Raw genomic sequence first — 144,179 nt, 5'->3', positions numbered from 1 at the left:
TCAGCAATTCTTCTGTTTTCCAAAAAAAGCTGTCTTTGTGGAACACCTCAGGAAGCTGATCATAATTAAAAGACTACAAGCTTGCTCTGCTGCTGTCACTTCCTCTATTTGTGTACCCTGAATGCACAAATCAGCAACTGCTTCTTGCTACTGGAGTCCTTTGCAGCTTCCTACAAGAAGCAAATGAGATATTTTAATACCTCTTGCGAGACGGCTAACATTCACAGAGATGGGTTTTGGAGTTTAAAAATTTGATTCTTAAGCTTCATATTTTGAAATAGACTTTCAAAAAGTTTGAGAAAACTTTGCTGGAATCACCCTGCCCCAAATGGACCAGAAATTGTTGTATTGGAGCATAAAATAAGTCAGGAAATTCTGTATCTATAGTATTCTATCTGCATATTCAGATAGTCATAAGGTTCCCCATAGCTGCTAAATATCACAAGAGAAGATATGCATCAACTCAGAGCTCCATTAGTCTTACTGAAACCTTAGAAATACCGTCCTCTTTCTTCTGAGTTAATCTAGCCTCGAGCAAACTCAGAACATACAGGACTGCTTTAGTTTTCACATTGAAATAACCATTCTTCTTCCATTGTAGACTCTCTGTGAGCTCATTTAAAATAGACCAGAGGCACCAAAAATAGTTTCATACACATTAAACTCCCTGACATAAATTCAAACACTCCATAGATTAAGTTCAATCAGATTTTCAAAGCTCATTACCACCAATAATTGGATTCAATTGCATATATTAGGAAAAAAAAAAATTGAGCAACAAAAGAAATTGAAACTTTTTGCATTCTGACTTTAATTTTCAATTTTGCTTCACCAAATTTTAATTGAGGCACCAGATGAACAATTGTCAAATACTGTGTCTTCTTATATAAAGGTTGATATGTCTCTAAAAGTTAATTACTAGAGTTTTATGAAACTCTCATGCAGTTTTCATAGCCAGGACCTGCCATGGATGTATTACTGATACAACTAAGAGAAGAAGAAACATGTATCAAGACAACCAAAACATGAATGATAGTTTCAAGTTGTGAAGTTAATAGTTTACTTTTCTACACCTGATATCACTTTTTTAGTAGATTTTATGCTTTCTGTAAGAATATTTTCTCTTTAACTTGTTTTTTTCAAATGTTTTTCCTTGCTGCCATAGTTTGAAGTAGAAGGGATGAACTTTTTCTTTTGGAAGTCTCGGCTGCTGAAGTAGCATAGGCCTTTTGAGCTGCATTACTAGAGGAGCAGAAATAATGCACAACTTCCCACCTTCTTCCCACTCTACTTAAGAAGACCCCAAGATGAATCCATCAATCTTCAAAGATCTTTCTCCCACCCTGTTCATAAAACATGAGGAAATAACCTCTTTTCAACTTCTCCCTCTATTCTGACCTGTTGAAAAACCTTCTGGGAAGCAAGAATTTTAAATACCAGCCTTTTGCAGCACCAGAGAATGCATAGTGGGTCTCCATCCTGGAGAGCAGAAGAGGACAAGGTAGATGGGCCCAAGCCTTGCCAGCAGTCAAGGAGAGCAGGAACAAGTCTAGCTCCGCAGCACAAGCATGTCTAGAGGATGAAAGAAGATAACGTTAGTATAAAAGCTTTTCTTCTATGGGTGAACCTAGACTTTAAGGAGAAAAGTACAAAAAATAAAGTGCTAGCCTTCCTCAGAAGTCTTTCCCAGAGATTTCACTTGACAGTTAGTTTATGTCTTCATGAAGATCTGTATGCGTGTAGACACATTCATCAATAGCTTAAGGCAATCATGAATACACAACTATAACTGGAATAATAGTGAAGTAAACAGAATTAAAACATTAAGAAGGTTGTGGACATCTTCAGGAAAGAATAAAAAGACCGCACAAAATATTAAATAAACTAAATACGCTCACAGACACTGACACATTGTACAATAGATTAACCTCCACGAGAAATTACACATAGCGAAATAGCTTAATAAGCAGGTTTATTATAATGAAAAAATTAAAGAAAAAATAAAAGGAAAATTGCAGGCAAAAAACTTCATAAGAATTATGATTAATATTTTCATTATGTCAGATTTTTTCTTTGTCAATTATTCTTATTATCCAGAATGCATTCAGTTTAAAAATGAAAGACTAGTCTTCTAATCTAAACGAACTAACAAAGGCTTGTTTGATACCAGAATTAAAGGGTGATATCTTTTTTCTTTTTTTCACAAGCCCAATTCCCTAAAACATTAGCAAATCATTTGACAGCCATTTAAGCCCTAAACAAACAAACAGGGCTGGGGGGGGAGGGGGTGGAACTTTAGCCATAAACTTCAAGCTACCTATGCAAGAAAACAGTGTGGGTGTCACCAGTTTTATGTCCCCATAATATCAGAATATTCATTCAGAGGTAAAATTCTATTCATCCTGGAAAAAGAGCAAGCAACAGCGAAGTGTTCACACTGGCAGAGAAAGTTCAGAAGAAGTGATGTTAGGAAGCTATTTACATGTAAAATTATGGTAGCTTTTTTTTTTTTCTATTCTTTTAGTTGACAGAGTTTAAGTTTGGTCTCTACAACTCACTGAGGGTATGCTTTAGCATACATAAACATATAATTCCTCCTTGCCTATCTAAAGATAAATGTTCAAAAGAGTTGACATTAAAGAAACAATTCACAGTTTCAGAAAGCAGTTTTCAAAATGTTTGCAATGGAAATTGCAGCTTTGTTTCCAGAATTCGTACCTAGTTGCTTGTCCAAAACCAAAACTCTCATCCTTCCCACATCTGTCTTCTGGATGGACTATAATTTTCTTTTACAATAAAAAAAAAAGGGGGAAAGAGTATGAGTTTGAATTTGTTGGGGTGGAGAGGAGGGTGGGGAGGAGGGACATGAGCCACAAGAAACATGTTAAAGCTAACGCAATGAAAACAGTATTTTACAGTTTCCTGTGTTTTCAGACATTTGTATGGGGACATGAGGGACAGTAGGCTGCTTCGTTTGTTCTTAAATTTCCACAGATTGCAGAATATTTTTGTACTTTCCCACCACTAAAACACTCTGCCTTAAACATTTAGCACGGTAAAATGCTTTGAAGCTTTAAAATATTGCAGAATATTTCAGAACAGTTTTAAATTGCTCAATGTTATGCCCTTGAGACCACTATAGCCTTGTAGTACTAACAGAAATGATATTTGGACTTTTATGGACTTTGGATCAGGCCCTAAAAGTATAGTTTCAGTTCTGCCTAATTGGTGATAAACATTGCCCAAAGTGTTGGACCTGCATGTACTCCCATCAGATAGGCATTACCCAATGTGCCTTCAGTGCCTTCAGTCACTAACCAAATAATCTCTGATACTAGAAAAAAAGTAAGTAGCAGTGATGGCATCATGTGAAAATCCTCAACCCAGCACCATCAGGGTGGTTTTTACATTCTCCAGAAGATATGCATGGCCCCATAGCAGTGTTGGAATGTGGACACCAGGACAACATGGCCAACCCAACATGGTGGGACCTGTGCAGGGACAACAGGATGAGCACTGTCAGGTAGGTGAGCAAGCACGTCAGTAAGAACAAGAGGTTGCCCTGTTCTGGTTTAAACCATGAACCTGCCAAGCCCTCCACTGGAGAACCACATCCCCCAGAAAGGGAGAAAAGGGGGAGCAAGAGGCAGGAACCAGCTGGAGCTATAAGGAGATTCATGGAAGAAGTGCAATTGCAAAAGGTAACTTCTCAGCTAGAAAGAATTTGGTAGTTGGGAAATGGGAACAGGTCAACACTCAACAGTGTAGGTAAAGAATTTTGACAATCATTTTGGAATAAACATTTCAAGTTTGCATTTCAAGTTAAATTGGGAGAGACAGCAAATAGTAAGAAACAATGCAGACAGATAAAGAAAGCCTTATAATAGATATTTTAAATACCAATGCAGCTAATAAATGCAAATGAAGTTCAGTGCAGATAAGCACAGAATTATTAGACTGAAAGCAAAGAATAAAAAGAAGGAACTATCTGCTTAGTGGCAATCAGCTGCGCTGTAATGACCAAGAATGAAATCTGGGGAATTACTGTGAAAAAAAATCCCTAAAGCTTTCAGCCCAGTGAGGAAATGATTGAAATAAACAAGATGATAGGCTTTATTATACCACCAGAATATAATGTTCATCTTCCAAACCCTGCAAAGACCGGGAGTGAAATGCACCAAAGCAAAAGGATTAAAACCAAAAAAGCAGCTCTAACATCATAGAATAAGATGGATTTTTGCCCTTGGCTTTTATCTGGAGTCTGAATCTTCTTGATTGCTCTGCTCCTTTGTTACTATAATGTCCTTTTTTATTATTTCTCCTTCTTTTTATTATTTTTTAGTCAGTCATATCAAACTTTATGAGAACTTAGACAGGAAAGGACATCTCCTTCACAATCACTGTTGTTCAGGTCAGGCAGATTTTTAAAACATAAATCCAAATTCTACTTTGGATGCCTGCCTCAATTATCAGATGACCTCAGAATTATGTGCAGGGACAGAATTAAAAGCAGTATTACAGCAGTATAACAACATTCAGAGGGGGTGTCAGCAGAGCCTGGGGTGTGACAGGAGGAAGCAAGCTCGACAAAAGGAGAGAAGGACTGCAACCGACTAAGGTCTGGTGTGGAGATAATGCAAGAACTACCTGCAGAGGAAACCTATCACTCCAGTGAGTCGCTTTGCCCAGCCATCTCACACCACAGGCTCTTCAGTACTGACTGAGCAGCACCTGGCAGCCATTGGCACCTCCTGTTATGACCTGATGCCCCTTCAATCCCATCCTTCATCCTCACTGATGATTCTAAGAACATGGCAGAATAGAAGAATGGGCAAAGTATGGCAGCCTCGTACTTCTTTTACCTCAGACCTGCTAAGGAATTAAGCAGAGATTAAACACAAGTATTTTCCCAGGACTTTTCCAAACCCCTAAATAAAATGCTGTTGTTCAAACAGGACATTTTGTTTCCATTTAATTTGCCAGGTCATCTTTCAAGCTTCTGTAAACTTTCAGCATCTCCACAATCTTGTGGCGAAAAAATTTCACTGGTCTATCCAAAACAAGACTGTTAGCTTAGCTGAGGCCTTTCTACTGATGAGCAAAACAGGAAATAAAGTTTTTATAGCTTTCGGGTTTTTTTTTTTTTTTTATGTTCTGCCTCAAGAACATTCAACTTGTGGTCCACAACAACCTCGGATTATTTTTTTCCACAGAACTGTTTCCCAGCCAGCTGTTTTAATCCTGGTTTTGACAGCAGTAAACACTTGTACTGAGCATAGAGTCCGGCCTTTGTATTATCTTTTTTTATGTTTAGACTGTTTCTGCATCTTGCCAGCACCATTTAACCTGTCCTTCACATGGCTGCTCTCCCCTCCTCATTTTGTTTCAATTTTAAATTTAATAGGATACTCCCTATCCCTCAAGTAGGACGTTAACAACAGCATTAACTTGGAGACATTAACTTGGCACAATGGAGAACAATCCAGGGCAATACCAAGCACAAATACAGGCTGGGCAGAGAATGGATCGAGAGCAGCCCTGAGAAGAAAGACTTGAGGGTGTTTGTTGATGAGAAACACAATTGGAGTTGGCAGTGTGTGCTTGCAGCCCAGAAAGCCAACCTGATGCTGGGAAGCATGATCAGCAGGCTGAGGGAGGCGATTCTCCTGCTGTACTCTGCTCTCTGTTGGAGCAAGTCCACAGGAATGGCCACAGAGGGCTGGAGCACCTCTCCCGTGAAGGCAGACTGAGACAGCTGGGCTTGTTCAGCCAGAAGAGTCCAGAAAGACCTTAGAGCAGCCTTTCAGTACCTGAAGGGGGCCTGCAAGAAAGCTGGAGAGGGACTTTTTACAAGGGTATGTAGTGACAGGAAAAGGGGCAATGGTTTTAAGCTGAAAGAGGGTAGATTTAGATGAGGTATTAGGAAGAAAATCTTTACTATGAGGGTGGTGATGCACTGGCACAGGTTGCCCAGGGAACACTGCACCATCCATGTAAGCGTTCATGGCCAGATTGCACGAGGCTTTGAGCAACCTGATCTAGTGGAAGATGTCCTTGCTCATAGCGGTTTGTACTAGATGATCTTTAAGGTCCCTTCCAACCAAAACCGTTCTATGATTCTATGAAGAACAGAACCCTGCAGATACACTTCTATTCTGTCAATGAAATATTGAGTACTTTTCTAATGTGTTTTGCATCTGCCTTGCTATAACTTCATTCAGTCCAAAATTCCCAGCGTGCTCCCAAGAATGCTGCAAAGACAGACTGAGAAGCCTCATAGATTTCAAGGGGATTTTTCTTTCCAGCAGGTACATGTGTGTATTTCATCTACTCAAGTATTTTCCTATAGCTGAATTCAAGTTGACTAGCCTGCAGCAGCTTTTCCACCCATTTTAGCTGTCGTGAAAAAAGACACTACCTGACTTTCTTCCAGAGCCTCACCCACACTCCCTTTCCGAGATAACTTCCTATGGCTTTAGGATCATTTCAGGCTCTAAACATCCTAGCGCTAAAATTCTTACTGCCCAGCAGAGTCAGCAAATTCAAAAGCTTGTTCTTCAGATAACTATTCTCTACCTTCCCAAACTTAATTAGGATGCACCTGAACCTGCAATGGAAATGAAAAAGCAAAAGGCTTTAGGCAGTCTGTTTCAATGTCATTTTTGGTCCACTGCTCTGATGAGCAACAAACTAACCTTTTCTTTGGGCATCATCTACTTCAGCAAGTATGGCTGAAGAATGATTTTTTGCTGCTTCTTATGTCTCCAGCTAGTCAAGGAAATTCTTTTCATGCAGAAGAGTGACGAGCAACTAAAATGACAGTGACACAGTGCTGATGTGATCAGAGTTCAAACCGCTGAGCTGCAGGTGCAGCTCTCCCATTACCTGGTGATGTATTAAAAATGCCTCCTCTGGTCCATTCCCGCAGACAGCTGTTTTCAGATGGATTTCCACGTAATTGCACTTTCCAGGGCATATTGCTTCTCATTCCATTCTAATCCTTCTATTATGGTCAGTCCAGTGTACTAAAGCTTAAATCAAACATTTTCAGGCTGTCACAAAGGTTAAAAAAAACCCTATTTACCACGAAATTAGACTCTCACTTGTTAGAGAAGCCAAGCTCCTCTGGACTCAGCAGGGTTCCAGTCTTTATTAGGTTCTCTGAAAACAGACATGCTCCTAATCATGAGCTCTCAAGGCTGGGTCTTTTTGTCTCAGCAAAGCTACTTTGCATTCCTCTGCTGGCACAATGGAGAACAAAAGCTGGGGTAAGTGCTGCCTGGGCATTTCTAGAGGGCATAAAGCCTCCATAAACAATTCTAGCACTTTGTCTAGACTTCCCCAATACAGAAGTACAGAACTGCTTTCTTTACCACTTTGAGTCCTGATGTATTTAGAGGGAACCCCCAAAGGGCAGAGAAATACTACAGTAAGCCTTTCATCACCACCAAACCACCCAAACACGTGCAAAATGTGCCTGGCCCAGGGTCAGCTGTGGCTCAGCAGCCCCAAGGGAAGCTGGCACATGTCAGAGCAAACCCAGATCAGGGAAGAGTAAGCACTGGAGGGGCTTAATATCCCGCCAGTAGCACCTTTCGATCACAGCTCTGCCTTTGCTCCATTGACTTTGTGACTTTTTTCACACTGAAAAAACCCACCAAAACCGAAAGAAGGACATTGGTGAAACATAAGCATTTGAAAAGTATGCCTTTAATAGCCTCTCCAGGGCAGAATCAGCCAAACTGAGATGCAAAACTGCTTTTTGCCAAACTGCATGAAAGCATCGTAAGATCTCATTTTATCTCTATTCTCTAGATTTATTGTGGTGGTGCCCGCTCATACTTCCACTCCAAAAAGCATTCCCATTACAAACTTCCTCCCATTTTCAAAGATTTTAACTCATCTCTGTATGTTCATAATGCTGTAGCTTGGCATACAAAGTCCTTGGTCCAGATGTGATACTTTTTTTAAAAGAGGCTAAAATGAGTTCTGCAGTTTTTGATTTACAGACACATAAAAACTCTCAGATACCCTTTCTAGCTCTTTAAAGTGTAAATCTTATAAACAGAAATGATTGAAACTAGGGATAAAATGAACTATCCCAGATTTTAATCCTGGAATCATCTATTTGAAAGGCAAAATATTTTTTCCTCAGACCTCATCTTCTGGGCATCTACTCTTTTTAAACAGAGCAAAGGCTAAATTGATTCCACCTGCAATAAAAGTGCTACAGGGTAATATACTAGGAACAGAGAATTTTGTCTGTGATACGTGGTATGAGAGAACAATTTTGATATTTGTAGTTATGACTCAAGGAGTTACAAGGCATGACCAAAGGAACCAATATCACGTCACCAGACACAGACAGCAGTAAAATGGGATGTTAACAAAGCTGGCACTGCATGCAAAAGCTATCAGCTTTTAATAAATAAAGAACATGGTGTCTGATCCCTTAGAAATACAGCTGCTAAAAAGCTGTCTGCGCACCCACATAAGGTAGTTTTCTGTGTGTGGTCTGAGCCCAGTGTAGCATTCCAGGGAGCCCCAATAATGCCAACTCAACTTTGCTGACAAGTAAAATCTGCTACGCACCAGTACTCAAGGCACTCTAAATGGGGGCTGTAGGGGCCACAAAGCAAAGAAGGTCCACCTCTGCTTTCCTTCATTATTGCTTGAGTCCACCCCTAACTGTTTAAACAGGCGTAAAAGTCTTAAAGAGTTAGTTTACAGCAAAAGGAACATAACACAGCTAGTAAGGGACCCAGAAAGCAGTGTTCCTACTTTAGCTGTTGAAAACATCTTGCACAGTTTTATAACCCACATGGTGCTCTCCATATTCAGCAAATGAAACCACCATCTTACACCATTCTGCTGATAAGATAGAGTGGGTAACACAGGAGACTTTGCTGATCAGCTGGCTCAAGACCAGAATGGATCACTGGTCTCATTTACTGTCTCCCTCTTAAACAGCCAAGTATACAAGACTGCAGTCTGTAGCTCATGCCTCAGCTCAGCAGAAACTAGCAGTACCTAAACTCTCCACTCGTCTGAGTACATATTTCGTTTGCTAGTCAGTGCCATTGCGCCTCTGCTGCTGCAGCCCAGTCCTGCTGCAGCTCTTCCTGTGCAATGACTCATGTATAGCTTGGTCTAGGCAGACACACTGTTAGAAGACTGAGCTAACTGTTCAGGAAGTTGCAATACGTCCTTGGTAGATGCATCGCTGGTCTTTCCAAGTAGAAAACCTAATTGACTAGGTTTTCTGCTGCCTCACAACAGAGGGAGCCCCTTTTCATGTATTTAGCTTCCACGTACTTTGAAAGAATACCCAAGTGCTGAGATGCAAGGGGAAACTGAGGCTGTGTCACATCCAGCATCACATCCTCTTTGGCTTTCCTTTTTTTAATCTCTCCTTCACCATAACAGATGCGTTGAAACAGTCTTTTGGCTATTTCAAGAACCATGCCAAAAATGTGGTATTTTACTAAGCCTGTGTTCTGTAAGAATGCTTCATGCTTGGAAGTGATCCAAACAAGACAAGTAGGAACTTCACACTTAAATTAGACAAGTTCAAAAGTCAGATCACTGAAGGTATTTCAATAGGAAACCAAAATGAGTCAAGATGCTGTTTATGAACTTGTTAGTTGTTTCTTGTAAATTGAGTAATAGAGGAGACAAAATAATGACTCTTTCATTGTGTTCCTTTTTGATACATTTCCTGAATATCTGAAATATTTTAAAAGGAAACTCTAGAACATTTTAGATTTCCCGTGTCATTATTTTACTGTATATTCTACAAAATATTTAGGTTATTGAGATATAAAAGAAGGGGGTGGAAAAATGGAAGTGACATTGCAGTTTTCTTTTTAAGGTGATCCATAAACCAACATCTTAGTAACTGTGGTTGGAAATATTTCAGTATGAACTTCAGGGTATTCAGTATGAAACTTCCCCAATCTGTTCTGCAATGAGCAAGAAACATGGGAACAGGAACAAAGGTGCAGCTTCCTGATAAACCATGAAACCAACAACTTACACTGCACTTAAAAAATTAACTGCATTTGGGCTTATGTTGTTGTTACATTTTCTCTTTAGATCTGCCTTCTAGATGCAGTATTCTCACTACATATATCCTGCAGCTGTGAAGGTTTTGGTTTTCTGACTTGATGGTAAAATGATTCCCCAGTATATGCCTCAGTGGTAGGAATGAGATTTAAGTGGTTTTTGTTTAAACAATTCTAGAAAAGAAAGTAACGTTATATTGCAGTGCAAAACAGCAGCCTTTGCTTTCCAGTTTTGCTTTTCAAAAAAAATTAAAAATCAAACAACTTGAAAACAGAATCATTTAAAACTAAGTTAGGAAGCTCAGTATTTTCTATTGTGTTTGTTTCACTGACCAAGCTCAGTTTCGAGCAGGGACTTTTACTCCAGAGCAATGAATCCTGCAATAACATGCAAGAGTAGGGCATTTACTTTCCCTCATAAGTTGTCACACTTGAAAACATCAAAGAAAAGTTTCTGTATTCTCTTTTATCAAAATCAGTTCTATAACAGCAGAATACAGGTTTAAAGAAGGCCTCAAATAATACATTACCATGACACTGTAAAGCATGGTATGTATGAGGTGTGCTACACTGACATTGCTGCTGAGCTGGAGAGATCTGCAATGCAGTAAATGCTTGATAGGAAATGAAAGGCTAGGAAGGTTTTCATTTCCTTTATATGTACTCAAAGCATTTCATATTTCAACATATTTATATAAACATGTGCTTGTTTCAGGCTTTTAGGAAAATAAACAAGCACAGTTTACTACTAAATGACTACTATCTGCAAGTGGCAGTTCCAGCTAGCAACCTGTAATTTGTCGGGGACAGATAACAGAATGTTGTTATACTGCATCTGGTTAATCCTCTCCCAGTTTATCTTGTGTGCATGTCTGCGCAGCCCAGAGATGTAAATGGTAACAAATCTCATGGCATATGCACACATGCTGCTACCTTGTTCATCATAATGTGTTTTTTAAAGTTTCATATAAAATTTTCTTCTGAGGTTAGTTAACTATATAGTTAACTTTGAACTCCAGGACAACTGAAACTGGATGGGAACCTCAACTCTCATTCAGCTGTTTTGAGAGAGCTAATGAGAGAGGGAGGGAGAGAGATTTTTCTAAACAAATGAGTTTTCATATTGGAAATAATCTATGTTTTAATGCATCATGGCAGAACATTAAAGTGTGCTGTGCAGGCTCTTAAAAGAGAGAATATTACCATTTGTGGTTAGTCACCATCCACAGCCCATTATTTGAAGGAAAATATTATCCACTAATGGCAGCACACACGAAATTGCTCCCTTGATAGAAATGGTTTACATCAAGTAGGAAACAACTTTGGAATGGAGATTTGCTAATAGCTTTACCTTGTCTTTGCAACTTTTTATATTCTTCTTAGCTTTTACTGCAAAGCTGACTCCTTAATAGGATAGAGCTTTTATCAGAGGATATTTGTTATTCACCTAGCTCTGTGAGCAGTGGAAATAAATCACTGCAAGTTGAAAATGCTTCTCAAATACCATGAAAAACATCCCTTTTAAAATGCTCTATTAGGTACAATTATTTTCTTTATTTTTAGATTTATATTTTTCAGTTAGTATCTTGTTCACTTGTTCTAGGGACAAGTTGTAATATGTCTTATAAAAGCCACCTAACCCAGACTAAGGCTAAATTTAATTAGGAAAGCAACTGGTAATTATAGAGTTCATCTTTAGCAAATATGAGATAAGCGCAGTGTGCCCAGACTTTTACATTAGCAGACAAATACTACACAGAAAAGCATGGATCCAACATTAAATCTGGAAGCTGCATCTTCGATTCCACCAGTAGATATTGCAAAATGTAGAAGTTCCAGTAAAGCTATTTTTCTGTGTAAGATTCAACCCTGTAACTGTCTTACACACTGCAGAACATGCATTAATAACTTTTTTCCATATTGTCTTTCATCTGACAATCTCAAATGGCTTTTGAGGTATCAAAGTATTAGCCAAAATGGTTAACATGGTACCAAATGAGATTTCTTTCTCTACTCTTGATCCATTGAGTTTCTGCTCTCTGTATGGCCAGTGCCCAAATATGGGGGTATATTTCCCAGTCAGCCATAGAAGTCTCCTCAAAGAAGTGCTCCTCCTGACTCGTTTTGAACTGCTAACACATAATGACCTTCATGATATGTTGATATTTGCAGAGTGAAGCCCTTTCTTATTTGCACCCCCAGTCCTTTCCTTGGGAGTTTAGAGGAACTGGAGAACAGCTCATAGGCAAAAGTACCTGTTAGGCGGTTATATTGCAAGCCTCTGCCTTCAGTCTGTCAGAGACCGAGTAGTCAGCGTAGGAAGTGGAGGTCAAGGGAGTTGCCTGCTTACCCATAAAACTCACAGAAGCTGATATGGGTATCTGAGCAAGTAGCTCAGTAGTTTTTGCCTCTCTGGGTGCCCCAAGGAATTAAGAAGTCTTATTATTCACCCCATAAGATTAACAATATGCTAAATTCACACCCAGTTCGTGGTCATTTATATTGTAACAGTCAATAGTCTGAGCAGACGCTTATCATCCAAGGGAGCCTGAGTTTCCAGCTTATATTCCAGCTGAGTACCTCCTTGCGTATTCAGAAGAAAGGTTTGCAAGTTCAAGTCTTACAAATATCAGACCATGACAGTCTTCATGCTTATATAAATTGACACATATTCTGCCAACACTGCATAGCTCCTTCATATGTTAGCCAACAGCACAAACAATAGCAGAGCTTGACTCTTTCAGGTTGTGAGAATGAAAAAAAAGCTAAGTCAGTTGAGTGTCCCTCCTGGTCTGGAGTACATAGAGGCACAACCCTCTTCTCACATCACAAACCCATTTCTCCAGAAGGCAATACCTGCAGTCAGCTCAAGGCTGAACCCAAACAGATCAGCTCTGCAGGGGGAAGAACAAGCTAATAACCCACCAGAGACAGGAAGAGCAAGATCCTGAGCCCTTCCAATAAATTCTCTCCACCTAGTAGGAACAAGCTGTTAGCTGTCTGCATATGTTAACCCACAATCCATACAACAAGGAGATTTTACCTGTCCAGCCTTCCCTCCCTGAATATATTGTAACAATAGCACATAACTCAGCTGCTGCAGATTAAAAGCGTAATTCAGATGCCCAAGTGCTGTATAGGTGAATTAAACCTGTGTTTGAATTTTGTCTGTTGAGCATTTCAGCTGAAAGGCTGTGAGAAAATTGCATAATTTATTATTTAATGTTTTCAATAGACCTCACTATCATACTCAAAAGCAAGCAGTTTACGTGAGATGCATATATAGACGGGGCTATAAAAAAGCCTTGCCAAAAGGTTTTATGATGATGCAGATGCTATAAGAAGATTGCTTTATGAATATAATTTCTGTGAGGAAGCTCATTTAAAGACTGGAGAATTCTTTGTTCATTGTCACAAATACGTACAAGAAATTCAGGGGTTTTTAATGACTGTTGAGAGCATGCCTCATTCAGGCTTCCATATTTTGGTCTTACTCTTTCCTTACCTCTCAACATAATATGACATTTATCAATTTCACAGAATCACAGAATCCCAAGGGTTGGAAAGGACATCAAAGATCATCTAGTCCAACCCCCCTGCAAGAGCAGGGTAACCTCCAGTACATCACATAGGAACTTGTCCAGGCGGGCCTTGAATATCTCCAATGTAGGAGACTCCACAACCCCCCTGGGCAACCTGTTCCAGTGCTCTGTCACTCACAGTAAAGAAGTTCTTCCTGATGTTAACGTGGAACTTCCTATGCTCTAGTTTACACCCATTGCCCCTTGTCCTATCACTTTCCTAAATATCCAATTTCCTAAATAAAGGTTAATTTCTTTAACATCCCGCATAAAAAATTAACCAAACAACACATTCCAGCTTTTTTTGGAACATTATCATTGCAAGTTACCTCTCCCATCACTTCTCATTTTTTATCAGCTAGATTGCTTAGTAGTACCACATTGGGTTTCACCAGGAGACATGCAACATTCAATTCTTCTTTTGAAATGGTGTTTAAAAATACTGAAATCACAGAACCCAGATACTGCTGCTACCCAAAACATGAACAGCCATTTTAAGCATTAAAAGTTGGGTATTAAACACCAGTGTTGCAGCCCACTAGTATTTCCACCTGCCTTTTGCAGTGGTACAGGCATCATTCTGTGCTGAAGATGTGATTACTGTATCTCATACTTCTAAGTCCTTTTAGGAGACAAAACTGTTCCAGGTGCCAGCTCAGTGCACTGTGCTAATGGAAAATCAAGTGCACATTTGGCTTCACAATGCCATGCAACAATAAAAGCATTTTTTTCTGTTATTTGGCCCAGACATCTTAACTACAGGACACTCCGACCTGTAACCTAAGAACCTGAGAAGGTCTTGGGATGAAAGGTGAAGTTGATATCATCACAGCTGAATTATCAGGTTGCTTCAACACTTTCATTGTCATCAGGCATGCAACTTTATACATCAGATATTGCCAGCAGTCTTGTAGGAGGCCAACTTTTCGGTGTCTAGAGACAACAGCAATGACATGCCAGCTGTTTGAGAGAAAGAAAGCCAACAATCCTAACCTCACGGGCACAGTTCTGTGTAGCTGTATTAGATGACTGGGAAGTGGCAGGGAAACAGATACAAAATTTTGTAGACTCAAGTTCAGTCGAGGGACCCTGTGGGATACCAGTGGTTTGCAATGGAAGCGATCATCAGATGGGATGGAGAAAACACACAGATAATTGATAGAAGCAACATTTATGCCCGGATAACCCTCCAATTCTCAACTAATACTTAAAGGAGATGTCAAAGGAGCAATAGAACTACCAATAATGATTATATCACTTTCCATCCCATAAGATCTTTGGATGCTTTTCAGACTGCAAGATTGCTCATCCATTGACAAATTACAGCTGGTTACAACAGCCATTTTGCAGCACTATACAATACCTATTACAAAGGAAATGAAGAATAAACTTCTATTGATCTAGCAATGGGAATCTTCAATAGACAGAATATAATTGCTTGAGCTAGAGGAAGGTTGAAAGACGGCAGTAACTATGATTATTAAAGCACAAACGAAGTTATCAAAGTTACCTTTGAAGCAGCCAAGAAATCTCTGTGAAAACTTACAGAGAATGCAGAGACAATCAACAGCAAGCTTTAACTTAACATCGGGGAGCAAGGAAGAAAGGAACCTCAGCACTGCCCAACTATCCTACCCTTTTACCACAAACATAGGATCCTTTCCAGCCAAAACCACCACTCCCAATAGTCTTGTCACAGGAATAAACAGTGATTGTATAAGCAAATATAATTAGCTCCATCTGAAAAAAAACGAGTGAGAAAAGAAGTTAAAGAAGACATCTTTCCAAAACAGTCTCCTCCACAATTCCTGTGGAGAATCACACTACTTACAGCCTTTTTGGGTGGCATTCTCTGGCTCCAACAGAAGCCCTGGCTTTGCTTACAGAGCAGCAATGTATCCTGGGAACACACAGGACTAACATTTCACAGTATGTGCTTCAGGATCCAAAAGTAGTTCCTTGAGGCTCTCACTTGAGGGTCTGGGCTTCAGAACCCACCAAAAAGAAAAATAAAACAAGCATGATGTACTCAACTATTTTATGCTCAGATTCTGCAGTACACCTTTGTTGCCTTTAGTTATCAGCTCCACAAAATATGACTGCTTCAGAGCACTAAGGAAAAAGGTATCAGCAAATCTCAGCATCCACAATACTATTTTCTGAATGTGCATGTTACCCATGCAAAACTGCTCTTTTCTGTATCAAATGCTGCCTGGCACACACAGCAAGAGAGAGGAGCCAGGGTGAATCAAAAATTTACTTATAAAACTCATTTACCTAAGACAGATAAATACTCTTAAGACCAACTCTATTCTCCCTAGGTCACCTCAAATCCTCCTGTCCTCACCGATGTCTTCTTACCCTGTCATCAAACTACCCTTAGGACTGTTTTTTCCAGCACTGTGTTGAATGTTTGCATTAACTCAGAATTTAAACACAAAGGTCAGAGGACTTGAAGCAGTTGATTGGTGGATTTTTAACTTATTTTTAATATTATCCAAAACATTTTTGACTTCAAACAAATAAAGAATGTACCTTTTCAACCGACACCCATATATCCACAGGAGAAACAAAGACTACACAATACCAGCTCCTGATAGTTAAGACCACACTTTGATTTGAGTCCTAAGCATCTGAAGGCTGCTTATTCATTTGAATTGCAAAATATTGAGAAATGTGAAAAGAAACAGAAAGTCATTACAAATCACAAAATTCAGAAAATACATAAAAATCACTCAAGAAGGTGCAACAGTTTACGGGTCATTCAGAGATAGACCGCAGTGTGAATATGAAAGTGCATACCAGCTTCCACTGGTATGGAGGAAAGCATAATATTAGTCACTGAAGTTCTTTACAGCTTCTATCACTTATCTAACAAAATCCATCAAACTTCAAAGAAAAAATAATTCATATAGAAACGTCCATTTTGAAGAGACTTGTTGAACTGCCTCCTGTAATGAATATTACTGCTTGGAAGTTGGCATTTTCTACAGCTTGCAGCAAATTAGATCAGCAGAGTCAATCTAAAAAAAAAGCTTTCATCTCCTGTTTGTCAGGAAGCTGGCTGTGTCTCAGGTACGTTTAATCCATATTTTATAGACTTTGCAATATTCTGCAAACATTCCACTAAATATTAGTTGTCGTGCTGTGGCATGATGCATTTCAATGACCTGATGACTTCATTGGTTTAAATGGTCTTTGGATAAGACCCCCAGTTGCATCCTTGCCTAGTCTCATATTTGCCAAAACCCAATTTAAAAACCATTAAGTCCTGTGAGGAGTGGATTGTCATTAAGAAATTATTTTAATTTAATACCCTTTAAGCTTAAAGTAATAGCTAATAACAGCAGCCAATGATTAAAAGAATGTCTATAGTGCTTTTAAGATAGAAAGTGTTCTTTGGTATTTATAATAAGAGAGCTGGTTTTGAGTAAACATTATCTGTCTTCAGGGCACTGAGAAGGAATAAAGCAAGCTACTGTCTTTCAGTCTGTAAATAAATAGCTTTTGGGCTACTTGAAAAGGCTCAGACAGCTAATAAGATTAGCATCTGAAACAGAAGATTTCAAGTGCTTTGGCGCTATTAGGTACTAATCTATTTCTTTGAATGCTTTCATAAAACTGGCCATCTTCATCAGACAACTAAAGTGATAAAAATCAGGTCTCATCAAGACAACTTTGCAAGAGCTTGCCAAATTACAGAAAAGGACACACAATTAATTATGGCCTTGATTTAATTAGCTTAGGTAAGCTACAAACTAGCTGCTTTAGTCTAATTTTTTCCCCTTAATTATACTCACAGTTACTGTGCTTCAGCGATCAGAGGCAGATGAATCTCACAGGTGAACAGTTCTCCCATGCAAAAGTAAAAGTCTTAAATGCATTGATCATTTCCACCCTAGAGAGTAGAGTTTGTTGGGAGTTAGAAGGGTAGAGGCAAACCAGCCTAAGTTATATCATCAGCACGAAGCTGTATCACCTAAATCAAAAGTTATTCCAGCACATATTAACAAGGGTTTAATTTGTAAGATAGCAAATGTGTTTTTCAAGAAACTCTGAGACTGCTGCCTTAATGAAACAAACATCAGGACCCTTGCTTCAGTGCTCTATCTTCAGTATTGAGAGCAAGACTGAGCAGCAAGCCCAGTGTTCCCAGCAGTACCCCTTAAGGAGAGAGATGACTACAGTAAGCAAGACTCATTTGGAATGTGGGTCTTGGCATGTGCAGCTTTAGTAATGTTGACGCTCAAATCTCCAAGGACGAAAAGGGGATAACCCATTAACATCACCAAGAGAGCACTGAGCAGTTCTGCTGTGAACCCATTACTTTTGTGTGGTCTCTGAGTGTCAAATCTGTCCTCAGACTCAGTTTGACTTACTGTTATCAAGTGACGTTGTAAAATCATCCTCTCTGAGGGCTTTCTTTTGGCTTTGCTATGTGGCAAAGACACAAACGCAGAGCTGCCTGACTGTCATGGTCAGAGACGAGTGGGTGTGAGGCTGAGACAGGGCAAGGATGACTCGTGACTCAGTGTGCCCACACACTGTTGAGCAGTGGAAATATGTGTGAAGGAAGGAGATCCCCAGTTTTGTGCATTGCATGAATCTGCTATAGATTCTGCTCTTCGCCCAGGGATGCCTGTCTGCCTATGCTAGATGTTGTCTGAAAGCATCTTTCCTTTCAGGCGTTTGCTCAGGGTGACTTTCAGCAGATAAGTGCTATGAAAAATCCTCTTACCTGTGCTAATAACAAAGGCCTTTCTGGATCATGAAATAAAATCAGGATGAGTAAAATGACATTGAAATTGCACAGAAAATTACAGCAATGAATCAGCAGGAAGACAAACAGTACTTCTGCAATTACATATGCTACATAGAAAGCTCTCTGTCAACAACTGGCCTCTTCAGGTTGTCATGCATAATATCTGATTGCACAGTACAGCCCTGGAGACAGTTGTCAAGCATCATTTCTTTATTATTATCATTTTTCATAGATTCATATGCTCTTTGAAGTAATCAGAGATTAATAAATAGAAATAATTGGTCTGTTCGATCACTCTGCAAAGATTAACACAATCGTGTCCTCGGCAAAACCTTGTCATGAAAAGCTAACATGAATGTGGCAGTAAGTAAAATGTTCAAAGGACTCTTCCAGATCTTGGAGAAATCTACAGCTGCATCCTCTGGATCTCAGCATAGGAGCACAAGATAAGGCCTTGACCCGTAAAAGTTGAGTTTGTTTTAATGTAGGAAAATATATTAAATCAATTGAAATTTGCAGTATATTTAACAAAAATTAGAAGAAAAGACAATACAGCAGGCTCTGATTTTTGATACCTTCCTGCTGTTGTCACCAATCACCTCATAGGCCATACCCACAATACTTCCATGAGCTGCAAAGTGAAGCTAAATAACATTCCCAAGCTTCTTTAGAAGTCTGCTGCAGAAGGAAAAAGACAGAAAGAAAGTCAACCTAATGATCCAAATCCCAGGCCAGTCTTCCAAGCACTGGAGCATCTTTCCTCTGCCAAGTACTTATCAGACCACTTTACGATTCATTGACTTTCCAAATAGCTTTTCACTGAGGAACAGTGAGTTGCAAAAGGGTTTGTAGACTGAGCTAGAAAGGTCTTCAGAAGGTGAGCCAGGAATGATTTCAAATACAAAAAGCAAAATGCTGTCTTGAAAGAGGTCAGAGAAACAGGCCCATCTCACTTCGGTGATGCTGCAAAACTGGTATACTGAATATTTAGCCTCTAACATGAACTGAGGAGCCTCCATCCCCACTTCCACGCCCCTGCAGCCTATTATTTAGGTGCCATTTGAAATTTTTCAGCTCTTTTATCTCTTACAACAGCTTCTCAGAGCTCATCTATAGTCCCAGGGCAGACTTATGAAATAGAATTACGCCAGTTACAGATGTGACCTTTGATCAGTTACTTGCATAACCCTTTATTTAGACACCAAGTGCATCACGATAACATCATACGTGAACATTATTTCTTTTCCTCCCTATCCAATTAGACAACCAGCCTTACTGACCCTGTGAGCAGTACACAGAACTCACATGACCAAGATCCATAAAAACATTTCTTATGTCAGAAAGCCAAAGGGGAAGAAGGTGGCAGGTGACAAGAAAGACAAGGGGATAACAGCTGCTCAGACCCTAGGGCTCCATTGCAGGATGGGACTCGACAAAATATCCAGCAGATCCAAGGGCTTCCCAGCAACATTCAGCCAAACAATCTAGCAATTGGATCTCGCAATGACACGCTGCACGTGGCTCAGAGACCCAGGCTGGCCACGTGGAAGTCATTGGTACCACTATAAGATACCTTCATAGTGGTATTCATGGGTCTGTCCTGGATGAGAGAAGTTTGTGCCTCTGCTGTTATCCTGACACAACAACTTGAGCAGAACAACTTTCACATTCAACTTTCACAAACCTGAGCAAAGCAACTGTCACATTCAGGCAAAATGTCATTTCACAAAAAAAAAAAAAAAAGGAAAGAAAGAAAAAGAAAAGAACTCCAGGACAAAACCTTCTCAAGTGGATTTTGACAAAAAAAAAGAATACTGCCACTAAGGAGAGCCATGCTCTTTCTGTCAGAAACTGTCAGCAGTCCCCTGCTTGGCAGAACATCGACTCCAGCACCACAGGGCTTGGGGGCTGCAGGAAGGAAGAAGGTAGATTTTAAACAAGTCCCATCAATAATGTCTTACTGGGTAAAGTGCAAGGGGTTATTAGACCCAGGACTTTTCAAAAGACTTGCGGTTTTCTTCTGGAATCCTGCAAACTGAGTTTTCAGATTCACTGAATATTTTCCCCAGTCTGAACATATGAAGTATAATCAAGGGATAAACAGAGACCGGGACATTTCACCTGAATACTTGTTTTCAAACAGCATATCCAGTAGTGTTCAGAAGGCAATGCCACATGAAGCGCTCCTCCACATTTGCTTCAAGCTTTCTATAGCCTACCAGCATTTTTCAAAAACAAGAGAGCACATCTGTAAAAGAACAGAAAGTAAAAACAGCTGCCAGTTTATGGCCTTGAAGTCTAGTTACTGCTGTGCTAGAGGAAGAAGACCACAAGCAAGGGGTCTAGTATCAGCAGAAGAATAAGGAGGAATAACTACATAGGTGATTTTTCATCCAGTGTGCTCACCTCAACTTGCCTTGGGGAGGGAGGGAAGGCGCCTGGCCGAGGGGACTAACAATTGTTCAGTCGTTCTGAAAAGAAACTGCACAGAAAAAAAAAAAAAGCTTAAAGTTCTCCTAGTCTTGGGAAACTGTTACTGACCTCTTTCACCGAGTTGATAAGGGGTTTGGGGGCTGTGGTTATTTTCTTTTCAACTCTGAGATGTCACTTCCCCAACTAAACTCAAGTCTCTGCCAGAAATCAGCTGCTACTTCTTCCTTGATTTACTGTCACCATTAGAAGTAGTTTGATTTAAAAAAAAAAACAAATAATAGAGAAAAAAATTGGTTTTATTTACAACTTCAATATATTTTAATACAGGTTTTTCTTTAAGGTGATCAGTTTTGAGCTCTTAAAAACACGAGGATGAAACAATATTATGAGGCATTTGTTTTCTAACTACCATCAGCACAACACTTTCTTGGATTGCTGTTTGGGTTTTTGAGATAACTACCTTTAAAGCACACCAGTGTTAGAAAGGCATCAGACATACCCTGTGACCTGTGAAAGTGTCTGAGAGGTGAAACCAGTTGAACGTAGGCTGCCAGCAAAGTGGGGGATGTAGCTGCGACCCCCAGAGATATGTCCTCTGCCACGTCCCCTCCAGCACGTGCGTGTTGAGAACAGTTTCAGCTTTTGCCCAAGGGCATGCATTGATTTTATACAACTGACAGAAAAACATACAAGCATCTGTGAAAACAGCAAGTATAGAGAAGATGTTTACCGTGAGTATGCTTGGATATCTGTCATGGTTTCAACCTGAATAAATACTGAAATGTTATGTGCTGTTATACAGCACATTATACATAAAAAAATACAGAGAAATAAAAGACATCAAAGCACTTCTTAAAACAATCTTAATAATGGAAGCTGGGGAGATTTTAATAGCTCATTTCTGGATAAGAATACCTATTTGGAAACTCTTCACCACTATTAAGAGACATCATATTTTGATACTGTTTACTTATGATCAGTAGTTTTAGAGAGAGTTTGGGGGTTTGTGAATTTACTTGCACCACAATCCATATCCTTCTATTTCTTTGCTTCTGTATCTTATGATTAGTTTTAGCAATTTATTCTGACAAAAAACACAAATATATTCATACTAAGATATTAAATACACATGCACTCTCCCAAGGATTTTCAATCTTGTTTATCACAAATGCATCTTTTATTTCTAATTTTTCCATTCCACAGCAGTAGCTAGATGAGCTTTTGCTTGCTCATTTGCATCCAATCTTGTCTCCTGTTCAAAAAACTCAAAAATACATTGCCAGCCAGGTTCACTGTATTTAATTATTACCTGACAGTTTCTGCACATTTGGAGCTGTATGGACAATACTTTTGCTTCACACCATTAGCAAGCAATAAGGTTGGAGAGCTCTTTCATCTGATCCCTACCCACCTATTCCATCTGGATCCTTAAAGCACTTTTGCAGTACAAGGTATCATTATTTGCAACAATCATCTGCACCTTATCTGCACATACAGTACATCTTGATGCACAGCATCAAAGCAGCATTGCATTCTGTTGAGATCAGCAGTGCATTAAGTTCAGTGCCAAAGGCCAGTGGAAGATTTCCCCTATCAAATATTAAGGTGGAGCGTATTAAACCAAAATTAAGAGGGAAAAAAAAAAAACACGAGTCTGCTGCAATTTTCCTATTCAGTTGCACAGTGTGTTTTGTCTTACATCTGCCTTTCAGTTCATCAAAATGATGTCAAACTTGGAGAAAACTCTAGAAATTGTAGAGGAGCCCCACACGATGCCAAGCAGGTACTTGTCTGTGCCTAAAACTAGAGTCTAGGAAAAAACTCCACAGAGAGATAGGCATTTCAGTTAAAACACAAAAGCCAGGAGAGCTGCATTTCCAGATTGAACACTTTTTACTTGCTTCTGTTCAAAAAGGACATTTTCCTAACTTGTAAGAAAAACAAGAATTGCTGAAACAATCATCAGCTCTTCCTTATGGGACAGAGGGTTTAGACTTTTCCCACAGCACTTTCCTACATTTTAAGACACTGCTATTATTAAACCTTCCATATGTTAGAACTGCATAAGGAATTTATCAGCTTCTGCATGCCAATCCAATAATGGCATGGTCTGCTGGCCTATTGACAGTAACCTTCCAATAGGATCTTGCCATGGAAGAGCTGACAGCTAGGGCTGGCTTTTTTAAAGGATCTTAACATTAAAAACCGTCTCTTTGAATCTTACAGGAACACTGAAACATCCTGCCATAAGCTCAGTGAACTGTGACACCAGGTTTACTTGAATAGCTCTGAGAAAAAAAAAATAATGTTTACTAAATATGAATTCAGAACAAAATTAAAACCAGAATTCAGTAGGCAGGAAGCTTCTCTATATCCTTTATCAGAAATCAATCGTGATTAGCAGTCCACTGGGCAAATCAGGGTGCCCAGCAAGAACCGAAGTGTGCCACTGCAATTTTCAGTCCCTGAATTATATTTTAACCCTTTATTTTAACCCTGTATTTTCCCTTTTTTTTCTAGAGCTTGTTTAATCACTTGCAATAGAGCAACATTTAAAACATGCTTTCTAACCTGTGGAGTTGTAGGGAGTCATTCCTAGAGATCCATTTCTGCATTCCTAGTGCCATAAATAATGCCCTTCATTGCTGGCATTATTATCTTTCCTGGTTTAGTATCTCTCAAAGTGACATTTTGTTAGGTGCCTGTGTGTTTGAGATGGACAATACCCACAGGTGCTGAACCACATTTATTAGAGAAACATCCTTTGGGTTATTGACTTATGCTCTACCATGGCTTTCCTTTACATTTTCCTTGCAAATTGTAGAATTAATTATTTTACAGGTGGTTTCAAAGCAGAGCAGTGTAGCTTCTCACATAGTTCTTTCCTCTTGAAGGCATGCACTTGCATTAGCCAAGTTACACTCATGTTTTATTGCTCATAGGTTGAGTTACATTTATCACTGCAAGCAGAAACACCATGTCTGCCCTTTTACATGTGAAACATGCAATTCATCGATTTCTGGAGCTGTAACCACAGCTTTACATTTATCATATGTCAGTTCTGGTTTACTTAGCAGTCCCCTGTGTGGGACAATGTAGTTTAAAACATTGCTATTAAAGAGGAGGGGAAGAAACATTTCACATACAATGGTAACATTCATCAACTGTTCTTTGCAGTGTGATGTAGCACTATTTATCAACTACCAGTTTTCAATTTCTCTAGCAATAACTTCCTTACTGCTATAGACAGCTTGGAGATGTAAGTACCAAATGACAAAAAGAACAGTTCAAATACGACCCATATAAGCCTGCTACTTGTGCTGAACTACAGCCCCCATTTTACAATAGGAAGAAGAAATTTTTGATCCCTGAACTTTCTGTCTGAAGGTTCATATCAGCTTCATGACCCTTTAGGAAATTACTTTGCCCTCAAAATTAAAAGCTTCACTCCCAGTTTTGAATACCACCATTTGAGCGAACAGCTCCGTATTGACGCATCCTATTTCAGAAGCCTCTGAATCCCGCAAGCACTCAGCTTTGTGTAGGGAGCCCCTGCTGAAGGGGACTGTCTGCTGAATGGATGTATTACAAACCCAAACCAACCTTGGCCATTTAGTTTTCAGATTAACTAAATGTGCAGGTAAGTGACAAAAACTTTATCACTATCTCAGTTACTTCAGTTAATATCTGGAACTATGAAACACTTTTACCTGCTTCTGAAGCTTTCCCACTCACTTGCCCCCTTTTTTATCTTATGGCTGTGATCAGCATGAAGGCTCTGGCAACTGGTTGGCTGAGCAGGACCAGTATCTCTCATTCCTGGTCAAGCAAGCCTAATCTGTTGCCCAGGAAATCAGATTTTCTCCCCTTCTCTTCTGGAGGTGTCGCACTCCCCTTTGAAATCGCAGGCTGACAGTGGGAGAGAGGCTGCAGAAACACACCTAGGATCATTCGCTACACGTTTGGCAAGCAAAATTTCAGCAACCCGGAGCTTGTCACATCTCTCTGAGCTTTAAGGAACAAACTGTATTTCAGCAGGAGGAGCGACGAAGTAGTGGTTTTGCCTGCTGCCAGACCTGGAGGCACAGCAGCTGCCTGCCTGACACCACGACAGACACAGCAATGCAGTCACCCACTCGCTCCTGGCTCAAGGATCTTAGTCTTTTGCACTAGAAAAGACAGCTCTTGCCAGAAGGATAGCTTGTTTTGGGGTAGGAGGAACGTGGTGGGAAGAGGGTGGCAGGTGTTACCACACCTTGTTCTTCCAAATGAAATATATTGTCAGCTGGCTGAGAGGAAAAGCAGAATTTGTTGTCAAATGACCACAGGTACATGTCAGCACAACTGCAGGAACCAGCAGAATTAGACCTCTTATTGAAAATCTATTCTCCGAGGCAAATGAAAGCAGAATGGCTTACACAAAATGATGCCGCTTATGACACTTAACCTTGAAGATTGTTTCTTTCTATCAGATGTACTTTCATGCAGTTTACAACATGAATAGCAAAATCACAGACTCCTTAATCTCAAAGCAAGTCCTATTTGTTTGTTGTTCTCTGTGTATGAAAATTGCCTTTCTGGTTAGTGTCAAAAATGTCTGAAATGAAAGGCTGTAAAAGAAAATTTCCCCCAAGAAGTATTGGCTTCCACTAGTGCACAAAGATATGTTGCTAGCAAAGAATAAATTATGTAATGATTTTATATTTTTTATCTGTTTTATCTGTTCAGGACAGATGAAACAGGATGAAACAGGAAAAGATAACTCCCAAGAACTGCCATTTCCACCTCCTCCAAAACTTGCTAGTATGAAAACAAAGCAAGGTCTTTCCAATGTTTCTTACTAAGAAAATGTCACTATTTCAACCCTTCAATTAGAAGAGTCACTTGAAAAGTGGGAGACGGACATTTGAGATGTTACCATCAGTTAGGCAAACCAGGGAGTTAAAACTGTCTTTCTCAAATACCAGGTATGGAAAGGACCTCAAAAGGTCAAGTCATTTAACCTCCTTTTCTAAGTAGGTCCGCTAGATCAGGTGGCTCATGGCCATGTCCAGTTTAGCTCTGAATGCCTCCAAGAGCAGAGGCACCAAAACCTCACTGGGCAGCCTGCTACAGTGTTTGACCACCCTCTTAGTGGAAAAAAATTCCTAATAGCTACTTGGAATTTCCTTTGTCACAGGAAACACAGGAATTTCCTTTGTCACTCTGCTGTTGCTCATTCTTTCCCTATGCACCTCAGAGAATAGCACTGAAGTTTAATTCGTTGCACTCCCTTCATCTACTCCCCACAGAAGGCAGCCAGACTGGTCAGGCACAATTTGCCTGTGATACATCCGTGCTGGCTGTTCCCAATCACCTTCCCATCCTTCAAGTGATTGGACATGGCCTCCAGGAAGACAGGCTCCATGGTCCTCTTAGGGACTTGAGATTAAGCTGATAGGCCAATAGTTCCTTGGGTGCTTCTCCTTGCTCTTCTTGAGAATGGCCATAACATTGGCCATTTTTCTTTTTTCTCCACCAACTGCCATGACCTTTCCAAAATGATAGAGGTCTTGCAATTGCATCAATCCACCCTCAGATGCAGCCCATACAGTTCCACAGTTTTGTATATGATTTTGTATATTATGTTGACTTAAGTGCTTCTTAACTCGATCCAGCTTTCCAGTAAGTCAAACATCACTCTCCCAAGTCTCCACCACTGGACTCAGAGACATGGGAGGCCCCAAAGCAAACCTGTAATGTAAAAACTGAAGTGAAAAAGGTATTGAATATCTCAACCTTTTCCATGTCCTTTCCATGTCCCTAGGGCTCATGCTCTGCTGAGCCATGGCTTTATAGTTTCCAATCTTTCTTTTGTTGCCAGTGTATTTGTAGAAGCCCTTCTTGTTGCTCTTCACTAGATCCAGCTCCACTCCAGTCATGCAAACTACTTCAATGCATTTCTGTAATCCCACTGATATCATAAATCTGCAAATGCATGTAGACTTCAGATTCCTTCTGTTTCTTGTGCATCATATATACCTACATAAACATTTGATTGATTGAGAGTATGCTTTTATAGAAAATAAGAAAACTCTTTCTGTAACATTTTTCATCAGAAATTCTCTTTATCTATATACATATCAACGCTATCACAGTTCATGGCTATCTAAAAACCGGAAGAGCAAGTTAACTGCTTTTTGCATATATATGGATTTTATAAAGTCAATAGCCAAACACTCATTATAACTCCCATGTCCATAGTCTAAAAGTAAAGCAAAAAAAAAAAAAAAAACAAAACAACCAAAAAAAAGACAAAAATGGATAAACTAGACAGGGTGAAATAAGGTCTGAAGGGACTGTTTTAGGACAGGTAGGAAGAGAGAATGGATGTAAAATTTGGTATTCTTGGGTACTGATATTCTTTTCCAGTAGTGACGAGTATTCCCCAATACCAAGCACAGAGTTCAAACGATTTAGATGTTGAGAATTAATTAGAGGCAAGAAAAATTCTGGCCATGGTGTCCAAGTGCCATGGACATGGAAAGCACACCTTGCAGGAGAAACATTAATTGAATGGAATAGAACAAGTCAAGCTCCAATAGCAGTGGAAGCTAAATAAATCCCATTCGTACGTAAGTTATAAGATTTTAAAATAGTGTGGCAGTTGACTACTAAAGCTCATTTGTAAAGAAAAAGGTGGGGTCTCCAGCACGTCAATTCTCTTTACTGGCAGACTTTCTGGAAAATGTATTTTCATAGGTCAGAAATAATCAGTTCCTGAAAAAACATCTTGTGGCTTCCATCTTGTGGCTTCTTATAGAAAAGATCAGATGAGAACATATCTATAGACCTGAATATTAAGACTGAAATCAGCATAAAGCATGCAGCTTCTTGGTTTTGCCTACACAGCAAACAAAATATTCAGAGAGTATCACAGAAAGCCAGAGGTGTCCCCAGCAGCACCACAGTCAGAGTTGCTGCTAAGGTGCTTTCTGCCAGAAAAAGATTAATTTTCCTCTTACTTGCATTAATAAATTCAGACAGTTTTAGGCATACTAATGTGAATACACCAGTAAAGCAGTAGGGCAGCAGCCTGTTAATATTCCTGTAGAATGACATTTATTACAGCAATGAACTTTACAAACAGTTTGGACCAGATGGCTACTGGTCTCCTTGATGGCACACAGGGGAAGGAGAGTCCCTAAGAATTGAGCCCAAAGGAAATCGCAGCAGTTCACAATGTAGCATCACTATTGACAGTAGCTTTCCCAAAGCAACAGGGCTTTTTGTGTTTGCCCTTTATATTGGGTAAGCCTGGCTGGGTATGATCTCATCAAGAACAGATGTGGTAACCCTGTCAAGATGGACATAGCTGTCACCTGCTCCTTAGAATGCCTCAGAAACTGGGGCCTTCTTCAACTGAACTTACGAAGGTAGTGCAAGCCCATGCTGAAGTATATCAGAATGTTTGCAGAAATCCTAAAGTGAGAACAAACAAGGACAATATTTTTGCAGGTCATTGTCCCTTTTTGTTCAGGTCTTTGATCATTGCTCACATTCAGCAATCCTTTTTTAGCTTTCTTCTTTTGCTACCCAAGTCAGACTCTTTTAAACAGCTTGCGGTCCTGACCCCACAAGCTGCAGACTTTAATATTGGTCTGGTACCTCACCAGTGGGATAAGCAGAAATTCACGCCCACACTGCAGACATGGAGCAAAGCCCAAACACTCCAGCCAGAGAAACCTTGAAGCAGAAAGGTCTTTTTCCTTCCCTCTTCCCTAGAATAACTCCCATGTCCTGTTTGACTCTCACAAGTAGGCTTTAAATTGTTTGCAGGTAAATGCCAATCTTCTGTCCGCAAATGCACACTGCTGTCTGCACACTGCAGATGCAATCTTCTGGTTTTATGAAATGCAGATATTCACATCAGCAAAATTTACATGGCTTACCAGGCCCCTCACCATTAATTCTCATCTGAACTAATAACCAGTATGCTCATTGAGATACGCAGTGAAGGTACTCTTTAAGCGCTTGTCATTGCATACATAGTGCATACAAAATGCCACTATTTGTGTTTACCTCTGCAGTGCAGCATTTGAGAATGTACCTTTTCATATTACCATACTGCAGGCAACAAATACAAGCTTAGAATAACACCGTATCATTTTCAAAATCATACAATATATGTGCTAGAAGGTTGACTCCGCAGACTCATCTGCATACACAGCATAGCAAAAATGTTTAAAAAAGAGAGAGAGATAAAACTCTGGAAGCTGTAATTCTATAAGTAAAAACCTAGAAGCTACAAAAACATGCAGACTTCAATTTGGACTAGCTGAACTTACAAGTACAGTTGCTTCAGACATTTTCCCAAGACAATTGAAAGTCACTGGAGGAAAAAGCATTTGTGTGTACACAAACGTATTGTGTATGCAGACAAACATATATTTATGCATGCACATGGTGTGAATTCTTCTTTACACAGAATAAAGCATACAGGATCCTAGGAACTACCAGTTAATTTGGTGGCTGTATCATCAGATGTAGAGCGCATCTGACAAATGACATAAGTGCATGGATCTCCATAGATACTTCTTTTTGCTTATTTGATGCCAACATGGACCAGTGGTCAACTGTGGTGCCAGTGCACTAGCTCCCAGTTTCCTGTTAGCTGTGTACATCTGTAGATCTATCAACCTGTCAGGTCCAACTTCTGAGCATCTCTAATGTGCTCCAAAGATAAACACTTCTATACTGAGGAAAGAAAACAAGAGACTTCTTTAGCTGATAAAAATATGATTTACAGCAGGCATTGGGATAGAACTTTTCCAATTGAAAACACTGCTTGAGCATTTTTTTGTCCTCGATATCAAAAAAATCAGAATGTCAGTGTAAATCTGTTTGTTAATTTTAGCTTGATTTATTAGAAATAATTCCCCTGAGCCATAGCTGACCTCCAAAGCATTCCATCTTCCTGCAGGGTAACAAGGAATAAGAAAAAGAATACTAGTGTAAAATAAGCAACCTGGCGTAAGGTTTGCTCCTGTGTTGTCAGATAGACAAGCCTATAGCTAGTACTCAGCAATGATCAAATAAATGTTCAGAGACCTTTTTCTAACAGACAACTCAAACTTCAAACAGATTTCTTGAGCTAATTCACTCGAGGTATGGGCTGATAAAGCAGTATTGGTATCCTGCTTTAAATCAAGTTTCTGTCATAAGGCTCCATTAATCTCTCTCATGTTATCAAGTGTCTTAGTAGGAAATTCTATTTTTTAAATTGAATTTTGCTCTCTTTCAGTGTAGCAAGAAATATTTTCCGAGCTTCTAATAGGAAGTGTGAAGCCTATGATGTTGACAACGCATTTGAATAAATAAAAGCTATAAAGTTACTTCCTTCCACGTCCAGTCATTAGAACAAAATAACAAAAATTGATTACCTAGAAAGAAGAAATTAAATGCAAGGTTTTAAATGAAAGCGAGGAGACAACTGATGGTTAACTTTTTTATTTACCTTTTTATAGCAATTGGGTTTTTTAAAAAAGCCTTTATAGTCAGATAATCTCCAGGCACTAACAAAACACTTACTGAGTCTTAGTGTATATACTTACTCTTAAGATGCCCTAACCTGCAGCCTCTACCATTTTTAATAGAAACAAATACTCTTTACATACAAATGTGAGAAGTTAGTGCCCCTTTGTTTCATGTGAGACAAATTTACAGTAAGTGAATGTCTCTGCATCAAATTTACTATGCTAAAGTTAAAATTAATAACCACAGGCGACAAAACAACTTAATTTTACGGCCAGCAACAGAGCTGCAGGGTAGAGAGGGGTAGGAGGCAGCAGAATCTACTGCAGCATTGGCACATTTTATGGTCACTGCTTCTCAAGAACAATACCGCAGTCTCGTTAAAGTTTAGATAAACTTGTCCTACAGACTTCTCTGAGTCTTACCTAGTGCTGACCATCATCATCTCACTGAGTGCGACTGGTCAGGGGCTTGGATCAGAGGTACCACCTGCGTGGTTACACAGCAGTAAATACAGAAAACTCTTATCTATCAATATATTTGGATTTGCATTAGGCAGAGCACTCAAAGCCACATGCGTGGGCACCACCACTCAATCCACATCAGCTTTGCAGCCAAGCACAAATTCAAGTGGTGTAAAAGTAAGGAATCAATTTATCAGGCTTTGGATGACTAAGACAGATTCACTTTCACTCAGATGCAATTTACGTTTAAAAAACTTAAACCCTGTGTTTCCTATAGATTTTTCCCCCTCTACAGTAATTAGGCTTTTCTCACAAAGTGAAAGTCAGAACCCTTACCACAAAGCTTTTATTCTGGGAGAGGCTGTGAGGTGGGAGGGGTGCTGTTACCTTTTAAATTCAGCTGGGAAACATGGTGTAATGATCGAATACAACCAAGAGTACAGCAAGAATGGAGAAAGACACATAAGCAGCGGCTGCCTGAAGTTTAATTCTTAGCTGACCTTCATTAACTCTTCAGAACTGACTTACTTTAAACATTCCTATTCTCACTTCCATGACAATGGTCTCAGAGTGCAGAGTGCCCTCTGTTTTCACTGCATTTTTTTAATATATCCCAAATTCTAAAGTGTCTATCCTCATAATTAGAGTTGATAAACATGAAATAGTTATGAAAGCTTTATATGTAAGGAAAATTTATTATAAACATTTCCCAAGGCTCATATGGACACGTGCATGACATATTTCCAAGTACAGCAGCCTCATACGCACACAAAACAGCTAGTAACAGCAAGCTGAGGCAGCTATGGTGAAGAGCATGTCTCAGTTTCCTGGCTACTTTTGGTGGCAGGAACTTAATAAGATTTGATGTAGAGCAAAAATACAACTTAACTGTTTCCACAAAACAGAGGTCTTGATTTTCGGCTTGCTTTCTTCATGACAAAGGATCATTCTCCCATGCAACAGAAAAACAGGCTGGAGAGAGAAAAGAAAGAGCAACAAAGAAAGAGAGAAGGGAGGCTGCAGCCACCAAGGCTGTGGAGGAAAGGGGAACGCACCCAACAGCTGGCAAGCCTCATGGTGGCATTGCAGCAGCTGTCCTGCAGTTTCTGCAAACCATTAGTAATGAAAGGAGCCTGTTCCTGGTGATGCATCCAAAGGGGCTTCAGTAGTTTTCATGGTGCCATTGTTTGCCCATTGGGCTACTCCCTCAGAACATTAATTTTATCCTCTTTCAAGTAAAGCTGTTTTATTGCCTGTATTTGAGGGGCATTTGCAGCCCCGGCTCCAAAGCAAATAGGCAGTGCATCATTGGGCAGCTTCTGCACACCACATCTCCACAGAAACCTCTTCCCCAGCTTGCCCTAGGTACCAGAAGACACATTTTCCCAAAATACTGCTGTTTTCCCAGGGACTGCTAATCAGGGTCCTTTCCTACCATAACCAAGACCCAGCAAAAGAGAGGAAATATGGTCTTAGAACAACATCAGCAGAAGCACATGCTCCTTCAAAATTCAGGATTTTAACAACTCCTCAAAAGTACATGAAAAAATATGTAGTGTAGGACAGATACTAACTCTCATAGAATCATAGTTAGGGTTGGAAAGGACTTTAAGATCATCTAGTTCTAACCCCCCTGCCATGTTTCAGAGTGCTCTTCTACATGGAGAAAGAGAATCTGAAGAGAGTAAAAGGCTCCTTCAAGATAAGGGTCCTCATTTTTATTGCCTGAATTCACTAAAGATTTAGACAAGTCTGCCCAGAACATAAAGGTCCCATAAATGGGACTAAAAGGAAAGGCCAGTCATCAAAAAAAGAAAGAAATGACAAAGCAAGTTATTCAAAGGTCAAGCCCATACCTTCCATAGACAGCAGTGTATTAAAAAAGGGCTAACATACAAACACTAAATTTGTTAGAGGAAAGAGGAATTAGATTAATTATCATACTGCTCATTAGGGGAATACTGTATGATCCTCCCATTCCAGTGACTTCTTATACCAATTTAAAAGCAAGAGACCATTTTGTTAAACAAGCTGTTGATACAAATTATGCCTTTTCCCAGAAGTTAAAAGCCACAAACTTTTGGAAGGTCAGCAAAGGCGTCTGAATAGAGACGTCTCTTTACCTACAAAGTTACACAAGCCTGATGAACAGGATGGCCAACATTTAGTTTGGCCTTTGACAGATTTAAAGCTTGGTATCCTGCAAAGATAGAAATCAAAGCATTCTACCACTGGCAAGGGAAATGCAACAACAAATAATTCAAGGTAATTGCACTTAATGCGTTCCCATTGCTGGATGATACTGATTCACTCTTTGCATGGAGCGTGCAGCAAAACAAAACCAGATGCCTACCTTCTGATGTAACTTTATATGCCAAAACCCCAGCTTAAGGCCCTGAAGTAACAATGTTTTATAATATTTAATGGTACGGCTCGCAAGATGATCTCACTTGTAAAGCAGGCTGCCACCAAAGTGTTAACTTTCCTGCAGTCAAAAAGAAAACACAAGTGTCAGCAAAAGTGAATGCCACACAAGTAGCCCTGCACACTTTGAGATCCGGTACTCCAAGATCATAATCTGAATTTCATGTGCTATCACCAGAGATAGAGAGGTTATACCACCTACATGCACGGCTCCTGTATTTCCTGACTTCAGTCTTGCTTCTGATGGTGCTAATCCATGTGTTACACCCAGGGAAATACAGAAGCCAAAAATCTCAAATAATAAAGTTCCTTTGCTTAAGTAGGTTCAGGCATACTGAACTAGCACAGCTTTATTGTCCAGGATCAGAGTAGATATTATCCTAAGGCAGCAAAAGCAATGGAAATATGTTAGATAGATTTATACCTCACACCCCTTTTTTAGGACTGGTTGGAGTTGATGGTTGCCATATATCACTACCTATATGTCACCTTCAAAACTAGAGACCTTTAGACCTTGCAGATTCTTTGCTGGTTTACTGCTTTCTATCCTTGCCTTCATCAAGACATGCTTTGAAGCCTTCCTGATGCTGTGAAGTTTGATTTGTCTGAAGACAAGGATAGAATGAAATTTAAAGATCTGATATAACACAGTCATAGGAAAATAAGGTATGTTAAAATAAAACCAAAACAAACAGCATCTCCATAGAGCTGCAGAACAGCACTCTGGATGGAGAGACTGACACATTTCTGGAAAACCAAGAAACTCTCCATCCTTGCTCCCTGACTTTTTCCCTCTCATTTAAGTGCTGCCTGCTTCAAATACAGTCTTGGAGTTTTCCCTAGTATGCAACTGTTTGTATCTTAAAAAGATACAAAGCACAGAGCAAAACAGAACAACATTTACTTATCTTTACACTGTCCAGAAACTGCTTTCCACTTTGTAGTAAGTACCAACACCCAACTCACTTTTCCCGTCCAGGAAAACTTTTGCAGAAGAAGGCACGTACCTCCACCAATCACACTAACAGTAGGCTTTAATGCAAGATACCAATGCAGTACTGGAGAAAAACTGCTCAGGAGTTTGAGTTAGACAAAACCTGTTAAAATACAGGTATTGCGCTTTACATATATTGAAGGTACATAATAGATTGTCTGAGTATCTACATAACAAAGACAAAAATGCAGACAGTCTTAAATACAGATTATACTAGTGAGATCATGTACATTAGAAAAAAATGTAGTATTGACACAAGTTCAACTGTGGGTTCAACTTCAGCTGGCTAGTCCTGGTAGAGAAGTTGCCAGGTGTTGTTGAATGGATACAGAAGGAGACCCAAACAAGAGGAGCATGACAGTAACATCAAGGCCTCTGAAAATGGATTTCATTTCTGCTGCTAGGAGAAAGTAAGATTTCCCATAAGATAAACCCTACTGCTTAAAAGCAACTTTCCAGCTTTTTCAGAAGTTGGAAAGCAACAGCTAGAAACTTACCTGAAAGTTAAGGAAGTAGCATTAAACCATGGGGATTTCCCACCTTTATAAAACCTCTCCATTCAGGCCACCAGTTTCTGGACATAAAAGCCTCCAGCAACAAAACAATGAAGGCTCTTGAGGAGATGATGTTATGAGTGCAACTTAAAGCACCTGCGTAACACTCCTACGAAGCATCCCCACCAGTTCACTACTTCCTGAACACGACTGCTTTCCCGACAGATCACAGGAATTAATCTGTTGCCCCACACGTTACCATGCATGTAGTCAAGATCACAGGGGAGGACAAGACACTTGAAGCAGAAGCAAGCCTTGGAAACTGTTTGGCTGTTTAATTGTGTGCTTGGCTTCTGTATAACTTTATCACCATTTTCAAAATCTGTGATGAGTGAGCACTGAACAGCATTTTCAAGATACAAAGGTTCCCTAACTGCATGCTTATGGCAGCCATCCACTCTGGTTTGCTCCAGTGTGCGGAAGAGCTCAGCAGGATGGCAAGACAGAAGAGCAAGTAGACTCCTGAGGCCACACTCAAGGGCTGTCTTGAAGTAATGGTCACCAGAATTAAACCCTTTATAAAAACAGACATTAAAACTGGATACTTTCAGATGTCCCTACCAAACTCATTTGTTCTGTGAGGCATCTCAACAGTACACAAAGCATGTCTCCTTCCCTCAGAAGTTTACAGTCTAACTACAATAGCATGGGCCTATGTAGAGAGACACTAAGTGTTTTACTGAGGTTACAAAGGAGGTCAGCAGCAGAGGTAGGCATCAAACGTGAGCCTCAGCAGCCTCTGTGTAATCTGTGTGTCCACTGAACTTTGCTGGCTGTTAAACACAAAGATACAAGACAGAGCAAGAGCCCCTGGTGAACTCACATCAAACCAGTCAAGACTGAGTAACAGAAAAGCTTGGTACTAGAGATAGATGCAGAAGCAAAACCTATAGCCCAGCAGTGCAAGATATGGAAGGGGGGGGCTTTCTGTGAAAAAGAGTACAGAAAAGATTTTCTTCAGGCTTTTACACACACACACAAATGAAGTACACAGAGCTATGAGCTGTAATTAACACATAGCTGGTCTAGAGAACAGTTTTAATCAAAATATTAATACAACTTGTAGAAAGCATGGCTTTACATTAATGGTTATCACACTCACTCATACATTTCCGTTCTTTTAGTCCATTGTCTGGTAACACCACTAGCGAAGACACAGGAAATCACCAAATACACAGAAACAAACTGTAATGAATAGCAAAGACTGTGATTATGTTTACCTGGTCTAAGACGGTTTTTAAACTGCCACAATCCAGTCAAGACTGGAGATGGAGATTCTGAATACACTAAAATGAAAACACTTCCACAAGAACTCCAAACCTAAAGAAAGCAGCATCTACTTGAATTTCATCCAATTGGATTTACAAGCTTTGTGTGTGAAGTACATCCAAGTCAGAACACCTCTTTGTTAGCAAGAAAGGCAGTATCTGAGGTACATTCAGAACCTTTTTAGGTACACACACAGACTACTTTCAGGACAAACAGGCAACATAAGTAAGATGCATTTCAAAATTATGCCAATGCACTAAGGACCAAAAGCACAGATACGATGATTAACCCCCATGTGTCCTGCCCACAAAGTTTACATTTGGAGTTTTCCTACATTAGGGATAACTTTTAGCAATCATTCATGCCATTATGCTTAATGGAGAGCATCTTGCCTGTACAGAATGGAGCCCCTTCTCATGTACAATCTGAAGTGGTACTCTTTCAGCAGAAGTTTAACTTGCTTTAGCAAATACGGACAAGAAAATCTACCTAAAGGCATAGGGAGGTGAAAAAAGTATCAAAATGATGAATCAGCAAAAGACTCATTCTGAACTAGCATCAAATGTGAAAAAGAAAATTCACCATCTCCACCAGCCCTCCTCTAGGCCTGCCAAGCCCAATCAGTCTTCCCAATCTCCGAGACAGCGGACAGCAGCCTTCAGACAAGGTGGGGATGAAAAATGGATGACATCTTGAGGAGGCCTGAGCACTTTTCCCACCTGCTAAATGAATGACATATCTGTTGTTGAAAACACACCTGTTATTCCACATTTACATTCAGGACACAATTTAATACATTCACCTCTTCTCTGAAGATACTCCTCAATTTCATAAGCGTGCTTCTACCATTTATTTTCTCTTTTCTCTCGCTTATGTCTTACACCAAAAGCATCACTAATATGTACCACAAATCAGGGGTAAAGTGTGGTAGTTGTCTCTGGGCCACCTCACCCTGCTTAATTTATTATGGAATTTAGATTCCCAATTCCATTCTCCAGGTGACATATATCTAAAAGCCATACTGCTCTAGCATCCACAGGCATCCAAATACCAATCAATAGCTGCATCACTATTTCCACAAAGATAGCAATTAGAAAAATTAATCTAAAATAATGCTTATAGACTCACCTAAATAGTTCAGAATAAACTTACTAGCATAGACAAACTATGTACTAAATACCTGTGAAATCTTTGCCCAGGTGCATATAAACTAGTACTACTCTTCAAGTATTCACGTAATTTGTAGACCAAGGTGGTTTTATATACTGGACAGCACTAGGGTTCAGTTTCCTTTTATCAGAGGTTATAAATTTGACTAGACAGCAACAATTGCTTTTTAATCTAAGCAAACTGATCTGTCAGAGGCAATCAGTACGGTGAAGCTATCCCAGGAGAATCCTAATAATCCCGATGAATCACTCAGCACTGTATGAAACTCAATAGTTGAACTCCTGGCACAGAATGTCACAAGCACTTAATGCAGCAAGTATATACAGCTGCAACCAGCAGGCTCAGAGACCCATGTCTTAGCAGTGTTTGCACTCCTGCTGAATTCTACACTGTCTGGTATTAACCAGTTTCTAATCATATTAAGATGACTTAAAAAAAACCAGCAACAATTTCTCATGGAAAAGCAATTAATACACATTCAAGGATATTATTTGCTATTCCTATCCTATTCCTTACATTCAGAGAATATGGTACAGAAAAATCTGGGTAAAAAATTGGAAGGGTTCTGTTGCAAAAGAAAATGTATTGATGTACAGTAGCCAATGACACAAAGAGAACGAAATGGATGGAAGAAACTGATTTCAGAAGAAATATTTCAATGGATCATTGCAGTCTCTCTCATTGGTGTTTTGAGCCTAACATTTAAACATACTGAGTCTTTTAAAATTAACATGCTCCAATTAAATTATATGCCATATATGGAAACACATGTAATAATACCATTTTTTAAACCCATACTAAAGGTGCACAGGAAACTCATTCTATTTCAGTTCAAATTTTATGAATTTATTCTATTTGTTTGAATTACATGAAAATTTTTATGACTGCAACTAGAAATACTGGTTTAGACACACAACTAGAAATGTTTCAACCTACCTAACTTTATAAAGCTATTTTCAAATGAAGCTAAGTATAAGGAAAGCAAGGAAACCTAGTATAAGATTACTGATGTGGTTTGATTCCACTGCCTCTAAGCTACAGAAGTCCTGCAGCAGTATATTAACTCTGCTACTACCCTTAGAGAGTAAAAAGACTTGTTGAATTGACAAGTGTGTCTATAAAACATACAGCACAGTTTCTAGTCTACCAGCTGTACAATTATCTATAGTCAGTCTGGATATAAACAGATGTTCTGACTTGAAAAGCACTTATCTTTACAACTCAAGAATCCCCAAGGAAGTTTAATCTAGTAGATTTAAAGCTTTGGTTCTTAGAATCAGTTTAGTAGTTGGCCAATTTACTTCTTACTTGGAAAAATAGTCTTCTATGAACATGCTAAAAAATTCTTAGTAACTGCTGCACCTACAAACTACTGGCCCATAATTTCAACGGGCTAGTTGAAAACCCACCCACTATTTCAAAATGAAGGTAAGGAAAACATATGCAAAATCCCCAGCTATAAGGCTCAACCTGAAAATCTACTTTATCTATACAAAAATAATCCAGTTAATAGCACTGCGGAAAACAAAATCTCCGCAGCCTAAAACACTCTAGTATGTAGCATTTTACTATAGTAGTACTAATAATATTTATATATATTTTAAAAATAAATACAAGTACTCTGAGTTTATGAAATGCATATATTTAACACATATTGGTTCATATTTAAATATTTTTGGTTTATATTATACATAATATAATATACAAACTATAAAGAAAACAATACTAGCCTCCAAAATCTGAAAAGCTGTCCTGGGGAATGGGGAAACAGCTTCTTGTTCTCCACTCTTCAACATCGGCATCACATTCCAAAATCTTGCAGTGGAGATAAAAGGTGCTAAACACAGATCACTATGCCTACCTGATAATAATTAAGACAGGGTCATCTACTTCTTCTTACCACAGTTTATCATTGTTAATTAATTAGCTGTTTTTCGTCAAGAATTCCTTCTAACATGCAGGAAAAATTCCCGTAGAGATAGGACCATCTTTGGTTTCTGATTTCTGCAAAGGGAACTGATTACTTACTACCTGGAATAGAGAATACCAGAACAGCAGCCAATAAAGCACTATGTCCAATCCAATACTGCACCTATTTGGCTTCCTGAAGTACCCACTACGGAAAGACTTTCTGTAAAAAGAGCAGCTCCTAGAAAATAATCTTGCAGGAGAAGAGTTTGTAGGGGTTGAACGGTGTAAGGGTTCCCTGGCAAAGAGCAGCCGTTCCTGCGGATGATGTACTGATACCAACTCAGGTTTCTTCTAGAAGCTATCCTGTCCTCTTGTTCTCACACCTCTGCTATTAATCAAGAAGCGTGAGGTTGACACCTGTCATGGACCAACAACTTCTGCTATACAGACATAAAAAGAGAAGTATGTAATGTGGGGGAAAAGAGAGAAAACAAACCTCGAAGAAGTCCTGCTTTGCACTCTGGCCTGCCAGCGGTAGGCAAACACCAGGCATCTGACTCCTTCCTTAAACTACCAGTATTACTGTACTTGATCTTGCTTTTCTCATCTGCTTCCCCCATCACTAGCCCAGGAAGCATTCCTCCTCTTCTGTCTTTTTCCCCCAGGTGAAAACCATTTCCCAAAAGCTAAGATATAGAAGCAAAATGGGAACTTAGGAAAGGGAAAAACAGAATCACAGGAGAACACCCTTATTTTTACAGATTATAAACCATTTGAGGTAAAGACTGTGTGCTCTGGAGACTGATGATGTTACAACAGGAACAAGCTATTAAGGTAAGACATTCCTTAATTCATTAGCTGCCCACCGCCTTCATAAAAGTCCCCCAAAAAAGCCTTTGTTTGCAAATTCACTAGACTTTTTGATATTATCAACACAAAAATGGTATTAGAAAGTGGGATATACTATAGTACTTTTTCACCATCTTGTAGTATTTTAGTAAGTGCCTGAAACATGTATTTAATAGAATATTTTAAAATAAGCACTTATTTACAAGGTCTTTAAAATGGTAACTGAGTGCTCATACTGAGACTTCTGATTATGCTGTTGAGGGGTTTTTTTAATTCTAGAAGAAATGTGGGAAAATTGAATAATTTGCCTTTTGTTAAGACTTGCAGACAAGCAATTATGAATGTTACACTGCAAGGAATTCCAAGGTTACCCTAGACAACAACCAAGCATTACCAAACCCAGGGTCTCTACTGAACCAAGAATACAGAACTCAGCAACCATATTTAAATACTACGAAGAGCCGCAAAGAGTAACAAAGAACTAAAACAGTGCTGTTACACACCAGTTCATCCCATAGTGATCATTCATCGGCCTTGTTCTTTAGATTCAATCAAGTAAAAAAAAAATAAAATAAAATGCAAGTCTTGGTCATTGAGAGAACTTTGGATCTACTTTTCAGCCACAGACACTTGGCTGGCAGTGGGCACTGGGAGGAATGGAAGCAGCCCAGTGTCCCCAGAAGACTCCCACTGCCTGAACATCAAAGGACCTCTTGTGTCCAGGGAGCAGAATTGCAAGATTACTTTCCTTCAGAAAGATCAACTCACTACGCATACAAAAGGAACAAACCACTTGGCTCAATTTCTACACCCAATTCCTGTGCAATGCCATACAAGCATTACTGGAAAACCACCTACACATTGAGACTCAGAGGATCACCTACAGAATATTGTTTGTTTGCATTTCATGAGAGAAAAATAAGGGTGTTTATTTGTTTATTCAAAACGTTTTAAAAAAGCTCTTATCAATCTTCTGCCCCTTCTTTGATCGACTGCCCATACACCCAAGTTGGATGTCATGAAAGGAGCTTCCACCCCTTCCCAGGCCTGGAAAAGGAAAAGCAAAGCTTTTCTGAGGCACCACTGAGTTGCACCTGCAGAGCTGAATCAGCTCATCAGACTTCAAGAATAGTCCAAATATACTAAAACACTAATTTTCAGTTTATACTCCTAAATAAAAAGTTCACATGCTTCCAAAGGAGAGGCGGTCCTAGTGTTTTTCTACTGTACACATGGAAGCTTCCAAGTCTCTGGAAAATTCAGACCAACCACCTTCTCCTTTCTCATTCCATTTTGAATCTTACTGACTATGGAATATACAGTAGAAGTCATTAAGCTACATTTCACAGTTTATGGTTTTAATGGCTTTGCAACATTAGATGCACAACTCATTTTCAAGCATCAAAAACTAGGCTTTGCTATCTAACATTTCATAAAGATAATAAAAGTTAATGAGCGCTCATGATCTATGATCTGACAAGACATCTGTTCTGTTCTTTCAGAGATAAAACACTCACCCTGCCTTGTTCTGGCACAGTGGGAGAGAACAAATATAAACCAATTAATCATTCTAAACTATAAACTATATTAAGTTATAGTTCCTCAACAGGTTTTTCACACCCCATTGCTAATAGAGCACAGGTGTCCTAAAAACAGTCATTCAATGCAGTAATTAAATCCTACTAACTTCACATGGTCAGCTGCAGCAGACAGTACTGTCTCATGCTTCATCAGGGAAAAAAAAACCCAACTGTTCACAACAAGCAATAATAAGGTTGCTGTTATACCAAGAGTGCAGTGTCAAGAGCTCTATTCTCACTTCCTACATACTGGGGTTTTACTACAGGAGTATTCTAAAAGAATTTTACTGTGACCTACTGTGTGGGTATTTAGGACAAATGTTACAGGAAATACTATGACATACCTTCATATAGGACATGAGCAACACCAGCACAGGGGAGGAAGGGGTAACCTGCTTCATCATTTGTGAGGCTTAACATGGTGTCATGGTTTACACCCAGCCAGTAACTCAGCACCATGTAGTCATTTGCTCCACCCCGCCCCCCCAACTCCCCCCCCAGCTGTGATGGGGAGGAGAATCAAAAGAATGTAAACCCCACAGATTGAAATAAGAACAGTCCAGTAACTAAGGTAATAACACAAAATCACTACTGCTACCACCAATAATAACGATAAGGGAAATAACAAGTGAAGAAACTATAAAACTAAAAAGGGAAAAGAAAACAAACACAAGTGATGCACAATACAACTGCTCACCATCCACCAACTGATACCCAGCCTGACCCAAGCAGTGATCTGGGCCTTCCAGGTGACTCCCCCCGGTTTATATACTGGACATGATGTGCTGTGGTACGGAATATCCCTTTGGCTAGTTTGGGTCAGGTGTCCTGTCTCTGCTTCCTCCTGGCTTCTTGTGCCCCTCCTCACTGGCAGAGCATGAGAGACTGAAAAGTCCTTGATCAGGGCAAGCACTACTTAGCAACAACTAAAACATGGGTGTGTTATCAGCGCTGTTCTCAGTCTAAAGCCAAAACATAGCACTGCACCAGCTAATAGGAAGGAGGAAAAATCACTGTTATAGCTGAAACCAGGACACAGAAAGATGCGTCACAGGAAACTGCTGACAACATTAAAAGGCTGTTTTATTATATTTGACCAGCATTTTAGGAACACTGAGACCAAATTCAGCTTGTTGATATTTAGGTCACCTACAATTTAATACAGAAGTGAAAAATATAAAAATCTGATATTTTTTTGCCTTCAATTTAGCCTTACAGTGTGACTGTAAGGCCGATGTTTTGGATAATGTTTTGGGCACAAGGCAGTATGCAAGGTTTTAGCTTCCTGCAGACTGCTCTGTATTACCATGAAACAGAACATGTGAAATGAAAAATTAAAAAGAGCACAAATCACATAGTATTTAATGAACAATAGTATTTACAGTAAAACCCTGGGATAAAGACAAAAACCCCAGTTTACATAAAGCAAAATAGATAATTCCCAACAAATACCCTGTATTGCTCAAAACACTGCCTTGCTATCAACCTACCTTGCCAAGGCACACAAAGAAATACACTATGTAGCCAGGGAACCAAGCACTGCCCAACTGTGCAGAAAAGCAAAGTACATTCGCTAACTGAAGGATCCAAGATAACTGGGATTTAACACTAAAACCCCAGAGACACTCAAACATCTAACCTATCTAAATAATCTTAAACTTCCTAGAGCATGTCAGAGAGGAACAGCATCTCTCCACTGACTGAAGCAACAGTCTAACCAGCTTTCACTGGATTACCCTGCTGGAAGAGACTGCTCTTTCTCTTATTCTCCTTAAATTGCAGTCACAGACAACACATAAGAATTTAAACCAGCATTTACACATACATGTGCACAAACAGAACCAGAAAGGAAATAACAGCTAACAAGTCTATGTTTAAAGCTTAGCCCAAAGGGAAATTATTGTGGCACCACTGAATCAGATGGTCCACAGATTTCTCTCTCATACTCCCAGAGAGATTATGTATGCTTTAGATTAAAATCAGTAAAATCTGAAAAAACAGCACTAAGTAAGCAGCATTTGCAGATCAGCTGGTGAATTCAGGCTACACATGCATTAGCACTTAGTGTAGGAAAACGTGAATGGATCACAGCAAACAGTTTCTGCTGAGGACCTGAACCTCAAAATTTACATGTTTGGAGGGTTTCCTATTCCTTAGCTCATTTACTAACTCTTCAGATCACTCAGGTCTTGCAGATGTAATTAATGTTCATCCATTAGGATTTGGTACATTTTTGGATCATGTTTTTCTGTTTAGCTTCATCTGGAAAGAATCCAGTTTGCATTCTCTGAAGCAAAAGCAAGACAAGCAGGATGACCAAATTAGAAAGTATACATAATTAAACAAAAGTTCAACAAAAAAACACCCACAACCAAAAACCCACTTGCAGCCTGAACCAAAACAATAATGTAGACCTACCCTGTAGGGTCCCTAAAAAAGCAGTTATGCAAATGCACCATCTACCCCAACAAGTGCAGCTACTTTTCAAAAACAAATAATGAGCCATTGCTGTATATTTTTACGTAGAGCAATATATTCTAATTTTATATAAATTCTGACATGAGATTCTCATTATTATAGTCTTGTGAATTAACCTCAATATGCCCAAATTCCTTCCTTGTATATTTGCTTATGTCCACCCACACACTTTGACAATACCTTCTCAAATGCTGCCTCCATAACAATTTAAATTATAGTATGAGAAATAAAACCCATGGGGAAAAAAGAATAAACCATCCACAAAGACACAAACTTGTCGCATTCAGATTTAGGTTAAAATATTAAAATTTAATAATACCTTTTGAACATATAATTATGTAAAGGAAAGAGTAAAGACATTCAAACAATGAATATAGATTTTAAATAATATTTACAAATTCTAAACTGCAAGTTGACTATAAAGTCACTAATACTTTAAATATTTAGTAGAATATAGTGTAAATTCTAATATAAATTAGGTATTAACTTCTTCTGTTATTTTTTCCAGTGGTAAGCCTAGTCTTTACATACTATATACATTAAAATACTAAAAAGTTATAAAATTTTGTTACTATGCAAAGAAATGGAAAATACATCAGCTCTGTCTTACTGTACAATATCTCAATTGAACCCTCTATAGTGTTCTCTGCAAAAATAAATGGCACTTTGACATGCAACAAGGCATAAAGTACAAGTCTGTCCATTAGCAGTATGCCATCTGAGTGCAAAGGAACTGAAATGCAAATGTCATTCAACCATATAGTTGAAAAATCAAAAGCAAACTGTGGAAAGAGATCTGATAAACTTTCTGATTCAGACTGAAGTAATACTGAAAAGCATGTAAACTGACTTTCATACACATCTGTAATTTTTTTAAAATGAAGGTACAGCATGCTGAGCAGTCTGTTGTGAAGGTATCAAAGTTACTTTTGACAACACATAGTGGAGGAAAAGCTGATGATCCTATAGGAATTTTGAGGCCCAGCCCTGCCAATGCGCTGCAGCATCTAAGCTGCTTTTCTATCAACAGTTTCCAAAATTACTCCTGCCACCTGAAATTGCACATCAGTAGCCAAATGAGTTCTCCAGACTTCATTATGCCATTGTGTAACCATAGCTTCCACAGTGCAATGCCACAAGAAGCCTGTCCTTAAGTATTTCTTTACTTGGGTATTCAGGTAACTTGAGCATGTTGATACTGAAAAGAGAAAAAAAAGAAAAGAAAGTAAATGTCATGTCACAGTTCAGCAAGAAACCCAACAGTAAAGATTCCTGACTGAAAACCCTGATGTCACATTTAAGGAAGCAAAAAAAGCTGTTCTGCATTACAGTACCACTGAGCGTTACAGTATCACTGAGCATTATAGTACCACCGAGCGTTCAAATACATTGCAGGAAACAATTATTTTTTTTTACTTTAGTCAATTTTAATACAATGATTTAACTTGAATATTCCACTATTAATCCCACTGCCTTTAGTTAAGCAAAATAAAATAGTAAACAATGAGCAAACATAACATCCATCATCTGGGTTAAAACCCACCCCTTTCGCATCGGATAGTGAATACTGCACAAACCACCTAAATTTGTGTAGGGGGGTTCTAATTAAAATAGTCAAAAGAATGGTATTTTTGACTGTGACCTGCATGAAAAAGGCCCATTTTTAAGATGTTTCAACATGACTAATTAACGTACCATGTGCTTGATGTTGGTAAAAGATTTGCAGTATACGGCACAGCAGCAATTGTAAAATTTTGCAAACCGCTCCCACCCATTATATGGGCAAAACCACCATGAGGCACCCTGGAACTGAGAAAATTCACAGAAATTAGACCATTACAAGAATTTTACAAGCCAAAAAACCTGTAGTCTTTACACTTCAGATACCTCTTCCTGCTAGGAATTAGACAGCTACTAATACTTTTATCAAGGTTTCCCCTTTCTTACCCATATCAAAATTCTCACAGTCTAAATGCTTTTAATTACAATGCATTTGTCTGCTTACATCAGGCGTCAAATCGTCTGAATGACATTTAAGAGAATTCTATTTACAGGAGTATTCATTTCTATAACCTGTTTTTATAACAGAACATTATCTCAGTTTAGGCCAACATCTATGATTATTTATATTTACAGTTTAAGAAATATTACATCATAAAGAAGTTTATTCTCCAATTGCTATCCATGGGACAACTGACTGAAGTATCCAGAACATGTCTTTTCATTTACTACTCAGACCAGTTGTTTCAAGTAACTAATAAAACCATTACATCAATCACACTATCCCACAGTGACAACCTACAGCAAAACCAGAGCACACTAAAAAAACAAAAAACAACAAAACACTGGCATTTTCAGGAATGAATTCTCAGTTGATCAGATTACTCAAAATTCTTTTCCTTTAACCACTATATTATTCAAAGATTATTCAAGGTGTAAGTAGACAATAGCCCTGGAGTGCCTCCCTATAATTTTAAACTAAGAGACAGATATAACAAAAAGAAATTTTTGTATCAACTTAAGCTGGTATGCATTACATGGTAACATGTTGTTAGCACACACACAAAAACAATTCTAAAATCTAAAAAATACAATGAAAAGATAAGGGTACAAGAACTAAAGAAGTTGAATGTGAGGCAGCAACGCATCCTTATATACAAGGCCAGCAGGCTCTTGGCCTGCATCAGAAAATCACAAGCAGGTAGAGGGAAGTGATCCTTTTCCTGCACTCAGGGAGAAACATCTGGAGTCTGGCAACAAGCTCCCCACTACATGAGGGACAGGGACATATTACAGCAAGTTGAGCAAATGGCCACAAAGATGGTAAAGGACTGGAGCACCTGATACAGGCGTAGAATAAGCTGTTCATTCTGGAGAAGGCTCAGGGGAATCTGATCAATGTATATGAATACCTGAAGGGAGGAATAAGTAAGATGGAGCACCCAGTGGTACGCACTGACAGGAGGCAACAGGCACAAGTTGAAATCCAGGAAATTTCCATTTAAACATGAGAAAAAACACTTTTACTGTGAGGTGGCCAAACACTGGGACAAGTTGCCCAGAGCAGCTGAGGAGTCACTCAAAACCTGTCTGGACAAGACCACAGGCATCTGGCTCTAGCTAACCCTGCTCTAAACATGGGGTTGGACAAGTCAATCTCCAAAGATCCCTTCTCAACTATTTTGCGATTTCATAGCTAGCAAGAAAAAAAAATAAAAAAACCCAACGAAATAAAACTTCCATTAATGTAACAGCTGTAGGATTTTGCATTATAAGTACTTACATTAAAAACAATGCTCCCATATTCACAGAATCATACTGACTGTAGAAACCAGGAGCAAGAATGGAAAAGAATGAAGTAATGTTTCCACTCCTAGTAAAACTACTTGGCAAAAATGCAAGAGTAGGGATTGCTACTGCCAAATGTTAAGGAGCTAGGACACAGCTCACAGTAATACTTTTTAAACATACCTTTAAGAGCTAGTTATAGCATAGTACAATAGTTAACACATAACATACCTTTAAGAGCTAGCTATAGCATAGTACAATAGCTAACACATAAGTCTGAATCACCTAGCTTAATGGCAGCAATGTCGGGCATATAATTCTAGCACTGGTATGTAAGGCAACCTCTATGGAGGGAAGCACTGATTATCTGCAGTATAATATTTCTGACACACAAATGGAATTGCGCTCACAGACACAGTTCAGAACAGCTGTAAAAATTTTACAGCAGTACTCTTTGATACCATGGTTTTGGTTCGTATTTCTAACACAGTGCTGCCTCCCCTGCAGTGGTTTTGGCTTTTTTTTTTTTTTGTTCCTCCAAGGAACCAAGAGAATTTCACATTCAAATCAGCAACAGAACACAGACCTAACTTGAAAATTTCCTACAGCAGGTCAGAATCAAACAGTATGATGAGGGCTTTGAACATTTAAAAGTAACAGTTGGTTACCAATTTATGCCTCCAAGAATGAATGACTTTTCTTCACATGCAAAAAACTGCCAATATAGTAAAGTCAGGCTTCCAAGTATGTGCAAATAAGATCACAAAATCTTACCTGTCCCACTGTGTGTGTAAATAGCCTTCAGCAAGAACAACAATACAATTTCGTAACTTTGAAAACTTCAACACTTAAGATGTTTAAGTTTACATATGAATCTTGTCTTTTCTACTTATTTTTCCACTTAGAGATTTCACATAAATTATAACAGCATAGAGGAGATACTTTAAGTCAGTTTCCTTATGGTTTTTTTTTTTTTACTTTTAAAAGTACTCATATACATCTATCACATTTATCAAATATATTGAATTTCCCTTAACAGAGCATATAGCTTATTACTTAACATAACCACAGTCCCTTCAGAAGTTGATAGCAATCCTGATACCTACAGAATACAAATAAAGTAGAATTTATCATGATAAGCTGTCTACACTTCCCTCCAACTAGTAACCAAAAACCTGACTAAAAGTTGCCAATTGATAATTAAAAATAATTTAACCAAATACTATTAAAAATGCCAAATAGAACAAGAGTGGAGAAAAATATAAAAGCATGTGGAATTGGAAATACCACTGCAAGAGCTGCCAGCAAAGAAAAAGTAGGTGATGCGTAAGTAAACTTTCAGATCCCCAGCATGAGGCACAAGAATATTTAGGCTTTTTACTTGAGTGTGCCAAGACCTCTTAACACACAAAATTTGCTATTCAAACATTGCTCATGGAAATTACTGTTAAAAGATGTCTCAAAACTGGTACTAATGATGAATGCAATAGTACCGCCTCTGAAACTATAATAGCAAGACTTCATTGCACTGAAGAGAAAAAAGGTGTAAGAATGGGGGAAGAAGACGAAGTTTATGAAATACATGTCAGAGAAGCACTAAAGACAATCACAAATAGAACTGCTTTATTTAATCCACTAAATAAATTCCATAGGCTTTGACTGGAAAGAAAGACTAATACCCCTCCATATACACAAAAAAAAAAAGTGAATACACAGAAGAGATTAAAAGGAAATTGGAAAAAAAAAAAAAAAACCACCACTAATGAAAATTTTGAATGCAGCCTGCCAACAGGTACACAGAAACAAACTCTTTACTAAGGAAATGTGACACCAGAAAAAGATCATATTTTGGAATCGCGAAGAATTTTAGTATAATTTTCACTGAAGATACTGGCCTATATAGTGTCCCAGTTTCATCTGGGAGGTGGGGAGTGAGGGAGCAGCTGCGTGGTACTTACTTAGTTGCCAGCTGTGCTTAAACCATGCTGACCAGACTAACTGGTACCTTAGCTCACAGGCAACTCGGCATCTAAATCTTCCATGCCCAGAAACTAGGACTGTTTTGGGATTTATGTGAAAAAATGCCAGCTGCATACCCCTAGAGGTAACTTACAAAAGTTAATTTTTTATGGAAAAACATGCCTTCCGTAACTTCAATTACTGAAGAAAAAGCACACAGGGTTCCTAGCTGATACAAAACAAAATAAATGAACAATTTCATTTTAAATTGCAGACCATAGTTCTAACAAGACATACCAAAAATGTCTTTCTTACTAACAAGAAATGGGTAAGAACAAGCCAGTATGTAATTTATAACCAAAATGAATGGTGCACATGCACGTATTAATCAGACAACGTAATTGCTTACTTGACAGAAAGTGTGCCTTAGAATCAGTAGATTATCCCAAATGCCATGAAAATAGTGAATGCCACTTCAGTATCATTTGGAATGTTTTAAGAAGCATTTGAAACATGACCTTACATCTTAAAAACCCTTACTTGCCATGTGGATTTAGAAATGGACTAGTCCACTAAAAATGAAAGACCAGCTGCTGGTATGCAACAGATGTGCACTTACAACTGCAGAAATCATTTCTGAAGATGACAAAAAGAAAAGATTGATGTACAAAGAGATAGTTTCTTAAATTATCTGTGATTCCTAAAACCAATGAAATTCATACTAAATCAAGTGAAACTAATAGAATTTGAAGACCATGTCATCTGATGATACATCCGTGACTGTGAAATTCCTTGGTGTAAAACACGGAGTCTGATGATCTTTATTTGTATTTTACCACTGCTTTACCACAAAATGTACAAACTAAAGGTCAACTACCCTATGACTATGAATAGAAGGGTATATCGAATTAAGAAGATTGTGCAATCTCTAACTGCCACTAGAACAAGATTTCAGCAGACTCCATAGTTTGGGTGCCACATGTATCAATGCATCCATTTTGCAACATGTCTGTATACACAAACTCAGCAACTCACCCAGCCCACAGGGGCATTTATTGCTCAAGACCTTTCCCTACTGCCCCCCAAACCATACAAGAAATAAAAGTGGGTTTCCCTGTGTCCTGGGTTTACCAGGAGCCGTTTTGCTCCTTCTTAGTAACTGGTGCAAGCTCTGTGTTTTGACTTCCAGCCTGGGCAGAGAGCTGATAACACCGATTGGTTTTAATTGTTGCTAAGTAATGTTTATTCTGGCCAAGGACTCTGTGAGTCCCATGCTCTGCTGGGGACGAGGGAGGCCAGGAGGAAACAGGGACGGGACGCCTGACCCAAGCTAGCCAAAGAGGTATTCCATACCATAGCACGTCATGCCCGGAGGGGGAACTGGAAGTTACCCGGAAGGGGCAGGCTCTCGCTCTTCGGGGGGGTCGAACTCATTCGGCGGTGGTATCGTATTCTCTTGTTATTTTCTCTTATCAATACTATCATTTGTGGTAGCAGCAGTGATTTGTGTTATACCTTAGTTACTGGGCTGTTCTTATCTCAACCCGTGGGAGTTACATTCTCCTGATTTTCCTCCCCATCCCTCCGGGAGTGGGGAGGGTCGGGGGGGGGTGAGTGGACAACCTGTGTGGATTGGTTTAAACTACGACACCCTGAAAAACAACTAGAGTTTAGGACAGAAACCTTATATAAAGCAAACATAGTCTAGCATAAAGTTACATCTTCACTTGATCTTGACACACTACACTAATGTTGAATACAACTCAGCTTTGTTCTGTTTACACTTATTGAAGTGATCCCTAGTTATCTCGTATATTAAAGCCTATATAAATTACTGGAGAAGCCAAGAGCCACATAAATATGCAACAGGGAGAAGAATATAAAGTGCAGTTAAATTCATACTGCCTTCTTAAAAATTACCTGGGACAGCAACTAAAGGCCTCTTGCAAATTAGTCAGGTATAATAAATACATTATCAATCATTTTGCTGGCAGTACAGGCAGCTAAAGTTTAACACACACTTTGTCTACTTGGATCAAGACATAAAACATGAAGTATGCAAAACAGTTTCTAGTTAAGTGATCTTGAGTAGTAATCTGAAGTCTCTTGACTTATTACTGTGCATCCAGACAATATATTTGTTGTTACTTAAGAGTTTCTCACCTGCCAGTAACGAACTGTAACAGTAACACTCTCTCTTCCTGAGTAAGCTCTTCCACAACATCCCAGAACCACTAAATGAAAAATAAGTTAGTTTTTATTTTCCATTCAATACTTGTAGTACTTGAAAAGATAAATATTCCATTCATTGTTTTACCATTATGCATTTGTTACTTAAATGGTGGAAACTTCCATATGAAAGTCATTTAACATAGAAATATAAAAAACCCCCACAAATTTCAGCCATAATAAGCTTCCACAAAGACATATAGAATATGACAACAGCAGCAGCACCATTTTTCAGGTTAAAATGCAAAAGTCTACACTAGTCAAGAAAATAATTTTACCTGAATAACTTGGTCTCCTCTCTCATAGCCACTGGTGTATTCTGTATTTTTTAACCAATCATTCACATCAATTTCTGGCATACCAGACAGCAAAAGCTCCTTCAGAAGAAGCACACAGACTGCCATTAGTCTTCCTGACTAACCATTAATTTCAAGTGTTTATGCTATTTTAAGAAGTAATGCTTTAAGTCATATAAAAATTACAGTGCTTTCTTTGTTTAGTTACAATCTTATGGAACCTAATTTTTTGACTGAATTTTAATACAGGAAGATTCTTCAACACAAGCAACTTTACACAATCTGTTTCACTTAAGTACACAGTATCAAGAGTGAAAAGTTATTGCCAAGAACCTAGAAGATAAAAGTGCTGAGTTTTGGTATGACTTGAGGCAAAACTTGAGATCTGTTGGTTACAGATCAAACCACCAAAAAAACTTCTGGAACTTGATTCTGCGACTCAGAAAAAGCAAAAACAACAGACAACTCCTTACTTTAAAAGGACTTCTGTCTTCCTCAAAGAAAATATGAAAAGGCTTAAAGGCCACAACATCCTGATTCCATCATGAAACTATAAGGCATTTATCACTGGCAAATGAAGTTATCACATTCCAAGAAGATGGTCATTCTAAGTAGTTAGGATATGAAGGAATACACATATTGAGATCCTCACTGACAACATGTCCAGGATGCAAAATGGAAGTGAAAGAAAATGTTTATTTTCTGGGTACTGAGTTCTATTTCTACATCACTGCACTACCGATGAAGTATGCTGAACAAAGTGTTTTTAAAAAGTATAGGCATTTCTGCTTACCAGTTCATATTCATCAAAAAGCTGGATCAAAGACGGTGGAATGAACATATGGAAGCCTTGTAAAAAAGCATTTATCTGAGGCTGAATGGCTCTTGTCATTCTAAGCTCTGTGACAAGCTGGACATACTCAGCCTGCAATGTAGTAAAAGCCATTAAGATATACAATAGCAAGAACAGATAGTGCTCATGCAAACACACACAAATGCAGTCCTTGATACATACAAATCTCATCTACTCTGAGATATTGAGTCCCTATGCACTTTTTACATACAGAAGCAACCCAAAATAATCCAGAAGACCCCTAAGACTTCAGAGCCCTTCCCCTTTCTGCTCTTCCCCTTTCTTTCCTTCCCAAACAGAAGTGCTTGAATCTTAACACAAGCCAGGACAAAACAAAAAAAAAAATTAAAGAAAAAAAAAAATAAAACCACCCAGAAAAAAAACCCACACACAACAGGTAGTTGGACTAAGTGAACTGGAGTAAAATAAAGGAACTGAAAAACACTTTAGCTTGTCCTGCCTGCATCTAATAGAACCAGCATTGTGATCAACTAAGAACATAGAAAAATATTCTATTAAGCAAGCTGGAATAACTCGGGGAAAAAGGGTAAACTAGTTGTCCTGGGTTCAGCAGTAGCAGTCATTTTTTCTCCTTCTTAGTATCTGGTGCAGTGCTGTGTTTCTGACTTTTGGCCTGGGAACAACGCTGATAACACCAATGTTTTCAGTTGCTGCTCAGTAATGTTTACTCCGACCAAGGACTTTCTGAGTCTCATGATCCGCCAGGGAGGAGGGGTAGCCGGGAGTAAGTAAGAGACAGGACACCTGACCCAAACTAACCAAAGAGATATTCCATACCACAGCATGTCATGCCCGCTATATAAACTGGGAGCAGTTACCCGGAAGGGCTAGATCACTGCTCAGGTCGGGCTGGGTGCCAGTAGGCAGGTGGTGAGCGGTTGTATTCTCTTCCCTTGTTATTTCCCTTATCATTATTATTATTGGTGGTAGCAGTAGTGATTTGTGTTATACCTTAGTTACTGGGCTGTTCTTATCTCAACCCGTGGGAGTTATATTCTTTCGATTCTCCTTCCCATGCCTCCAGGAGCAGAGGGAGGAAGGGGGAGGAGTGAGCGAGCAGCTGCGTGGTTCTGGGTTGCCGGCCGGGCTTAAACATCGACACTACTGCAGGAATATTTGTGAGCCAAAAAGCTTTCTTGCTTTCCCCCTATCTCTTGAAGTCTAACAGAACATATTACTTATCCCCGAAGCTTTGTTGTCTTAACAAGAATTTCAGTGCTTTCAAAAAAGTCTTGAAAAATCTCTCCAGTTTTTGAAAAGGCAAAAAGCCAGAAATGCATTTACACATGTGAAATTACAATATCAGTCTGCGTGCTTTAGAGATGTGGGAGCTCCATCTCCTTTAGAAGATGCCAGCTATTTGGCTTTGTTGCAAACTCAAAAGCCTAGAAGGTTTTAGAAGAAGGTTTTTAGAATGAGACAGACAAAAGTGCCAATAATAAAGCTGTATAAACATGTCTCATCTACCCTGACAAAACTAATAGTATATATAAAAGTCTAATAAAGTTTCTTTACTTAAGAAAAGAGATTTTGACTTGAGAACAAAATACATCCATGAATTAAGGTATTCAGTTTCAAAGTAATGAATTGTGATTTTTTAAATAATGAAATCATGAAATATATCTCCCAATTAAAATATCTCAACTGTCCTCTTCCTTCAAGACAATAATCTTACAAAAATACCACCTTGATTTTTAATTTTAAAACTGAACTACACCTGCACAAAAGCAACCAACCATTCTTTCTTTCCTCCCTTTCAGAATAACAGAATGAAGCATGAAACATTTCAAAACAGAATAATATTTTTCAAATGCAGGTCCTTACATTCACAGTATAGAGAGGTTGTCATTTACTTTGCAGTTGGAAGATTTTTTTAAATGCATTACCACCATTTTATTAGAGTGAGAAAACAATCTGTGAAATGCTCTGAAGAAAAGGAACATTACTTAATCATGTCTTCAACTGCAGAGCTGTTCCCAAAAATCTAGTTTCAATTCAGTCAGCTCCCTAGGTTGCTTCTACTGCCAGTGAAACTGAAGGCACATCCCCTTCTCTAAAGAATTAAAGGGGCAGCCAAAGGAGATTAACTGTACTAGACAAAAATCAGCCTCTGTGAACACATCTTAAGAGCTCCAGGAAGAAATCAGAAGCTTTTAGCATTATCAGGACTGGACATGAACCAGTGTCTTAACACTGGTCTTCAATGTTCTTAAATACTTGTTTTACATCTCTGAAGTTGCTGTTATATAAATTAGACTATTCAGAAAACAGGGCTGCAGACAGAAAAAGTCACAATCTTATTTTTAAAACATCTATTAGAAAAAAATGACACTTATTTTCTGCATTACAAAAATATTTACTTTGAACTATTTCATTATGACAGAAAACAGTCGCTGTGCTTTAGGCGTAAGAAGAAATGTTTTAAACAGCCTGGTACAGCCGAGCATCCTGACTATCAACACTGGTGCATGTTTGCAGCCCGTAGCTGCCATAGTATAGAATTTACAGTTAGAATTTACTATAGAATTTAATTTGTCAGTTAAAAAAAAAAAAACAAACAAAAAAATACCCAACACAAAAACCCAAACAAACCAAGTTTTTCTCTGTTCACTTCACTTAGATTTTATTCCCTCTCAGAAGCCTCAGGAGCACATCACAGAACAAACACCTACATAATTTCAGATCTAAATATCCATTCCTAGATAGCACATAAGAGGTACAATCCAGCCTTCTTTTAAGGGGGAAATTTGACTGAACACACAATAGACGGGCATCACAAACATGATGACAAAGTTTAGCTCGGGCGAGGAATTGTTCTGTATTTTCCTTTGAGGTAGATCAAGCAGAGATTATGCTTCCCTGATTTCCCTGAACTGAGCCAGGGATCAATGTTCATTATTATGTTCAGATTCAGAAAGCAGCTCCATTTCAAAGCTGTTTGGAAAAAAAAAAAAAAAAAACCAACAAAACGTAATTTTTTACTGCCAAACAGCACAGGCAGCTCAGACAAACAAGTCCTGGGAGGCCAGAGAAAGCCATAGCACTGCAGAGATACGTAACAGTTTTTGGAATAGCATATGGACAAACTCTGCCTAGCTCTAATTTTACCTTTTTTCCTAAAACGGAAGTAGAAAACCGCAAAAATACGTACAGCAAAGAACAAAGAGAAATGCCTAGCATGGACACTGGACAACACCTGACTTTTCCCTTTGAAGTCTCCCCATTACCACAACAAAAGGCAGTTGAGCCACTACTATAACTGATACTTGACTATGTGGATGCTCCAAATTGCAACACTAGGACATTTGTGTTGTCCAGTTGCACAACCATTCACCTATTACACAGCTGATACAAAAAAGAAAATTCCTTCACCCAAACGAAACAACTTTTTACAAACAGCTATTACTACTGCTCCTCAATGGGGCATTTATTCTCTTTTATTCTGGTTTTCAGTAAGAGGGAGATGGATTATTTACAGAAGTTCTGTGAGGTTTTGGTATGGTGGGGTTTTTTTGTGGGTTTGTTGGTTTGCTTTTTTTTTTTTAAAGGAATAAAGATTCACTTGAAAATTCATTTTTACAAGTGCTATCCTTTAAACAGGTAATCTGCAAGTGTGCATACACAGCAAATTCCTTCAGAAGCTGAATTTTGTTCTCCCAGAGGTACAGCAAGTACAATGAGTTTTAAATAGCAATCTTTTATTCCTGAGGTAAAGGCAGACAAAAAAGAAAGATATCTCATGTAGGGAAAAAAGAAAGATGTTTTATAAAGTAAAGTAGACGCTCTTCTGCTTAACCTGTTAAACCTGTTAAGCCAAAACATACTGCAAAACCATTCTGCATTCAAAAAATTAGGAAAACATCCCCAAACACCACTAAAACACAGATCTACAATTTTCAACAACTTGGTTTAGCACTGCCAAAAAATCAGTGAACAAGAGAGAGACAGTGCCATCTTACACATTTGTTGACTTCACATCTTGCAGCTTCAAATTAAAAAGTCAATTAATATTAAGTTTCAAAGCCACCACAACATTCATCTGTTTCTTACCACCTTTCAAATAAAAGCTACACAAAGCCTCATACGGCACAGTTGAGGAATGCTGATGGGCTAGATCAGATGCATCAGATTCAAACACCCTTTTCAGTCTGTGCCCCTAGTTAGAAGTTAACAGAGCAATTTAAGCTGCTAATAGGTAGTATCCTTATGTGGGCAAACTTCTAGTCTCATGCTAACTGATAATGGCTTTTAAGTAGTTGTTATGAAACCACAATTTATGACAAGTACGTCTGTTCTATATACTGAGAAGCTGAGACTGCCCAGAAACAAGAATCAACACCCTGGCCTTCACAATTAGACTTATTTTACCATCTATATTCTTTCATTAATGAATATATTGCAGGAAACAGTGCAAAAATCAGGCTAATAATACATATTTCTGGTTTTGGAATGACACTCTGCTTTAATGAGAAAAAGGATTACCCATAAAAGAATGCAGCGTCAATTGTCCAAACAAACCAAAATTTTGTTAGGACACATGCTGACACCAAGTGGCCATTTACCAATACAGCAGCTAGCTATATGACAAGTAAAACTGAACGAATTCTGTGTACGCAGAAGAGTCAGGATAGCTAAACACAAATGAAAAGGAGACATAAGGATCAAAAGAGTAAATGATACAAAAAATTGCAGATCAAGCAATGAAGCTCCTGCAATTACTCAAAACTATCTCATGGGTAGCTTCAGAATTCAAATAGACTGATATCTATCTTAATTTCTACATGATATCCAACATCTGTCTGTGTTTTACCAGATTTGTTTTTGAATGCTGCAAAGAATTCAGGGACTTTTCAATTTACTGGAATAGTAACAGCTTGGAAAGGTAGATTATTTCCATACACACCAAGTGATTTGCAAATGGCTGAAAAAGCTTCCTGTAGCCTTCTACTCTGTTAACTACCTCTATGTTACTGTAGAGCAATCCAGTGCCATAGACTGTCCTAGCAGCAGCATACTTTGCAACATTACCTACAGTTTCAATTTTAACAGTTCCTACTGTTTTACTTTCCTGGTATATATATCAATTACTTAAACTTAGGAATATCTGTAACTTAAAATAAACTCTTCATTTAAAGCCGATTCTATTTTCCTTCCAAAAATTCTGTGAGAAAGGTCTTTCCCCAAACCTGATCACTTTCAAAAATTTTAACTAGCACTATTTGTATTAACATGCTAAACTAGGAAAAGGGGGAACAGTGTTGGCACTCTTGTGTATTTTCTTCAAAAGAGGTATACCATTTATGCTTCCAGTTATTCAGAAATTCAGTCCAATTGCTTTTCTTATACTCTCAACTTCTGAAGAGACCCATATACTCACCTTATTTTCCTGTGTAACAAGTATACTTGCACCCCCTGGCTTTAATGGCACTTCTTCCATTGCTCCAAACACATCAGTCTCAACAGAGAAGGTCAGCTCTAAACCCAGATCACTGATATCATTATCTAAAATCCACTGCAAGTTCTTTGCATACTCTGGATCAATAGACGCTACATCCTGATAATTTACAGGTATACCTAGAAAAAAACAAAGAAAAAAAAAACCTCAAATAAGCAGAATAAAGCAAAAAAGGTTCTAACAATATATGATAGAAGATTGCCCTCTAGAGAGAAAACAGAATAATGCAGTAATAGGAATAAGAGATTCACCATTACTAAGTACTACATTCTAGAAATATTAAGGAATCAAATTCCCTCTGTATGTTTTTCTTTCCAGTGAAGCAAATGGCATACCACTTGAGCAACAATTTGCACAACTTAAGCTCACTAATGGAGTGCAATAAAAGCTAACCATACAGAACGCACAACGTTAAAGGAGATTCCTAAAACAAAAAAAAAAAAAAAAAAAACACCTCTCAATGTTTTGCATGCGTCATATTTCTCTATAGAATAACACCTTCCCCCCAGAAAATACGTGGGGCAACAAGAGAGGAGCAGGAGAAAATCCTTCTGTACTTAGAAAATCCTTTTCAGTTTTCTTCCTTTCAATCATGTTTGCTATGAGACCTACTATACAGATGAAAAAAATTATAGGAATTTTACATTTTCAACCTGAACTTTCAAGACATTTAGAAGCATTAAGAGGAGAGTTGCTAGAAGTTTGACTTCTATCCAAGTATAAAAACTGCCCATTTGCAGCCCCTTCACAGACATGGCACTCAAATTTCAGCAAATGTGTCCAGAACAAGGTGACCCTGAGTCTGGGCACAAAAGCAAACCCCAATTACTTTAACTGTCATGACAGATACTTTCATTCTATCAAGACAGAGAGACACCTGAGAAAAGAGGCAGGGAGTGAGCATGGTAGTAGGTTTAAAAAAAAGCTAGTTATTGGGAAGTACTCTGCTTCACCATCTTAGGCGCACTGTGAAGTGTCACAGGGCGACCATTAGAAGTCTTACCATGCTATGGACTACAGAAGCAGTACCCCAGGGAGTAACACAAAATTGAGAAGTTAGCAGGCAATGCAAACATCTAAGTGCAAAAACTGTTACAGTATTTCCCTGGAAGAGCTGACTAGTGCTGAAATGGTGTGCAGGCAAGCTACAAGGCTACAGATAATTTACTAACGAATTTTCACTGGCAACTCTAAAAGAAAAAATAAAAATAAAAATCTAACAGCTGTCTAGTAGTTTCTAGAGGACTGTAAGTTTTGCCAACTAGTAAGCATATGTGCATTTGGCATATGTGCATTTCAAATATGAAATGTGGAAATAATGATGTCTCTGAGGGATATAAGCAAAACATGTGGGAAAAGGAGACTGAAAAGCAGAAACTGGAGACTCCTTTAGAGAAGAAACTGAACTGGAGCATTATGATGAGACTACACTCATAAGCATGCTGTGAGACCAAAGTACTAAGCTCCCACATTTGCTTGACAGAAAATGTTACCTATCAACAGACCCAAGCCAGGCAGTTATAAAGAAACTGTCAGATTTACCAGGACAGAATTTGAATCCCTTGAAATAATATGTATCTTTCTGTTGCTGTACCCTTAGGGCATCTGTAGTTTGAAAAGGAAGAGAAATCTACCTTGGCAGAATTGTGATAAACAGGTATTTCCAAGCAACACAACTTCAAAAAGATACAGGTAAACTCTGAGACAAGTTCAGCAGGTATTCAATGATTTAAGGCCTCCAGCTCAAAATACACTGACCCAGAAATTAATTTTCATTTTTGTCTATGGAATGCCAAGGAGTATTCTCTATCACACCATGAAAGATGGGCCTTTAATCTAATACCAGATAGCACAGTTACGAATGGATCTGCTATGTGTCTTTGTGGTTGGAGGTAGAAGTTTCCTCTTCCAAACAGCATAGTAATTGGCTCCTTAGAAAAAATACAAAGTAACTGGACAACAGCACTAGTGAAACTCTCTTCTTTCCCTGTTTAAGCAGAAAGCAGACAAATAGAAGCTTGAGAAAAACAAACCTAGGAGCCCTTATTAATTTCTGACTGCGTTTCTACCTCAATTCTACATCTGTAATAAAGTGCAGCCCTAATAAACATGAAGGCCTATGGAATAATGTTTGATTATGACACACACACACAAAAAAAAACAACGCAAACTACGTATCTAGTGTCTTATAAAAAAAGCACATTAGTTCTCCATTAGTTGGGTCATCACTTAGGTTTGTGATCTGTCCTTGTCCTTTGCCTACCAGATACTGTTGCAGAAAGATGTCAGTTTATCACAGTGAAAAAACGTGATAAATCCATCTGAATCTCAAAAAAGTAGTCACATTTGTTCATACAGGTTTTGGCTCCTAATTAAGGCACTTCTATGTCATGTCTGTTGACTAAAGAGAAGAGTTCCTGTGAAAGAGTTTCACACTGTTCATCAGTTACAGGGGGTCTTACCACACAACTGGTAGATTCAATGCCATCAACAGGAAAGGCTACAGAAAATCATCTCGGTGCAAGGTGAGAAACCAAACAGAAACAGTTTCAGACTTTGAAAGATTCCATATTCCATCACTTAAGGCCTGACAAGTAGCTGAAAGGAATCTGTATCTGCAACCTTGTAACTTCTATTTGGAATGAACAACAGCTAGCATAACCCACAGCTGAACCCAAAACAAAAATAAAGCAAAAACTCTTGAGAAGCATCTGCTGCTGTGCAACTCAGGTTCCTTAAACAAGAACAGAGGAAATGCACAAAGCTGAGGGAAAAGGCCTCAGAAAGGTTTAAATAAACCACTGTACCTGAGGCTGAAAAAGCAACTCCTTTGGAAAGTGGAGGTGTAATTTTTACAGTTGTCTGCGTCTGACCAATATAACAAGAAGTGATAAAAACCTGTTAACCTTTTGAACTGAAAGAAGTTGAATGTGCACAAACCTACAGAGTTCCAGGACTACTGCTCAACAGAATGGTAAGACGTTACTAAGAGGGAGTGGTGAGATCTCATTAACAGAGACTACTCACTGCTGTTTGGTTTGCTGTAGTTACTCTAGAAAAATAAGAGAAGTAAACAAAAGGCTGTCAGTTCAGAAATGAACAAATCCAGTATCGGGATTCAATTTAGAAAAGAACCCAAATTCATTAGTAGTCATTTCCAAAAGAGGCGACAACAGCAACATCTGACTACTCTCAAGGTGTCACTGAACAACAGAAAACCACATTTTTCTCATTTGTGAATACATCATATGAAGACTAGTCTGCTTCATTCTCCTGCTCACACAGAGGCATCTCTTAATGACAGAGGCCAACCCTTAAGTCTGTGCCAAATTGTGCCATACAAAGATATGTCTACTTTGGAACTACTTCCATATGTGAAGATCAATGAATAGGAAAGCCTGATGAGGCACTGCCAACACGATGCTGCTTCAGATTGGATGTCCTCCATTGCCTCTTACCCAGTACACAGTCACTCTCCTGAAGCAGAAAGCGCTACTGAGGGAGAGAAGTAAAATATCCTTTGTCAAGAAAATCTTGACAAAGATGACTGAGCCTTCACCATCAACAACTGCAGCAGTGTTTCCTGAACATTTTCAGGGAAGAGAAACAGCAAATCCGAAGTTAAAAGTTTATCTGCCCTGGTCTCAACAAACATCACCAGAAGACTGTAGGTAGACAGAATGATTACAGAAAAACAGAATGAGAGGCAAACAATTCCTTGAAAACCTTGGCAGGTCTTAAAATAAGGAGCGGCTCTTGAGGAAAAGTAAAACTTTCGACATCAAGCTAAAGACGACTGAAAGAATAATGCTTAAACACAAAGGAAATTCTGCATGCAGCAACAAAGGAATTTATGCACTTAGAAAAGTAACAGAAATGCAAAAGGAACTTATCCTTCCATCACACCTTCATAAAGAGGAAAAGTCTTTCATGAAAACACAGAACAGAGGGAATCATGTTCAACAATCAAGAAACACAACGTTGTCAAAGAAGACCAGAGAAGAGACTTATACCACAGATACTATCAGCTAACAGCCATACTTATCGATTAAAAAGAAAAGTTTATATTTTTATAAAGACTTCTGATCAATCCTTCTGAATGCTACATTAAGTGTAGGGATTCACCTTATTAAAGCATTACACAACTGAAGAACGGCAGGAACAATAAAGATGCTTGACAGATTTTTCGCCAGAGTTCATAAACATTATCAACTTTGTAGAGTCTGTCCTAAGTTAGCTAGGGAATGGTTAAGTTTCCTTTCTCAAGAATGACATTACATGGCAGGACAGATGATTTTCACAACTGTGATGCAAGAATTGCACACACCACAAAAACGATTGACACTAGTCTGCCTTTCAGGCATTCCTAGTCAACAACATTAAAGACACCTAAATTATATTGTTATGCTTCAGACAATGATGCCTTGCTTGGTTTTAATTTAAGATCCATATTTAAATATAAACAGTAAGATTAGCTATTAAAAGTTTCTAACTGTATAGAACTTCCTACATAGAATTTCCTACATGCTAATGTATTTCTGTATTTTGCAACTATAACAGTTGCTAACAGAGGCTCAGACTGGAATAGCAATTACTGCCATACTATGTCGTGACTCGTGTTTGTAGAAATTTAGCAAGATACTTATTCCCAAAGACTTTTTCACTTTTAAAACACACTGCTTACATGAGTAATAAACAGGATTTTAATAAAACCATACCAAGAATATGCTTGTAGAATGATCTCGTGAAGTAGATGTTCACCAACTGCCTGTGATTCAGAGCTAGCCCCAGGATCTGTCCTGCAAAACGGAAGTAGTTCAAATGGTCTGGATTTACAGAAGAATTGCTGTTGGGCTGGAAAGTTGTTCCTATGAAATAAAATATTATCATAGAATGTTTCATTACTTTTAAAGTGAAGTTCAAAATTATCAAATACACTAAGCATCTGAAAACACTGAAAGTGTTGTATTTTGAGGTTTTAGAAGATTATCTGGGATTTTTTGCTTATGCCAAAAAGATGTCGGAAAGAAACGTACTAGAATGTAATGGCATCCTATTATTACAGTGATGCTGCTTAGCCATTTTCCAAGGCACCACTCTGAAATAATTAACGCAAGCGTAATCATGACTTGCTGAATTTGGTCCTCCATTTTACTATACTGCTATACACATTTCTTGCTTACTTTAACGGGCCACAATTCACAGTATCAACTTGTGAACATGCCCAAAGGAAGGATCAGAATGCATGTACTTCCTTTTATCTGGCTCCAGACAGATGCAGCCAGGAAACAGTTCAGTTGTGGTGTCCTTAGAAAAGACCACTTCAGACATCCTTGAACTTTTCTTTTGAACTTTCAGGAACTGTCTATGCCTGTTCTGTTGACCAAGTTCCTTGCCACTTCCCAAGATTTTGTAAGGTAGAGCACAAAGCATCACTTGATGATAATGTGAAATCTCTTATTGATATAAATTTACTTTGTATGAAGCATCAAAAAGACAAATACAAGGTAGACCTTTCAGATTAACATCTGGTTTTACCACAAAAATTAACTGACTAAATTAATGGATTTCCAAAAGAAAATAAAAGAAATACCTCTACAGTTCCCTATGGAAAACACTTTCTATACTGCCCTCAAAGTGTTACGTCTTTCTTCTACCAGGCAGAAATACCATGGACTCATTAAAATCAACAACTTGTTCTCCTCTTACAAAGGAGAGAACAAAATCAAGGAAACTTCAAATTAGGAAAAATATTTCACCTGTAGTTATAAAAACGTACAATGAATAGACCACTTCTCTGTATATACGAAAACAATTCTGCCAGTGTTGTTTATAAAAAGTAACAATCCTACATTCTGAAAGCAAGTAACTTTTCTCTTGTATTATAAAAGACAACACCATAAAATTAGAAAAGAATAAAAAGGCAAAGACATACCATCAGCTGACTGGGTAAATAAGGCATAATCTGGGTTAACTATTTCACTGGATAAGATATCAAACCACTCACGCACAACACCCTGTCCCTGCATGTCAAAAGAATAAAACATGTTAGTAGATAGAAATTCATATTAGTACAACCATCACTGCACAAACAGTTACACAGGGCAACCAGATATTTCTTACTAAAGCATAAAATTTATTCTAAATTAGGATTTTTCACAATACTTGCGAAACAGAATTAGTATTTCCATATATATCATATAGGAAAACCATGCAATTTTACCCACCATGCCTTCTTCTCCATGAAATCTCACAGCAATCCCCTGCTTTAGTTTTGCACAATTTGCTTTTGACACAACTTCACAGCTACTCCTAAAAATAGAATCTAAATAAAAAGCACCAATTATTTTTTCTTAATTTGTTATATTTCAGTGTATTTCAAAGCTATACTAATTCCATTTATAATACAATACCTCTGTGAACCAAAAGGATGTCATTTTCATTGACAGGCCTGTGCACCATGTCTGAATCTGGCTGCCCAGCATGCAGATGTTCATAGAACCATTCACAGCGATCTTTAAATGGCTACAAAACAGGGGGTATACCACATTATATAGATGCATTCAACCAAATAATTCCCCTCTCATAAGCATGACTAGAAAATGGTTATACATACTTCTCAACTCATTTTTGAGATGTGAAGAGTCACTTGGTGCTACCTCAATATCCTATACAGTATTTTGGGAAGAGGAAAGGACTAATCATACCCTTGTGTGCTTGCTGAAGTCTGATACGCAGAAAGATTGGACCATCAGTTATCACCACATAGGAGAAAAATAGCACAAAACTTCTTCCAGGGCAGGGATAAAAGGAATCTATATAAGAAGTCAGTTACTGGCTTCTGTAACACTACTTACTATCAACCACAGCTGAGTACATTAGCACAAATGATATAAACAAAGGGTACTTGCAGTAAAGTTCACTGGCAATAAAAAACAGCCCAAAGGGACCAGAAAGATTCCAAAGCAATTCCTAGCTGAGAAGGCCCTAGCTTGTTTTAAGTATTTAGATAAATATACTGCAGTTCTGCCAAGACAGATATGACCCAAGTATGGCCTCTCTCATCTATCACAATTCACAGCACGCACTTTTAGTTGATCTAACAGTTCTCAGGGTCTCTTCATTATTCAGAGACAATGAATTTCAAAAATGCATATTTCAACCAAAAGTAAACAATACACATAGACCATGTTCTAAAAATTAAACACAATCACAAAAAAAAAAAATTACATCTAAAAATAGAGGCACAACTAAAGAAATAAATCTTTTGGAACAGACTCTCCACAATTGTGTGGGCTGGGTGGAAGGTGTCTGGTCAGAGGAATTTTACCTTTATTTTCAGCAAATTCTGTCTTTGACCAAAAGAGTTTAATGTAAGGAACCTTTCTAATAGAGAACAAAGCAAAATTAAACCAGTGTGTGCTAAATGAAGGAGTTTCAAATAGCTCATTATTGGCCAAAGACCATCTTCATTCATAATAGAAAAAAAACATGCAGCCTTGTCCCTCAGCTACAAGTAGACAATCATAATCTTTTAAAGCTAAGTGATGAAAACATGGCAGATGCTTAACACTAAAGTGTTCTGTAAAGCAGCAGACTTCCATATGGGTAGGTGGGGGTGTGGCGTTCACTCACTAATTTTTCCACTTAACTACGTTAGTTTTACTCCTAGAATAATGCTTTAGCCGTGAATTCATGTCACATGTTAAACTGAGAAGCAAGTTAAGGTTATGCAAGGCATCAGGATTTCATAAATTAAAAAAGAATAAAAATAATCAAAACCCAAACAAAAGGAAATGGCAGGAAACAGCAAAGAGTAACAAGACAACATTATGTCTCACTGAAGGAGCTATTGCTAATTAACTATGGCCAAATCAACTACTAGTGGTGCATTTATCCTCTGGTTTATCTCAAAATCAAGTCAATTAAGGGAAAAATCACAACATGTTAAAGCTGTATCTATTAGATGTCCACAAATAAATTTAATTATAGGAAGTAAATTTTAACTGAAAGTTGGACTTATAAGACTTATTTAACATCGGTCATCTCAAATAAGACTTAAACATGCATTTCAAAGAATGAGAAGTACAGAAATCTGGCTGCCATGTCTGTTCCCAGATTCTGAAGCACTGGAGCCCACACTTAGTTCTTCCATCCTCCACAGATGGATTTTTTTAAATTGTTATCATTATTACTAAACAAACTCGTAGACATTGTAACCAAGCATCTCCTGACATTTACCTGGGCTTTTATGATGTGCATAAATCTGGACATTAGTTCAGGACACTCAAGAAGAAAATGGAAGTGATCAAAAATTATTTTGGGATTTCTGAAATAAAAATAGGTTAGAAGCCTGTTAGCCAGAGATCTAACAACACCACTTCATGATACACAAAGTCTACATAAAGAGACAATGCAATTAATCACACAGAAAAGTTCCGACAAACTCTTCATTTTCATAATGTTTTCTTAATTCATGTTTCCAAATTACTTGCACTACCTCATCCTTTTAGCATGGAGGATTACAAGCAGCTCTCCAGACAGAAGCAATATTATAGTGGGCAGCCCAGAGAAACTCTGGAAATAGCCAAGTGTGCAAAGATGGTTTAGACTCCTTTAGTAACTTATTATGTAGAACACATTTGAGGAAGAATGAAAGCTTTCACCTGCCTCAATATGGAAGGCTTTTTTGGAACAAAAACGAAGGAAGAATGCATTAAGGAAATTATTCTGTTGCTCTGCGACAAAAAATTTGTTCACTAAATCTCACCAAACGCAGAGCAGTTCACTTAACTGAGCTCTCTGAATCATTAGTATGCACTCCCTTGAATTTGCCAGGACCACTGAAGTGCATGTGGTTCATATGTAGTTTGAGGTTATTGTTGTGACAATTCATTAAGAAGAAAAAGATGAGTTTGAATTATTTGGGGGAGAAAAAAAGCAAAGAAATTAGAAATTCCATATTTCTCGGAGCTTACCGGTTAACAAAACACTTCAGGACATCATCATGTTTACAGACAAACTCTATGAAACGAGGAGACGTCATCCTGTGCAAAAAATGCTTTAGTTAATGATATTGAAAATAATTTGAATTACATAAACTGTTGCATCCTTCTAATAAAATATCAAATGTCCATTTCTATTTATACAACTAGTCAATCATAAAACTAAATACTCAGCAGCATTAAGATTTCCTAATAAGCTCGCAGAAAAGGCAAAGCCCACAATAATCAAGAAGGTCAAGCAACCTCACCACTAACTCTTATCATCTACATGAACAAGAAAAGCCCAAACTAACAGAAATACAATTAAACCCTTCCAGCTTTCAGCACAACAACAGAAATATTTATATGGAAAGAATGATGTTATATGCACAATACACATGATATGTATTGTTCTGTATTTTTGTTCATTGTATATAACTCCTACCGCACACTGTATAGATTGTGGCAAGTGAGGAAACAGTCAGGAAGAAATAACCTCACAAACTCAATAATGGGGGACAAGGTTGTATTTAATGGCTTCATGAAACAACAAAATTACTTGCCAGCCAAGCACCTCATACACTAATATGGAACCGTATTTTTTTCCTCCTATTTATATCTGGAAAACAAGGTAAGGATTATTCCTTTTATTTACAACTATCTCCTGTATTTTTTGAAACAGAGAAATTCTTACATGGATCCTTTAGCTTCCGCATAAGCTAATACTTGCAAGCAAGAATAAAACTCTCTCATCAAGTGCCTTGAAAGGTTGTGAAAAATACTGTAAAAGTCCAGGATAACAATACACATTAAAAAAAAAAAAAAAAAAAAAATCAATTTAGCACACACTCATCAGTTTTGATGCTGAAAATTCAGAACACTGTACTTCAGTACATTAACAAAAGAATGCCCAGATTCAGTATCAGCATTTGCAGAAGAAAAGCAATCACAGCAAGTAAAAGAAAACAACCTCAGTATTTCAAATGTTAACCAGCGTGAAATCCCATCTTTATTGTATGAATATTAGGAACAATGGAAGAAGGTGCGCTGTTTACTCTCCTCCATTAAACAAAGACACACAAATCTAAAATTAAAGCCATTTTAAATTATTTTCCCTGAAAGTGTCATTTGTTATAATTTCAAATATTATTTGAAGATGGCAGCACTATTGAATTACACCACTGCCATTTACTTCTATTAATATGAAAACATCAGTAAAACAGAGTAAGTCTCAGATCTTTGTTCTTCTGTACATAGTTCTGAAAAGCCCTAAACCAACACAGAACTCAGGTGTGCTCTGCCTTACTTTCCTGTATCCAAGGGAGTTCTCCCAGTTGTCACTGGGACAGTTCTTACTCTCCTGGCCCCAGAGGAGTTCCCTAACTTGGAGCACAAACTATGCACAGGTGCACACCCATCTGGCAGGACACATCAGCAAATCATTTGGGCGCAGGGGGAAGTCACCTCCTCAACTGAATTTCGGCATAAAGACATAAATTGGTGGAAAATGTACTTAATCACTACTATAAACATTTCTACTTTTAATTTGGCTGCTATAAGTAATATACTGGCATTTTTTCTCAGTAAAGTTTGATGGAGATTTCAAGGGAAATTGCTAAGCAGCAGTTCCTTTTTCAAGATGGAAAAAACCTAAAAGTGAAAATACTGAGGTATTTGTGGAACTTGCTGATCCCCAGATTATCTTCCAGAGTGTCCACAGAGGAGTGTGGCCCAAACAGTGCTGGCTGACTTGAAAACTTTTATTCCACTCAGTTTGTCACAGAAAATCACTTACAGTGGCTGGGGATAACCAAGAGTTGTCATGTGGTGGGAACCTTGCTTCTAAATTCCTCAGGGAGCTTGTAAAACCACCATACTTGCCTAATCTTCCACTCAACAGGGTCGAAGAGTCCTTTCCTTGCAAGTTCATAAATACAATCCACAACAATCTCAGACAAAGACCTCAGTTATAGTGGACACACTTTTTTCCTTTTTAAACCAGGCACTGAGAGTATTAAATTTACTCAAGTTGTTGTGCCTGTTTCACACAAAACTGTCTGCCAATTGAGCATTACTTTGAGACTGTACTCTCCTTATTATAAGCTTCTGCAATATAGCCAAACAACTTTTGCCCCAGCTATCATTTTCATACACAAAGATAACTCACATTTTTCTCTGAGCTTATAGTTATTCTTGTTCGATAGTCACATTAAATTCATGGATAATTTCCCATTAAAAAACCAAAAGCAAAAATAGCTAAGTTTCAAGAGATCAAAAATTACACAACCTGCAAGTACCCCACATGATTACAAAGAGCCATTAGACATTCAATACAAAATCTGCCCCAGTGCAGCTATTTTCAGAGGCAGAAGCACTACGGAAATTCTGCTGTGCTGTTTGGTGCCACTAAAGACAGGGGAGGAGAAAAAAAAAATAATAATGCATTCAGTAGCAATTACCCTTGACTGTCACTAATATTACCTGGTCAGCGCCAATATTCTTCCAAGAAAGCATATAGCAATTTCAGTAACTAACAGGATCTTCTCCTTACCCCTGAGGCATCTGACAGGAGCAGCACATATAAAAGGCTTGAATGACAGCGCTTAGCCTGTTTGCTGTCATGGAGATAACATCCTGGCAATCAGCACAAGCTTCCTGCTTCCCAGCAACATCATATGTTTTCAACTCGCCAGCATCAGTGGATAGCTCTTTTGTGCCCTCAGTTTCTGCAGCGGCAAAGGAAGGCGTAGGAGTAGCATCCTGGTGATCTGGTCCTTTTTGCTTCAGTAAAATAGAAGTAATGTTGGCAGAGTCCCTTTTGTTTTTCATCAGCTCCGTGGCTATAAGAACAAGCCATTCATCTAGAGAATGCCAGAGCAGTTCCAGTGGCTGCAATAAACATGCAAAAACAGACAAAAAAGGAACATGTTGACATTAGATAACATTAATGATGTGATAATCCTCTTAAGGCAAATAAATATCATACACATTTAAAAGCTTTAAATGATCCTTCAAAAGTCATGTGAGAGATAGGAGTCAAATACTAAAAAAAAAAAAATAAAATCCATACTTGGTATCCATAGGGCACAAAGAACAAATGTCATATAGAAGGAAAATATCAAGCAGCAATGGAGTAAAGATAAAGTAATTTAGAAAGAGTGAAACACTGAACTATTTCAGAGTTCGGCCTCCTGGTGGTTGGTTACACAGCACACCACTGCCTGACTGCTGCAGCTAAGAAGAAAAACAGTAACACACATATTGAGTTTCCAGAGTAAGAACACGTCAGCTCTTTTTAAGGCCCTGGTCAACCAACCTCCCTCTACCAGGCAGATGGAGCAAACCCCAAACAATACCACTGAGATTCAGATTCATGCACATCTAGTAAAATGCGCTTTATGCATAGCATGAGCTCATATAGCCCATTTTGATACTATCCCAGATGTCTCCAAGTAAGGGACACTAATACCTAGGCTTTACAAAATAGAAACAAGTATCAGCAGAATTACATATTAATTTTTAAAGTTATATATTTTATCTTAAAGTCATTCTTTATTCACTACCACGAACTTAAAACTGATTAAATTGAAATCTGCAATTCCACCATCACACATTTGCTCTGAGGTGCAAGACTACCACAGAGGAGAGACAGGTCTGAGAATGTCGGCACACTCATAAGCATTTAAAAAAAAACCACAAAGGCTGACTGTGCTGTCCCTTAATGGTGTTTAAGGAGACCTTAATGGTGTTAAGGCTTGTTTCACAAGCATAGCATAGTGATCACAGGGATAAGTATCTTACAGGGAAGCAATTCTGACTCAAGTCTTTCACAGCATTCCAGAAGTAAGAGTAAACTTCTAAATGAACTCCTTTTTCTACGTATTACTGTGGCATCAACATTTTTCACCAATTAAAACATTCAAAGACTTAGCAGATATTGAAAATTATCTTCTCATATTCTAAAGTTACCTTTAAAAGTTAAGATTCACAGAACACCATACCAGAAGTCTACATTATCTGGAGCACTGCCAGTACACCTCTTAGTGACACATTCTCAATACACCGTAAATTACTTCTCATGAAAGCTGTGTATTAAAATAATCTGCTCAAATTTACCATTAAAAAAAAAAAAATCACCATTATGCTCCCATTTTTTCCTCAATAAGAACTTCGGGTAAAGTCAGTCTGATCTCCAAGACTGACATGCTTTGCTCAACATGCTGTATGATACTCACATAAATCCTTATACTCCTAGTGACCACACATTTCTCTAGATGGTGACCTGAATACCTCGAGTGTAGGTATCATTTTCTACATAAATATCTGCCACACAGGATCAAGTTGGCTTTTTTCAAGTTTGCCAAGACCTATCCATCAGACCTTCACCACAAAACATAATGTAGAAAAATCTTCTAATGGGAAATAGGATTCATTGAATATATGAGAAAAAATGTAGCTGTGCTCTTAACACGTGAGAAACTAGGTAGGTGTTTACTAGAACACTAAAATCTAGTTTACTTCTCCCAAACTTTGCAATGCTTAGCCTGCCAGATACCATTTTTCTGCTGATATCTTATATCTTATATTTCCCACGGACTCAGAATGCCTTCCAGAACTCTTGCAACTGACTTGTTTTTCCAAAGCTAGTTTTTTACAGATTCTGGTCACAAACTCATTCAAAAGCATAGTGGTGACTTTAACTTTTTAGCTTTAACTTTTTTTCCCCCCCCTAGTGTAACCTCAGGATATAAAGCTACGTATAAGTATTGCCCACTACCTCCATATCCATGGCGGTCAACATTTTTTGTTAGTATCCATGATCAGACCTTTTCAAGCATAATGTGGACATTGTCAATCAAACCATTAGCAACTTGTTTTCAATACTCAAGTCAGCATTCTTCAGTCAATTCCTACCATGAATAACATATTAACCATAAACCTCCACTCAACTTTCAGTTTTCATATCTATATTTCAGAAAAGTTCTTTGTAATTATACACCCAAGTCTGGGCGCCAAGCTTTTACAACAGCACACCTAATCTCACAAATGCAAGGATTTAATTATGCAACAACTTCCTCTTTACCCATCTTAAAAGCAGGACACTAGAAATCAAACCCATATTCAAACTACGACAGTGAAGCAAAACCTTTTGCCGGGTGACATAGTTTGTTAAGACACAGGGAACAGGAGATCACCAATCCTTGAGGTTAGTCTGTTACAGCAGAGAAATGAACTCCATTTCAGAAAAGAACAGCATCAGAAACGAGGGAAATGTTAGAGGCTTCCCAACTTTGTTCAATCAGACAGGAAGATTTTATAACAAGTTTCCCCAATATGTGATCATACTGCACAGCAACTGGAAGAGCAACACATGAAAAAGTAATGAATGTGAAGTCGGTCAAAATTACTATTCATGAACTTGCTCACTGATACGATTTGGTCTAAGCTAGCAGTGGCTTGTTTGAAAATTGAGTGTCCAAATTCAATGACGATTTTGCTTCTTGCAAGACCAATACAAGAGTATGTCTTAAGTGTTTCCACTTCAAAACATTTGGACAGGCCTGTAATGAATTACATACAGGGAACTTCGATAATGAAGACAGCCCTGTGATTTTTTTTGTCTTTGTGAAGCAATAGCATCCCTCAGTAGTCTCAGATTGAGATATACTCACATTTCTAATGCCTTTCAAGCTAGACTACAGTGGCAACTCTTCAAAATACATTAAATCAGTACAATACAGAAAGCCTTAACACACATACAGAAAAAAGTCTGAAGAAAGTTTTTCTTTAGTTTTTATACTGGATAAAATATGGTTTTGTACCAGCATTTTAAAAGAGTTATGAAGTAGATCTTACAAGTTATCAGGTACAGATTTATTTGGAACTAACATGAGTGCGATCAGAAGGAAAGGAAACAATCCCTTATACTCTGCAATAAGGCCTGATAATGTTTGTCCACATATCCCAAAAGGCTACCTACCACAAGACATAACTCCTGCCACTGCTACCCTCAATCCTCCCCAGATAAAGGTTTCTAAGTCCACTCCTGAAAGAAGAGAAGAATGGATTAGCTTCCCCTATAGTAAATAATGAAAATATCTAGAAGTCCTTGCTCGCTCAAATGAACAGCATTCAGAGAAGTGGGTGGTGACCAGTATCACTTTCTCATGCTCTACACAGTACTCAAATCCCTACAAGGGACATGACCCAGCAGTTTAAGAGACCTTTTCCCCATAAAACCTGTATCAGAATTCAAATTATCTACAACATTTATCCCCACAACTGAATTTAAAGATCAGCAGCAAATGCCAATTTAAAGCTAATTTCCTCTAAAATTTTCAATGGATCTCAAATTTAAAATCTTGAAGTTCCATGCTGACTTTCTTAATACAGATTTAACTACTATTTTTCAGCAGCAACTTCTGTGGTTTCCTTAACAGTCTGTACTAAACAGTTACACAGCCTATATTCAAGAAAAATCAGACAAAACCAAAACAAACAAGCAAAAAGCCCACACCAAAACCCAAAAAACAGAAACAAACAAATCCCCATCAAACAAACAGAAAAGGAGTTCTTTATCTCTGATCTGCATGTCCCACATGCAAGTACTGGTACAAATGAATACATACAACTGACAGGTCTTCAAGGAGCCTCCATACCATTGTAATTATCTAGAGATACAGCGGGCTACTTTCCCTCCTCCCAGAAGGCAAAAGGGACCATCACAACCATGATTTCAAGGAAAGGATAAAAAAGAAAAAGTAAAGGGAATGTAAGAATAAGAAAGAAGTCACCCAATTGACTCAGCACTATGTCTAATCTCTCACTACCTAGTTAACATAAATTAAGGGAAGAACATCTACAACTGAAGATCAACTTAGTGTGGTCTGTGCCCCACTGCCAAAAAAGAGTAAGTTCTTGTTGACAGTTCTGTATTTTTGAGTTTGAAATTTACACCAACCTTAAAATACCATGGAGACAACAGTGGCCCTAATGAAGGGCTGCCTCAGTTTTAATAGTTTTTAAATAAATAAAGCAATAGCAATAATAATTTTAAAATTATCCCGAAATTTTTGGTTTGTTAGCTAATGCATGAGTAGCACATATCTTGCTCATTTATTAGAAAACTTAAGTGTTGGTTTACATAATAAAGATATTCTCTGGGATGAGCATGCCAGTTGTGTAACATAAGTCTACTGCACAAGACTTAACTACACTAAATGTCTTTCAGCATACAAAGTAGTCTGAGCACACAGTTAAGTGATTCTGGTGTGTCATTGTTTAAGCATGACAATGGTGGTTTAAGCAGCTGCAATTTTTCTGTTTGCTTTATTGTGAGTTCTGAAATGCTCTGGAGTTGAAAGGTTTTTTGTTTTGTTTTTTTTTTTTTTTATGAGATGGGGTCAGCTACTCCTAAACCTGAAGAAAAAAAGGTAACACCATATCTCACTGCAGACAGTTCCTGTATTAAACACGTTTAACATCTGCTTCTTGTTGTATTTAAATGAATTTTCATTAAAAACATTAGAAATTGCTGTCTTTAATAAAATTAGTCTTGTGATTTGGGTAGGGCTTTGTTTTTTGAAAACAAAAATCTGGTTAAATGTGCCAATCTAGTTCCATATATTTTATTGAACAACTGTTAAGGACAATTATTACATTGCACACTGTAGAATGGATTACATTTTGCACACAGTACTTTTCATACTTGAGCAGTAGTTTTATATTTACTACTTTTCTACTGATTATTAAAATTATTTTGCTATCAGAAAAATATTTATGCTTTTTTTTTTTAAATAGACTAATGCTTTCCCTCTTTCCAAGAGAAGAAATTTAAACAAAAACTGAGCTACTTAACTAAATGTAGCTGGAACTAAGAGTATCATCTTTCATAACCTTATTGATATCGCTCTGTCTTATAAGTCTTTAGTTAACCTGATGAACACATACCAAATAAATGTGGTAATGTCAAAATATCATCTTCACGACACTTTGAAAGAAATGCGAAGGTTATGGAAAATTCCCACATAATCACTGGCGTCTAAATTTAGTAATATGAACTGTCCCATGTACGAGTTAGAAGGAAGATAAGAGAAAGTAAGAGACTACCCTTCAGTTCTTATTATTTAGGTGCTCTGAATAATATGTCAGTTGTATACCCAATGTATGTTGAGTAGCATGCAGGAAACCAGGACTTCTTTACAGAAAAGGTAAGCTGTGATTTTATACAGAGGGATTCCTCAACCAAGAAGTATTAAAAAACACCCAAAAAAAACAAAAAGAAAAAAAAAATCAGAAATTAAACTTCTAAATGTCAAGCACCTAAAGCAGGTGTTTGAAAACAGCTATAAATCAATAACCTCACAAGAGCAGTAGTAAGCCAGTATGTTTTCAAGGATGTAATAATAATAATATTCAAGAACAACTTAGGAAAAAAACTTCATGGTCACAGAGAAAACAATGAACAGATTAAGAGTTCAATTATTTCCATTTATCTTGTGAAGCTGGATAAAAATGAGTGATCACAATTCCCAGTGAATCTCCAAACAGCACTTTGAAATTACATTAATACAATCTATTAAATTAATATTACTCCATTTTGAGATTACTACACTCTTACACAACATAATGGAAATAAAAACAAAGTTTACCAAAATCAGCTGAGTAACTAAGCCTTCAACATCTACTAAACAATATATTAAATAAGAAACAAAAAGAAGTCATAAGATGAGATGTGCATCAGTGGTTAAATGAATCCAGAAGGGATAAAAAAATTAGAAGGAAAGAGGTAGGCTTAACTTAAGAAGGGATAGGGACATCAACCAAACTTACTTCCTGTTCATGAGATGTCTGATTAATGAATGCATGCTTTGTGAAATTCATCTCTTTAACGTCTATCTTCCTAACAACATCATATACTTTTCTGACCTTGAACACCTGACTTCTTGGAGTTTTATTTCCATTGTAGCCCATGTCATTTCCATTACTGGGAGAGGATGGGCCAATGCGAAAGACATGGCAAAATATCCTCACGATCCTTAAGAGACTCTTCATTTGAGCTTCATAATTACTTGACAAGCTGGGGGAAAAAACGGAATATTTAAGTTTTTTTTCCTTCATGAAACAATTTAGTATGTTAAGGAGTAAGTAATCTAATGGTAGGGTCTGACACATACACTGAAAAAAAAAAAAACCCTAAGCTTTCAACCCTAATGAATTTTAATTTTCATTTCCTGCACCAGCCCCCAAAGTCAAATATAAGGACTACAATTGTACTAACATATACTTAAAATTTCAACTAGAAGTGAAATAAGAACAGCAAATTCCAGATCTTGCAGAACACTTATTTTGGTTTTATGTACATGTACACTTCTTATGAACCATTGGTAAGAAATTCAACTTAGTACACAGTAAGGATTTCAACATGTGAAACAAATTGAGATATCCAGATGAAAATGTTTCTCAGTTCAGAAAAGACAGCATCCAGTAGCATACTGACTAATCGGATATGCTGCCACAGCCCATTCTCACCATTCTTCTAAATGCTCATTAAAGACCTCAATCAGACAAGGAATCAGGATGATAATGATGCCGCTATTTCTACCTAGGAGAAACATCATCTGAAACACACTACACAATAGCACCACTAAGCTATTTATTTATAAAAAAAATATATAGGAAAAGTTTTATGTCATCTTAACCGAACTAGCCAACACTGAACATACCAATACAGTGTAGAATACGAGATACTCATGACTTCATGCACAAGCAGAACATTCTCCACCAAATTCAACTTTGTTTTCTTTCCTTAAACCCCAAGTAGTAAGAATTCTTTTGCCTTGAACGCATAACAAAAAATGCAAGAAATTTAAACTTTTTCCACTGAACTCTACTCATTTACACATTTTATGTGAGTACCTATTCAGTTCTATCATTAAACTACTTGCAACTTAGAAGCATGTTTTCTAACTGTAAGATCAGCACAGACCAGAAAACTGACATCTTAGAGCATGCTGTAAACCTCTGATGCAAATAAAGATGTTAATTCACAAATCCGAAACAGCTAGTTATAACAGTACCTTCATCATGATGTCACCCTCCCTATGGCATTGGTAAAAGCAAAAGACCTATCCGTTTTCAGCACTACATGTGAATGACTGCCAGAGAGGTATTAATTTCGTAACACCACATACTAAGAATTTTACCAAACTGATATACAAAGTACAACTTTCTTGTCACAATCTAGACTTTTAACGAGAGAAGTTTTCAGTAAATAGAGATAAGAAAGAAACACAAAGATGCATTAAGTTTCTAATCAGATACAGAAAATCCCCTGACTAGCAGGCTGTAATTACACTGCCAGAAGCTCTAGTCACAGCCACAAATTAGCACTGGTATATAAGCAAAGATTTTAAGGAAAAAAAAAAAACACACCAAAAAAAAACAAAAAAAAAAACCAACCAAAAACCACTGATTGAAACACTCAACAGCAGTGTTTTCCTGGAGAAGTTTCAGGTTTAAATCTGCAGGAGTAGGACCCAACTATGTAAGAATACCTTAACGCACTTTTAATATTTTACTGGAGCTTTTACTGAATGTTTGCAAACATTCAGCTAGGCCCAATTGGCACCATCAAGACCAAATCATGTCACACTAATTATTCCTTGGAAAGAGGAAATATGCGATGGAGCTAATGCTAACTGGACAGGCTCCCTTGCTGGTACTCAAAGTAGAAGTCCTCAAGCAGAAGCTCAGTGGCACTCCTGGCTACCTGATATAGAGGCATCAGCAAAGAACAACTTCAGACATTTTTGAACTAAACAACAAACAAACCCAACAACAATGGGCTGTGGGTTAATACCCAGGAAAATAACAGTGATGATACCAAGTTCAGCCATGCAAGAGTATCATTGTTGGAGGTTTTAATGTACAAAGTGCATTTTATACACTACCGATTGGAAGGAGGAGAGAAAGGAAAGAGAGGCCCAAGCCTAGAGGGTCTATATTCACCAAGTACTACCATCATCTTTATTATGTTAGTAACAAGGCAGCTGAGAAATGCTTAGTTGAAGCAGAAACTGAAGCCTCTGACAGGGAAGAGAATTGGAGAGAACAGTTTTTGTGAAACTATGTTTTGTAACAGAAAAAGAAAAGAATTCCATTTCCCTTGTGACATATTACAAAGTACCCAAGAGAACTGGGAAATTGGCCAGTCAGAATCCAGAGGACATCCTAAGTACAGGCATCTCTAGAAATGCCTGCTCATCAGAGCAGAGCAAAGCTTCCAATTTGTTCTCAGCCTCTGATACAACCCATATGCTGCAGTACAGGAGTACATACTGGCTCAAATTCAGACACAGTACAGGCACATAGATACTGTTTCTACAGCCATACTGAGGGAGCACTGCTCAGTAGGCAAGAGTAGTAACAGTAATAAATCAAATTTAAACACATGGTTCATCTGTGAAGATAATGAAATAGAAACTAATACTGCCTCATATGATCTAATCCAGCTAACATGATTTCTGATAATGTCACCATACAAAGCAAGATTCAAACCCTTTTCTGCAGAATGGTTTTACACTTTATCACAGTTTATTTGTGAGAGATCCATGGGCTCTAATGAAGTCTGGAAACAAAAAGCAATGTGTAACAAGTTAAGCTGATTACACATTAAAGTCCACCAACAGCTAAAGCTCTTCAAAAAGTTACCTTTGCAGCAACAAAATGCCATTAATGTCTATGCACTTTTAACACCAACCATTTGAGGGGTTTAAGCTTTTTATGCTCATTCACTGAGGCAAACACTCATCAGAACGAGACTGTGATTAATGGTGTCATGAATTTCCTAGCATTGCCTAGGAGTTCTGACCTGCTACCTACAAGCTCCATCCAAATTTTAACATGACTGATGTCGAAGAAAGAAAAAGGCACCTAGACCTAAGAATATATTATTTAGTCTCCATCTAGCTGATAGGCTCCCCACACTTCAGCCCCAGTTGAAAAGAAGCATGCAAAATCTTATTCTTCTACAACCTATGCTGACAGAACTCTCTGGTTACAGAACACTCTTAAATCTCACTTTTCCAAAAAGCGATCCATAACATGTTAGTAAGGAAATTCCACTCATGCTTTCAGGCTCTTTACCTTTTTCAGCAAAGATTTTCTTGGCTTTTAGTAAAGCATAAAGGCTAGAGCTGATTCTGCTAGGTTTTGAAAACAGTAAAATGTTACTGGTGTTCCAACATGTCATGGTTTAAGCCCAGCCGTAAATCAGAACCACATAGTCTCTCTCACACTCCCCACCCTTCCTCTCACCCCCCACTTGCAGAGGGATGGGGAGGAGAATCGAAAGAATGTAACTCCCACGGGTTGAAATAAGAACAGTCCAGCAACAAAGGTATAACACAACCCACTGCTGCTACCACCAATAATAATAATGATAAAGGAAATAACAAGGGAAGAGTATACAACCGCTCGTCAACCACCGACCGATACCCAGCCCAACCAAGCAGTGACCTAGCCCGTCCGGGTAACTGCTCCCAGTTTTACATCCTGGGCATGACGTGATGTGGTATAGAATAACTCTTTGGCTAGTTTGGGTCAGGTGCCCTGTCTCTGCTTCCTCCCGGCTTCCCCTCCTTCCTGGCAGACCATGGGACTCAGAAAGTCCTTGGTCAGACTAAACATTACTAAGCAGCAACTAAATACATCAGTGTTATCAGCGCTGTTCCCAGGCTGAAAGGCAAAAACACAGCACTGCACCAGCTACTAAGAAGGAGAAAAAATGACTGCTACCACTGAACCCAGGACACAACAGATTACATAACTCCCTCAAACAGATGCCATAAAAAATAGGAAAGCGTATTAGGAAAATATGCTTGCTTGTTTTATGTGTTTCCCCAGGTAAATGCTGCTTGCATTGCTGAGACAGCACAGGGGCACATAAATTTTTGTCTCATATATATTAGTAGCCATGGAAGGCAATCAGAACCAACAAGACTCTTCTCACACATAGTAAGAAAGCATGCAGAAAATTTAAGATATGAAAGAGAAGAAGAAAGAAGGGGGAGGGATAATTGGTAGTTGGCTAAAAAGCTTCCCTTCTCAGAGCTGATATAGCCAAACTACAAAAAAAAAAAAAATTGCATTTCTCTGCAACTCAGACTTCTTGGCCAGCAGCCATACAAAGACACCAACCTCCTTTCCTCAAGACAATGATCTGAACAGGCATTGTCATGAAGAATCAGATTTGAGTTCCATCTACTCCAGCATGTGCCAGGCATGAGGTAGCTCAGATTATTAAAACTACTAAGTGGCATTAACTGACAGGTAGCTTATCAACTTACTCATGATCCTCTCACACTTACCTAAGCAGTTTGTGACCATTTGTTGTAGCAACTTCAGCAAGACTTGTTAGGATTTTAAGATACTGACTTTCACTCTGCTGAGACAAGTGTTCCAGAACTTGCCGCAACTAATACATTAAAATAAAAGAAAATGCATATTGTCATGGAGTGTCAGATCAACATTTAATTTAGAACATTAATCACCCAAGCACTAAGAGCTAGCAATATTATTGTACATCTATATTGTCCAACATCTAATCTAACCTCAGTTAACATTTCATTATAATTCACACAGATTACTGAAGAAGTATACCTTCTAGTATGAAGGTATGGTATGACAGGATATAACATATTATAACTGAATGCTTAGCCACATACTAATAAATTATAAGAACAACTTATTTTCATCTGAAAAAAAATTTACTTCCTTCTTGCTCACTTTCAGAAAGTTCAGTAAACCTTCTCAACTTCTGTAGTAAGGTGATATGAAAAGGCATCTCATAAAGGTCATTTACACCAGCACTCTGCCTCAAGGCATAAGCACTTGTATCTTCAATCCAAACCGGTCTGCCCATCTGCCTGCCTGGTTTTCATATGTCTTCTGCTCTGGAACCTCTGCAGCTTCACTAACTGATTTCTTCTAATACTTCACTTCCCTGACTGTGTGAGAGTTTTCCCCAGGGTTCAAGTGAACCTCTAGCTACAAATGGCTGAGGCAGTATCTTTCTCCCTGCAGTCTGTCTGTAATTTTCCAGTTTGTCAAGAACATTTAAGTTCATGTGAGTCCTGACTTCCAACATGCAACCAGTCTCTTCATATCATCACTTTCAGAGAATATGAACTGGTCATTACCCAAGACTTTGGGCAGAACAGCTCAGACTTGGCCATAGAAAACCACACTTAAAATGTTTCCATTTTGGCAAAGAAGCACAACAGTGCCACATATTATCTAATATAGCATGATTACCCTCTCATTCAGATCTGTTTGCACACACCTCCTCCATTACTCAGACAGACACGCATTTTTCTCATCTACTGTCTTCACTTATACGATAATATGCTTTGCCTTTTCCCTTCCTGTAGAAAGCCTTTTTTGTTCCATGGCTTTAGTTCTTTAACTTCCTTTTACTTAAAATCACCTGCACTATTCTGTATGCTTCTAACATACACTTTCAGCATTCTCGCCTCTAACATTTTACTTTGTAAAACTCAGACCTGTCTCAGAAATTTCAAGACTGTTTCTATATGGACTTACAAATGCTCAGGTTTGCAGTGGAAGTAATGGGATTAAAGAAAAAAATAAAAACTTCAAAAATCTAGCAAACCAAGTGCAGTGAAGTGGCACCCAATACCTTACTAAATCTCTACTTCCTTTTTCAATTTACAGTCTGTAAAATTGTTTGCAATTATTTGCAAGCAAACAATATATTAAAACCCCACAGCTATCTAGATTTGGAAGGGGGAAAAAAAGCATCCCAAGCTTCTCACCCCCTATGCGAATCAAGAAACAAAAAAATCTTTGCTGTAGACTGTGCTACCCCACAATAATAAAAGAAACAAGGTCTGGAAGAACCACTGAAAAAGGAACGGAATAGCTTAATCTACAGCAATAATAACCAAATGAAATTGCAGCTGCAATCTTTCACACTGTTATTGCACAAAGCAACTTCATACAGATGAGTGCTCATGCTCCGAATGTTTCAGTTCATTCTAAACAATTCAAGCCTTGAGACATACCCTAGAATGGATGTCTGCAGATACACACTAAATGAAAGAAAATAGACCCTATTATATAAAATAATTGTATATACAGAATGGTCTACCAGCACCTTAGTACAAACAAGGTACAGGCTACTTGCAACAAATCTGCTTTTTCATTTCTTACACTGTCTAGATCACGTTGCCAAATATACAAAGTTAGAACACTAAGTTAAAATAGATCCTACATTTTTGTATTCCCAAATTCTTGTGTTTAATACTATATGAAGACTGTATATTTTCCATGAAAGGAAAGAAAACGACATCATGATCAACTATTGTGGCACTTACTGGTCAATTTCTGGCAGTGTATTCTAACCAGGACACTAATATTAAGCCATCAGATCTCCACCACACAAATATATAAAACTATATACACATAATCTTATGTTACCATGTTTTCCCGTAGATCTTCATTCTGTGTCATTTGAATTATTGTCTGGAAAAGTCGAGGATGGTATTGTATTAAGACTTCACAAGTCTCTCCATAACCACCCTAAAAAGCAACAAAAACCATTTTAATTAAAAGAATTAATACTGAATTGAGTAATCCAATCCCAATAGAAATAAACTGAAATTCAATAATGTATCAAAATTAGATATAACAAAACTTGAGAGAAGGCAGAATCAAATTCTTTCCGTATATCAGGTCATATGTATCTGCTCCCCTTCTTTGTTTTGGGTTTTTTTTAAATGCTTTCCCACATAGAAAGCCAAAGTTACACTTGAACGATGCTTCACCTAACAATTTACCAGCACTTAAAAACAGTGCAATATTTAGCTTCTCTTCTCACTGCTGACGGATGACACACATCTACCTAATTACACCCAGAATCTAATCCTTCAAAGCAAGTATTTTCCTAAAGGTCCATAAGGCACGAATCTGACTTGTTAAAGGAAGAAACGGGATAAACTCATGAAAGGATTATTTAACTTTAAAATCAATACACAAATATGATTCCACTTGTGCCTCAGATCAACAGCTCAGACTTCATAAGTTTTTGAGAAAAATGTCTTTTAGACATAACAGGACTTGAATTTGTGTTTTATTTGTATCAACTCTTATTTAAGCACAGCCGCATTTTTAAGCGGGCACCTACCACCTGAATACACAACAAATTCTACACGGAAAAGTCAACCTTGTAATGGATTAAATGCTGCAAATACAGAGGTTCCTTCTTTTTGCATGACAGTTTATATCTCGCTACAGTGATAACAGATTTATTAAATAGATTCATTTAATTGTTCCTGGTGCCAAGAAATTAGGTATTAAAATTAAAACCACTCAGAATCCACAAGAATTGATGAAAGTCAGTTTTTCAAAATCAAAGTAATACCAAAGTAATACTACCAAAGTTAGCAAGAATTTCAGTCTTCCATCTAGAAAGATGTATCTACATTGAAAAGCAAACTGGCAAGCAAAGGAGAAGAAAAAAATTAAGAAAAAAAAAACAGTTAAAAGGAGAGAAAATATTTTGCTTGCTCACACAGGAAGATCATCTTTACAAAACAGCAAACACCAGGGGTCACTACTCACACCTAAAAATGTTGACAGAATTTTTATGCACAAAGCCATGCCCTAGGGACTGTAAAACCACAGACTGAAGCACACATTCAAAGCATTAATCATAAAAACCAAGGATTCCCAAACTTTCTGGTCAACTGGAGTTCTGCAAACTCTTCACTTCTCATAAGCTCCTATCTTGCAAAGTCTTAAAGACGTTAAAAATTTTTGCAAAGGCTGCAAATTGGGAACCTGCCTGTAGGATCACTTTAACTTCAAGAAGTTATTTTTGCATTTCTCTTTCACCAATGGAGAACCATCTTTCATAGGCCTTAAAAATAAAAAAGGTAACTGATTAAGTGACACTGTAGTGACAAAAGTTCACAGAAAGAGTGCTGCTAACTCAATACCTGTACACAGAGATCCAGTGGAGTAACACCATTTTTGTCTGGTAAATATTTGGCTCCTCTCATCAAAAGAATTTGTGCAGTGTCTCTCTGACCATGGCTGTTCAAAAGAAGAGAGGAGTTAACACAGCACTTATGCTCTACTATAAGTGATAATCCAAGTACTGCATCTAAAACAAAACCCATATAAGCCAGGAGAAAACACACTATGGTATGAAACTAAACAGAAACATAGGATATAAGATAATGCCACTTACATTTTCTACTACCTTTCAAGGCCACCGCAGAAGCAGAGTGCAACATCAGGGGCTTTACAGTCAGACTTTGAGCACCAATACCCTTTCTCCACCCATCATCAGCCACTGCTAATACTTCCTGCTCTCCCTGTCATCAGGGACCTACAACTTTTCTTCCAAGGTGGCAGCACCACCAGCTGGCACTTCTGACAAGGAGATGCTGACCTCTGCTATGCATCCTGTTCATTTCACACTGCCAAGTGCTCCAACTGCCGATTTGTGAAAGAAATCACTGATGTACTTGCAACACATTCTCTTCTCATGAAAAGCCTTCAAGCCAAGGCAAGTTGCTTAATTCTTTTAAAATAGATTCCACTGCCAGTCCCTAAATCAAGCACCCAGGCATTCAATTAGCTAGCAGCTATTTATTTGCCAATTCCCTTCTTCTTAACTGCCAAGAGTCAGCATACACTAGCTCCAGATACCAAGGCTCCCACAACATAACTCTTGGCAGGCCACCAGGTCAATCCATTTCTCCTTTTCTTTATAGTAACATTTAATCATAGGTGAACTATTTAAACTGTAACCAAAGCACAGGGACTTAAAAATTGTAGATGTTCTACCAAATAGCAAAAATGCTCCAATTAAAACAAAAGATAATTTATCATATGTTATTAGTTTTGACATAAAACTAAACCATGAAAACAGAACTGATAAACACAAAAATATAATTTGAATTCAGTATTGTAACTTTAAATCAGATGTGCGCATTTCATGTGCACTGTAATACCATACTCTACATTAAATAGTGAAACTTGCCTTACAAAAGGTTGCATTACCAGTGTACTCAGTATAATCTCAGTTGGTATATCTCTTTTTTTCTCAAAAAGAGTTTAGCAGGTACTATGACTTGTGCTAGAAGATACACAGCTGTGTTTAACATGTCTGTTAGAAAAAGGTATATAAGCCTGCAGTACTAAGTATTTAGATGAGACACCAAACTACATTCAAATATGAGGCAAGATTAAGTACTAGTCAGCTTTTATGTCTCCTAAATGTTATGCTTTCTAATAATTCTTATTGCAGAAAGGAAGGGGGGGAAAGGGGATCCATTTCACTTTTAGCACAATATTCAAAAGTAAAGAATATATAACCTGCAAGCGAAATAGAGTGGAGTTGCCCCCGACACATTCGGCCTGTTTATATCGGCACCGCTGTCTAGCAAACACTGCACTGTCTAGAACAGAAAAAAATACCGGTATTAGAAAAAAGTAACAGAAAAGTCTACTGATTTGCAGCTATTTATTTGCATGCATGTCTAATTACACTGAAGGATTTAATTTTCCATAATGAATCTCAAAACCAAATTCCTAAATACTATATGGAAAATCACAGCTGTCAGAGCTCATGAAGCTTTTTTTGAACTTCCCATTTTTTATAACTATGCCTTTCACTAATCCCAAAGACTCCTGGAACTACAAGCTATTTAAAAAGAAAACTGACATTTTTTGGAGAAGTAAAGCTCACGTTAGTAACAGCTATAAACAGCCTTATCACAAGATGAAGATTTAAAACACACTACAACAGATGAAATAAGTAAGCGAATTCCAAAATATTGAGCAGACTCTCAAATAAATTTTGCTATATTCTAGTCACACAAAGTAGAAAAGTCTGTAGTTAACAGTTTCTCCAAATTTGGTGTTCCAAATTTGAGCTCTGACAATGACAACAGAAAGGATCTGAGTAGAAAGATTAGTTTATTTTTTTGTTATGACTGGAGCACCTCCCATATGAAGACAGGCTGAGGAAGTTGGGGCTGTTCAGCCTGGAGAAGAGAAGGCTGCGTGGAGACCTCATAGCAGCCTTCCAGTACCTCAAGGGGGCCTATAGGGATGCTGGGGAGGGACTCTTCATCAGGGACTGTAGTGACAGGACAAGGGGTAACGGGTTAAAATTTAAACAGGGGAAGGTTAGATGGGATATAAGGAGGAAATTCTTTCCTGTTAGAGTGGTGAGGCACTGGAATCGGTTGCCCAGGGAGGTTGTGATTGCTCCATCCCTGGCAGTGTTCAAGGCCAGGTTGGATGAAGCCTTGTGTGGGATGGTTTAGTGTGAGGTGTCCCTCATTCATACAGAATTATAAAAGAGGAGTCCATGTGAACTTGTTTACTTCAAATATTAGATATTTAACTGACCCAACTCTGCGGTCATTTTTTATTCACAGTAAATTCGGTCATTTCGGATTTCGAAAGCACATGATTGCTGGTATAATTATAAATCAAATATATTCTAAAAAGTAAGGAAGAACATTTTTAAATGTTTAGCACTACATCAAAACCTGCTGTCAACAAAGCAATAACAGTACTACCGAATGGCTGAACAGTACACAGTAAGTCACTTAAGCTCCCACGAACACTGAGATCAATCATCTCCACAAGAATAAATTAGCTGTTCCCATTCAAGTGTATGCATTCAATACTAAAACAATAGAGTTGTTCACACTTCCAACCATTACAATGTGCATGACTAGCCTGAAGTTTAGAAAGAAAATACACACAGCAACATCGAAGCATTACCCAATTCTTCACAAAGCCATTGTGTTAATAAAATTAAAAAACTTACTGTCTTGTGCCCATTTTGACAAGCTACATGAAGGGCTGTCTGTCCCATTGCATCTTCAACATCCACATTACTGACATGCTGAACAAGATCATGAAGCAATTCTGTTCGTCCATTGACAGCCAACCAATGAATCTAAGTACAAAATGATTATACATGTTTTCTTTAGCAATGATAGAAATATTTCATAAACATTATTTTAAACCTGACTGTGTTACTGTTGATGTTTTAAAAGAGAAGCTTTGAACAGTACTAACATATGCTGAGGTACTTTGATCACAGCTTTTGATTCTTAAGGGCACTGGCCACACAGAAGTTTTGTATATTTACATGTAAGGTAGCAGAAGCTTAAGAAATGATAATCTTCAAATTCTTCATTCATTTTAAGAGTACCATTAAAATAAGCAGCACTTACTGCAGTCAAGCCTTCATTATTACAAATGTTGACATCTGCACTGTATTCCAGCAGCTTGCTCATGCATTTCTTCTGGCTATAAACAAAAGAATACATTAAAACACATACAGGAAAAATCATTTACAAAGGCCAAGTATCTTAGAGCTCCACTCTAATTCATCATTGTACAAACTACAGCGGGTAGTTCTACTTTATAAGAAGTATGGTGCTGAGCATGTGAAAAAGTGATCATGAGTAGCACCAGACACTCATACAGTACAGGTGTAGTAACCCTAACTATTCTATGATTCTGTATGACACCAGAGGGTTAAAAATATAGCTGAATGTTTTTGTGGAAAGCATAGAAGTACTTCACCACCACTCTAACAGCTTTAGCTCAGCATGAACTACACTCTCAGGGTAAGAGGCTAGAGCTCAGCTAATAGAAACACATGAAGTTCATCATCATCTGTACGCTTTAGTGAACACATTTACAGAACACCACTAAATCATTAAATAATGAGATGCTCACTGTAACCTACATAAATCTTTGGCAAGAACGATAGCTGCCTTAGTGAAAGTAGGGGTGTTTTTCCTACTTGATGCTTAATTTGGTCTTTTAGTGCTCTCCAATGCTCCAAGTCCTTTACCCTTAGGAGTTTATTCTTACTTTTCCTTGTTATTTGGTAACTCTCACACCTTCTCATGCCTCCTTTCCACCTGTCTCCTGTGTGTATTTCTGCATTTCATCATGTACCACTTGGCTGCTTCTGTCTCCCTTCTCCCACATACCTAAAAGTCACTAAACACTACCTCCACATTTGAAGTACCAGTCATGATACAATTCAGTTACTGTAACATATATGTGCTCTAAAGACAAAAAGACAAAATTACTATTATCAGGTGTGTGTTTCCACATATTGCAATTCAAGAACTAAGACCTTAAGAGATCTCAAAAAGGTGCTTGCTCACCATTTTTGGGTGAGGTTTTTTTTTTCCCCTCTCCTAATATTGTGCATGCAAGCTTAGTACTCTTTTGCTTGTAGTAAAAATTTCCTTGAAGACACTTCCTGTGAAAACGCTGAAATCCCTGCATCTTCCAAATCCTCCAGTGTCCTTTTTGAAATCTTTTCTTACTCAGCTAACCGGAAGGTGAATACATCCCTTGTTCAATCACTGTTGTAATAAACATTAAGTTCCTCCTTAACAGAAAAAACTAAAACGACTGGCACTAAAATTAGTATTTCAGACATAACTTCCTATTCATAATAAAAATATTTTCTGAATGTTCAAGGTAACTTCCATGTTCCCTGTAAGCGTGCCATCCTGTTTTCAAAGGTGAAAACCAAAGTACTGTGTTTCAACTATGAAAAAATATTACAGAACATGTCAGCTCAAGTGCACTATGCACAAAACCTTCAAGAGTTTTCAAAACTTTCTTACCCATTCCTTGCTGCTAAATGAAGAGGTGTGCATCCTGAAATGTCCTGATAGTTTGGATTTGCTCCTTTTTTTAATAATAGAACAAGGCATTCGACTGATCCACAGCTAAGAACAAAATAAGGAAGAGAAAAAACTGTAACAAGGATATTTACAAAACAAATCTGTATTGAAGACAACAGCAATACTACGCACAGATTACATTCAACAGAAAAATCTTTACACAAAACCATTTTACACCCTCATCATTAAAGTTACACAAACCTAAAGACATTTAAATGCAGTGAGAACTGAGTGATCATAATATGCATTACTGAACAGATGCTAGCCTTTTATGTGATTTTAGAGACTTTAAAACTCGACAGCAAATTTTTAAGACTGACAGTTGTTTAAAATATAAACTGTTTAAAATGTTTTGGTTACTATTTCCTCTCACTTCCCTATTTTTAATCTATGCACAGGACTGAATTTTCCATTTAATAACAATTCCAGTATAATTCTTTATGCTACACTTCACTGTTCAGAAGTTATATTTAAACCTCAAGAATCAGAAACCCTCAAACTCATACAAATATCTTTGCTATTTGTTTTGGACCTGTAACTCAATTTTTCTTTTCATAATGTAGAATAATCAATATCACCAAGAACACAAACTTTGCATTGTATGTTTATCTTGCTCCTGAATTCTTCAAGAGGAAGACTGAATGTGAGGATAAATATACAGTATTTTCATATCTATCATGACCATCCTATCCATTGTTACTAATCTCCCCAATGACAAAACTGCTACCCAACAATCCAAAGAAACCGAAGACTGGCTGCACAGTAAGTTGCAAAAACAGCATTTCTGTGACCTCTTAGTGACCCAACAACTAGCCAAGACAAAACAGAATCCTGAAACTAGGTGTAACACAATTTCTTGGGATTTATGATCAATGAGAATTATCTTTGAAAAGCTGTTTTAAGATGTATGCTAAAAATTGGCTTGCATTTTTTTTTCTTTGAGTACTTTCTCAAGTAAATTTTACATAAGCAGCATGCAATTCTGAGATGGAATACCTGGGAAACATATTTCTATAACAGTCTGCTTAGAAAGCTGGAAGTCCTACCTACATTATGCCCAAGTACCTGCTATTTATACGCAATGCCATTACTATTTCTTTTATTTTTACTATTTTTTCAGTTTAAACGTAAGAGCTTTCAAGATATTCAAAATGGACACACATACAGAACATTCACTCATTAGTTTAAAGTTTAGCTTCCTGAAAGGCCATTTCAAAAACTATATGGTTCATTTCTATTAAGGTAATGTTAATCTGGCTGTTTCTTGGCAATAAAGATTTATCCTCACTGAACAGATACATAAATAATAAATAATCTAGGTCATGGAGTTGACATTTGCACTTAAGCCTTTCACCCAGGATATAAAAATTTATTAGAAATGAGTTATATTCCCTTCAGGTATGGTCATATTAAGTATTTTGTTAACAGCTGCTTCCCAGCAAACATCCAAGTACTTCTCAGTGGTTTAGAATACTTCAAGAACAAGCATCACCTGCAGACAAGATTTCTCCAAATCTACAAAATCAAGAATAATCCAGCTATACAGGATATATATAATGGCTACATTTCTTCACAGACTGAGATTTCACAGAAAGGAAAAAAGTATCCACCTAGATTTCCTTCACTAGAATTTAGAAAGCCATTTGATATTATGTGTAAAAACCATTCCCTCAATGAGGCAGGCACATTGCTAAAAAAAGAAACAGAACAAAAAAGAAGTGTAAAAACAAAGTGTTAACTGATACTACAGAGTTTCCCAGCTTACATTGGTGCCTTAGATTTGTGGTATTACTTTCATTGTTAACTTCTGGACTGGACTCAAGTAAGTCTTACTTTGCTGCAATATGAAGCAAACTTCTCTTCACACGTCCAAATGCATAATTCACATCAAATTTTGAATTTGACAGCAGCTCTGAGACAGACCTTTAAATAAAAATATAATTTTAAATAAAGTATCTCACATTATTCAAGCAAAGTATATACTGTACACAAGTACCCTATTTCTTTCTGGATCATTATTTCTTTTCCCTCCAACTAACAACATCCACCAGCTTGCAAGTGCATATTAACAGTACTTTTACTCTTTCACTTCTTACTTGTACATAAAACATGAACTGTAACACTGGGCAACTGTTTCAAATGTAAACTAGTAAGAATTAGACCAGACGGCCAAATAACTTCATTACAAGCATGGAAAACAAGCATATTAATAGCCTTGGTTTGAAAAAAATATAAATTCTAATTTTCCTCCTTAATCTCTACCCATATACCCTAATCAGATATCCAGCAGCTTTCCCAAACATAGGCAGAGTTCAGAGGGAAGACTGGTACATAAAGTCGTCATAATAAAGTAGAAGGACACATGATATGCCAACAGGATAATAAATTTAAATAGGACCCCTCAAGCCTTAAGTAATTAATAAAGATAAAATATTAGCTAAGATAAAATACCTCAAAACAAGCAAAACTGCAAGTGAACTGGTGATTTCAACCCCTAGTAAACAGCTGATCACATAACTTAAAACCCTTGCACACAATCTTAACAAAATATTATTTAGCAGAACAAATGTTTATCCTGATCAGATAAACACTTTACAGTTTCAGTAAGACCTGCTTGCCTACAAAACTCATCAGAAGGTAGCACCACTTAGCTGGCACTATACAACCCCCAGTTCCCAATCACTCTAAGGATCGCTGTGTAAAGGAAAACAGCTGGTCATCTGAGGAATTTCAGAAGAACCGATCTCACTGTACAACTTTTATTCCATGTCTTTCCAAGATGCCTAATGAGACTAAAAGTTCCTAGGTCATCAGTAAATGCACACTCAGAGCTACACCCCAGTTCCACACACAAAAAAAAAAAAAAGTATTTGTTCTTATCCTAGGACAAATTACTCTATGTGCATCAACAGAACAAGTCTATGGCATAAAACTAAACAGGTTTCTCAGGTAAGAATATGCTGGAATGTACACAGTCAGTGCCTAATTTCCGCTACAGATCTCAGCAGAATTGTTCAGCAGCAAAACTTCTGAGAGCACTCCAGCAGCTACAACTCCTGCAAACATGCTGGTTTTTCAGACCTTAAAGAGGAAAAAAAAAAAAAAAAAGGAATAAGAAAAAGAAATGTAGGAAGCTCTCACCTGTGCTGGTCAGCCATAACCATCGGCATTAGTGTATAGACAGCAGTTTCATTGTCTGTGAAGAAATTAAATTATTCCATTATAACAAAAAAATCTTTTCTGTGAAATAATCTAGCAGCACTTAGTTACCTTTTAAAGTGTCCATTGTTCAACAGATTATTATTTTTGCACAGGTTATACATAACTAAAGTTTCATTATAGAGAAAAAGCCACCATACTTAGAACACATAATCAACAGGACTAATACATGAAGTTTCAATGTGGTGGGGTTTTCTTTCACAAAGTAATAGTTACAGAATTTTCAATGGAGCATCAATTTTTCTAAACTGACAATTCTGTTAAGTCAATGTACTTAAGAAATGTGCATTAACAAAAAAAAGTAAATAGCTTATAGCTTATTTCAAGAAGGAAACTTTCAAGGTGACTTCCATAGTCCTGGATACAGACAAGTTTGTAAAAATTATTTCTTTAAACTAAGTTGTTCCATAACCATTTGTTTTTGTCTCTAAACATGAATACCTGAATGCAATAAATTTCAATTTAATTTCTGCTCAGTTTCATATTCCACATTTGAAAGCAATACAGAAAAGTCCAGAACACAAAGATGCAAGTCAACAGTGGGAATAGAATGACATTCAGCTATACAGTCCCTGCCAGGACTTCTGCTGCCCATACCAGCACACTGTATGGGTATGACATGCCTGTTTAGCCACTTACAGACTTTCTGGAGTAAAACATTATTTTTAAAGGACAATTTAGAGCAGAGATTTAGATTATATGTTAGGAAAAAAATCTTGCCTGTGAGGGTGGTGAGGCACTGGCACAGGCTGCCCAGAGAAGCTGGGGCTGCCTCATCCCCGGCAGTGTTCAAGGCCAGGCTGGACAGGGCTTTGAGCAACCTGGTCTTAGTGGAAAGGTGTCTGTGCCTATGGCAGGGTGTTGGAACTAGATCTTTAAGGTCCCTTCCAACCCAAACCATTCTAGGATTCTATGAATTCGACAAAATTTTGAAGCCTTTAACACAGAATAATCATTAATAATACTGATGTACATTAATTATTATTGATGTATAATGATTATAATTTCCAGCTTGAAGCAAACTGCCCATTGTTGGGAGCACAATCTCCACAGACTTTTCATGTAGATGCCAGCTTATGACAGGAGAGACTATACTTTCTGAGAACCCAGGTATATAGCTCCAGGATATAGAAATATAGGACTGTTCTTACAAACTTTTACTTTGAACTTCTTTTTCCTTATCTTAATTGATCAAAATGTTCCAAATTGTCCAAAAAGTTACAAAGCCATCAGAACAGGAAGAATTAAACCAGATCCAAACAAGTGTAACTTCTCATATCTTTTATGTACATGCTTCTACACATTCAGTACTTCCACTAGATAGGCAAACTGACATTTACCAAATTAATTCTTCAGCCTTATCAACTGGAGTCAGAGAAAAGCTTCTCATGCTGCAGTTACTCGTAATTATTCTTCAACACTACTCCGAGATTAGTGCTGCTACCCCCTACGTGAAGCAGTCTATAGGTAGCTTACAAATGAAAGAATCAATTTTAATCTATAATTATCTTTGTACACTGAAAAGAGATGTCATATTCGAAAACAAATAATTATGTTATTAAAAAACTCAATAGTTTTAATATTGCTTACAGTAAATGCATGATGGAAGAGACACAAATCTCTCAAAACACCAAATCACATTTCCAAGCTGTACAAAGTCATCCTAACCATCCCCAAGTTCAAGAGTTTGAACTGTCTGTAGATTGTTCCTTATGGCAGAGCTCTGTGAGCATTAGACAACTCCAGCCATAGCATGTACCACTAGAATTTTTGCTGGGGTCTGAGAATGGGGGAGACTGGGTGGGAGAGGATACACACACAAAGAAAGAGAGTCCTGGAAATAAAATTAAGTAGATGCTAAATAAAGATATCTACTGTGAAAATGACTGGATCACTTTTTAAAATGTATTCATGATTAGCTTCCAGTGTATCTAAACGAAAAAAAAAACCAAAAAACAACTTTCTTGTTTAGGCTCTGTTCCACAGATCTCTGGACAGGAAGATGAAGCTCTCAACTGAAACAAAAAACAGAACTTGAGAATTCTAACTAAATCTTAGACATCCTTTGAATTTCCACAATCATGCCCTATTAAAGGGGCAGATGAAAAAAAAAAGAATAAAATAAAAAAAGCTTTAAATACACCAGCACACTTAACAGAAATGCTTCCTGCTAATCCCAATTAAATTTAATTGTATTGCAAGTATAGCAATTTAGAAAAAGACAATAGTAAAATATGAGTGTAACTGGGCCATTAAAGGTGTTTATGGTACAGTTACAAAACTAAGCTTTCTGCTGTTCTATTAACAGAATCTACACTGTGGAGCATGTGCTGATTTTCCCAGAATTTTTCTGTACAGAAATAAAAGGAAGTGGAACTAAGGAGTTTTTGTGCCTATTTTAGTTAACTATTATCCCTATTCATAAATAAACACCTATTAACTTAAAGTACATGACATCAGTGAAAGCAAAAGTGTTATATGCCTCATGCACTTATAGAACATATTTATTATCTAACTTGCTTGCATGTCAAATTATGAATATCTAAAGACAAAAAACAAAGCACACAAAAAAAAAAAGCTTTTCAGGCACTTAACAGTAGAATCCAGAAACACTTACTTTATTTCCTAAGAGATTTTTGTTTGAATTTGGCAGAGATCCCAAGCTTAGAGAAGTGTCAGCACCATCCATATAGTATCTTAATGGCCACAGCACATGCATAGGAAATCAAACACCTGGATTTAGTGCCTTCTTCAGCATAAGAAGTTCAAACATACATCTCCATTTCCTAAGAGAGTACTATGACTCTCAGTTTAAGGATGGAGAGGTAAACTACGTGTCTTTCAAATTAAAGCTATTTATGCACCAGGGGAGAAGGGGAAGAAATCATAATTCAAGAGGCCGGACACAGCACACAAGAAGCCACCAAACCGCATGCCATACTAGACTGGTGGTGGTATTTTCTAAGCTGATCCTGTCAGTACACGTTTGGAGCAAAACAACCCAACCTGCTTCTCAAGTAGACTGTGGGCAGGCCTGAATAAACCTAGAGAACACCAAGGTCAAGAAAGAACACATGTAATGAGCTATGATGGACCATTATACATCTAACCAAAGTTAGACAGCCATTGAATGCGTTTTCTTGGAATGTAATTTGAGACTTCATTGCCTGAAAGTCCATTTATCTCCTTATTTCAGTTCAGCTGTGACTTATTTCATGTAATTCTTAGAGAATACATAGGATTGACAGTCCTTCTGTGCCACAGGGCAAGAGAGGTACTTGTTTGGAAGTCACAGGGCTTGCACTAGCATTAACATGATTACTTCTTACATGTAAGATGCCCAAGGTAGGAAGAAAATAGCTGAACTCAAATTCAGAATGAATTTGCCTATTCTAGTACTGGCATAAATTTAAAGTAGCTCCAACTGGCATAAGCTGTGCTACGCATTATTCATACCACCATTATCACTTGGTTAAACTGGTGCTACTACATTATCTCTCCAAGCCTGAGATCACATTAACAGTATTACGTCAGTTTTCACTGCTGTCATTCCAAGGCTTGCTTGCAAGCAGCAGCAAAATCCATTTGAAACTTGTCTGTCAATTTTGTTAAATTTATGAGCAACTGCACTGGCAGATACTGAAACTGTTGGCGGGTGACAATAAGGAAAGGGTGTAGCAGCTCACCGCAGGGGGAAGAATATATGCAGCAGCCAGGAAGTCCAAACAGGGAAGACACAGAGAAAACAGAATGTTACTTGCTTTCTTCCACCACCGGAGATGAAAGCTGGCAGACAGACAGCCAAAGACTAGTCTGCAAAAATAAACCCTGAAGAAAGTACAATGACAGCACATGTCTCACGAACAGAAATTTTCACGTATCCAAAAGCTTTTAGAGGTAGTCCTCCCAAAAACTGGATCTGGCTGGAACACTAAACTACTTGCTGTAAAAGCCTGAAGCTATATTTTCACATCTATCCCGATATGGGATGGCTAGCACCCACGTGAAGTAGTTTAGAAGCAGAAAAATTAGCCTGTGACCAGTGACTTACAACACTATTTCATACAAAATTCAGTGCCATTAACAAAAACAAACTAACAACCAAGGATTTGTCATCACTAGCGATGACACAGACGAAGCACCTAAGGAAGAAATCAAAGCCGGACAAAAAGAGTGTTCAGCACCCCGGACCACCCTCTCACCCGGGCCCAGGGGCAGCAGCCGCGGGCAGGGGCACGCCGCGCCCTGTGTGCCGGGCACCTCCGTCCTTCGGCGGCGAGACACCGGGGGGAAAAAGATGAGGAAGTCGCTACTGTTGTTACCACCATTATAAACTAAAGCAAGCCCCTCGGAGGCAGAGGGAGGGAGGGAAGAAGGGAGCCGGTTTCCATCCTCCCAGGCCGCCTCTCCGGAGGAGAACACGCAACGGCCCCCGACTCAGCTCACCCCCGCCCCGCCACACCGGGCCGGGCCAGACCGGGGCGGAGAGGCCGCAAACGTGCCGGCACAGACCGCGAGGGCAGACCGACCGCCCGCCCGCCCCTCTCCTACCGTCCGGCAGCTCCACGGTGCGGGCGCGGCGCAGGGACCTCGTCAGCCGGTTTAGCTGCTCCATGGCTCTCTCCATCCTCGGAGCGCCCAGCCCGGAGACACCACTCCTCCCTCAGCCCATCGCAGGGGTGGCGGCGCGAAGGCCACCCAAACCCTCGCCAGCCCCTGACCGTCTGCGCATGCTCAGCAGCTGCGCGCATGCGCGAGTGCGGAAGTTTGGCTGTGTGTACTTCCTATGGGACAAAAAACCCCGAAACTTGTGGAATATGGGTATTTAAGTGTTTACTTGTTACAGGAGGGAAACGTTTTTCATCAGTTAAACAGGGAGCTTTAAACCTGAGGGGTTACCGAAAGTGAAAAGGGGAGGCGCTTAGCGAGAACGAAAAATGCGAATTACTTTAGCAGCGCTTTCAAAGTAAGCACAGGAAAAGGAAGGTATGGGAATTGTAACCAAAAACATAGAAATGTAAGCAGCGCTTAATAATAGCAATCATAAATACAGTAAAACATGAGAAGCAAAGAACGAATCTTCATAAATTATTCGTCAAGTCTTTTTGTGTTTCAGTCGGCACTCCAAACTGCAACAGGGCACATAAAGTACCAGAATACAAGGATAAATTGTTACACTCTGAGAATACACTAAGGTGCTCTCAAGTCAGCAGCAAATACTCAATGGAGTAGAAGACTTCTTTTTTTCAACACGAAAGTTAGCCCAGCTTGAGTTTAACACATTTCTTCTAGCAGATAATGGAAAAAAGCAGTAGTATATAAATTAGGTATCACCATGTTGTTCATGGATTTGAAATCCCTCCTGTGTCACAGTCCACTGGTCCAAAACATTGTTTTCTTATCCTTTTAGTCCTGCTGGCCACACTATTTCTGCTACAAGCCCAGATAGCATGGTAGCTCGTGTTTCACCAAGGAATGAACTAAAAATCTGAGCGTATGATATTTTTTGTGGGGTGCTGCAGATAGACAGGAATCTGACATGTTTCAGTTTGCCTTGACTCCCCTCCCTAGCAGTGAACTCCCAACTGCAATTTGAGTTCCTGGGAGCTGCTCTGCTAGCACAGATTTTCTTCTCCACTGCATTGCAGTGTTAGGAGCCAGCACGTCTTCAGAGTGTGGCTTGGAGCCATTTATCCCAACAGCCATGTGCTCCCTGTGGACTGAGCCAGCTTCTGGACATGCCAGTAGACTGGGGTTGGAAACTGACTGCATCTTCTGTTCAGGAAATTGTCTGTGCTGAAAGCAAGGCTATATAACAGAGGAGGACCTTTGCAGAATTATAGTAGAGATCGACTTAATTCACAGAGAACTACTCAGCTACCTTCCTCTTTCCTGTGTTGCCATCAAAGAACATAAGACATTCACAGAAAACAGGTCCATGCTACGTTCCCTCTGCTCTTGAGAGGACTGCTCTTACTGCTGAATATATCCTCTTAGGGACTGAGGGAATTCAGATAGAGAACCATGCATAATCCCAATGAAAACAATGCTGAAGGATCTATACATGTCTCTGTGATTCCCACTCCTAATGCAGCTGCATGTCTGTCCTATACAGCTGTATTTTAGTACATCTAACTATGTAAAATGCTACTGCACTGAGATTTACAGTAACCTTTTCAAGGTGTGTTAGGTGTGTACCATTAGATAGATAGGCTTTATACATATATACATGAATCCTTGTTATTCCAGATGCTTTTCAGATTCCAAAATTTATCTTTACCATTGGTATCAATAGTATTGAGGGCAAGAAGATGTAGCATTAAGCTGTTTCACTGTTAACGGTTACCCAAACCAGAGATTGTTTCAATTGTTTCTTTTGCATATACATGTTAAAAACAATCAGTGCAACCTCACTGTTTTCAGGCACTTAATAGTGCATAATAAGGATTATGTCCCCATTTATTTCTACTGCCAAATGAAATGTGAAATTGGCTGTGTTCAGATTTGAGTTCTGAGCATCACTATTTGTGCTATAGCTGCAAAATTATACTAAAAGATGGAATATTCTCCTATGTATAAAGATGCTGTTTTTATAATCACTTAATGGGATTTCTTAAAACCATTTTAATATCTTCTTTTAATGGGCAAACTTAGTTCCCTAGATAATACTGAAAGCCATGTTCTAGAAAAGTAAAAATTGTGTATACTTTGACAAGGTTTCTTTTATTTTTTTATTAAGAGATTTCCTCAAGGGGGAAATTCAGTCAGAGAATGCTCTGAAACTGAATGTTCTGTGGGCAAAGTACAGTTGGTTTGATTCTGACAACTGACAGATAAGTAGTTGTGGGTCAGGACATCAGAGAAACTCCCCATTAATTTTACTGGGTTTATTTTATCTGCATTGTTCAACTATTGAATTCTTTCCTTCCATTTCTTTCCTGCTTTGCTATATGAACTATAATAAATTCTGATTTCTCTTTCTGAGGCTTATAACAGTCCTGCAAAAGAGGTTTTAATTTGTTTTAATTCTACTTAGAACCTAACATAAGGTTAAAAATGTTATTGTCTATTTTTGTGTGCAGCATCCATTTCTGTTCTTTGTGGAGCAGTTAGTGCTACTTTACACCCACCTGCATTTCCTTGAAGCTGAGTTGCTGAAATTTCTCAGTAATAAAGCATCCACACTCAAAGATGTATTTTTTAACTCTTTTGTCTAGTATGTCCATGCCCTTTGTCTGAAGAAACTCAGTTCTATTTCTGCTCTATTTCTGCTACATTTCTGTTGAATTAATTTCTCAGAAAGAAGTTTCACTGTGCCTCAAAACAAATCCACAGTGCTCAAGGATTAGCGTGAAGATACTTTGAACTATTTTCATAATGTCATAGCCCTTCACTTTGCAACATGTTTACTGGAGCTTGAAAAGCTTACATCTATGTCTCATATTTAAAAAACAGCATCAGTCTTCTTTTAGTAAAACCCATCTTCTGCACAAAGCATTTTTGAGAAAAAAATACCAGAAGATGAATGAGACATAGACAGACACAAGCCTTTGTTCTGCTAATCATTATGCTCCACTTGGCGTTGGAATCAGTGGTGGAATCAGTGAAAAGCCACCTATTTAAATATCTGCTTGGGCAGTAAGGACTTAATAATTATTCTGTCCTTGTCTGCCTGGCTTTGGTGAAGCTATTCTTGTAATGTACTTGCTGGCTGTCATGTTTTCCCTGCCCCCTTTCTCTGGGTAGTTGTGTTTGCAACTTTATTCTGTGCAGCTGCAGCTCTTTACAGATGTGAGGGTTTTTTCCTCCAGATAACTACAGCAATTTCTTTACATTCTCTCATGTTTTTAGAGCATGCATATTTACAATTCTGCAATAGTAATCGTGACTTAAGGTCCTGTAATTCACTATCTATCTCTGAGCTCAATTAGAGATCACTATAAGGAAACCTGAAAGGTGAACAATGCTGAAATGCTGTATTACATTCTAAACAACCTAAACGTGCTACAGGAACAATGGAACTAATTATTTTGTTGTGTTTGCTGCAAATGTATAGTTTATGATATACCAAGATTTTTGTTACCTATCCCTGTTTCAAGTCCTCATTAACTCTGCAAATAATGTCATTCAGGCTCACACTCTTAGCTGTCATTCTATAATTGATTCTGTTTTGAAGGACAAGCAAAGTCTATTCATTTGTTCCTGATCAACTAATTTCGTTCTTGGAAGTGTATTAAAACTGGGCTATGCTGTTGGGACACAAGGGAGCATTCTGCCACTCAGAAAGGTTCAAAGGAAGGAAATCTCATTTCTTTTCTAAATAAATGAATTATTTATATACACATAAGAAAATGCTGGGTTGATCTAACCTTACTTAACACAATAATAACTGGAGATAATTGATCTGCTGTTTCTCTGGTGTTTGCTGCTGATGTTATACAGGTGGACTCCCCTCAGTATCCAAACTTCCTGCAAAGTATTGCCACGGAAGTTGTTGATTCCTGTGAACAGTGGACAAACTAATAAAGTACCAATAGAAGAAAGTTTCAGATGAATGTCCAAATTACTTTCCAGCTTTGTATCAATATATTGCAAGTTGCAAATTGCTGCATAAGAAAGAAACTTCTACCTTTAAATACAGAAGAATATGAAGGTGTAGCCTCGTATTATAACACCATCTTGAGATTACAAAATAATGTAGCAATTGCTGTACTCCTTGGACTGGCAATATTTCATGCTCTGAAATGGATCCTATTTTGCAGACACTGGAGGTGTGCCTTTTACACTTGCACTACAACAAAATGCATGGTGACACCTTGGAGAGCACAGTGGTGCTCCCAGAAACTGTCTCGACTAAATATATGCAAGAGGCAGGCCTCACTATGCCCATTCAGCTGAACGCTGGTGGCTATTAATTCATAGAAGACAGCACATAATTGGACGGGTTTTCAAACTATACTCCCCTGTTTCTCTTGCCAATGCCCTTAAGTCTGTTTAGTGATCCAGGGTAGGATTACTAAGAGTTTTAAAAATACTTAAGCTGATAAATATCAGCATGTAAACAGAGACATGTTAAAGAGGGCTGTGATTGCAGTAGTAAGAATGCTTTCGTACATTAGCAATTCAAAACCATAAAGCTTTGGAAAAAGAAGGAAGTAAACTTTTATACCAGCATTATTTCTTTTCTCAGCTCCCTGTAGGGGTTACTGAATAATTTTTAGAATCTTGTAGATAATGCACAATCAGTGACATAGAGATGATGTACAGTTGCTATTTACAAGGGAAAATTCAATCTTTTCTCAGAAACTCGAGCAGAAGGCGGCATACACAAAGCAACCACAAGATGTCAGCCGTAATGGCTTAGAGTGGATTATTCTTGCTGGCTCCTTTCTGATCAGTAACTAGATAGGGGAAAACTATCTATCGTGCTGAAAAATTTGTGGAGAAATTAATCTAAGAATATTTTTGCTAGTCATAAACATATTCACAAAACGAATTATCAGCTCCAAATTTAGCCTCTGTGCACATTTGTTCCTACTGGAAAAAAAAATAGCTAAAGATTTAACCCTCCTGCTTGAGACTCAGAGGAAGCACACAGCAGGGATTTGTCACTGCCCATTTGCTCTTTTTTTACACTCTTTAAGCGTCTGCTCTCAGGGCTAGGGTATCAGACTTGATGGACTTCAGGCTTTTTCCTGTAAAGCTATTTTTATTTCCCTGATATTCTTGACCATGTTTTCATCCTGCAGTTCTGAATGCTTGTAAGATAATAGGAAAGCCCAATTTCCATTTCCAGTCCATGTTTGGAGACATCCAAGTGACAGATATTGATTGCTGTTCCTGGAATACTTTGCAGTCTATTGCCCCATAGTTCACCATTTGAAAGCTTTTTCCTTTTCTTCTTTTTTTTTTTTTTTTTTTTTGAGGGATGCTCTGTTTGCCTCTAGCTTCTCACACTAGCAATGCTCTTGTGTTTAGTACCATTTGCTCACAGCAGACAGGTTTACCATTAGCTACTGGCCTACTGCCATGCGTCACAAACCTCTGTTGTCGGTTCTTCTGGTTGTTCATGCTGTGCTGCTTTGCTCTGTTCTGCTCTGCAGTAAAACTGCTGATTGCTTCTGTCTCTGCTCAACCCATTCTTTCTGCAGTCCGTAGTCTTTCAGTTGTGCTTAGAAAGGTGAAGTGATACCCAGGATCTGCACAGAGCCTTTGCCACAACAGGCAGATTTCCCATCAGGATCTTACCCATGCTCTGAAAAACACAAACAAAGCACCAAAAGGTGCTTTGATCCAGGTTTGCTTTTGGTATGATCATTGTGAGATGTTATGACAAGCTCTGGCATTTGCTCCCTTGGCAGTCACTGATAGGTTGGCCAGAATTAAAATTAAATTAAACACAATTAAAACCATTATACATCAACTTGCAGCTGAAATACCCCAAGGCACCACAACCCTGTAGTTCCTTCCATGGCTCTCAGCCTGCTGCAGGCAGGCAGGCTCTAGGCTCCTGTCTTACAAGGTTCTCACACGGGCCCTCCACTGCACCTCACACCTCCAACCTTACTGAAGTTGACTGACTCTTGTAATTCAGCTATTAAGTGAAAGCACTTTTACCAAAGTTACTTTGGCCTTAAAATTTAATTCACCTGCTGTGTCTTCAGGTTTCATAATGCACCTTTTTGATGGTTGCCAGTCTCCCCTGGGGCATTTGCTTCTGGTTTCTGAAGAGAGAAGGCATCCTAATATGCAGATTAAAGGTCCTATGGGGTTCAGCTCCAGGTTTCCCAGTGGTAAGAAATTAACAGAGAGCATAGACACCATCCCACAACTGCCTAAAGGTACTCTCCAAGCAGGGACAGCCAATATGTGCTCATACAAGGCAAGGAGGGAGATGCATTGGTGTGGGGCTCCAGACATCTGAATCTGCATCTCAGGGCTGAAAGTCACCTGCCATCTGGGTAAGTGGGTCTGCAAACATAGGTTATTTGTGTGCTTGGTTGAAAGGTGGTTCATGTTCTACTGAGAGATGTCCTGTGCTTTGTAAAATGAATGTGTTATGAATGTTTCAAAATTTAGGAGGGAAAATTTTTTGTGATGTTTAAGTTTCTTCCTGATACATCACTTGTTATAACAGTATCCTTTACTTATAGTAATTCTTCACAAATATTGACAGTAGAAGGGTAAAGGATGAATAGCTATTGTTTCTTGTTTCTGTCAACTTCTATCTTGTAATTTGTCTGGAATCTGTTTGGGGTTTGGTACAAAATCAGTTCCTTCCTGTGTACTTTTTCCTCTGGAAAGCAAGTAGACATATTGACCACTACTGCAGTCACAAGGGATATAGAATCATAGACTCAGGATTTAACATACATTGATTTAGTAATCATTAATTATTTTGTATTGAGTACCACTGGAGAAATGTAAAATATCAGTAAGACAATGAAATATACCATGACACAATGAAATACCAGAATTTATCTAAAAGAGTATCTGACATAAATACTTTCTGCAGAAAGTCTAATGCTTCCAGCATACAAAAATCAAACTTTCAGGCCAGTCAGTTAGTTGTAATTTTCAACATTTCTAAACAGGGTCTGTTAGACTTTGCCATTTAAGAGCTTGTTTGTATCACAAAATGTAGTGTAGCTCCCCAGCTCTTGCACCAGCAGCTCCTAGAGCACTTGGTTTCATGGGTAACTTTACATTAGTCAGTACAAGCCAAGCTCAAGTTTCCTTGAAGGCAGCTAATAGAGTTACTGTATTCCATTAAAAGAGAGTTTTCTTTCCTTGCCTGATGGTTAATCAGCTGCTTAAATGTTATTCACTCATTCACCTGTTCTCAGGATGTGATTTTCTAGTTTTAACATTTCAAGACAAAGTTACAGATGGATGTTTCATTCAACATGTGTTTTAAGCACTCACATGATGATAGGCAATGTACACCTTACCCGCATGGCAAGACGCTAATTCACAATCTGTTTCCTGCCCTGCATTCCTAAGCTTACCCATCACATTCCTTATCTTCTTATCCTGCCATTTTATTTTGATTTTTAAAACTTGCCCACCCATTACCACCACCCTCATCTTTACCTTCTGCATCAGCTTTCCGTATCACCTCAGGCCTTCAGAACACACAGTTGTGGGCAGAAAACAAACCAACCCAAACACAATGAGATATGCACAGTTACCAGTTTTCTGATGCAGTCTCATTTTCCTCCTTGCACCAGAGGTTTCCCAGAGGGCAGGATGTGTCTTAGTAGTGTTCCTGAAGAGTTAGCCAGCCAAATGGGATGTTATGTACTTTAAGATAAGGTTTCTTTTTGACAGCTCGTGGGGAGACCATGGAAGGATAGGATTCGGGGTGTTATCCTGGTTTCAGCTTCCAAAAAAAAAAACAAACAACAAAACATAAGAATTTGTTTTCCAGATTTATTTTGTGTGGTTTTCTGTACTGCATGAAACCCATATTTGGATTCTGAAATTTTCCGACCTTTCAACATCTTTGTTGCCCACTTTTTTCTCCCTCAATTTGGACACATGACAAGGCTCCTGTGGTTCGCACCCTCCTTGAAGCACTGGATCATGTGGCGAGGGACCTGCCAAGGGGCAAAACTGTAGCTGGGGAGTCTGTTTTCCAGCACATACTGCTGGAAACATACTGATTTCTCCTCGCCTAACGGCCTCCCATGTCCATCTTGCCATATGCAGCTGGCAGTGAGCCTTTCAGCCACACCTGGCTTATGGGACTCTGGAGCCAGAAAACAGATGTTAGCTTAGGGATACATCCTGGAGATAGCTAGTTATTTGGTACCATGTCTTGGGTATATGTGTCATGGGGGAGGTTCACTGAGCATCAATTTTAAAGGACAATTTGACATATCTAGATTTAAGAGGAAAGGTCATTCCTTCTCTGTTACTCTCTAAACACCTGACAAACCCTAAGCGCTAGAATATAAATGTAATGATAATAAATGGTAAGATTATTATTTGTTCTTATTATAGGTTTTTTTCTTATAGTAGCTATAATTATTCAGAGAGGTTTGTCATTGGGATGTGTCTGTTGCCAAAGAATTCAACTTTATGAGTGAAAGCAACTTTGTAAATTAACAGTTAATAATCTAAAACATATATATGGTTGGGGAAAATAACTGTATATAATACCCAGTCTTGTCACCCGTGCTTATGTCATCATATCAGTAACTTCCTCAGAGCAAGGAGGGGGTGCAGATCCTGGGAAGAGAGGACAGGGTGTGCAGGACAAGAAGCAGAGTATTTTACGTCTCTCCAAGCTATTATTTAGGCAGTTACTCATTTCCCGCTTTGGGCTCTTTGGGTCCACCGAAGAGAAATCAGTGAGATGAATGGTCTACTTTGTACATGTTGGGAAAAAAAAAATCTCTATTTATAGCTCAGCTTTTCTAAAGACAATGTATGTATAAAAAGATTAACTCATGGAAACTGAAGCTGTGATAAAAACAGCTATGGTAAAGTGCTAGAAGATGTAGTTATAGCCAAAAAGCAGCACACAGCCACAGATCACTTGACGAAGTTTTCTCATATGTTGGTTATTTGTAACTTGAGTTACAGAAGCAAGGAAAAGTGACACTCTCGGGTGAGCTGCTGCCTGTAACATGCATGGGATGATAGAGGGGGCTCCTGACAGCAAAGAGCAAGGGCACGGTACACCCATGGTGTCAGTGGCTGTGTGGGACAAGAAGACAGGAGTGCACAGGAAACGACAGCAGCAGCAGGAGGCTACAGGGAGATAAGTACTACAGAGGAGTTTAATTTATTGCCTACCGCTGTCTTCCAGAGACTGGAATGAGTTTCCCATGAACAAAACACTTCCAGCCAAGACCCATGCTCAGGCCACACGTCCCAGCTACATTGCAGGGCTACATGGAGCATCAGGACTGCACTTTGGGGAGCTTGCCCAGAGGAACACAGCAAAAACCTTGAGTTTTGAAACTTTCATGTGCATACGCAAGGAGGTTTAGGGCATGAGGTCAAGAGCCTTCTGAGCTGTCACATAAGAATTGCTAGGGCAGCCTAGCACCCACAGACTGTGCTTGCCTTCTACTTCACTTGGTGTCCTGGGTTCAGCAGTAGCAGCCATTTTTTCTCCTTCTTAGTAGCTAGTACAGTGCTGTGTTTTGATCTTTTGGCCTGGGAACAGTGCTGATAACGCCAATGTTTTCAGTTGCTGCTTAAATGTTTGGTCTGGCCAAGGACTTTCTGAGCCTCATGCTCTGCCAGGGAGGAGGAGAGGCAGGGAGGAAGCAGAGACAGGACACCTGACCCAAACTGACCAAAGAGGTATTCCATACCACAGCACATCATGCCCAGGATGTAACGGAGAGTTACCCGGAAGGGTTGGGGACTGCAGGGTTGGAGGAGGTATGGGTCAGTGCTTGGCTGGGGGGAGTGGGGTGAGTTATTGGTCGGCTGGTGTTGAGGTGTTGTATTCTTTCCTCTTGTTATTTCCTTTAGCACTATTATTATTGGTGGTAGCAGCAGTGATTTGTGTTATACCTTAGTTACTGGGCTGTTCTTATCTCAACCCGTGGGAGTTGCATTCTTTTTGATTCTCCTCTCCGTCCCTCCAGAAGCAGGGGGAGGGCAAGAAGGGGGGGAGTGAGTGGATGAGGTTTGTGGTTGGGTTTAAACCTCGACACTTGGCAAGTTTCACAGATGATACAACTTAAATTAGGCTGTGCTAGAATAAGACACGCCAGATTTTCATTAACAATATACTGTATTAGCTACTCAAAAAAATATAGAATATGGCAGTCCTATGACAGACCACTGAGATGTTTTCAGTTCTTGCAGTGACCTAGTTCCTGACTGTTCATAAAAGCAGACAGTAGCTATCTTAATCTGAAACTTTGATTTTCAAACCATACCTAAAAAATTAGTCAAGCAACAAAAGTTTAACCATATTAGTCTATAAAGGTACATGCAGCCATACATATACAAGAGAAATACATTTTTTTTGTCTTTGTCCTTAAAAAATCCCCTCAATAAAACTGGAACAGAGGTTGAATGATATTTTTTGACAGTTTTCTATTTATAGCAAGGGAATCGGATAAAGATTGGAATATTCTTCCTTGTGAGTAAGGGAATCAGAATCCAGCCATAAAAGAATTAATATTTCACTATTTGCATACAAATTGTGCCCTTATGTAAATTTAAATGAAGCACTGAGGAGATATCTATCCCCGTGCGAGGCCAGAGTTGTATAGGGGTATGTATGTTAAAAAATCTTTAATGTGTTATTAAGCAAAATCTTATTTCTGGATATGCTAACTCTGCAGAACGTGTGTGCTCCACAAGGTTTATTGTCAATATATAATCCTTATTATTCCTAATCTTAAATCAGAGAAAATCCTGTCCTCCCCTCTGCAATCACTTGATCTTGGTTCCTGAATTACCTTATAAATACTTAATTGCTCATTAACATGAATCATCTCTCTTTAAATATATATATTTTACATATATATGGCTTGTCTTTAATTTTCTCAATCCTAAATGTTGCTCTTTTGTGCTATTATGTCTCCTAGATATCCTAGGTATACCTAGAATATACTGTAGAAGAACATAGCTGGACTCATCTAATTTCTGAACATTCTGGACTGTTGCCAGCACTGGAACTGGAGTGCCTCTATTGCTAAATTGTTGAAAGAGTCCTCGGAAGAGTTTCACACTTCTCCCAGGCAATTCCCAGTCATAGCTTAGGAACTGGCCAAACCCAGGAACCATTTCCTACAGGGTGTGCATATGGCCATCCTCATTTAGAAAAAAGGGCCAATACTTCCTGTTTTGTCAGCCCGAGAGAACTACTAGGTTGTTAATTACTTGACTAGGGAGCCCATTCCTTTATGGATGAAATGTGAGTTCATTTACCTTTGAAGAGCTGATGATAGCTCCTACAAAAAGTCCTGAACTAGGTCTGGTAGAAGAATTCTAAGCCTCCCACAAGGCACAGTCTCCACGCAGGCACCATCTCTTCCGGGGCAGGCAGCAACTATGCCCCGTGGTATTTGCATGCGAGAATGATCCTGGGTAGATCAATGCAGAAGAAAGAACAAATAGAAAATGCCATTGAACCACTGAATACTGTGGGCAGTTCTGCCCCCTCACCCTGCTCAAAAAGGATGTAAAAGGATGTCAGGGGTGGTCAAAGTTATGAAATTGTTCCCGTCTTAGAAGTTTCTGAATACTCAAAAATACAGCTGGAGGTGAGGAGGAAGGTATAATAGAGCTCTGTAAAGTCAGGAATAGCACAGAAAAGGTGCACACCAAGTGATTATGGAGCACCAAGTGAAATTTCCAGGCAGCATTTTGAATACAAACAGAAGGAAGATTTCGGACAGCACATAGGAAACTGAAACTCAGTGCTGTAGGACATTGTGGTAGCCGAAAGTATAGATGGATTCAAAAAGCAGCCAGAGAATTTCCAGTAAAAAAGCTCATCAAAGGCTGTTATATACTAAGTGCTGGATACAGCTCTGGCTCTAAAATACCAGTGGACAAGACCAGGAGAATATGCCAAGTATCACTATATGATTTACATGCTTTAGTGAATCATACTGCTGATCATTGCTTGAGATTAGAATACTGGGCTTTACATTTAAATTAGTAAAACCATTTTTATTTTCTATTCTCTGACAGAGTTAATTACTTAGTTAATCACAAAGGTAATTGTTAATTACTGCCAGGCCATAATTTGCATTGCTGGCTGTTCCATAAACTGTTGATCTGTTTAATGTATGTTAATTAATGCAATTACAAATTATAGTGCAGACACTATTTACATATTTGTTCCATGACTCAAACATTTGCTTCTTAAACATGATTAATCAAAAATGCATGTGTCCAGTCTATAATATAATCATTAGTTAATTAACGTTCATTAACTGGAGCTTAAGCACTAATAAAAATTCAGGTTTGCCTTATCAAAAAAAAAAAAAATTTGGTTTGGATCTTTGCTTTATTTAAATGCAAATAACTTTGAGGAAGAATGATAGCATCTCATCAGATACTGGCCTGTCACATATCCAAGGTGCGCAATTGAATACATGCTAGGGATAGTTTTAAAAGAACAAAGTAAAGCTGCCATGCCTGTTGTTAAAAGGATATATCAGCATTACTGTAGCTCAGAGCTGGATTAACTTTGGATATACAAAAACAGCTTCAGCTGCTGTGTAAGGCGAGTTTTGACTTCAGAGGTTAGTGGCTTCCAGGAAGAAAGATACCCTAACAAAATCTCTACTCACAACCCCTCTCACGAACTGATGAAGTCAGGCCAACTAAGCTCATGATTCACTTCAACAAGACTGGGACAGTTTGACTTTATGCAGCTATGGACCCTAAATTAGGCCCTTGGTGAGTGAGTTAGAGAAGAATAGGCATCAATGTAGCAAGTTCTGGGCACATGAAGTCAGACAAAGTTTATTTAATATGCTGACAGGTCTTTAAGCTGAGCAGAGAGAACAAGTTTGCCCAATTTCTTTCCATCTGTTCATCATGTGTATATTTTTCTCCTCCCCCTCCCTTTTTTAATTTTTTTTTTAATTATTTTATTTTTCCTTCTTTTCTTCAAACTCTGTCGGAACATACATGTTTCTGAGTCTGACAACTCTATCTAAAATTATACAGGGAGAAGGAGGTGTGTTTTTTACTTCTTAACTACCTGAGAGCTTAGCCAATGAGCCTGTACAGGTGCAGAACTGTACTTTTTAAGTGTTTTCCCTTTAGTAGGGCATAAGCTTAACTTATTATTGCTGTCAGCACAACTTTAACCTTAGTTAAAGGTCTCAGTCATCTAGGCTTTATTGCCTCAACTTTCTTTTGAACAAATCTATGGAATTATTGAATGCTCAGCCCAGAACAGAATAGCCTGGAATGTATGAATAGAGTTGTTACAGTGTGTATTAGTGGAAGATACCTTGATGGAAAAAGTAATCTCCTGGTTACAGGGGAAAAGAGCATCTTAAATGTAGTCCTATGAAACTCTGGCTTCAAAATATAGCACAAGGACAGTCCCTAGAAATGCTGAAAATGAGTTCTGCAGTTCATCCCATTCTTCAGCTCATTTGTAAGGTCGGATCTTAAATAATCGTATTAGAAAACATGTATGTGCCAAATTATGTGCCCACAAGTGCTGATGGCAATGCAATGCCATCTGGTGTAATTCAGAGATGTAAGCAGGAATCTTGGGAGTTTTGCCGATGTGAAAGTGATCTCCCGCACCAAATGGAAAAAAAAAGAAAGGAAAAAAGGAAAAAAAAACCCATTAAATTTCACCAAACCTCCAACCTTCTTTTGTAAGTTAAAAGAAAAAAAAATTGGGGTCAGGGGGTTCTGTTTGTTTTTTATGAAGGAGGGCATGCAAAAAGACTGACAGTATAGGAAGGGCAAGAAAGTAATTTCACAGTTATGAAACATGTTACTGCTCACCAGATCCTTTCTTATTGAAATTAACTATTTGGTAGTTAGAAAATCTAATTCCTGTAGTATTTTATTGATAGATGAAACAGTTCTCAGGCAACAGCAGAAGAAAAAATTCTTAAACACTCCCTTTGAAGAAAAAAGTACTTGAAGTTGGCATTGATCATTGTCACAAATGTTGGAAAGATGCCTTTAAAAGAGAAGGGTTGGGGGCATGTCCTACTCCAGATCATCCTCTTCTCTGGAAGTTTGCTCTATCTCTGTATCTCTTTGACAGAGAAAGTATTGTCTCCAGCCCTTCCATAGTTCAACCAAATCTTTGAATTGTCCAAGAGGAGCACAGCTGTGGTGAAACTTCAAAGCTCAGGACATAATCTCTAATGTAGGTCACATTTGATAGATGGATTGGTTCAGAAGTCAGCAGAACAGTGGTACTTTACCCCATGAAAATTTGCCTCCAACTACTTTGGTGTCTTTCATACAGGTAGCATATGATTGCTCCAAGTTTCATTTAGTTCTCGCTCTCATGTGGTTTTGTTCAAGGTTCCAAGAGGACAAGACCAACAAAAAAGTTGGTCTGCAGCTAGAGCCCTGCTGGTTAGGTAGAACAAGAAGTTGGACAATTAATTTTGGACAAAACTGATTGGCAGCCGTTACATAGTTTGTGCATTGCTTGTATGGTGGCCTGATGGTTTTTCAAAGAACAGACTTATTTGGTGAGTACCAGTGAAAGTTAATAGTCCAAATTCATTTCATACATAATGTGAACAGGAAAGAGGTAAAAGATTATTTTGTTTCTTCAAAGTGTATTGGGGAAAGGCTGTTCATTTGCCTTGCTGAATCCTGGGGTAGACATATCGGAAGGCTGAGACAATAGCAGCATTGTTTGATGGAGTCTCTGGAGACAAGGGACAATTAGCTTTACACACATTTGGAGGATGTCAAGAGTGCCTTGGGGTGGGGGAGGAAGGGAGAATGAGAGAGGAGTTTCATTTAAAAGACTTTGATTTGTTCCCAATCCACTTCTGTATCAACAGGGATTCAGCAGGAGTATTAATGCAGGAGACAGCAGGTGACAGCACTACTGGCTCTGGAAGGGGGCAGTACTGTCACATCTCCAACTGCCGTTCCATATACCCCTCCCCACTGAACTCAATTTGTGTTGATGAAGTTCTCTGTTAGTAACATGTCAGTTCCTGTCTCAGATCAGGCTCTACATCACTTATTTATTAAAATAATTACAAAAAAAAAACCAAACCAAAAACAGAAAAAAAACCCCACAATAACAACAAGACATAAAGAAACTTTGTAATTCTTCCCATGCTGTTCACTGCACTTAGTAGGAGCTCTCAACTGCTCCTGTGTAAGGAGATCTTCCTTACACATCTTCCATAATGCCTGCAGGAAATACGAGAACAGTTAGATTACTGGTGTGCTGTGATCACTGTCATCTCATTGTCCTGATACCTTCCTATCGGTCTTCATTCTTATTTTGAATAAACAAACTCTTTACTGATACGGTCTTTTTTCCCTCTATTTGCATGAACCCTTACACCAATAGATTTGACATTTAGATGTCATGTAGGAAAAAAACCCAAAGGAATTCACCTCACATCTCTGCCTGCTCCACTCACTTTTTAAGCTCTAGGTCCCCTTGAATAAATAAAAGTTGCAGAAGGCTCGCATGGCTACAGCTTACCTTTCATGAACAGAGCCTGAAGGATGCACCAGTGCCAGAGGCTGCAGGCTCAGATGAAAATCTCTTCTGTTTTTAACAGGCTTTTTTTTCTGACCTGAGAGATAATGATGGGATAAAGCCTTTATCTCTTTCTTTCCTTATTTTTGCTATTACCCCCTCACAGTTGCTGACTGGTTAGCTAAACAAAAGAAAAGGAAAAAAGGAATCCTGTTTTCTTTGGACTTCCAGCTGTGTTAGCATATTTGTTATTCAGATGTTCCCAGGTCTGTCGCAGCACAATAGGATGGCTCCACAGAGCTGTATGAGACTTGTCTTCCCTTGTTAAGTGTCAGTTTATGGTTGAATGGCAGAGGAATTTATAAGCAGAGTTAGATATCCAGACCTGGGAAGGACCATAATGAAGGGTAGGAAGTGTTTTGTATCTTTATCTATTAAGGAGATACAGAAAACTCCTCATTGTAGTTTGGCTTCCATTTAATTTTTCTCTGAGGGTTCCACTATCAGTTGTTAAGGAGCATACCCAGCATGCCATCAAGCTGAAGTAAGTGAATCCCAGTATTTGTTACCTATGCTAAGAAAAGAGCATGCTTGAGGGAGACAGTTCTCTAGGCTTTCTTGACTCTTCCTCAGGTTGGCAATTATATTTTTAGAAAGGCAGTGAGACTTGTGGTTAACAAACTTTGAGAAAAATTCTTTTCTCTGAAGCCTTTCATTAAGGGATGTTTTTATTCTCATGCTATAAAAAAAGGAAAGTGGGAGAATTTGGTTCCCATGGGAGAGAGAGTTTTTAACAGGCAGAATGGATTCCCCAAATTCCATTTGGTTCTACATTTAATATTGTCACTGATTCGCTGAGTGATGCTGTACAATTTATTCTTTTATGTCTTAATTTCTGTATCCCTAGAGTGAGGCTGTATTTCTGTAAGTACCAAAAGTAACTCACTGGAAGGATGCTAAGTGGCAAGTACTACTGCTACTTGTAGTGTAGCATGTATGATTAGGAGAACACTGATCTTATCTGATTATCATCTTACAGCAGTAACCAATAAATAAAAAGAACTTATTAAGCCATCAAAAAATTATCCTGTCATTCAAGGACTCTTGAACTACTCTCATGAGGCACTCCAAATGAACACTTAATTATGGTGAACTTAGGGTACTGAATTTACTTAATTTTGACAAGTAAAAGTAAGTGTAACTAATTATGCTGTGCCTAATACGTAGCTTTGGGATACTTTTATCATTTAATATGGACACTTTTTTTTCAAAACCAGTCAAATATTCACCTCAGTTTACTTGACATAGGATATTTATTTCATATACTTACAGTGGTGTTCACTCCCCTTCGCTTAAGATATCTTGTGTTTGACAAATTTGTGTTTGGTGCACTGTAAATTTTAGATATTTTTTCTTTTATTTATAGCATCCTGTTGGAGGCTTTACCTCAATTCAGATCATAATCTGATGTTACAATATCCCTACAAAGAACTCAAAGAACTAGAATATGATGACTTAGTATATCAGTGGTGTAGAAGTTATAACAAAATGTGTAAACGTGTACACATTTTGGGTTTTTTAACTGAAAGGTGATGAAAGCTGCCAAAACTTTTGCTTATTTTATCGGGTCAGACTGTTGATTCCCTTTGGCTTAATGCAAAGCTGAACATGTTCTTAAATGTAAAATTTTGCACATGATATGCTCAGATGTACTTTCAGGTCGTCATTCAAAGTTGATATTTATTCCAGTCTCTGATCTACAGTAAATCTTTAAATGTTCAGTTGTTTCAGCTCTACTAATGATCTAATTAATCTCTAAATTTGTATAATCAAACTTAACTTGCTTAACTTTTTAAGGTTTTACTTTATAAGAAAACATAGTTTAATGAATAGGCTACTAGGCTAAAAATAAAATGGTGGTAGTTCATTTTCCAACTCAGGCATATAGCCATTAGCATCAACAAGAAAATTTTAGTTTAGTTTTTTAGTCTATATCCATTATCTGTAATATTAGAAGAATACTTCTTTTTCTTTCATGGCTGTCATAAGAAATAAAATTCATTAATGGCTATGAGGCATTCACATACTGGGATGAAAATATATGGATGCACATACAGTAGTAAACTAAACAGTGCCAGAAGATAGGTCTGAATACAGGAGCTTACTCATCTACACCAACACTGAACCAATTGGCTCTTTTCTCAGCAATTTTAGGGCACAGCTTAGAAGTTAGCAAAGAGGGGGGTGGGGGGAGCGTACCATTTCCAGTTATGAGGTTGTGTCTTGCCACTGTTTGAAATCTAGAGAGTTTAACGACACAGAGCTTGGTTTGACTACCCCAAGTCAACTGGCCGCAAGGCAGAGAATGACATGGAGCCTGTTGATCCTGACATGCACTGTTTATTCTGTTCCAGTAGGACTTATTTGATTGACATATTTCCTAGTGATTTATATATCACAATATATGGTATATCACTGTTTTACATGAGCAGATTTGAGAAAGGGAATAGTTTCCCATTCCATGACAATCAGCTTTTTAAAGCTCTGTGCTCTGCACTGTGCTGAAAACAAAGGACTTCCCAGTTTTGCTTTTTTTTTATTTTTATTTTTAACTGAAGGACAGAGAGCAAGATAGCCGCACTGGTTACCTCTGCTCCCAAAAATGTGTTTGAGGGACCATTTTAAAACCATTGTCTGAATTCAGCAATTTCCTACCTACTTGATCAGCTCAAATTTGCGCAATGCACTTTAATTGCACTAACTGTATCATATTCCAACATTATAAACTCTACTGGGACAGAATGGAGTTACTCAAGTGACTCAGAGAGAGGAGTTCTTAACCTAAGATAAGAAGAACTCAAGTTTGTATCATCTTTCTTAATTATGATGCAGCCTTTCCTGAGCACTGATCTTGCAAGCTTTGGGCACCCAGATGCAGCTACATGCAGCTCCAGCTGAGCTGCAGATGTCTGCCCTCAGGACAGAGTTTGTGTTTATATTTAATTTTTAATGTTGAATGATATCTGCCATTTATGCTGGCTCTGATTGTGTTTGGGCTTAGCTTCACTTTCTAGGTTACAATTCACTTTTTGTGTTTGTCTTATTTCCAGTGCTAAAAACATCTGTAATAGAGCTTCCTTTAGCAAAATGTTCTGTTTCTGCACCAAACGTCCTCCCTCCCAGCTGCGTGTTTATGCTTGGGTTTTGTTTTTGTGAAAGTGCCTGGAGACCTCTGGAAGACAGGCATCATCTGAGTTAAGTATTTTTGTTGCTATTTCATTATTATTATTCTCTTACCTCATGTTGATAATTATATATTTCTGGTTTTGTAATGCACATTTTCTGCTGTCCATCCTCTGCAGGACCCCTTTATTTAGTGCTTATTACACCCCATGTTTATTATGGAACAGTTTCATTTCTACTAGTTTGCCTTGTTAGGTGTTTCCACCTTGATACATTTTCCTCTTTCCCTCCATTTGCTAACTTCTTCCTTCTCTTTCTCTTTAATGCTAAATTAATCTATGAATCTTTTCAGGATCCAACAAATGTCTTCCAACATCTGTCTTTTGCTTAATTAGCTTTTTTTTACCAGAACTACTGAGGTTAGTACACAAGTGGCCTCATTTCCATAGATCACAGAATCACAGAGTTGCTGAGGTGGGAAGGGACCCTGTTCCTGCCTTTTGAACACAGGAAGTCAGGGACTAAATCAGACATGACAGGTGGGGTTGTTTTCCCCCTCTTCCCACCCAGCTCACTCTCTTTCACTTGCACAATGAATCACAACTATGGGACAGAGCTACCTGGAAAAAAAAAAGTACCTCAGCCGTGCCCATTCCCCAGACCAGTTCCCAGTGAAGGAAGACACCTTCTGCCAGAATCAGCTTGACGCAGAACGCTTCTTTTCAGTGACCCTTCCAGCTTAGTGAAGGGCTCAAATTTTGATGCATGAGAAGGTATGCCTATGAAAAGAGACCAGACCTGGGAAGAGAACAAGGAGCTACCTCTGAGACAGGTATTGTGTAATCTAGACTATACCCGCTTCCAAAATGTACTCTTATTTGTGAAAACAGATCCTCTAGATCAAGACCAAAAGATGTTGGTATCTTGCAAGAACGCAGCTATTTCCCTACTGTGCAACTACTGTGTATCTGATTCTCCTTCAGAGGACTGCCAGTTTGTTGTCTTTTGTTGGTGTTACACTGGATTATGCAAGTTAAAAAATGGATCAAGTACAAACCCTACATATATCAGCAAATATCGTCTGCTCTTTCCCAGAATGTCTTGCCCTCTGCTTGCTTTGTATCTCTTCACTGTTCCCAGCTGAAGAAAGTTCAGTTTTCATCTCTCTAATGAATGCTTTATCCCTTTACTTATTTCCAGGCTTTTTTGTTAGCTTTTCCCCTTTCTTCAGAAGAAAGCAAGCTTGATAGGCTTTTAATAATGATCAAATCATCTCCTCTAACTATAATGCACGTATAATTAACAATAGAAGCAAAAGGCTGAGTAAACCAAAGGTCACGGCAGTTGAGGCTGATTTCATTAGACAGTGTTGGCATGTTATTGTTCCCAATGCAGGAGCCTAGGTTTAAAGGCAGATAATGCATTCATGAAACTGGGCCACAGGAAATGATCGTTCTTCCATTACTTTTGGGTCACCTGCAACTATTACTTTAATTAGGGTCACAAGCAGCCACTGCTAATAAATAACCTGAAAATTATATATGAATGTGCTTTCATCAAAATAATTCACAAACAATTAGATTCTTCCACACTAGCTTACAGGGTAAAATTTTCCAGTATGACTAATCTATCATATGTGTGGGGTGGAAAAGTCTCCACTGATATGTGTCACTTCCATTTTAATCTCTTGGTAATAAAAGAGGAACAGGACACTCTCTTTTAATTCTGATAAATTAAAATAGAGCTAGGATTAGCAAGGGATACTCCATCACATGAAAACAGGCTCTTAAAGAAACACAGAAAAAGAGCAGCTTTCAGCTCCTTAGATGAAGGATGTGTGCCTGACATGATATGCTGGAGGGAAAGGATGCCATACAGAGGGACCTTGACACACATGTGAGGTGGGCCGATGCCAACCTTATGAAGTTTAACCATGCCAAGTGCAAGGTCCTACACCTGGGTCAGAGCAATCCCAGGCACAGCTACAGCTTGGGCAAAGAAGAGATTCGGAGCAGCCCTGCAGAGAAGGACTTGGGGGTGCTGGTCGATGAGAAAATGAACATGAGCTGGCTTCAGTGTGCACTCGCAGCCCAGAAAGCCAACCGTATCCTGGGCTGCACCAAAAGGAGCGTGACCAGCAGGTTGAAGGAGGTAATCCTGCCCCTCTACTCTGCTCTTGTGAGACCTGACCTGGAGTACTGTGTGCAGTTCTGGTGCCCTCAACATAAAAAGGACATGGAACTGCTGGAACAAGTCCAGAGGAGGGCCACAAGGATGATCAGGGGACTGGAGCACCTCCCGTATGAAGACAGGCTGAGGAAGTTGTGGCTGTTCAGACTGGAGAAGAGAAGGCTGCATGGAGACCTCATAGCAGCCTTCCAGTATCTGAAGGGGGCCTATAGGGATGCTGGGGAGGGACTCTTCATTAGGGACTGTAGTGACAGGACAAGGGGTAACGGGTTAAAACTTAAACAGGGGAAGTTTAGATTGGATATAAGGAAGAAGTTCTTTACTGTAAGGGTGGTGAGACACTGGAATCAGTTGCCCAGGGAAGTTGTGAATGCTCCATCCCTGGCAGTGTTCAAGCCCAGGTTGAACAGAGCCTTGGGTGACATGGTCTAGGGTGAGCTATCTCTACCCATGGCAGGGGGGTTGGAACTAGATGATCTTAAGGTCCTTTCCAACCCTAACTATTCTATGATTCTATGATTCTAAGTACAGGTGAACTCCTTGGGGAAAAGGACAGGGTTTAAAGCTAGAATTTATGCACTTGGTACTTAAACACACATCCATCTACATAAATTGCAGTACTGGTGGACCAGAATAATTTCTTTGATACTTCCATTTCCTGTAGTGGAGTTCTTCTAGCAGTGGATTTAGCTCTGCACCTTAGTAGCCTAGTAACTTCAGAGTATCAATCAGATTATGCCAGTGCTCTGTTCCCAAGAGACAAAAACACATGTATGTTTTTTATAAATTCGAAGTTAATCACCAGGCTTTCCAGCCACTCAGTGTCAGCCCTGCTTCCCTTCTTCCCCCACATCCACCTGGCTCTGGCATGGAGTCTTCTCTTCAATGGCTTCATTAACCAGCCAGATACTGCCAGTACACACCCTATTTCGTCATTCAGTGACTGTCGGATTTTTGATGCTCCAGTTTCTCTGCCCAGCTTTTCATCAACAGTAGCTTTCCCCTGATTGCACAAAGAATCTTTGCCTCCATCACCATTCTGTAGCTGATTTGTTCGCTTTATTTTGAGCCTCAGACATATCTTTGTTATTTATACTTTATAATCTGTTGGAAAAAGTCCTGAGATCTTTCTGTTCCCACAGCAGGATGATCCTCCACTTCCTAGATCAGTTCTTCCTTTGGCCAAGGAACTCCTCTTTTTCTCTCTTCATTCTGTGTTTTTTATCTCTGGCTGTTAGCCATCCTTTTTTTCTGTTTGTTTTGGTTTTTTGTTTTTTTGTGCATATGAAAGATTAAATAAGTAGGATTGGCTAAGATCTCCATTCCATGGATCGTTCCCCTCTTACATTTTAGCTTGCACTCTGTGTGCCTAATTGTTTTCCAAATTAGTTGTGATAGCAAGTACAATGGGATTTAAACTATACTGATTTTTGAAGTCAGAAAATAACTCAAAATCTATTAAAACTCCATGTTTCTATTTCCTCTGTCTTATTTATTTATTTAAAAGAGTAGGAGGAATATGAAGGAAGACATATGAAAGCATTCTACATTTGAATCAGCATCACTTTCAATCAGTTCACCCTTTAGCAATGTGGTTTACTTCTGCAATTATTCTATGGGTGAATTCTGATTGACTCGAACTGAAGTGGCAGAGGTAAACCAGGAATAAAACAAAACCCTTTGACATTGCATTTTTGAGCACTTTAAGCCTTGCTTATCAATTCAGGTATCACCCTTAAAATTCATGATAACAACAAAAGTGCCGCTGAAAATGAATGCTTGGAAATTATTATTTCTAGGTGCGCATTATTCTAGTCCAGTGGAGATGCAGAGAAGCTCCTTCTAAATCATGTTAACTTTTCTACCTGGTTTTTTTCAATATTCAATAGAATAGAGAGATGATGACCTAAATGACTGTAATTAATTCTTGTGATTGGAGTAATGGTAGATGAAGAAACAAGGTAAATGTATAAACCAACTGTGGCTTACCACCCACAGACACATGAGGCAGACACTTTCTCACTCTACGCCCCCAACTCCAAGTAATCATTTCCTTTCTTCACCAGTGTATACTTTGAAAAATGTTCTGTAATTTTTTCCTACCAGCTAACAATTCAATTTTTTGAGACTGCAGTTCCCTGAGGAAACTAGTTCAAACTCCTTAAATCAAGCTGCTATAAAGAGCCAGACAGTTCAAGCTGATGAAAACTGCATATAGTATAATGCAATAAAACCCACAGACCAGTCTCAGTCATATCAAAATAAAATTTATTCTTAATGTTAAACTAACATTTTCTTACGGTTGTTATTCTTAAAGGCTATACATATTGATTTATAAAAAGCATTAAAATGTCAATGGTTAACCAAGTATATGTCACTGAAGTCCTAAAAAAGTATTTGTACATGAATGTGGTCCTTTTGAAATAATTGTTTAAGTCTCTAGATCTTGTGCATTAATTCAGCTTCACCATAAACCCTTCCTCCTGCACCTGACTCCTTGCTGTGGTTTCGATGAGCATTAGATGAAAAGCTACATATTAATTTGCCTTTCTAAAAAGAAGTGCCATAACCACCACACTGATAATTATTCTGTGGAGGAGTGTGCTCAAACCTTTCTGTTTGAACTGGACTGAACAGGAGTCAGAATCCTGGGATCAGAAGTAGGATAAACACCTTAAAATTCAGCCACAAACTACCACTTTGGGTAATCAGCTGGACACAAGGAGACCTGAGCTCTTATCCCTTCCCTACTACCTTTTTCTCCTTCAGTGACAGTATAATGTAAAATGTAGCAGCAATTCAGACCAGCAGCCACTCAATTATTAAGTCTTTTTTTGGAGCTGGCTCTTACAAAAGCGGTCCTCATAGTAGCAACCTTTCTTCCCCTCCTCCCACCAACCTCATTGTGGGGTTAAGACCTAAATGCCATGTCTATACAGATAAATAAAACAGTACAGGGCTCATTTTCTGACCCTGTGACTAACTAGCCTGGTATATCTCACAACCATAGAAGGTTTTAAACCAGTTATCCCTGCAACCGGGCCAAAAGCAATCTGCATCCTAGTGCTTGGCTTTGGTCTAATGCCAGTTGCCCAACCACAGCCTGACACTAATTGTTTCAGCATGGCCTGGTTGGCGCAAAACCACTTCATTGACTGTGCACAACCAGTGCTCTGGCATCAGAGCACAGTTTGGACCTTCACAAGGCATGAGCAGTTCTGGGGAAAAGGAAACAGAAAACAAGACCCTCACTAGGGTCCTTCTATAGCACAACTTGTATCAGTTTTGCTGTGAGCATGCAGGCAACACACAGCTTTGCAACTGCAGTAATTTTCCTTTGATTAACAGTAGACTTGATGTATTTTAAAAAAATAAATTACAAGGGAGTTAAATGGAATATATGGCAGTCATGTGATTGATCACCAGGCTTGAGCCCATGAGGATATATACCTGGTATACAACTTCCAAAGCCAAAAGAGCGATCTTACTGCAATCTTACTTCATTACTGCTCCTAAGACCACTGGTGGAACATGAACCTGTAGGAAAAGGTCCACAGTGAGTCTGCAGTAGTGAGGATCTGCTCTACTGGGGAAAGGGAGCCAGGAGCCACGGGTGATGCAGGGACTTCACTGACAAAGGTGCAGAGCAGGTCTGTTAGTGGCAGCCAAGAGTCCAAGTAGCCAGATGATGAGGCAGGTCCAAGGTTAAGCCTGTCACCTCTCAGGGTGCAGATCAACAGGCATGGCTGTGGCTGCAGCACAGCTGCAATGAAGCTTTAGCTGGGAACAAGGATGGGAGCCTCGGATTGAAAACAGCTCATGAGTAAAGGAGCAGCAAGCCCTCACTGAGGTTTCCTCTAGCATTTTCTTTCAAAGCTACCAACTTTACTATCTTTACACTGGCCCTGAGCCCAGGCAGCCACACACCTAGAAAGCGGGTGCACACAGGACCTACACACACCAGCTGCGTGCTGTTTCCATTCTCAAGATTTTTTCATGTTTCTGTCCTGCCTTTGTCTACTACAGTTCCTTATCAGATCTATCTCAACACTTTTGTAATCCCCATTTTGCAGAGAAACATCAAAATACTTTCTTTTTTCCTTCTCCACTGCATTCCCACACCCTTTTTCTCTTCCTTCTTTTAGTGCATCCTATTCGCCCACTAACTTCCCACACTCCCCTCATGGCAGTCAGTCTCCCTCATGCATACTCCCAGTCCCTGCCCCTCACAACTAATAGGAGAGATGCTGCTACTTCCCACAGACACACATGACAGCTCTTTCAGCCAACAGTAACCCTGGTCTTCATCAGCTCATACTTCACATATTGTGGATGACGCTACGCTGGCAAATAAACATGTTGCTATGAGGTGAAATGCTCTTGGGCACTGAGCCTCTGTCTCCACTCCCATTTCTAGACTTAGCTTTTTGTCTCTTGAACAGTCCTAATCTCAGGGGATTCTTCCTCTTACTCATTTTTTTTTTCTCTCATCCTGGTCTTGCATTTGTCTTTTTTAACATTTGACTCAGCTTCTTCCTTCATCCTTCCAGGGTGCTAGCAGTAGGGTCACTAAAAGGACAAGAGAGAGAAATTCCTTGTTCTTGTTCCCAAAACAAGAACCTGTTTGGGAAAAGGAGCAGCTAAAAGCATTCATGGAAAGTTTTCTCTGAGATCCTGTAACCCCTGGCAAGGAGGGGGAGTATGTATGTGAACTACCCGGCTGCTGTAGAAGACCCAGTGCACATAGGCTGCTCAGCATTCAGTGTTAGAAGTGACTTGGGTGTTTGCTGGACCAGGGCTTTGTAGATTTTAGCTTTTGAGAAAGCCTCTTAGTGTGTGCAAACTGCAGTGTGGCAAGGGCTGTAGCTCAACCAGATCTGGACAGAGTACCCACACAAACAACAAAAGGCATTTTCCTGCCATTACACCAGATCTGGAGTGCCTGATCTAAATGTCAGGACCTGTGATTTTGATGAAAATAATATCTTAACATGGACCAAATATATACATATATATATATATATATATATAAATATATATATAAAATTATTTTTTTTTAATCCGGGGAAAAAATGTGAACAGCCTATAGAAGGCATGAAAAATTTCATATCAAAGAACTGGCTTGCCAAAGATACAAGCAACTGGAAAACTGTTATATAATGGGAAATTTTTAGACAATTTTAGTAATAGCCGACACAAACACACCCACTTATAACAAAAAAACAGTTCATAGAAATATTGCAGATAAACCTATACACAATCTCCAGGAAGTGCCTACTCAGACCCTGATTTAGCTGGCATAAAACAAGAGTAGCGAATGGGCTGCAACTGGGAGATGATACCATCAGGGGAGAAAACACAGCATGGTTGAAACAAACACCAAGAGAATAAATGTGGAAGGATGGGAAACCTGAGGCAGCACAAAGCTGTGGGACTAGAAGACTCTCTCTGTGTGATAAAATGAGTAAATGTAGTCTCTGGTCTGACTAGTAGCCGGGTGGAATAGGAACAACCATTCTAGGTCTAACACTAGTTTCCAAAACCCTGGAATGTGCTGGAGAAGCTGCTACCCAGAATATCAGCAATTCCCCCCTGACAATCAATGTCTCAGCTCCTTTTCAAATGTGCAACGAATATTTCCCATAGTTGGAGACACCATTATGGAATGGAAAAAAAGGGTATTTACTGAATGTTTTTCTTTCTCTTTTTTTTTTTTTTTTTTTTACTAAAGTGAAAAAACATCAGTAGACCTCACTAGAAAAATAGTGTATTTATTGATTTTTTTGACCTATAATCATGAACTACTCCAGAAATTATTTTTGCTAGCAGCACAACACAGACTAAACTGTTTTGTTTTTCTTTGGGTGGAACATACAGTGCTAAAAGTGCTTTTTTTCAGCACTAATTTGTTTTGCAAAATATCTTCAGTGCCTTTTCTTTTTCACGAGGGATGGCAGGTCACTTTAACAGGTCACCCAAGGAAAAAATCTTGGACCTCATGAAAATGCCTAGAACTGTTTAATCTGCATAGGAAGAAACAAATGTTTCACCAAGCTCTCAGGGGAAACCCTATGAAGGAGTGCAGTGACAAAGACCCCGAGAAATGGAAAGTAATAGAAAAGAATGTGCCATGATCTCATAGCCTTTCAAATTTTGCACATCAGTTATTTATTGAAAGAGTTCAATTCTGCTTATGTTCCACATATAACTTGTTGTATAAACTTGCTATAAAATTAATTACGCCATATGCTGAGGGTACAAAAACCAAGCAGGTGGGTAGGTTTCTTCTTCTGCAAAAATATCTCAGCACAAACACCAGAGAGCAGGAAGGAACTCTTCCTCATCTATTACAAATAAACACAAAATTAAGTGAGAAATCAAGTTCTGACTGTGGTTTTGTTTTTTGTTTTTCAGAAAAGATCAGATTATTACAACATATAGCTAGAGCTGTTTTAGGGTAATCTAGCTATATATTGAGCTACACTTATTTATATTTATATACACATAGAGTGCACACTAGATTTTAGGTAACAGAGTTAAATATTAGGAGCACTAACAAAATGCAGCTACTTAAAGCTCATGTGGAAAACATGAACAAAGAAACTTTCTAGGGCTGCACCTAGATAAGTCTGCCCTGGTTTTGGCTGGGATAAAGTTATTTGTCTTTATATTAGCTGGTGCAGCGCTGTGTTTTGGCTTAAGTCTGAGAACAAGGTTGATAATGCACCGATATTTTAGTTGCTGCTAAGTAATGTTTACTCTGATCAAGGACTTTTGCATTTCTGATGCTCTGCCAGTGAGGAGGGTCACAAGAAGCTGGGAGGGAGCAGAGATAGGACACTTGACCCAAACTAGCCAAAGGGCTATTCCATACCACAGCACATCATGCCCAGTATATAAACTGGGGGGAGCTGGCTAGGAGGGGCCGATCACTGCTCAAGGACGTGATGGGCATCAATCAGAAGTGGTGAGCAACTGTATTGTGCTTTATTCCTTCCTCCTTATTTCTTATTATTATTGTATTTTACTTTTTATTCCAGCTGTTAAACTGTTCTTATTTCAACCAATGGGTTTTTACATTTCTTTTGATTTTCCTTCCCATCCCACTTAAGGGAGGAGGGGTGGGAGCCAGCGGGCTGCAGCATAGTACTTAGTTGCCAGCTGGGCTTAAACCACAACAGTCCACAAAGTCTAAGTGGATTAGTGACTCCCTGCACAAGACTCAATCCTGAGCCTTGAAAATATTTCTCTGTGCAATGCAAAATCTTTCTCACCTACATAAGGCACGGTATCTGAAGGCTTGAGGCCTTCAGAGCCAAAGCTTCTTTAATCTCAGGCTAAAATCACAGAGCAGAAGTCTGTGTAAAGTTTTTTTGTGTGTGTGAAAAAGAAGTCAAAAAAGCAATGCACAGTAAGTATTTTAGCACTGAATGGGCCCTTAATTGCCCACAAGAAGTGCTGATAAATTCTTGAAAGTCTTACAGAAGCCTCAAAAATTAAACCCAGGAAAGCCCAAGTATGGGAAGTTGTGATCAAGGCTGGCATACTAATACCTAGTGATAGAAACCTACATGAACTGGGCTTACTACAGAGCAGGAAACAAGCAACTCAAAAAGACGCCCTCTGCACATGCCCCATTTTTATCTGTCTCTTAATACGATTGCATTCAGTATCCACCTCTTTGCTCCCAAACGCCTTTTAAACCCTTTCTACAATTTCAGCCAAATTCAACATGAAGATGCTAAGTGTTGTGAAAATCAGAGGTCAGATAAAAGGGACTGCTAATCTGTGTCTGCTGGACACGCAGAAAAGACGGTGTGACTTCACCAGTTACCCACTGCTTGACTTACCACTTGGCTAATCCTTAGCACAAGTGCCTGGTGAGCTTGCCAATGTACACACCGCTGGCACCATTTCAGTAGTGCCTGTGGGAACTGTGGAGTGCTGAAGCCTGTGTAGAGGGGACGGGTGGGAAAAAGATGTGGAACACTAATCCATAAGTACCCAAGCTTAGTAAACCCTGTTATTTCAAGAACAATGTGCTACATACACTTGGATGAAACCTGTTCATGACGGTACATAAGCTACCACTGGGGATAAACAGAACATGCTAGAAAAACAAAAAAATTGGGATTACTGAAGCCTCGCATGCTGTGAAAGGAACCCAGTCATGGTTCGAGACAATCTGGAAGTGACAAGCTCCTAACAAACCAGTTGTACAGCAGACGCCTGATCTGCTGATGCGGGCGGCACATCGTGAGGCCTACGACGCACCACGAGCAGGTCACGGCCGCAGCAGGTGGTGTTCAGCCGGGCGAGGTCCTCCACGGAAGAGCAAAGCACTACCTGCCCGCGGCAGCTCGCGAGCAGGCGGCCGCGCACGTGGGCCTGACGGGCGAGCCCAGCCCTCATCGTGGCGGCGCCGGATGCAGCCACGGGAGCCAGCCAAGCGGCCTGCACCGCGCGCGCCGGCGGCGAGACGAGGCGGTGCCTCCGCGCCCCGTGGCGGAGGAGGCTGGCCGCGCGCGGGGAGCGGGGCCGGCCGCTCGGGAGAGCCGACCGACGGGGGAGGCCGCGCCGCTGGGGGGCGCTGCCAGGGCAGCGCGCGGGCGGTGCCGCCCCGCCCTCCGGCTCGCGCTGCCCTCGAGCGCCCCCGCGCGCAGCCGCCCGGCTCGCTCCCTCCCTCCCGCCCGCCCGCCGGCGGGGAGGGCGGCAGGCAGCGGGCAGGTGCGCGGCGGCTGCGGCGTGAGCCAGCGCCGGGGCCGCGTCTGCCCGCCACAGCCGCCGCCCCTCCTCGCTGGATGCCGCCGCCTTCCCGGCGTGAGCACCGGTTCCCTCCTGCCGCTGCGGCTGGCTGTCTCCTGCTCCTCCTCCGCTCCGTCCGCCCGGCGGCTCGGGAAGGCAGAGCCCTCGGGGGTGCCCGTCGGTGGGTGCGCGCCCCCCTGCCCCTGCGCTCGCCTCCCCACCGCGGCAGCCGCAGCCCCGCTTAGCCCGGCCACCATGGCGTGCGGGAGGTAAGCGAGTTCCCTTCACCTCTCCTCCGCGGGTCTCGCCCGCCCGCTGGCGCCGCACCTACCCGGGCGCCAGCGGGTCCGCCTCCCGCCGGCGCTGGGCGGCTGCGGGTGAGGGGGATAGTGGGGGCCAGGTATGTTTTCCCGGTGCCGGAGGAAAAGTTGCGGCCGGCTTTGGCGAAGCGACTCCGCATTGTTGTGTTTGGGCGCGGGTGTTTCCCTGCGGGCGGCGGCGTGGCGGGTGTACTTCCGGGTTCGCACCTTTTTTCCCTTCGCCACAGCGGCTCCGCGCCCCGTCCTCTGCCCTCGAGCAGAGCCGGAGCCCGCAGCCGCTGGAGCTGGCGGCTCGGCTGCCGGCACCTGAGCCGCCGCTCCCCCTCCGGGACGCGGGGTAGGGAGTGCGGGGCCGCGCCGCACGTCAAAAGCGAACAATAACAGTCGTAGTAAGGGAAGGGTGAGGAGACGGAGCCCCCACACACCCCCCCCTACGCCGCCGAGCGGGGCGCGAGGAGTAGAGACCCGCCTGCGCCGCGGCGGCGGCCGGGGCCGAGGTAACGGCTGGGCAGCGGTCGCGGGGACGGTGCAGCAGCCCGACGCCAGGGGGCGGCCGGAATGCGGCCGCCGGGTGGCGGTAGCCAGCCAGCGGGGCGGGCGGGGACCGACGCGGAGCCCCCGCGGCTCGCTAGGCGCAGCGGAAGGGGAGGCCGGAGAGGAGAGTGGACGGACGGCGGAATGGAACCCCCCGGGCGGTGCGTCCGCTGTGAAGCTCCCGGGGAGCGGTGGATGGGGCCGCAGCGGTGCGCCCCGAAGGTCGTGGGGCTGGGCTGCCCTGTGGTAACTACCACCGGGGCGGAGGGAGGCGAAGGACCGGGGCGGGCACCGCTACCGAGTATCACGCGCGGCGCCGTATGCGTGGTGCGGGGTGTTAACGTGAGCGGTGTCGGGCCGCCATTTTGAATGGCTCCCTGCCGCGCCGCAGGGAGTGCGGGGTCGCAGCCGGCCGCCCGTAGCGGCCGCCTCGCAGAGCTGTGGGGAGAGGGCCGGGGCGGTGCGGGGAGTGCGTCCCGCCGCCGGGCGGCTTTTGTGGGTAACGGTCACATGTAGCCTCACGGCTGGCCCTGAGGTGGAGTTGCTGGTGCCGACGGGTCTCAGTGCGAGGGAGAACAAATAAAGTGCAGAAGTGCCTCCAAACGCCTGGTTTCTCCTTGTCTGTTTTCACGTCCGCGGGGAGAGGCGGCAGCGGAGTCGGTTTGGCCAGTGGGCGTTGTTGGGGGGGGTGGGCGGAGGGGCACCGTGGAGGGGGCTCCGCCGGCCCTGTGCTGCCGCTGTCCCCGCACCGCTGTTGCCGGTGCTTTGGCGAGCGGTCCGGAGCTGAACGGCGGCCGCTTCCCTCCGCTGCCGAGGTTGGGCTGCAGTGAATCGTACACTGGGGCAGACGAACAGCTGGTCAAATAGTAAATGAAATTGAAAATAAGCGAACAGCGGCAGTGTGTGTAATAATTTTGCCCAAGCTATTAAAAAATACAAACCCGGAGTATCTGAATATGCGAATTCCCAAGGTTAATTTTAAGTATCTCTTGACTTTACCACCATGGAACTACCCATTTTAATATGATAATCTGATTAATTTACTTTTTTGCCTTTTACCAGTTATCACTTGTTAGTGTCTGTGAGTAAATAATGCATGACGTTCTTACAGTCACGGGATGAAATAGTAGTGTGCACTTTGCTGCCCAGTGTCTTTACACACTTCACGCTTTTCACTTACGTAACTGATGTTGCTGCTGTTTTTAAATAGGCCATACACAGGGCTGTTTCCTCCCCCCCATCTAATAACCTGGTTTGGGATGTCACATCCTGCATGGAAGCACTATTAATTATTGCAAGTATGGAGAAATGTCCTGTCACAAGTCATCAGATACTAAAGAAATAATTATAGTTAAATTTGGGTTTGTTTCATTTAAATATAGCTATATATAGTTTTAGTGGTATCTATGTAATATTGCACTAAAATGCAGGAGTGCATGTTTGATCTTAGATTGATACCTATTTGTTTTGCAAAACTAATTTATTTTTGAAACCACACTAAAAAAACCCTTAAAGCTTCACAGGATACAGCACTGACAAGTTTGTTTGGAAAACTGCATCTAAGATATGTAACTAAACCATGGTTCTTTAAAGAATGATGCATTCTCCCCCTCCCCCGCTATAGAGTAGAAAGAATCAATATTGAATTAAATTATTACCTTAGTTATTAATACTCCAGGAAGCCAAGTTTCCTTTGCTGTAGTGAAACAAATCATATATGTAGTGGAAAAAGTAGCTATTACAGCTGATGTTTGTCCTGTGTAGCAGTTACAAAAATGCAGCTGTAGTAAAAACTCTGCTTGTGTGTCTATGACAAATAGCTGTCTTCTCTGTTTTTATAATACATTCTATAGAGGGCATGTGATGCCATCTCAGTTTTCAAAAACAGTTAAAAAATAAATTAAAAATATATTAGTTGTCATGTATTTATAAAATCAGAAGAGGAAAAATGGTGATAAATAAATGAAGGCGGTGACCTTAGACCCTGTCCCTCCTAGGCCTGAACGGCTATTGCCCGGGCCGCTGCTAGGATGCAGTGGCAGGTCACCAGCAGTGCTTCAGGTAGCACCCCCGAGCACAGAAGCGGGTTGTAAAGACCGAGCAGTTCAGACGTTTCTGCCTCCTCTTTTAGTTCTTTTTCCCTTAACTGGCCCGTAGTGTTCCGTTCGAACGGCAGCTGAAGCCCGCAGTGCAGAGCGCGCCCTCGAGTGCACGGGCGAGGTTCCGAGCGGGGTGCCGTGTCGAGAGCTTGTTCCCGCAGGAGCCACGTTTCTCTCCGCCAGCACCCTGCCTCCTCCTCCTCCTCCCCCGGGCCGTCGTGGGACGGCGGCGGGTCCCGGGCAGCGGCCGCCATGGGCGCCTCCGCTGCGCCGCTGGCCGGGGTGCTGAATCCCGCGGCCATCTTGGTGCCGGCGGGAGCCTGTGGCCGGGAGGTCCGGCCGGTGAGGGGCACGGCTGCGGGCTGCACTTGCGTCCTGTGCTCCGCTCGGGTGTGCTCGCGTTCTGCACGAGGGCTCACGGAGGGAAGTGGTGTCGCCAGAAGCCTTTGTGGAACCCGCGGTACCGCTCCGGTGTTGGACGCCGGCAGTAAAACCAGTGGCAGAAATACTGCAGTGTGCTCTTCTGCAGAAAGGGACCCTGGCAGGAGAAAAGGGGGTTTTGTACACAACCTGTGAAGCGTAATGTTACCCATGTAAAATGGCAGTGCAGCCAAAACCAGCAACTAGACAGGCACTTGCTATTTGCTGTTTTTAACCGCAGGTTGAGTTCATGAAAGGGCATTCTGAAAGCTAATATCAAAACAGCGTGTCATCCGTGAGAACAAAATAACCATTCCTAGTTAAGGGTCGGACGGCTCAAGAAAAAACAGTTACCCATGAGTGGCAGTACCAACACAAACACCAGCTTTTTTCCCTTTCTTCCTCTCTCTAGGAAAACACAGTGAATTTGGAAAGATGTGTGCTCTAGGAATTTTTTTCTCTCTAAATTCACATCAGTGTGCTTCAGCATCTCTAGTACATTAAAAAGAAAAAAAAAAAAACAAGCTTTTTTTTTTTCACCACAGAGACAAGTGTTCATTTTCTGTAATTGCACCCTGGGTGTTGCAAATGCAGTTGCACAATAAAAAGCAAATATGCCACTCTGGATTGGTGTGTAGAGGCTAAATAAAGACAAAAACAGCTTGGGGTGTTTCACATGGGAGGGTAACAATTTAAAAAAAATATACGGAGATTTTAACATTCTGCTTCTAAAAATAGAATAAATGGATATGCAGGGTCTTCAAATTAAAGGTCAGAGGTGACAAACTGGGACAAAGGTCACGCAGCTCATTTTCAAGCAGTCAGTTTCTAGTTTTTTCATGGTTGAACAAAAGCTTAATTATACAGAAAAGCAAGGACTGTAATATTCAACTAGTCAACAGTAACAGAAATAAAGGTAGTTTTACACAATTCCCTCTTTCCTTGAATGTGGATGTATTGTGAAATTATTTGTGCTACTGGTAGGTCTGTCTAAATTATTTAAATACATTTTTTAATTCAACATCTAATAATCTACACTCTAGTATTTGTACTTGAGAACTAAGAGTGTGTAGCCATCTTGTGCTTTTTCAGTGATCTTGGGGAAAAAATAAAAAGGGGGGGGGGGGGGGGGGGCGGTTTGTCTGTCCTGATGATCCATACTGTGATTTCACAGAAGTTAAATTGCAGGTCCATGCAGTTTGGCATTCATGCACATACTTACTATTTCTAGCAAAGTACCTTGCTTCCCCAAAATCCTATCTCCAGTCTGCAGCAGTGTGTGTGTCCCTGTGCAGCGATTACACAGACCTAAAAGTCGACTCTTTCACGAGTGTGTGTATGGGATTATCGTTTTGTGCAGTGTAGTCTTCTTTCACTAATTTAGATTCAGGGTTCTTAACATTTTGAAGGGATTGTTTCAATCTTTATATTAATAATACCACATTTCCATTAACCCATGTTGTCATAAATATTCTGAAGGTATTTAAAATATATTCTATAGGTAACATTTGATACATATTTAGACTACACACAGTATTAGGATAATGCCCCCAAATTATACTGTTAAGATTTGTGTGTTCACTAGTATTTTTGTATTGCATAGTAGGGTTTGCTTTTCTTCCAGACACTGTGTCTCCTGTACCTACTTCAAATACTGATGTATGCACTGGTTTTAAAAATATTTTAATTTTTAAGAGATTGTGAAATTTTGGTTATATGTGACTGGTGTTCCCATGTATTTTTTTCTGTTTGAATGAATGACATATCTTCACTAAAGTTTATGAAAAAACAATGACCACTGCATTAGTTTATTTGATTAGTTTATTTAAGTAGTGACGTAGTCAGAAGGTATAACATACAGGACTGCTGTCCACTCCTGTTAAAATGGGAAAAATGTCATACCCCTGGACTATTCAGGAAAAGTGAATATAGATGTTTAATGAGTGTTTAATTGGTGTTATATGAGTCTTTTACAGACACTCTGTTGTTTTAATTTTATAACCTTTGTTTTGATTGTCTTAATCCACAGTATCCATAGCAGTATTTGGTGAGCATGTTACGAAATACAAGTGATTAAAAAAAATCCATCTTTATTAACACTCACAAGTAATAAGTCAGTGATTTAAAAAAAAAAAAAAGACCCAAGCCAAGAAAGAGCATTCTGTGTTTTGTAGGTAAATGACATGTACAAATAAAAAATTCTATGCAAAGGGAAGGTTATGTGAAAGACGTGTAAATTCCATGAAAACAAGTATTAGCTTAATGTAAAACATCTCAGGAAAGAGGTCTGAGCAAACCATGCTACAGTTGTTATAGAACCAAAAATGTATAGAACATATATGTATTTTTAATAAAACTTGCTGTAGTGCCATCATTTTTGAGGGGATGATGTTAAAGTCTTAATTGGTTAGAGTGTTTTTATAAACAAAAGTTGGAAATGACACATTTGTTTACAGAACAGATTTAATCTTTGTTTAATAATGGTTTTGCATTGAGGAAAAAGCATGTACAATTCTGGATCAAAAATAGAACATCTCTACTCTTAATGTGAACAATACACATATAATTTATTGTAATCAGGAGCAATGAGAAAAATTTCACTTTTCTTTAAACTAAAAACTTAAATACTGAATTTGCCTTTTTGCCATAATGGCCTTTAACAAGTATCTTTTCACAGTTTCATTTTTGTTTTGTTTGCAAATAGTTCTCAAGTGGGGAAATAAAATCTTACTCTAGAGTTTCTCACAGAAATAACTAAAATCAGCGATAAAGCTCTGAAAAATATGCTGATCTAACTATGATGTAAGAATTGCAGCTTTTAAAGGTTTTTTCTTTACAAAATACTGAAACCAATTAATTTTAAAAATACAAAGAAAAAAAAGTCTGAAAACAAATGTAATAAGATCACAAGGTAGTTTTCTCATTGTTTCATTTCCTGCATGGCAAATCAGTGTGTGGAATTTCAATGTACCATGCTAACAGTAAACTGGGAACAAAATACTTTAAATACTAAGGAATTAGAAAAACAGTAGTAGTAGATGGTGGTGTTTTATTTTGAAATCGTGTATTTTAAAAAATTAATCTTTGAATCTTACAAAATACTGTTTAAAACATTATTTAAAATATTATTTTACACTGCTTTTTATTAAATCATTCTCATAGTTGCTTAATATACGTACATTCAAATGCAGACTATCTGAAGTTGCAGGTTATACTAAATCAAGTGCACTAAATATGAGAATTGTGTATACCTAATTTCAGCCCTTAAAACAAAAATAATTTTGTTCATCATGTTCCTTAAGTACATATTATTAAAGTTTGAATCTGAATAGTTTTAAATGCTAAAATAATTGTAAATATTAATATAATTGTAACATTTCACTTTTAAAGAGAAACTTTGATCCAATCTAAATAGCTGGCAGGCTTTCATTGACTCTGATTTTGATAATGTGGGGCTTATTACTCCCTTTCATCTCCCAAAAGAATCAGATTCGTAACAACGGTGGAAGCACATTTTACTTTTGTCTCTTCCTGTTCTCACTGTAGTCAAATGACGGTCCCACATGCAGTTAAAGGGTGCATAACAGGATGTTTGATACTCGAGAATGTGTACTTTATTTCTAAAAAACTAGGGTTTGCTTAGCCCCTTTTTGGATCTCAGAAAAGCATACATGGACTGTTGCCCAGCTATTTTATTTACTTCAAACTAATTACCTCCTTCAGATGAATGACAAAATTGGGTGAAATTGGTAGAGAAGGATTGAATTTTAATTTGCTATTTCTTCAGTTAATTTTCTTGAATCAGTATTTTTTAAATGTTTTGGCATCTCACACATGTTTTATCTTCACTTGATAGAAAAATATTTTCATGGTGTAAGAAGAAAGGTATGGAAGTAAAAAAAAATTATGGATACACTAAGAATAGCGTTGTAAAAGCTTTCAATTCCTGCCCCCACCCCCACCCTGGGATTATAGAAAGGCATTGACACCTGAGTGCACAACTTCAGGAAATTTTAATTTTCCTTCTTTATTCATTTCAAACTAACTAAATTTTACTGAATGAAACGAAAAGGAAAAAAGAATCAAAACAATGAAAACATCTCAGAAGGAAATCCATTATTTACAGTTGTATATTAAGGAATCCATGTAAATACTCTTAATTCAGAGTATGAGACAACAGTAATTTGTTATGTTTTAAATCAAAATACTGTGTGCATAGTGCTTCTACCAGCAGTCAAGAACTGTAAATGAGAATAAAGCCTTAGCTAGTTTTCACTCACTGGTTCAAAAGATAGATGTCAGTTTGTTAATTAAAAAATGCATTTTCTCAGTTAATACATCTGACCAATGTGTGTGTATAAATTAAAAAAGCTAATGTTTTATGTTTTGGTTCTGTACACAGTTTTAAAATTTTGTATATACTTGTCAACATTCATCTCTTTATGTCTTCACTACTGATAAGTAGAAGAGTTCCTTTAACATCAAAATGTTCTTCCCAATTCCCCTGCATCACTGTCATACCTGTTTGTTATAAAATAAATAGTTCTTCCGCACTCTGATTTTACTTACAGTATCCAGAATTCTTTAAAAAAATACTGCTGGCTTTACTCTGTGGAACCAGTCAGTCCCTGGCTGCCACTGAGAGTGAAAGAAACAGGTTTAATTTTTCAAATTATTTTTTGGAGTAAAGCATATGACTTATTTAAATGGGGTAACTATGTATGTCTACTTTACATTCATCCAAGCAAATTATGTTTCTGAATCTTTTTGGCAGCAAACTTGCTTAAGTGGATGAATTTAAAACAATGCTTATCAAAGAGAATTATTTTCTTTTTAAATAGGTATTTTTATTTTCCACTGAAAAAATAAGTTGTCAGAAATAACCTATATAAGCTGTTAAGTGAATTACAGAATGTGCTACCTATAAGGAAAGATAGATTACTTTTGTTGGGTGTCTGTTGGTGGGTCTTCATTGTATTTCTCTCTTCATTGTATTTCCTATCTTGCAGTAATTCCATGTGGTGTTCTGTTGCATTATTTTTTGTGCTTACTGTTACAGTAGCCTTCCACATGCCACGAATACATAGTTAAAACGATTGCTTCCAAAGCAAGTAATTTTTTATGTAAAAACCTCTTACTCTCTAGTACATAAGTCCTAAAGAATATTTATTTGGGTTGGTTGTTCTTGGGTTTTGGTGTTTTGGTTTTTTTTTTTTTTTCAGTTCAAGTAAATTCCAAGATAGTTTCAGAACTTAAACACCAAAAAACACTTTTCTGTTTTGTACAGCATAAGGAGACATAGGAGGGCTCACCATGAGCTATTTCAGATCCCAGACCTTCCATTTAAGTCAGGGACTGTTTACTTACAGCTTTTGGTAGGATGCAGTAAAATACAAGCCAATTAGTTTCTCATTTAAACTATTTAAATTGGAATGTTCTTCTAACATCCCTTGTACCAAGTTTTGTGTATTGTATCAGGAAGCTGTTCATAATAACTTTATAAAAAATGACATCCCTTTTCTACTTAATAATCTGATACATTTATGTGTCACTCTCAAATATGTAATCCTTACAAACATGTTATGCAATGCGATACTGGAAACTATTAACTTGTGCTGTTTCTGATATAATTTTTAAGAACCACAGTTTTCCCCTTTGAGTCCCAGCCTTCCTCCCCAAATACTTACTTTTAATCCCTTCATAAACTAAAGCAGACTACGTGCCAAAGCCAAGAAGTATCCTTTACTCTATGCTTGCATATTTCATTATGTTGCATAAATAATGCAAGTAAATCCAAAAGACACAAAAGGCACATAGCTACAGGTTGGCAGAACAAAGCAGCAGACACAAGAGAATGGGCTTCAGTGCTTGAAGGTGTAAAAGCAAGGCTAGGTTGAATACAAGGCAAAAAAGTCCACAGAATTTGAGTGGAAAACTTAAGTTATTACAGAAGAACTGGCAAGAAGAGCTTGCCAGTGTTGTTGCACTGAAAAGAAAGATTGTACCATCCCCTTTTCCAGTTCCTGGTGTTTGAAAGGATTCAGGATAACTGGCTGTAGGGGAAAAGCAGTTAAGAGAAATTCAATTCTAATTTGTCTTTGGTGATTCTTCTGGCTTTGTTCACTCCTAGTAGAATATCCTGGTTTTTTTTAGTAAGAGAGGAGGATAACTGTCAGGATGTGCTCTTAAATTTGAAGAACTCATCTCCGTTTTCTTTAAAAGAGAATTTGATTTATATCTCAACAGGAGAATAATGCAGTTCCTTGTTGATTTTCTGTGGGTTTTAATTAAAGTAGATTATTCAAAAGACTGTAGAGGGTGACAAGAGGAGAGGCTTGTAGCAGGTGAGTTTGTGCATGCTCCTATCTGTTTATCTCTCATTGATTAACAAACTGGACAGCCTAAGCAACAAGTCTGCTGCAAAACCAAGGTCTTTTCCTTCATGCTTCCTACCATCTGTGTCACTCATTTTGTGTGTGATATTCTTATTGGTATTATACAATTAGCCAGGTCTTGCTCAAGTAGATCAAAAGTACACCTTTCATGTAGCTTTGATCAAGTCACACATCTGTATTTTTATGACTGTTTTTGTTCAGATTGAGTCTTAGAATTTAGTAGTATTACATATTATGCTCTGCAGTTTCATAACTGATATAATTTAAAGCATTTCTCTAGTGATATAATAAATTAGCATTGAGTTACATGGAAGAGTCCTGAAAAATCATTTGGGTTTGTTTTTTAATTGCATACAAGGTATAACTCTTTATTTTGTACAATTTAAGTGTAGTAAAGACAACTCACTAGTTCTTAGGTTACCTACTGCAATTAAATATTGATAAAGGAAACAAACAGCTTACAATATCATGCAAATCTGTGTTTTTCCCTTCTGCTGTCATCAACTGCATTTTCATAAGAGACTAATAAAAGAGGCAGTCCTTTCATGGATGCTTGGAGGAAAAAAAAAAATCAGTCAGTGGCTGATTTTTATGTAATGCCTTGGTTATCTCATTGTGGTTCTGATGAGATAGGTAAGACTCAAAACAGTTAACAAGTTTACAGGTCACTTCACAGAGTCAATGCCCTGGCATTTTATGGCCTTCTAATGAGCCGTTAAACTGGAAAAGAGGTAATTAAATATGGTACTCTGGTACAATGTACACAGTACTGACTCCAGCTCTCTGATTTTAGGTTACTCAGAAGACGATGAAGTCATTCAAGAAGGTCTCTTCAGGCTCAGGTCAGTCTTCATAGCATCTTACCTGGCTGACTTTGTATGTATAAAACTAAGTTACTGCAGCACTTTTGTCCCACCGGCTCTAATGAATTCTTGGGGAAGGGTGGGCGGGGGTTGCACAAGCTTTAGAGTTTTTGCTTGACTCGGTTTCTGTAAGACAAATAAACAATTACATAAGGAAAGTTTATTTACAGTAACCCACCATCAGGTACCCGCTGTAAACCGCAGGAGCACACACGTCTGTCAGGACGCTGTTGAAGCAGCACCACAACATGCCATATGTACCGGTATCTCAGTCCCCGACTAAAATTTTACGTCCTTCAGTTACTTTCATGCCTCTGCCAAGTTACAGCGCCAGTGGGGCGTTACCGCCGCGCAGCCCCCCGCCCCGTTCGCGATCGCTTCCCTGCAAGCTGGAATCCGACAGTCCTACCCTGCGCTTCCCTGCCCGGGCAGCGGCGTGACCGCCCGCGGCGGCGCATGCGCGACGTGGCGGACAGGGTGCGCGGAGGTCCCCGCGGAGCAGCGCTGCCTGCCTGCCTGCGGGACGGGCGATCACCCTGTGCGTACGTGCATGCCACCCGTGCCCCGGCTCCCCTATGGCGCGGGGCGCTCGCTGCGGCGGCAGATAGCCCGGGCCTCACGTGTTACCTGTGCTGATGGGGCGGGAGGAGCTCCCGCTGCTACCGGCCGGCCGTGCGGCGGGACAGAGCGCCTGGGCGCGGAAGATGCGCTCTCTGCTGGGACACGGACACCGGGAACCGACCCGCCCGCTTGTCGTCCTGCGCCTAAATGGCTGGAGGCGAAGCGGTGATCGAGCCGTTGGCCGCCGGCGCGGTTACTTCGTGCGACCTGTCCCCTTGGCAAGGGCCGGTTTCCGCTGCGGTTTTAGACCTGTCAGACGGGCTCCCACGGTGACTAGTTAGAGCCTCCTTAAATCCGCCGGGGAAGCGGTCGCTATGGGTTGCAAATCCACAGCTGAGAGACTGTTACCGTACGTGAAGACCACACTCTGTAGCTGAGCTGTCGGAGTGGTGCCTCCCGCGTTCTCCTGCCCTCGGATCCCGCGCGGGGTTAGAACCGTTTCCAGTATATCACAAACTACGCTCGCCGGCCGCCGGCGTTGCCAGCAGGGATCCGGGAGACGCAGGGCGGACCGCGCAAGAGGGCTGCGCGGCACCGACAGCCGCCGCTTTCCATTTCCACAGAGAATGTCAGCAAAGCGCGTCTTTGAAACCACGCTTTGGCCGTCAATTAAAGTAGCGGCGCCGGTAAACCGAGGCGGCATCCCGCAGCGAGGGCCGCCCCGTCTCCCTTGAGGGGAGCCGCGCGCTGCGCCTGCCTCACGGGTAACGGCTGAGGCGCGCGGGGGCAGCCGTTGGGGGTGTGTGTGAGAGAGAGGGGCGCCCGCTGCGCCTCAGCACGGTGATTCCCGAAAGGAGCCGTAGGCCGGGACGGGGCGGCGCGAAGCACCGTTGTAACACCGGTAACTTCATATTCCCCAGCTGCACGTCGAGCAAATCCCGTCCCTAGCTATGGGAAGTGCGCCGCTGGGTCGGAACTGTTTCGTTTGAAAACATCTTCAAATAATCCTGCGGGAACAATGCGGAGGGTAACAAGCGTGAAACAGGGAAAAGGGGAGAACCGGGCGGAGGCAGGGCATGAGCGGCCCTGCTCCCCGAACTGCGCGGGAGGGCGCGTCGGCGCAGTCCCCGCATTTTATGACGTGTCGCACAACTGAACGAGGGCGAAGCCCCGCACCGGGGGAGGGTCGCGGGGACGGAACCGCCGCGCCCGCGGGCACTGACTGCGGCCTCGCGCCCGGCGGGTGCCCGGCTTTCGCCCTTCTCGGCGCCCCAGCGGGCGAGGAGCGATCGGAAGCGGCCTCCCGGGGCCGGGGCGACCCGCGCCCTCGAGCCGGGCGCTTCGCGGCGGCGGAAAGGGAGGGCGGGTTTGGCGGCCAGAGTGTAGGTGAGAGGATTTTGGCGGGAAGGCTGAGCAGAGAGCCCTGTCCTGAGGAAGCAGCCGGAAAGTCCCGTTTGCCTCCCGCCCTCCGCCTTGGGCGAGCCCATTTCGATGGAGAACGTGTAGGAAGCACGACGGGCTTCCCATGCGGTCCTGCGTGACGCTCCCGCGGCTCCCCCCACCAACCGAAGGAGGGGTAGCGGGGGGGAGGCAGGGTGGCTCCAGCGGCTTTCCTGCGCGTCCTGCCTGCCCGCCGGCGAGAAACGGTGGCTGTGCTTTGAAATGGGAAGTCGGGGCAGCACCCCGAGCTCTGCTTTCAAGTGTAAAACACGCGTTTTGTTTCAAACGCACGCGGGTCGGTCGTTTGGTTGGCTTCCCCCCCCCCCCCCGCCCCCTCCCGTTTTGTTTTCTATGGAAGTGGGGTGTTTTTGTTTTGTTTTGGGAAACAAGAAACTAGAGTTAAGGCTTAGAAGTTTTAGGAAGGTGACAGGCAATTCAACACCACTGGGTTTGGTTACATAGTTTCAAGTGAGTCTTTACCGTGCATTTGGAAAGACGAGGATTCCAGCTGCCTGTAATTGTCTTCACCAAAATTAGCATCTCTTTAGAGAAAAGATAGAAATACCTTTTTTAATATGTGAACTATTAACCATTAAACTAAGTTTTTCAAGAGCTGGCTTGTTCCGTAGGGTTCTTCCCCGTCTTTATTTATCCTCTTGGCTCCCCTCCTTCCCCGCCCCCCCGAGCCTTTGCAAATGAATTTTGGAAAAGGGTGTTAGTGGGTTGGGTTCTTTTTTCTTTTCTTTCTCTTTTTTTTCTTTTTTTTTTTTTTTTTTCTTCCCGAAGAGTTCCCAGCTGGCAACAGCTCTCTACCTTCCACAAAACTTGAAAGGCTGATGTCCCTTGCAGGAAATGAATGAGTCGATAACATCTGACACCAGTGACCAGTCCAGTGACCCCAACCTTAATTCCACTAATACTGGAGGCCTAAAAATCTCAGTAAAGACCCATTGCAAATCTCCCCCTCTCCCCCACGGCCCCCCATTTTACAAAATCTGTATTTATTTTACAATGTGAGAAATACTTTGCAACAAATATCTTTACATTCATCTATGTACGCAGTTTGTAGTCTTTCATTTATTCATCAAAGAACATTATACTGAATTTTGTTTTAACATAAATTTGCTCACATTTAGTCCATTTAATAAACGTAAGCAACTCGTTTATATCTGCTTAACCAGTATTCTTGCCTCTAAGGAATTTATATACCAAATGTCGGTAAAATAACTCAATCTGAGAAAAAAAAACAACAACAAACCAACAACAAAACCAACCCGAAGACTTTTAAAACGGTATAAACCAGAATGCTTTCTCTCTTTTGGGAGGGAAGGGGCAGAGAGAGCCAGTGTTTAATAAACGTGCCATTCTGCTACAAGAAATGTAGCCTTGGGCACTTCAAATAAGTGGTGTAAACTCTTCTCTTTTTTTTTCCCCATTATTATTTATTTTCTTCCGGTAACCTTTATTTGTTGTTCATAGCTGAGTTTTCACGCGTGTTAAAATCTCGTACATTTATTATATATTAGATACCGTTCCGGTCATAAGATCCAAGCATATAAAATTACTGGTGATTTAATATTGTAAAATAATCGCTATTGTCGGGGGGGGGGGGGAGGAAGGTTACAAGTTAAAAGAAGTGGTGTGTTGCACGAATGCGTAAGGCAGGTCAGTGTAGGAAGTCGACCTCCACTGTTGAAATAACCTATAGGAAATTTACGGTTGAAGACTGCAAAGGAATTTCAGGATTTAAAGCTTCTGCTCCACTTGCCAGGCTGGTCATATTCCTACGCTTTTGCCCACTCTCTTTTCTTCCTAGCAAACAGTCAGGCTGAGCACCTGGGTGATTCACACAGGAGTGAGGGGCTGGCAGGGGAATTTACGCTTTCCCGAAAGGCAACAAAAGGAGTAAACAGGCCCTGGGGGGGCCAAGGCGTCCCCCGTAATTGGGCAGACTGATGGACGCCACTTCCCAAACAACAGCAAGTGCCTTGCAAATGCATAACCCCTTGTGCTCAGGTTCTTCGCGTATCCGTTTGGGCTTTGGCTTTTGTTTGTGTGTGTCCTTGGGATAAGAGAGGGTGCCGGAGTAGTGGGGGGTAGGGAGAGATTTTAATAAGAAAGACTTGAACCCAGGTTTTAACAAGGTTTGGGCAACGTTTAAAGCTTATACTATACTGGATGTAAAGTGAGGTTACATGCGAGGAGGTGGCGGTGAGGACAGAAGAGGCAAATGTGTTTTCATGCCTTCGTCTGTACCTTTCACCTACGGAGATAGGGAAAATGAAAAATAAAACGGAACCTCACCTAATTAGGGCTTGGTTGGGTTGTTTTGTTTTGGGGTTTTTTTTTTTGTTTGTTTGTTTGTTTTTGTTTTGGGGTTTTTTTGCCTTTTTTTTTTTTTTACGTTTCTGAAAATACTTTTTAAAACAAGCGTTTGGCAGAAGAGCAGCACTAGCGAGGGCGTGCTGGGGGCCGCACCCGGTACTGGGGCGAGCCAAGGGGCAGCGCGGTGGTAACGGGGCGGTTACCAAGCCCGTTCCATGGCACACGCTTCTTATCCGAGTTGGATCCCCCCTCCCTCTGGCAGTGAAAACTTAAGCCAGCAATCCCCAGTCAGCACTATTCTCCCCTCTTTGTCTTCTTCCTCCGTGTTTTTTTTCTTTTTTCGCCTTCCTTCTCTCCAGCAAATCATTTTCTATCAATCCCTCCTCTCCTCCTCTCCTCTCCTCTCTCCATCGCTGCTGATAGAGGTTCACTCCAATACTAGGCTTGAAAACTGGGTTCTTATTTAGGAAGTCATTAATCACATCCCCTCCCCCGGAAAGAGATGGCGGAGAAACCTGTGAAGTACAATTCCTCGCCCCATCCCCCTCCAGAAATGGTTTGAAACGCCAAACCTCCGCGCGTTCTGGGCCATATTAAGGTGATTCCGCCTTTCCGGCGCGCTTTTGGTTTGAATGTGGGATAAGGGACGCGCAGCACAGCCGCCTCCCCCCGTACTTCAGCGCACGTCTGCGCACACGCGTGTACCTCGTCCGTAGGCGCCTTGCATCCGTGTGTACGCCCCCCCTTCCCCCCCCCCCCCAAAACCCCCTGGCCGCCCGCCCCTGCGGGTGTGTGCTGTTTCCAGAGCGCTTCCTACGTATTTGTGCGCGCACGGGAGAGCAGAAACCCCACGGTCATACGTCATCTCGGTTTCCCGTACGGACGCGTGCAGATTAGCTGTCGAAAAGGGGGGAAAAAAAAAAAAAAAAGGCGCGTTAGAAATTTCTTGTTCATTCATAAATTATTTCGGTGTGTCAGCCTCGTTGAAATGGCGATTGGCTGCTCCTGCCTCCTGCCAACCCCTTAAGGATCCGATGTGAAATTAGTAGCAAGAAAGCATGTAATTGAGCGAGTCACGTGTGCGCAGGGGGCCAGAAACGGAGCGAGAGAGAAGGGAAAAAATCAAAAGAGGGAAAGCACATTAGACCATGCGAGCTAAATTTGCGATCGTTCAAAATCAGGATGTTAGATTAATGCAGAAGACCACTTCGATCCACAGGGAAAGTTTTCATCTCACGAGTTTGGAGCAGAGGGCCCGTGGGGCAACATGGCCGAAGGTTAATTTTCTTTTTCTATTGTTTTACTATGATTTTCGCTCGCTCGCTCTCTCCCTCTTTCTCCCCACCCCCCCCCACCCCCTTCCCCCTTTTAACCCAACTCTGCATTACCCTTTTTTAGCAGCTCGCGCAAGGGGGCTTTCTCCAGCTCCATTGTTACCCCGCTCAGAAACTGTTCCGTACCGCCCACACCGATTCACAACTTGAAAAGCTTTCAGGGGGCTATTGTTTGAATTGTTCCTGTTTGATTAAGCACAGTTGCAGTGGTGGGATGAGAAAACGGCCGTACACCTGTCCCAAGTTTAATCGAAAGTTTATTCCAAGGAGGGATGGATCCACGTTGGAAAATAGTGGTTTCGGCGCTGCATGTGCAATAACCAGTTGTGCAATCTACCCAATTTTGCTTATTCTGTCTCCTCCACCCCTCCTCGGCCGGCCTCCCCCCTCGCCCACCCGATCCTGCGCCTTGCGAGGAGAGACTAATTGGGCTGAGCATTTCTGTTGAGAAATGGGATCGGTCTTAAACCAGCAATATTCAAGTAAAGTATCGCGTTCCGTGCTGTTATGTGACTGAAAGATGGAGTTAAATGGAAAAATACACGTATGTACAGAAACGTGGGCTGCCCTGGGCAGAGAGAAGGAGAGCCTCCGTATGCAGTGCTTCCTCTCTGTAGCCTCCGGTGATTTTTTTTTTTTTTTTTTTTTTTTAAGTATTCTGGGGAGAAGGCTGTTTATTTCAGAATTTAGGAAAAAAGGAACTATTTTCGCTTTTTTAATTTTGTTCTGTTTGCTCTTTTCCCCCCGTTTCTTCTCTAGTAACTCCTTCATACAGTGGCAAAAGCATGTTACCAGAATTTAACTCTTTGCTTTGCATCTTGCCCCCCCCCGTCCTTGTTTTTCTCCCCCCTTCTCACTTGCCCCCCTCCTTCCCCCTCCTCTCCCCTCCCCACCTCTCCTACCCCGCGCCTTTCCCCCTCTTCCTCAGCAGGGGCGAGTAAAGGTGGAGATGAGCCCGGGAAGTTGCCGGAGCAGGAAGAAGAGGAGGAATCCCAGGTTTTGCACGGAACCGGCCATTGCAAATGGTTCAATGTGAGAATGGGATTTGGGTTCATCTCCATGAGCAACCGAGAGGGAAGCCCCTTGGAGTCTCCAGTTGATGTCTTTGTACACCAAGTAAGACCCATTTTTGTCTTCCATCTCAGCCTGCCACATTTGGTTTAGCTCAGTGGGACTCCAGTTTCACGTGCAGAGATGCAGCCTGTTTTTCCTAGGTATTTAGGTCCATCTGTAATTTAAAAATTGTCTTAGGTAGTGGTTTTGTTGGCAGCGGGCAATTTGAGTAAATAAGGTTGTTAGCTTGTGTTTTAGTCTCTGTGGCTGGAGATTTGTGCAAAGGGATAATGTTAGTTCATATTTTCCTCCTTGGTTAGAAGCTTCTCCTGTGCTTTTTGTTTCGAAGGCCACGCAATTTCGTTTTCTTTTACTAAGTTTGTAATTTGTCACCAGCCTGATCAGGAGCAGATATGCCTTTCCGTGGAAACTGATTAAAATTAAGCTC

General features: G+C 39.6%; 1 protein-coding gene and 1 long non-coding RNA gene across 4 annotated transcripts; one reads left to right on the top strand and one right to left on the bottom strand.

Annotated features, from left to right (window-relative positions):
* Window positions 1–44,406: 44,406 nt before the first annotated feature.
* On the bottom strand, window positions 44,407–96,836 carry HACE1 (HECT domain and ankyrin repeat containing E3 ubiquitin protein ligase 1). Of its 3 annotated transcripts, none has more exons than XM_065681151.1 (24): window positions 96,672–96,836; window positions 92,043–92,097; window positions 90,735–90,824; window positions 88,842–88,946; window positions 87,420–87,495; window positions 87,008–87,139; window positions 85,540–85,622; window positions 84,153–84,249; window positions 82,633–82,734; window positions 80,502–80,608; window positions 75,964–76,210; window positions 69,683–70,020; window positions 67,126–67,194; window positions 66,389–66,476; window positions 64,561–64,672; window positions 64,375–64,472; window positions 64,083–64,170; window positions 62,866–63,015; window positions 58,070–58,266; window positions 52,612–52,743; window positions 51,801–51,899; window positions 51,457–51,527; window positions 45,742–45,855; window positions 44,407–45,244 (listed from the first exon to the last, which is right to left on the bottom strand). In XM_065681151.1, exons 1-24 carry the CDS (start codon window positions 96,745–96,747, stop codon window positions 45,142–45,144), a joined length of 2,829 nt encoding a protein of 942 aa, XP_065537223.1. In that variant the 5' UTR covers window positions 96,748–96,836; the 3' UTR covers window positions 44,407–45,141. The 3 variants fall into 3 exon arrangements, with proteins under 3 accessions (XP_065537223.1, XP_065537224.1, XP_065537225.1); XM_065681152.1 differs by having other exon boundaries at window positions 44,408–45,244; window positions 76,060–76,210; XM_065681153.1 differs by lacking the exons at window positions 92,043–92,097; window positions 96,672–96,836 and having other exon boundaries at window positions 44,427–45,244; window positions 90,667–90,818.
* Window positions 96,837–124,508: 27,672 nt separating this feature from the next.
* On the top strand, window positions 124,509–143,766 carry LOC136014363 (uncharacterized). The gene is made up of 3 exons (XR_010612659.1): window positions 124,509–124,609; window positions 136,949–136,997; window positions 143,610–143,766. It is a non-coding gene; the product is annotated as an uncharacterized LOC136014363 (long non-coding RNA).
* The last annotated feature ends 413 nt before the right edge of the window (window positions 143,767–144,179 follow it).

The sequence above is a fragment of the Lathamus discolor genome, chromosome 5 (genome assembly GCF_037157495.1).
Source record: "Lathamus discolor isolate bLatDis1 chromosome 5, bLatDis1.hap1, whole genome shotgun sequence".
Classification (NCBI taxonomy): Eukaryota; Metazoa; Chordata; class Aves; order Psittaciformes; family Psittacidae; genus Lathamus; species Lathamus discolor.
This window is presented reverse-complemented; position numbering and strand designations above follow the sequence as displayed.

Excerpts from the sequence above, each read along its gene's own strand:
- HACE1 (XM_065681151.1), bottom strand. The coding sequence starts at position 96,747 with ATGGAGAGAGCCATGGAGCAGCTAAACCGGCTGACGAGGTCCCTGCGC. Across the intron at positions 92,098-96,671 it reads CACCGTGGAGCTGCCGGACG|ACAATGAAACTGCTGTCTAT; the intron begins GTAGGAGAGGGG and ends ATTTCTTCACAG. Across the intron at positions 58,267-62,865 it reads ATTCTACAAGCATATTCTTG|GTATACCTGTAAATTATCAG; the intron begins GTATGGTTTTAT and ends GTTTTTTTCTAG.